This window comes from Phyllostomus discolor, chromosome 1, assembly GCF_004126475.2.
Source record: "Phyllostomus discolor isolate MPI-MPIP mPhyDis1 chromosome 1, mPhyDis1.pri.v3, whole genome shotgun sequence".
NCBI lineage: Eukaryota > Metazoa > Chordata > Mammalia > Chiroptera > Phyllostomidae > Phyllostomus > Phyllostomus discolor.
In genome coordinates, this window is record NC_040903.2 from 33084971 (window position 1) to 33187877 (window position 102907).

Here is a 102907-nt window from a genome sequence, read left to right on the forward strand (position 1 = left end):
TCTTAAAGGACCCATGCACAGACTTACTCAGACTCACTCCCTCTAATCTCTAGCACGAGGACAGCAGCTTGGAAGGCACCAGTGGAATACAGGAAAGAACTGAAGTGTCTGACATCAGGGGTAGAGCTGGGGGACAGCTTTCTCCCAGACAGAGCAGCAAACAGAGGCTCCTTTTCGGAGCCTCCCTCCCTCCACAGGGCCACAGACAGGTAAGGACCATATCTAAGACTCCATCAACCTGGCTGCCCTGCCCTGGTGATTCTCTGTGGCTTTTCCATGTGAATGACTTGTCTTGGCTCATGCTTCAGATCTTCCTAATCCTCTCAAACAAGCAGCAGCTGGCCTCAGTGAGTTCCTGTACCTCTTGCTAAGTGGCCCCAGGCCCGACACTGGCAGCAGTTGGCCTTGGTTCATAGTCTGGCCATGTTTGGGCACCTCCAAGCACAGCACAAGTAGCAGTGATCTGCAGATTGCTTTATAGCTTATTCCAAGTGGCCCCAGATAGAGCACAGGTGGTGGCTGACCTTGGCCTGAATGTCCTGGGAAACCCTAGAGCCTACACACCCAGTGCACAGCTATAGATGATGTCAGAGTACCACCATCCAACCACCTCCACAAGTGACACACTTGAGGGGCAGATTCAGCGGGCACAGGAGCCCCACTGAAGTAATTCCCACTCAAGGGAGTAGGCCCTGGCATAGGTGATCCTCCATGGAGGGTGGAGGGTGGTGATCAGTGGTCACAGCCAGTCCTTGCAGGTGGCTGGCTGGGGTGAATCCCTCCCATTGACCTGCCAACAGTAATCAAGGCTCAACTATAAGAGGAGGGTATATTCAGCATACACAGAGGGTGCACCTTGAGTACCCAGCTTGAGTGATAGGGAAGGTTGTGCCACTGCACCCTACAGGGCACCTGCTACATTAGGCCATACTACCAAGACATGGAGTCAAAGCAGCTCTATATAATATATAGAAACAAACACAGGGAGACTGCCAAAATGAGGAGACAAAGAAACATGGCCCAAATGAAGAACAGATCAAAACTCCAGAAAAAGAACCAAACAAAATGGAGATAAGTAATCTATCAGATGCACAGTTCAAAACACTGGTTATAAGGATGCTCAAGGAACTTAGTGAGGACTTCAACAAAATAAGAAAGATCCAGTCAGAAATGAAAGATACACTTCTTTATTGAAATAAAGAACAATTTACAGGGAATCAACAGTAGAGTGAACAAAGACGAGAATCAAATCAATGATTCTGAACATAAGGAATCAAAAAAACAACAAATCAGAACAGCAAGAAGAAAAAGGAATGAAAAAAAAAAAAGAAATGAGGGTAGCATAAAGAGCCTGAGACAACTTTTGTGTCATTGGCCATGCTGTAAAAATGCATATGCATTTATTGAAATCCTATTAGTCATAGTTTCATGGACTGCTTTTATCACTAACAAATAGATGCAGAATGATTTCCAATGTGAAATGATGCCATTTTACTAACTAAATCTTAAACACACCATTCAATGACAAACAACAGTATATCTCACCAAGTTTCAATTATGTTTCCAGGATGAGGAAGTTACCAGAAGGAGCTCTGAGCGAATTAGGGTGTAGCATCACTGATTCAAGCAATAAATAAATCCCATGCCCTGACCTCTATGGAGGCACTTTTAAGGATTTATTAAAATAACCTCCCAGTTGTGTTTTTCCATTTCTTTTAAGATTTTTCATAAAAAATAAAAATGAGCTGACCCAGTGGGTCAGGTTCATCTCTTCAGCTGCTGAGCCAAGAGCCTGGCCTTGTACTCATTCCACACTTGCTGCTCCACCAGGTACTCCCTAAGGGCCTCCTCTGTGGGGTAGGCACACACCAGCTCCGAAGCGCTTCTCCTGAAATCAGTGCTGGCTTCTGAGAGAAACAAGTTCTTGGGAATAAAAATGCATTCCACTCCTTCACTGATCTAGAGGAGAGAATAGACACATTTACTTATTTTTAGTTGTCTAATTCACAAGGGAAAAGCAGTTGAGGGTCAAACATGGGTTTGAAAGAGTTCATGTGCCCCTCAACCTCACCCAAGGGCCTAATCAGTCAACAAGGATGTGCTGTGCCTATGAGGAGCTACTGACCGGTCTACCCAATTTGGACACCAGGATGGCCACTGTAAAAGTCACCTGGGCCCACGTCACCCTGACATCCCTCCTTACCAAAACATTAAGGGATTCTGCATAAGGACCATAAAGAATTAATTAAGAAAATATGTACCCTAAATGAGATAAGCTATGTAGAGTTTATATGTAAGATAGGTAGCTGTACAACAATTTTCAGGTAGTGTTGGGTGTGGGTCAGATCTTCACTGTAATCTCGGTCAGTAAAACAGTGTCCTGTGCCTCTGCTCTGGTCCTTGTTCCAGTTCTCCTCTCCTTCTCTTGCATCAGGTTCTCTGCTTCTGACCTCTGCTGTACCTTTCTGTGTTTCGGATGGGTCCCTATGTGCCAGGGATAGAGTTGTGAGCAAGAGACTGATCCTTTTCTCACATTAGACTTCTTTCTCTCTTCAATTATTCACAATTTCTGTCTCTCCCAAGGTTCAGCAGGGTTATTCCTTCTGGTTTTTAAATTTGTGTTCTTTTTAAATCACTATTGCCCAATTCACTGTGACAGACATTTGGGCCTCTTAAGTACTTCCTGTAGCAGGGTGGGAGTGAATTAGAATCCTGTAGGATTTTCAAAGAGGAAAACAGAATATTCTGGTTTGGATGTGCCTGGAAGTCCGGTGTCTCGTTAAGCGACTCTTCTAGGGTTGTTCCACTGCTCTAATACAAATGTCCCATTGCCACTGCCTGCTCAGGAAGGCAGAGGCTGGCCTCATGGCAAGCAGCTCTGTGGGCTCATCCTATATGGATTCTACAGGCAAGGCTCTGGTCACATGAGTTTCAAAACTTCCTTGAATAAATATTCTTACTTTATATTATTTCAAAACTTTTGTGACTCTCAAAAAGCAAGAGAAAAGCCTGAGTCTTTTTATGGTTTCCATTAACATGGCATAAATCCTGACATGGAAGGTGACTGATGAAATAAAAGGTATTTGCTCTTGAAAAAAGGCGATGAGACCAAATAAAATTACATGGCCAATTTTTAAAAAATTGTAATTCTATTTGCACCATTTCAATAATCCTGAACCTGAACTTTTTGATTCTCATGAGCTCATCCTCTTCTTTGGATTTCCCCTTTGTAGATGCTGCGAGGAGCCGTCTGCTCTGTGAGCTCCCGTGTGTTGACCAAAGGGAAAAGCACACGACTTTCCTAGGAAGGGTTCAGGGGCCACGTTGGGAAAAGGCTGCACTCTTACCAGGTACAAATGAAGATCACAGGAACAGCCCAATGTTTCTGCCAAGCCCTAAAATTGTAAGAGAGCCTCAGTCACTAAAAATAAAAAGTACCTTTTTATCAATGAAATTAAGCGAGAGATAAGAATCAAGTCAGAAACATGAGTTTTTTATTAATTCAACTGTAGCAATGGTTGAAATGGGTTTCCAGGAGTCAAATAAAATGGGAATATAAACTATGTCTACAGGATTATAAAATAAATGTAAAGTTGAGAATCACATATTCATAAGGAGTGAGCCACACCACCAATTAAAACTTAACACATCCAAGGCACATAATCTATTTTTGGTTGAGCTTTAAGAAATTTTCCTAATGGCAAAAATGAATGATTAGTATTTTGGGGGATAGTGGGACTTGAGCTGGGACTTGTAGGACAGAATAATTTTTATTCAGGAAAGCAAATTAATAGTTGTCCAGACTATGAGAGAAAATGTAACTATTCATTCAATGTGATTGTTTTAATTACATATTTGCAAAATAAAAAATTAAATACAATGTATGTTAGAATCCTAATAGCAGGCTCTGAGAAAACATAATTTAATCTTAAGCCTCATTCCTCCAGAGCTCATCAAGGATGGAGTCAGTGTATAAAACCAGATAAATGTGAGGCCAAATGGGCTTGTTTCCGACCCTCCACCTGAGCCCCATCCATAAAGACATTGCACCGTGACAACATGCGAAGGCCATAATCAGTCATCTTTCAGTGGTGACCTCCTGAAGTTCTAGGAAGGAAGGCATTTCTTCTTTTGAAGTAAACAGTAAGTGACAATCCATAAAAAGTACTTGAAAGTATTATAGGCCCTAGCTGGGTAGCTCGGTTGGTTAGAGAGTCATCACGATAGGCCAAGTTGCAAGTTCAGTCTCTGGTCTGGGCACATACAAGAAGCAACCAATGAATACGCAAATAAGTGAAATAAGGCATCGATGTTTCAACGTTCCAATGTTTCTCTCCCTCTCTGTCTTTCTTTCTCTCCTACCATCCCTCCCTCCACCTTCTTGTCCTTTAATAAAAAAGTAAAAAAAAAAAGTTTTATATACATATCTGATGGAAATGATTAGAAATCAGGAAATGTTTATTCAAAATATGTAAGTGACTATGAGAAAGATAAATGAGATGTGTTCTTTGCCTTCAAGAAATGAAAGTCTTGTTTGGAACACAAGACCTGCTCTTTGAATCGATCTAATTGCATTCTGAAAAAAAAGAATCTTTTTTAAAACATCAATTAAATTCATGTGAGGAGGAAACTAACATGTTCTGCATATTTGATATGTGCCAGATACTAGGCATATAGTTTCTCACTTAATCCTCACAGCAATGCTAGGAAGGGGATATAATGATTTTCATTTTGTAGGTGAGGAAACCGATGTTCATATAGGTGAGGTGACTTGGATAATGTCACGTAACTAGGGAGTGACAGTCCCGAGGAGCAAGTGCAGGCCAATGTCTCTTGGTGCAATGTCCATGCTATTTTCATCACTACTGGGGCACCATAGGAAAAATGGGAGGAAAACAATCATTGTGAGGTACATGTTGAAGGAAAACTTTGCATATGTTTGTAACTTCTTGTGTATTGATATTAATATCAAGACTTTATCAATAAAATGATATGGAGCCTTGGTTAAATTTTAATGACATATTTCATAAATGACATAAGGCAGGAGCATCAGGAAACAGAAACCCAATTAAATGGGTTGAAGGAATCAGATTAATTTTATCTACCTATCTACAAAACTCTATCAGTTAAATAAATGTATTATTGTTCTCCTTTGCAATGTTTTTAATATTACAATTTTAAATTTAGAAGGCAGCTCTGTGTAGAGAAAAAAGGCATTAGGATAGAAGACCTGAATTTGATTTTTAGCCCCCAAATTACTGTGGTATAATCCTAGGCAGTTTTTTTAGTCACTTTGAATCTTGTAGGAGTATTAATACCCCCTCTCCTGCCCCAACCAGCCATCTGTTCACCCACCCACCCATCTATTGGCCCATCCACCCACACAACCATCTCTTTACTCAATTATCCATTCAATGTACATTTATTGAGAACCCACTAAGTGCCAGTCACTGGAGATGTGTTAGAGTTAAACTAGATCAGACTCTGCCCTCAAGGAGCCCACAGTCTAAAAAGAGAGACGAAGATAAATATAAAACAACGTAGTAAAATGTGGTGGGCGCTGTGAAGAAAAACTGTCCTGGCTGCAGGGGACAGAAAGAAAAGGGTACCTCTACTTGGTGAGAGGCAGAGGGGAAGGAGGACAACTCATGGGCACCACGGGAGAGAGACGACAGACATCACGGAAAAGGTGGCGCTTGAGCTAAGTCTCAGGAAAGTACATTAGTAATTTTTCCCAGTGAATCAGGGGTGGGGTACTGGGAGGGCTGTGATGTTGGGAAGGGTGTTTCAGCGAGAGGGAACCACAGAAGTAAATACTTAAAGGCATGGTATGCTGTGGTAGTCAGCAAGCTATACATAGGCAGTTTGAGTTGGTTGAGGTGCAGAGTGGGAGAAGATGAAACAAGAGATGAGGCTAGAGAGGGTGGGCTGCCACTATTAGGTTTAATTTTATCCTATGGACATTGGGCAATTATCATAACCCCTTAAAGTAGAGTGAAATGATCGGATTTGCATTTGAGAAGGGCTACAGCTATAGAGAAACAATATGAGATTATTATAAGAAAACATATGAAGACTCACTGTAAACTGTAAATCATTACATAAATCACTATATAAATGCTTGGTTTTATTTTATTCAATATAAGTCATGATTGGCTACATCATAGACCATGTGAGATAGATAAAACATGAATTCTATGTAACTCTAAGTATTTATTTAAACAAACCTACAAAATGTAAAATATAAATGAATTATAATAATAAACTAAGAAAACTTACAAAAACTTCACCTTGCTCCAGAACTCTTATCTCAACAAAACATGTTGCTGATGAAAGTCCCTAAAAAGAATAAATCAAAATGTTGGTGATCTTTGAAAGTAGCAAGTGCTGAAGAGGATGTGAAGAAACTGAAACCCTTATGTAATGTTGGTGGGAGTGCAAAATGGTGCAGCCAGTGTGGAAAACAGAATTGTGGTTCCTCAAAATTTTTAAAACAGAACTACCATATAATCCAACAATTCCACTTCTGGGTGTACATCCAAAAGATGTGAATCCAGCGTCTCGTGGCAACACTTGTATAGCCATGCTCAGAGCAGCATTATTCACAATAGTCGAAAAGCAGAAGCAATCCAAGTGTCCACTGATGGATGGATGGAAAAAGAAATGTGGTATATATGCATATAATGGAATACTCTTCACTTCTTTAAAGAAAAGCAAATTCTGACACATGCTACTACATGGAAAAACCATGAGGACGATATGCCGAAATAAGCCAGTCACAAAAAGACAAGCTGTATGAATTCACTTACATGAGGCATCTGGAGTAGTTAAATTCAGAGAAACAGAAAGCAGAATGGTGGTTGTTGGGGACTGAAAGGAGGGGGCAATGAGGCGCTGTTTAATGGGGACAAAGTTTCAGTTTGGGAAGATGAGGAAGTTCTGGAGACTGGGTGCTCAACAATGTGAATATATTTAATACTACTGAACTGTACACTGAAATGACCAAGATGGTAATTTTACGTTATGTGTATTTATTACAATTAAAATACATCAATAATTTAATAGATTAAAATTCATTAAGGGGACATAGGAACAATGATCATCAAATAAAAGAGTTTTATAGTATGAAGGGTTTCTTGTTTTTTGGTCAGGGGGGTGTGGTTTAAAGTCATAGAAATTAGTATACACTATGTCTCCTTTTGATGATAAATTAAACTAAGCTAATGTACACTTTTGGGACATTAAGAACAGAATCAAATGATTTTATCTATTACTTTTAATTAAACAGCAGTTTAAAATAACCAGAAATACCACAAATCATTTGTGTTTTCATAATCACCTAAAAATAAATTCAAGAACAGAAATTTAGGAGGAAAACATTCAAATGAAGTTACTGCATGAATTATCTACTATCAGCAAATGATTTGGTGAAGACATTTTGTTTTCAGCACAATGATGTCAGGTTCACCCCACTAAGTTGTGTTGATCTGTCTTGACTCTGCGCTTTCAGCAGGACAATTAGAAAGGACTAATTTCCAACTTACTAGCATGGTGACTTCCAAACCGGGTTCTAAGAATTATCTGGAGAATTTATGAAACTTGGAGACCCCTGGGCACCAGCTTTTCCCACCAAATTCAGATTCAGTAGGTCTGGGGTGACGTCAAGGAATTTCAACCTCATATATGGAGGGGGTAGCATTCCGAGGCTTGGGGTTCACAGAGAAACTGCATGGCAAAATGATTATGTAAAAACAGCCTGTCCCACATGTAGCTTCCATGTCCAGATGCAGCTGATAAATGACTAGTTCTAACTGGAAGGCTCTTTTTAATATTAAAAGGTCAATTCATATCATGTGATATTTATCCTTTGAACATGATCTCCAATAACTTGACCATGGTCGACGAGTCAAACTGCAAGTCTAAGGTGGCTGTGACTGTGCCATGAACTTGTGGAAATTCCCAGCAGGCAGGAGTATTGCCCATCACTTCTTCTGCTGGAAACTTCTCTGATCTTCCCAAACCCACAACAGATCATTTTAGGAAATTTAAATTAGTTTGATTGTTTGCTCCTTTCATTGATTAGGTTCCTAGTCAACAAGAATGGTGGAGGGAAAAGGCCAAAAACTATACTTGACCAACAATAAAAAAATTAAATTGAAAGGAATTAGCTTGAGGATGCCTAATGGTGTTGTCTGAAACACAAACAAAGGAGATGGAAGAAAGAAGGAGACCTGCCGATTGATGTCTGTGGAGAAGCTTCTGGGAGGAGAAGCTGTTCTTTCAACAACACCTCTGAAGAGCAATCAGAGAAGGAACCTCTAAGCTACTAGCTCCCGGCTGCAACGGTGCAACAACAAAGTAAACTCTGCATTGTACAGCTGCCGCCAAGCTATGCACATTCAATGGCAAAAGGTAAAAATCCAATTGGCTACCAAGGCTTAAGCACAACCTTGACGGCTTTGTTCTTTTTCAAGTTTGTCTTCCTTTTTCTGAGTCCTCCTCTGAATTTCTAAAGGAGATTTGAGCCAAATATCTCTTAAGGAAGTCTTATAACCAACTTAAAAGAGCATCCACAAGCACCACAATCTATATGGCAAATTTCTAAATACTTTAAAAAACTACCTGCTCTGCTTGTGAATGAGAAAGCATTTACTCTTCCAGGAAGCTCTCTTTTTTCACTGCCTATCCAGACCTTGTGCATTCATTAAGAATCAGTTCACATTCTACCTGACCACTCCAGGTCACATGGCTGCCCTTTCCTAAAGGGCTAGCTACCTGTCATGTATGTAAGACAACAGAGCACTTATTTACACGTGTTTTACTGTCAAATTGTGGCAGCAAATGTAAACTTCTCAAGGACAGAGACACTGTTACATATATATATATTTTTTAAATCCCTGCTATAGCTTGAAATGTAAATCTGCATTTGTTGAATTAAATGTTACCCCTTCCCATTTCTTTTCAAACTATGAATTATATATATAATCTTAAATAAATAAAAAAGATACATTTTCTTAATTACTCAATCTAGCATAACTTTGGGCATAATAATATGCAACCGACATCTTTGTTAAATTTAATTAGAAGCTAAGAGAATGAAACTAACATACTTAACATTTTTCTTTATGGCAGGCAATGATCTTGGTGCATAACTAATTTTATTTAATTAAATAGAATAAAGTGGAAGTCACATGTGAGCATTATAATACATCATTTAGGATGTACAAATAAGATCTATTATTTTTATCAACTTAAAAATGCTGGTTAACCTAGTTTAACTACTCAAGAGCTCATTCCTCAGAATCCCAAATTTCTGCTTGACTCACCCGTTCACCATGAAAATGTCAAATTTGAAATATTCGATACACTTTGTAACATTGCTAGACATTTTCTCCAATGGTTTATAGCAATACTTATGCTTTTGAAAGTATGCTTAGAAAAATTATAAAAGTTCTAAAAATCTTTTTACTTTATGCATTTGATTTATGCCCTGGAGTAAATAAGAATCTGGAGAAGCAGATTTACTGTGAAATAATAAATCTCAAGCTTTAAAACACCTCCCTTGCACAGGCCTTTTCCAAGGTCTAGAAGAGGGTCCAGCAACATATTCACAAGTACGTATATTTTTGTAAAGGCTATATATTTTAATTCTAATTATTTAAGGTAGCTTTTTCTTCCCACCAATAGTTTCTCTCCATCATATTTTCCAACCTGTTGGGTGGCACTGGAGTGGCCAGAAGTGTTTTTGAAGATCCAGGTAGGAGACGGGTGAGCTGAGACACACTTTCCTTGGACTTACTGGGATATACTGATGTCGCTGTCAGTTACTTCCCTGTGTAATTAGGTTACTGGTAGCCTCCCAGGGAACACTGTCTTCCATGAACAGTTTAAGTGCCCACTCGGTGACTCATCTGGCGTCATGACATGGAGATGGGGGATGCTGGCCTGTGTTATGTTATGAACATAGAGAGAGAAAAGCCAGAAGCTGCTCTATGGAGAATTCTTCCAAGCATCAGACATGTAAAATTGTAAGTTGAAGATTTGACCTCACTGTCTCCTAATGAAAATGAAATTTCTATTTTGTCAAAAATAAACTCTATATTGTATACAACTATAAGCATGTCTCATGTATTTTTAAAAAAAAGTTTATCAATCTGAGAAAGAGAGAGAAATATCTATTGGTTGCCTCCCATATGCTCCCTAACCAGGGATTGAACCTACAACTCAGGTATGGGCCTTGACCGGGAATCAAACCACCAGCCTTTTGGTGTACAGAGCAACACTCCAATCAACTGTGCCACACCAGCTGGGGCTCATGTATTTTGACTCTAACAAAACAAATATTTTCACAATTTCCATAAGTAAAAATTTACAGCAACACACAAACAGTGAGTGCTCCTGAGAGCAACTTGCATATCTCTGTATCTCAACACGCCAGATTGCATCTTGGCATGTCTGACACGTGTGGAAACATGGCAATTCAGATGAAAGGGCTGCAAAATTCTTTACCTTAAAAAATCTTCCCTAAACTAAATAAGCTTCAGGTCCCAGAAAACCCAGATTGTCCCTAACAAACAATTCTGCTTGGATTATCCTCATAAAAAGGGATCATAGAAGATGACGATGATGATATTGACTTTAAATGCCATGAAGTCTGGTGGGGTGTTTTTATTTAAGTTTCAAAACCATTCTCTTTCCAAATAAAAGTTTATGTTATGAAATGCAATTGAACAACTTAGTTGTTACTACTATGAGAAAATTAGATAATAATAAGGTAAATGAGGAATAAACACAAAACAAGAAAGAATAAATTACACTAAAAACAGGTGTGGCTCGGCTGGTGTGGTTTGCTTCATTGGAGCATCATCCCATAAACCTAAAGGCTGAGGGTTTGATTCCCAGTCAGGGCACACACCCAAGTTGTAGGTTTGGTTCCCAGACCAGTGTTTCTCTCACGTCAATGTTTCTCTCTCTCTCTCTCTCTTCCTCTCTCTCTAGAATTAAACAAAAATCAGTGTAAATTCATAATCTCAAAAAGATACATCCTCATCTCTATCTCTATTAAGAGTATTCAAAACACTGGGGTAGCCCTGGCTGGTGTGGTTCAGTGTATTGAGCACCGGCCTATGAACCAAAAGGTCACCAGTTCGGTTCCTAGTCAGGGTGCATGCCTGTGTTGCTGCCTGGTCCCCAGTGGGGGGTGCTCAGGAGGCAGCCACACATTGGTGTTTCTCTCCCTCTCTCCCTTCCTCTCTCTCTGAAAATGGATAAGTAAAATCTTTAAAAAAAAAAACCTACTCGGGTAGACAACAATTTCTTAGGATACAAAAAACATTAATTCTAAAAAAAATAATAAAGTAGATCTCATCAAATTTAAAAACATTTATTCATGAGAATACATTGTTATTAAAGTAAAAAGGCAAGCCACAGACTAATAGAAAAGATAAAGAGCAAATCGATAATAATTTCTTTAATGCATAAAAGACTTGAATACTCACTTTATAAAAGAAGATATCTAAATATTTAAAAAGCATGCTGAAAAGGTACTCAAAATCTTTAGTTATTGGAAAAATGCAAATTCAAATTTCAATAAGATGCCACCACATACCCATCAGAGTAGCAAAAATTAAAAGATTAACAACAGCCAATTTTGGCAAGGATGTGGAGCATCAGGAACTCCTACATGTTGCTGGTGGGAGTGTAAAACTGTACAACCACAGTGGAAAACTACTTGGCAATTTCTCTGAAAGTTAAGCAAACATCTGCCCACCCTAAGACGCAGGAACACCAGTATAAACATAAATATCACAGAGACATAAATGTTTACAAAAAGCATTTGTAAACAAGTGCTTTTTGTGGATGCTTACATCCACAAAAAGGCACAAAAGTGTTTGTAGCAGTTTTATTAATATTAGCTTCAAAACGGAAGTAGCACAAATGTCTATCAGGAAAAAACAGAAACACAAATTGTGGGATATTGACACAGTGAAATTCTATTCTCGGTGATAAAAAAGAACAAACTTCTGGTACACACAACAATACTCATGTATTTCACAGCAGCTAATTTAAAAGACTTCTCACAAGTTGAGTTGTTGTAATTGAAATGGCAATGGAAATAATAATGAATAATGATTACTCATCATTTTGGTTAACTGAAATAAACCAAGTCTATAAAAGACACAAAGGAAAGAGATAACAGAACACAGTGACTTCCCATCTTTTCTTAGCCAAGGCCCACAGTTTTGCATGCATACACTGTAATTTTTCTGTTGGAAGGATCCCTCGTTTTCACCAGATTCTAAAAGGGAACTATTTTTGCTCACATAACTCCTCAGCTCCTATGCCTGGCATAACAGAGATACTCAGTAAATACTAGTTGATTTATGTATATTGAATTTCTAACTAACAAAAGCCAATAACCACTGAAACAGAGTAAACTAGATTACAGTCATTCTCCGGAAAATAATCCTCACTGTTTCCTGCCCCATCATGCTCTACCTGTGTGAGATTTTTCATCATCCTGTAGTTCCAAGTCCTGGCTGAATTACACGATGCTGTACGTGCCCATTAAACCAATTAAGAACAATGTTTAAATCACAGTTTCATCTCCTTCAGGAAATCATCCATCTTTTTATTTAACTTTACCATTCTATTTAATTAACAAGGGTTTAATGGTAGTTAATAAATGATATTAATTAATTTAGGAAATTACTTTGTCTTCATTAAAGTGATTTAAATTTTTTAATGCTTATAATTTTCCTTAGTTCCATCAAATGAAGACAAACCACATTCAATTAAACCTGAGTTACCTTACTTTCCTATTAGTCCAAGTACCAGGGAAAATCTCTAATGTAACCAGGATATGCACTGGAACAATTATCAAAACCACCACCTTCCCCTCTGGCAGCTGTTGGTTTGTTCCATGCACCCACGCCTGTTTTGTTCGTCAGTTTACTTTGCCCAGAAGTTGCTAAAGAAGTTTGTGGATGGCCTTTCTGAGCTCTCCCTTCTCCGTGAATCTGGAAAGAGCTATGCCTACCAGTTGACAGCTGAGGGACTCTCGGGTTCATCTGAATAATTAAAGACCAAACCGAAACCTTCTTACAAAGAATTTACTCAACAGAAAATACAATACTGTTCAAAAACAAAAGAAAACAAACAATAAAATATATTTTCTAAAAAACAAAAGAAAAAAACAAACAAAAATCCTGTGGCTTTTAGAAAGTCAGGGAAATGCAGTGGGCCCAAGCTGTGTGGTCCCAAAAGCAGAGAGCAGCAGCACCCTAGAACAGATAGATGCTCAGGAAATATTTGATGAATCAGGGAAAGAGATGAGCAGCAGCTAATCATGCTAGGAGGACAGAAAGCCCTGTTTGAGTGGGGAGCCATCAACCTTAGAACAGCTGATAGGACAGCCATCAACGGAGGTCAGTCATATCCTCTTGTGAAAGAGAGTGTGTTCTTGTGTGACATTAAGAAAGGCACCAAGCTGATGATTATTGACATAGATATCAAAGACAATGGTCTGTGTGCAGTTATCAAACATTTCTTTTTGGTAATTTGTTACTAAGGACTTTCAAACGCGGGAGCAACCTAAAATTCCAGATACGAGGCCTCAAGACAAAAGGAGCATGACACACTGCAAGTAGCAGGCCAGGCCATTTGTGCCGTAGATGTGTCTAATAATAAATTATATTTAAGAAACTCGCAAATGTTATTTACAAATAATCCCCACTCTTCAAAAGCATTAACAAATAATCTACTTTGCCCATGGAGTTTGAAAGGTCTCTTCCTTACAAGATTGGGTCTTACTCATACTGGCGTCCCAGTTTCAGAAAAGACTAACTGCTTAACAAATGACCGTGGATGTAGGCTTGTAAGTCAAGCATAATCAAGACCATTATTAGGTACAATCAAGGAAGAGCCCACAAATTCGTGCTATTTATCTTGTCTAGCTTGCTAGATGACCCTATGTCATAGAGAAAGAGTGGATTTCTCACTCTAAAAACTTCCAGAAAGAGTAAGTGATCAGTTTGACATCTAGGTACCATCTGAGACTTAAAGAAATGAACACAGCAATTTGGGGTGCTCCCTTAATTAGTGCCAAACAACAGAGCTCTTCCTATGTCTTTACCTAGAAGAAAGATCTTTGGTATTTTAGAGAGAAAAGAACCTAAGATTCAGATCTTCAGGGACACATCAAATTGAAAGCTTTTATCTTACCTGGAGTGGAGATTTCTTTGTGTCTAGTGTTTTCTTCCTAGCAGCTGAGAATGAAGTCCTGGGAAAAACTGTGGCTGCTTAAATAAGAACAGGCATTCTGTTGTAAATTCTATTTTAACTGATTTACATTAAAGCCATTCATTAGCTGTAGCACTAGGCACTTCTTTACAATGGTGTTGCAGGAGAATATTTAATGAAAAAGAAAATGCTCATTTTTATTTTTCCTTCTTTTTTATGGTATATTGAAAAATATTTCATGTAGTTAACAAAAATAAACATGATGTGGCAGATGTGGACCTAGACTTGGTAGACTGCAATTCAGAAATAACTTCCAATGTCTGTGCAGCATTAGCAGACAGAAATACTCTTACTTTCCAAACTTCTTCCAGTTACATCGAGAGGTCCTCTCGGTGGGAGAACAGCATGGGGATTTTTCAGGGTGGAAGAGCCGGTCTTCATTACGCAGGAACGTACAGATATTTCTTCACAGTTCATCTGAGCAATTATCTGACAGCGACCCTGAAAAAAGACTGTGAATGACTAAGAAAGAAACTGGAGTTCCTAAATGCATCATCCTCTATACTGACACATAAAGGTTACTTAACTTACAGCTTCAACAAGGAGTCAATACTACTGAACCATCTAATGTGACTAGCAATCTGTGGTCAGGTTCAACCAGCCCCTAGCTCTAGAGCTGATCACAAATATGAAAGTCGTTTAGAGGATTTAGTCATTGGCTGTAGAATTTTAATTGAAAAAGTTAATGTTTCATTGTATACTTACAGATATGATGAATACAAGAAAGTGGGAGTTGAAGTTGTCAGAGATGATGGTTGGCCCAGCCCTGAAAAAGAGGATGATGTACGTGGAGGGAGAACAGAATTCAGAGACGGCGGAGGATATTTATTTTCACAACAATACTTATTGAGACCAGTACGTGCAAGGCTACAGATAAAAGGAGCAAAACAGAGACAGTCCCTCACTGCATGGAGTTGTATGTATTTTTCCAGACACAAATATATAATTCTTGAGCATCAATGTGCCGATGCTGTAGATGTGAGGAGGCAGGACAGCCCATAGTGTCTAGCCTTAAAAAGCAATAATATGTTCTATTTGTGCTCTCTTTGGGATACTGAGGAAGTGCACCATAAACAAGGTGGGAGGAGACAGCATTTAGTGAATGTGCAGTGATGCAGGCACAAAAATTGAGCTAAGGTATCAAGTAGATGAAGCCTGACTTCAGTGCTCTGCTTCTATTTATATACAGAACTTCCTTTCGTTGGGGGCCTCTGAGGCTGCCTGGCATCTTCCCAAGGTCTCCCCTTTGACGGTCACCATGTATGGCCTCTGAGATAGTCCAAGGCCAAATAACAAATTTCTGCTAATCTGATAAACAAACTAATTTCTAGTAACTGATTCAGTTATTCTCCTAAGTAAAACACATAAATTTTAGCTTCGGCCTTGTAGAGATACCTGGAATAACAACAATGCTTTATAATCTTATGTGCTGTTAATTTATTTATAACATCAGTGCAAGTTACTGCGTGTTGGTAGTAAGGAACTACGGAGATGGGTAAGGGGCTTTATCAGCTAGTTAAGGGAGAGATCAATGCACAGGCACTTTAATCAGTGAACAGCGGGGGCAGTGTGTGCATGACTGCCAAGAGCGGGCTGAGCACTCACTCCGTGCCAGCTGCCCTTTATGCATTCCCTTGTTGGTTCTGAGGGACAGCATGCTTGATTAGAATGAGTTCTTGCAGCTAAATCTGCTATCAAGCTCCCTCAGTGAGCTCAGGCCTAGCTAGATCGTCCCAGGCAAGAGAGGTAAAGAAGGGTGACCCCAGCAGAAAAAGAAACAGGGGCAATTGATGAGATCCCCAAGGGAAAGCTGAATCTCTAGAAGGAGGAGGCAGGGATCTCAGGTCCAGCCCCACTCCCCTCATATGAAAAATCTCTTTCATTACGCTGGAGGGTCTAGGTCCAGTTACACAAAGAGCTGGCAGACTTCCTAAATGCGCACATAGCTTTTCAGAGGTCAGAGGGGGGCTGACAAAAGGTTATTGTCCCATCCTACCAGTCATTAAGTCTTTCGAATGACTTTGGTCTTTGTGGTTTAGCCCAGTTACGATGAACACTGGTAAATCAGGGTCAGCTGGAGGAAAACAGTGCTTTGGTGGAGCAACAGGAGACACCGTGGACAACCAGTCCCTTTAATCACTTCTCGGGTCACACCCAGCATTAGACTCTCATACCAAGAAGACACATCACAAAACTGATTAAGAGGAGCCAATGCATCCTCAAGTCCTCTGGATTCTTCTCTGCGTCTGTTTTCACTTCTGTGACATTAGATCACGTTTTTCACACTCTCCAGGTTACAACAACAATCTCCTTTGTCCCCATAACGTCCTATGGCAATGCATCCTCTCTCAACAAGTTCACAAGAATAACCTTAAACACAATTGCATTGTGCCATTTCTACAGGCAAAGGCAGTTTTCTCCTAATGTCTCTGAGGCTAAAGTACTGAAAGGTTCCATCTAGCTCCCCTCTCCTAAGTTAATTCCTTCATCCTTCCATACTGAACACACCCTAATGGAGCGCTGCACACTCTCAGAGCTCGCTGAGACACCCTCGGGCTGTTTCCATTGCTGAACTCCCCATCAACCTATGTCACTCAAAAGCTGCTTTCCAGGTATTTTTTCCCAGGAAACCTCTCATCACTGAGCTTAACTATTCACATCTCAAGTCAACACTTCTATAAGTAACTCATATTAATACTGACTAGCGTGTTAATGGGTTTGTTTTGATTTACCCTCCTCTAAATGTATTATTTTGTTGTTTCACGTGTTACAGTCTAACTTCCTAAGGGGCTTTCAATTTCCTTAACATCAGAAAACACACATCCAGTCTTTTCTTTCCTACTCTCCTCATCCCATCACCCCAGTCTCCAAAGCAGTATATTTGAAGCTGTAGATTTCTATCAATTAGCAGATCATGAAATCAGCTTCATACATCTCCTGCCAGCATCTTTAAATAAATAGAATAGAACCTAAGAGAACTGAAAACATCAGAGTGCTTCACCCATGGCGAGGGCAGGATCTTTCTGAAACTCAGACACAATGAGGGCTGTGAGTGACCGTGTGTTAGGCTATGATTTAAAATATATTTTTCACTAAATTGTGATCAGAAAACCTTGAGAAACATAGCCAGGGATTTACTAAAGTTTTGTCCTAGGCAAGAAAGTTGCTTTTGCAAATTTATTTGAATCCCTAGCAGTTGCTCTCAGATTCCTGATTTAGTTCCCTTTGGCTTTTATTGTCACCCGTGTTGGCAACACCTGATGACCTTCCGGATGAGACCTGCTTGCCTTTGGATCACAGGCCAACCCCTGTATGCTGTTGCCCACACTGGCCCTGCCTTTTGCACCCTCCAAAACAAACCCAGAAATAATGGTGGCAAAGCTCCTGATATAGATAAATGTATGCATTCGACTCTTTTGGGGAGCAGGGTCTAACATCCTCTTTCTAGGTTAAAGTAACTGACTCATCATATAATGAGGGAAAAGACGCAGGAAATTAACATTCCTCTGAGAAATGTTCATTTACATTTCACGGAAATTAACATTCCTCTGAGAAATGTTCATTTACATTTCACGGAAACTCTAATTCATGTAGGAGTGCTCAGGCCACGCTCTTAAATTAGCAACTTAGTTGAATTTTAAAAATAGAGCAGCAAAACCCAGCAATTTTTAATACATAAGTCCTGTGAGAAAAATTCTGATTACTAGTTATTACTTGATATGATACTTGTTATAATAAAATACTATTTATAAGGTCAATTACAATAAAATTTATTTTAACTATAGTTTTTCCTCTTTTTGCTTTATACATAAAGATATAAATCAAAATTAGAATAAATATTCTTAAAATATGTTCCTACTGCAAGTGCTTTACTTCAAAAATGACTTAGAAGGAATTCTCCTCTACAAGGATTTTGGTCAAAATGTAGAAATTAGGTAGCAATTTGAGGAAAACCCCTAGCTTGTTTACATTTCCATGATGATAACAGACACTTTGGCACATTAGTGCAGCCACAGCCCTCCATCTGGAGCCACAGATGACCACGTTGGTGCCATGCTGCTGATCTAACGTTTACAAAATGATGATCATTTCCTTATCTTATTTGCTGCCATTTAGCCAGTGTAGAGAAAACATCTTACAAATGAAGTTTCTCTTTCAGAGGCAGCTGTAACAGAAAACTGCCAGGGGTCCATTTTACTGGACAGTGTGTATTAAGTACACACAAGCGGCATGGAAATGCCCTGGGAAAAGCGGAGGGACACCCTGTCTCCCTGGCATAATCATGTGAATGGTCTCACAGTTTTGACAGGGAAGCCCTTGGACCTTGAAGAGGCTGGAGGGAGAGCTCTCAAGGTACCTATGGAGTTAGAAAGTCCTTCAGTGTTAGCACAGTTGATAAGACAATGTAGCCTACTTTCTGGCAGCAAGCAATAGTGAGAAGTGGGTGAATTAGTAAGAAGATGGGTAGGCAGGGGGCAAAATTATTAATATCAAATCTCTAGTGGTGGTCTGAAGCAGCTTCCTAGGTTTGGAGTGGTCTCTATGCCACAGCTGTGTCCCCACTCACTTCTGCATTGCAGGAGAGCAGGGACCGTCTAGCATGTGCAGCATGGCAAGTACCCAGTACATGCTCGTGACAGCTGGCCTCATCTTACTGCACGATACTTATTTTCCTCTCATTACTGTCTTCTCATTTATTTTATATTCTCTTCTTTTCCCTTTGTGGAACAAAAAGGTTATAAGTAAGTTCCACATAAAGGTGAATTAAGTGTCGTTGAAGAGTAAGAGGAATAAACTGAATGCCATAAAGAACATATAAACCAGCATTCCATGGGGTTTCAAAGGATGGGGAAGTCCTACACGGACAGAGGAGCCAGTGAGGGTGCATGAGAGAGGTGGTATCGGTACAATTATAAGCAACAGGTAGGAGAGTGACTGGCAGAGAGGACTCTTAAAGAGTTAAGTCTTCTAAATCATTAAATAAATTTTACTCCAATATTGATTGACTGATTCAAAAATAGAAGCTGAGGATATAAAATATGATAATATAACCTGTAGTATCGGCGTAAAGAACAGTGAACCAGAAAGTCTATCTTTTCTTTTGGCCATGAGAAGAACAACGGGAAGCTCCTGTTGAGAGAGGAAACAAATGCATCAGAATTTATAAGGATACACCAAGCTATTATCTGAATTTTTAAAAGGAGGTATAATTTCTTTTTTAACACTTCTTTTTCTTTTTTCATATGTTTAATATATTTTTCCATTACCATTTAGTTCCCTTATACCCCCCCCCCCCCACAATCACCACCCTGTTGTCCATGTCCATGAGTCCTTTTCCTTTTGGCTAGATCCCTCCACGTCCTAACGTCCCCGCCTCTTGTCAGCCTGCTCTCTCTCTCTCTGGGTCTGTCTATTTTGCTTGTTAGTTCAGTTTGTTAATTAGATTTCATGTAGGAGTGAAATCATATAGTATTTGTCTTTCTCTGACTGGCTTATTTCACTTAGCATAACATTCTCTAGGTCCATCCACACTATCGCAAAGGGTAAAACTTTCTTTTTTTATAGCCAAGTAGTGTTTCATTGTATAAATGTCCCACACTTGTTTCATCCACTCATCTACTGATGGGCGCTTTGGCTGCTTCCATATCTTGGCAATTGTAAATAACACTGCATGAACATGGGTGCACTGGTGCAGCCACTGTGGGAAGCAATATGACGATAACTCAACAAATTAAAAATGGATCTGCCATCCCACTTCCAGGAATATATCCAAAGGAACCAAAAAAACTGTAATTTCTGTTATTTATTTTATGATTGTCTTAGTCCACTCAGGCTATTGCAACAGAATATCATAGACTGGGTGGCTCATAAACAACAGAAATTTATTTCTGAAAGTTCTGGAGGCTAGAAAAAGAATCCCAGATCGAGGTGCCAGCAGATTGGGTGTCTGGTGAGAGCCCCACTCCTGGTTCACAGAGGCTTGTTTTTACTGTGTCCCCACGTGGTGGGAGGAGAGAACTCTGACCCCGTGAGCCCCACCTAAGGGCACCAATCCCATTATGAGGGCTCCACCTTCATAATCAAATCACTTCTAACAGGCCTCGCAACATCATCACATTGGGGGTTCAGTTTCAATGTATGGATTTGGGGGTGGGGGACACAAGCATTCACTCTGTAGGAATGGTCCAAGTCAAAATTCATTGCTTCCTGGCCTAACAGTCCCCGCTCTTGGCCCCATAATCATTTCCTTACACCTCATGCCCACTTCCACCTGCCTGCTCTTGCCTTACCTCAAAGTACTGTCTTCCTCAGAGCTTCCCACAATGCTTCAGGGGACTAAGGCTCCTTGTGGGAGGGTCTCCTGTGCTTAATAGCACTATTCAAGCCCTCTGAGAGTCTCCTTTCCCTTTGGAGATCTGGCCCATAATTATACTGACCATGACCCTGAGGAACTGAACAGGATGAAGGGATCCTGATACACTATTTACACAACCTCTCTGATCCAAAAGCCCTGCTTCCTAGCCTTGCCCTGCAAACCTCCTGTGCCAGAGAACTTGAATTTAGGCACCAGACATGGTTACAATAAAGCAGTGTTTCCAAAACTTAGTCATAAAAAGTCACCAGGTACATTTGTTAAAGATACAGAGTCCCAAGCCTTTCTCCTACAGGTTCTGATTCAGGACATCTGGGGTAGGGGTGACTACGTGTTTTTAACAAATGTCCTACATGATCCCTAGGACTTTTTGGCATTTAGGGAAACACTTAGTTACAGTTTTCTGTGCCTTCTTAGACCTCGTGATTTAGACTTTTAACTATTTCTTGAAGCAGGGAAGTTTATCCTTTTTCCCAGTTAATTTCCTCTAGTTCCGACTCCAGCCAGCCTCAATCCTGCCCTTCTCTCTTCCATGTTCCCAGCATTTCTCATAGCCAAGGTCACTCGAACCAAGACATCTTTAACCCAGACGGACCTCCTCGACCTGTGATTCTGTCACACGCCTCACAGGGAGCCATCCCTAGCTCGGAGCTCCTGCCCCTGCATCCTAATTCCCCCTGATCAGTTTCCTTGGACAGTATTGCAGGCCCATGTTGGAATGGAATTTTCCGCCCTCCACGGTCATGGTGATTCTCATCTCCAGGCTCTCATGGGAAGGCACCAGCTGCTTATACTCACTAGTTTCTTCTTGCCCTTTTCAGTAACTTCCTCTTTGCTGGACAGCCTATGATGTTAGCAGATTATTTATAATATTTCTTGCACTTTAAAAAATATACATATTGCCCTGGCCAGGTGGCTCTGTTAGTTGGAGCATCATCCCGTATACCAAATGTTGTGGGTTTGATCCTTGGTCAGGGCACATATGGGAGGAAACCAATCAATACTTCTCTCTCACAAGATCAATAAACATATCCTTGGGTGAGGATTAATATATATATGTATACATATGTATGTATATATAAATTACTATACTGCCATGTACATGCAAATATTCCTAAATAACTTTTTCTAGTTGTCTAGTATACACAAGAATTTTCTCTCCAGTTTAACAACAAACCTGGTAATTATAATAACCTCTTATTTAATATCTTATTTATGCAAGCCACTTTATATATAAAATATATTTTATACATACAATATATTTTTAATTCACTTCATATTTATTTTCTCCCTGAGAAGAGAGCCTATACCCTCAACTTTCTTTCTCACTCTTATTTATCCTTCACAGCACTAGAAAGCACAGATACACCATGAGTGATCAATAATTGATTATAATATTCACAAAATAAATGAGGGATTTAAGGTACACCACAACAACTGAATGACAGTGAGAACTCATAATCAGCCTCAAAAATGAGCATGCTTAGGAATCACCTTTTAGAGGAATTAATATATCAACCATGAAATGTCAAGGAAGAAAAAAATTCTGCATTTTCAGCTCCTTAGGTCATCTCAGATATGGAAGAGGTCCATACACCAATCTACCTGACAAGTGGAAAATAAACTGAAACAACGAAAAATACAACTGAACACAAACTTCCTTGCCTGCTGGAAAATAATGACTGTGAGGGTCGGAGGAAATAATGAAGGCTGGTGGGAATCCAGAGGGCGGCATTCTCCCTGTTTATGTTGGTAGAGATCCTCTGTGGAAGTGACTGGTTGATTTAGGGTCAGTAAAGCTAGTAAATACAGGAAGGAGTTAGCTCCTCTGCCCAGGAATTCTGCATCTAGGTACTCCTTATAGAAATCATGATGGTTTTCTCTGAAAATGCTTCCTTTTGAATCAATTGCATTTTGAAAAATAGAACATTCTAACAGAGAAATGATGGGAGAGATGTGAGTTAATAAGGGAACAATCATTCACTAAGTACTCAGTACTTCCCAAGCTCTGTGCTTAGTTTTTCACTCATGTAGTTCCAGACAGCAATTTACACATGAGAAAGCTGGAGCTCTGGGAAGTGAGGTAACTCGTCCCAGGTTGCCTGGTGGCAGGCAGAGCCAGGCTCCTGACCAAGGTTGATCTGAATCCAGAGATAAAGTTCCTTTCCCAAGATTAAATTGTCAATTCAACTCAACAGCAACCTACTGAGCATTTGTGTCAGACACTGTTTAAGCCCCAGGAACACGGCATGCAATACACGAGATCATACCTTCATATAGTCTACATGCTTCAGATTCCCAAATCATCATTTGGGATATTTAGGATCACTGACGATATCTCTAAAACATCTGGTGAGACACTGAGAAAGAAATGACAATGCCATTGAGTCCTAAATCAGTAAGAACCCATCCAGAGACGGATGAGTTCTTTTCTATAAGGCTCCCTAGAATCAAGACAATTTTTTCTTTATTTGAAATTCAGTGGAAGGCAGGGAAAACATGGAGAAGAAGGGCCTGATTAATGTCTCATAAATGGTAATTTCATGCTTCATCTTCTACCGCTACTACTCCACAACATCACATTGTATTACATACCAGTAGATACTAGGGTTCACTTGGTAATTATTTATTGTATAATATTTAATCTTAAAAAATCATTTTTCTCTATTCCACACAGACACTCTATGTAGCTGCAATTACAATTTTTATTATGGCCTTCCCTTGACCCCAAAACTTCCAAAGGCTTGGCAGAAGAGTCTGAAGCAGCTAAAATTATAAGGGAAATTGAATTTAACAAGGCATTTCCAATAATCTACAAAGTTTATTTATATAATCAAGCAATGTAGAATCATTCCTGAATATCAATCAGAAATCTTCTTTTGCACCCACAACTTTTTTTTTCCTTTTAAGGATAGAATAAAAACCAACTGGAGATTATTGTCTTGAGATTTGGTATCAAACTGACCTCAAGATTCAGGTAAGCATTAACCCCAAAACAACTTGGGAAAATCTACTCTGACCCCTGAAGTACCAAGAGCTCTTGCATTGGAATGAGAAAATTAGCAATTTTGACTGTGACCTAATTTTGAGCAAGATCAATATTATAGAAAATATTGCCATCATATTTCTTATTTATTCCAGTCCCTTCCCAGGTGCCTCCTAAAGAATACTTCTAAAAGTGAGCAGTCTGAGGACTTGGGGCAACTTAGTAACTTTGCCATCCAAAGGAATAGTTCAGGTTTAAATTGTGAAGCTCATACCCTCAATAAATATAAATACAAATTCTCTTCACTGTCTCACCTATCACTGCTCATTAGAATTCATCTAACACCCCATCCTCTTTCCAGAAATACACAGAAGTGCACACAGGCAATAACTATAAATGGAAATGCCTGACCTGGTTTTGGGTTTTGTGGAAATAATAAGGAGATTATATTGTACACAGGAAGAGAAGACAGTGGTAAAGACAGAGAGAAGCAGGAAGCTGTCAGTTATTATGAAGGAGCACAGGAGACTGGCAGAAACTGGGCGAACAAGGGGCGGAGAAGAAACTAACACTAAAAGGAAGTATTACTTAGGAAACACTGTTGGAAAATTCCACTACAAACATCCCTTTTTCTCTAAAGCATTTACTGTCACTGCCTTATAGGAGGACTCAGAGAATCCACATTCTGGCATAAAAAAAAATAACTCTTCATATATCTAATAAGTTCTTTCCATTGACTTAAAAATAATTTTTTGAAATAGTTTAAAGTACACAAGAAAGTGTGTAAGCACTACAGAGTTCTCGTGGACCTTTAACCCAGCTTCTCCCAATAATAATATGTTACATCACCTTAGCACATTGTCAAAACCAGGACATTGAAGCTCAATATTGTTAACTCATATACAGACCTTATTCAGATTTTCACATAAACTACTTGGTTCTTTTTCTTTTCTTTTCTTCTTTGCCCTATTGTTCTATGAAGTTTCTCCATGTGCATAGATTCAAGTAACAGACACCTCAATCAGGATAGAGAAGTATTCCATCACTACAAGGAAACTCCCGGGTGTTATGTCCCCAACACTAGCTACTGGCCTACTCTCTTCTACTATGACTTTGTCATTCGGAGACTGTTATGTTATCAGACAGTGTGTAAGTCTTTGAAATTGGCTTGTTGAGCTTGCCCATAAGATCTATCCTTTACATTGACTTTTCAAGCTCTCATTTAGCAAACTCTAAAATACAACTCTCAACAGTGTAGCATCAAAACTACTCTAATTGTTTACCACATACAGTATGCAGAGAGAAAAGCATTTGGAATTATAGGAGAGGGAGAATGCCTGCATGTACAACTTGGAATACACTGAGGAGCTGTTCATGGAGCTACTTTGTAGAGGAGATCAAAAAGAAATGGCTTTCGCCAAGTTGAAGCATCTTATTTTGCCTTCTCTAAAACTATGACATCAGAAACCACAGCATTTTGGTTTATTGTTCAAATAGTTGTTGCCATTTGTGGAAAATTGGCTAAAGTTTTGGAGATAAAATTTTCATTAAGAACTCTATCAAATGCCAATTACTATAATATTTCTGCATCTGTGATCAGGAACACCATCTATGAAAAGTAGCAGATGTTCACAGCCATTTCTACCATTAATGAAGTGGCACATTAACACTTCTATTAAGCAATGTTTATTACTTCCCTCAGGATTTTAAATGCCTGGATTTTAAGCATTTAATGCAAAATCTGATGAGGCAAAATTTTGAACTCTTCATAACAAAAAAAATTGTGGTTATACAAGTTTGGAGAATAAAAAATAATGCAGATAAACGGGCTTTCTAAAGGACTCATTTTAGCATGAAAGCAGTTTCAGGACAAACAGGCATGGGCAAAATTAGGTTTACAGCTGTTCATATGGAAAAAGACATGTAAGTTATAATTATTACAATAGCTTTGTTAACTCTGTGTTTTGCATACTCAATCTGTAAACCTACTTTTGCCCACCCTATATAAATAGAAAGTTATATCTAGAAAGTATTGAATTGGTTTAAATATATGTAAATAGGAATGTCCTGCTAAACCACTATAGTAATGGTAACATATCTCCTAATGGGCAGCTTTCTAGTTCTACAGGCTCCTGTAACTCACTCCTTGCTCCTGGATCATCTGCTCTGGAGACACAAGACTTCAAAGCTCTTTATTGTTTTTTTTTAAATCCTCATCTGAGGATATGTTTACTGATTTTGGAGAGAGAGAGAAACATCAATCAGTTGCCTCCCATATGTGCCCCGACTGGGGATCAAACCCACAGTCTATATACGTGCTCTGACCAGGAATCAAACCTACAGCCTTTTAGTACACAGGATGATGCTCCAACCAACAGAGCCACCTGGCTAGGGCTCTTCACCATCCTTTGTGGATCACCTTACTTTTCCGACTTCCTATTACAACCTTGGCAATGCTGCTCCCTGAAGGGCACTCCTACCTCAAAAGGACCCAGGTTTGAAGATGGTTCAACACCTGCCCTCCTCCGGCCCCAAGGCAGCTCCATAGATCCTCAAGCTGTAATAGCAGAGGCCAGCTGTCTCTGGCAGGAGAGACCACCTCTCAAGTCCAATTTGAAAATCACAACCTTTCTGCACACACACCCAAGTGGCAAACACATGCTCCGCTCAGTGCAGCTGGACAGATCTTCGCCTAAATCATCATGGCCAGTGATTTAAAGGAGACCTTCATAGTAGGGCAGTTATTTAGCAGGTTAACCCAGCAGCAGAAATGGGGATCCAACTGGGGCAAGTAAAGTGGAGGATGTACCCAGAGTACATGCTGTTTGGGATAGTAACCACTCATAAAGTGGGCAGGCATCTGGCCACAGGCAGGCATGTGGCCACAGAGAGGCACAGACCACGTCATCAGGTGGTCATTCCAGAGCACAGAGCACAAAGAGGCAGTGAGGAACTGGCAGCAGCAAGATGGTGGAGCCCCAGGCAGTGGTCAGCATAAGGGAAGTTTGGGAGCAGATTACCAGGGAGGAGGAAGGCTCAGGGGAGCACAGCAGTGTCCCTGATACTGGCACTGGAGGGCACACTTAGAGCTGGAGCAGAGGAGTAAGGTAAGGAAGAAGAGAAAGGAAAGGGCACTGAAATTGATGGGCAGCCCACTAACATAGCTGCTTTAAATACGTAATTTTTAATCTCCAAGATAGCCATGTAAAGTAGGTATTATCCCCATTACAAGGAGAGAAAAACTGAGGTTCAAAGAGGCTGTCATGTTTCAGCATCATCATATGGGTAACATGTGTGGGAGTCAGAATGAGAACTCAAAACAGCCTAACATCAAAAATACAGTGTTGCTATATTCACACTGTCAATTGTCATATATTATGGCTATTAAATGCCAAATGCATATTTCTCCTCATGTCACTTATTTTTCCCCTTTAATTCATATTGTGCTACAAATTAGAGACTTTTTTCAAGAGTCTAAATTCACTTCCAGTGGCTATGGGATTGAGAATAGAGTCAGACCTATTTGGGAATGCTTTTTGGAGGCAGCCGAGAGAAAAGCTAGGGTGCTAGGCGAACAAGCCAGACTTCAGCAGCTGAGGAGTCCCAGAGGACTCAGGTGTACTGAGACAGAGACTGAAATGGGAGAATGGAGCCAGGGTATGATTGACGAGCCCAGGCTGAATGCAGACAACCTGGCTCCTCCATTGAACTTTCCTCAGCATCCCACAGACACACGGTGGGGACAGATGGTTCTAAGAGGGACCAGTTGCAGCCCTAAGAGACTAGGAGAGGGATATGTACACATAGATTTTTGGGGGATAAATATTCATCATGATTCTCTTGGTTTTTTAAATTTATACTTTATAAAGTATAAAGACAATTTTAAGAAAACTGAAAAGAACAAAATTCAATGTCTCCAATTTTCCTCCTAAATTGCATCCAATAAAAACACTTTACATAGTTATGTATATGTATATGTATATGTATATGCCTGAGTAGTCAGGCATGTATCCTCTCCAGTTTCGATAACTGTCAATCTTGGACAGTTCAGGCAAGGTAATTTTTTACATTAAGCACTGAGGTTTATTTGGTATTTCAGAGCACCATCTGCTGGATTAATTAACAATAACAGCCCAGAACAGAAGTGAATGCAAACACTGGTTTTAAAAGAACTGGTAATGGAACCCCATGATGCCCCTCCTTTCTCTTCTTTCCTTCTCCTTTAGATTTCCTCCATTCTTCTCCCCCACCCCTGTCCCTCCTTTCATTCCCTATCCGGTCACTCCTCTGCTCCCTTTGTTTACACCTGAGGCATGTCCATGCCACCACGGACCAGTACCACTGAGTCCTCAGAGTAGCCGAGCAGCAATGCTTACTCGTGTCTCATTTAATACAATCTAGGATGTTTCCAAGTATCAAGTAGAAAGGCAAGTACTACTTTTTAAGTTGCAAAATTCAGTTTTCTTCCAGAGACTGTCTAATTCCCCAGGGATGAGTTTGTATTTCCCCAAGGTGGAGTTTTTGTTTGTTTTTTCAACCCATTAACAACCATTCTAATAGAGCCCCTCCTTCATATTTTATTTGTGAAGAAATGACTAAAGTTGACTGATTTTCAGTATTTGAGCCTGTTGTTCTGATACAGCTCTCCAGAGGCTTTTTGAGAAAGAGAAGGTTGGTTTAGAGCAACCTTCTTAAAGGTCTCTGATCCCAAATGACCCACAAGTAATGGGAATGAGTAAAATAGGACAGGTAAAAGACATTAGGGAGTGGTGGAGACTGGGGACCTTGAGGCCTTTTCCGAGGAATATACTTTATTCTGACCCAGCCAGCTCTTTGTTTTTGTTGGTTTTTTTTTAAAAGAGAAGCGTTAAAGGGACTTATCTAAGAACAAGAAGATAAAAAAACATGTATAGTAAAATGATAGCAAACTCACAATTATTAACAACCACACCTAAAACAAAAACAAAAAGAAACTTAGCAAACAACTAAAACAGGAACAGGACCACAGAAATGGAGATCACATGAAGGGTTAGCAACAGGGGAGTGGGAGGAGGACAGAGGGGGAAAGGGAATGAGTAGCATAGATGGTAGGTAGAAAATAGACAGGGGGAAGGCAAGAATAGTATGGGAAATGTAGAAGCTAAAAAACTTACGACACTTGGACATGAACTAAAGGGGGGGAATGCGGGTGGGAGAGGGTGTGCAGGGTGGAGGGGAATGAAGGGTGGAAAATGGGACAACTGTAATAGCATAATCAATAAAATATATTTTTAAAAAATAAATAAAAGAGAAGCCAAAAGGCTTGATTTTTATGAGAGATCTTTAAGTGTTTAAATGTTAGTAAGTTTTCAAAAAAAAAAAACAAACCCCTGCAGGCCAGAAGTGGCTCATAGGCCTCTGATGAAAAGCTGTGGGAATTTGGACTTTGTTCGCTGGGTGATAATATACGGTGAATAAACAAAGAGTCTAGGGCTGAGGCCACTCCAGTCTCTGATCAAATCACTCTTTACCATGTCTAAGGGCCTCTACCTCTCTTGGTCAGCAAGCCTACCTTGCATAACCCCTGTTCCCAACAGTCATAAGACAGGATCGTGGATTGTTGAGATGTGCTGGCAATGGCCTTTTATCCCTGTGACTGTGCACTTGCCTTAAAATAACCCAAGGCTCAGATTTTGGCTCCGATAAGAAACAGTTTAGCAGAACTGAGAAAAACAGCTCTGGGGTTTATGGGATTGAGATTTGCATTGCATTTCCAGATAAATTAATATGTAACTTTCAAAATATATTGAAGTTACACACTTTAACTCAACTGTGGGCCTCTGTACCCTACAGTAAAGTCTCCTCACCCAGACACCCGACAGGGGCAAGCAGAGGCACTTTACCTCTGACAGAGGAAAGATGTTGACACCACTTACACATTTTAAAGAAAATACACTGGCTTCCTTACTCACAGTGCAGGGTTTTTGTTTTGGTCTGGGAAACACTCACAGAGAACACAACAATATCTGGATAACAAATTTCATGACAAAAAGGATTTGAAGGATGTCATCATCTGCCATAGCAAAATATCATAGATCAGGTCATGTAAACAACAGGAATTTGTTTCCTCACAGTTCTGGAGACTAGAAGTCCAAATTCAAGGTGCTGGCTGATTCCGTTCCTGGCGACGACTCCACTCCTGGCTTGCACATGGCCACTTCCTCACTGTCTCCTCCCACAGCCTTTCCTCCACACGTGGGCGTGGAGACAGAACGCAGGAGGGGCCTCTCTGGTGCCTTTTCTTATGAGGGCACTGACCTTATCAGATCAGGGCCCCACCTTTATGGCTTCATTCAATTTGAATTAGGGGCCCCAGGTCTAAATTCAGCCACACTGGGTGGTCAGGTCTTCAACGTGTGGATTTGCCAGTAACAAAGGAACCCCGGTGTACTTCTTTATTATTTGCATAATGCCTCTTAAAACTAAAATAATTATAGCATCTCCTTTTTTAAAATTATTAAGTTTGAGTGTTGGATTTTTCATCTTAGCTAAATTACTTTAAACTCCTTTTCCCTGACCTACAGCCCTTTTCAACTTTAACAAGCACATCTGGTGTTTATTTTTTTTTATCAATTTGTTAGTCTTTCATAATGTTTCAACTTAGTCTCTGAAATAATTCTTCCTTTGTTGTTAAATAATTTCCGGGTTTTAGCTTTCCACTGAACTTCAAGACATTACTTATAATGTGAGCACTAGATATAGCTCTTTCTCAGAATTTGCTTTAGAACTCTGAGATGTCATCAATTTATAATTCCTCCTAGGAGATTGGGCTTAATAACACTCTACACCTCTAGATTTTATCTTTGTTCTTTGGGAAGTGAGGTAGCTGACTAAATAAATCTGGTTTTAAAGAATAATAACTTACAATATTTTCAGTTACTATGATTTTTTAAAAATGGAATCCTTTAACTCCATTTTTGAAAAAAGACTGTGAAATGCCCTGAGGTGCTGGACATTAGGCTATGGTCCCGCTCCTCCCACTTCCCATCTGTAAGCCCTGAAACCTCATTTGTTCTCCCCTGTGGATACAGCTGGTAAGTAGACAGCTGATCCAAGGCTGGACTGGCCTAACCAGATTTTTTTTTTCTCACAGGAATTTGGAAGAGGGACATAGAAAGCCTCCAGCAGTAAGATATGGATGCTGGATTAGACGTCTCGTCAGCCAAGGCCACCACTATCTGTGGGCAACTGGGATGAATCATGCCCCAGACAGCAAAGGAAGCGAGTCCTCAGAAAGGGGGAGGAATGAAGCAAAGTACAGGCAGGAGGCCACGCTGCCTGGAAAGGCTTTCTCCACAGTTCTTAGTTCTCATCCTCCTGAGCCTTCACTGTACGTAAGTGGATGCAGAGTGAAGTCAGCTCTTCGCTGTTTTAAAATATAGTATATTAATAGAAAATCTGAGGGATAGTGAGGCCAACAGATCAGGAGACATAGATGAGCTATCAGGCTACTGCTATACAAACCAAAACTAAATGAAATTAAAAAATCAATTGAGCTGCTTTTAAGCTATATAGCTCTCAGCTTCTTGATGAGTATTACCCTTGTTTTTAAAGATGTTTCCGCTTCTTGTTTTACTGTCCAGTTTAATTCACACACTTATTCTTAGGCAGTGTGATATACAACTGGCCTGATATCAGTTATGGTAAATATATGAATCATATGGAAATTAAAAGCATGAAGATGTATTTGCCTCATTGCATGCATTTGTTATGAAATCAGAAAATGAACAGTCTTCTAAAGGGCACACACAGGTACATGTACAAACACACACAGACAATGTGTCCGGTTTCTACAATGACTGTACCGCCTGATTTGGTTGTATTTCTGCAACAGACAGAGCCGTAGAAGAGAATAAGGGATCCAGAAGTAGATGCAAACTCATGGGCTTTCTGTAATGGTTTTACTATGTTCATCTATGCTAATCATTCCCACATTCCTTTGTTCAAGAAATATCGTTGAATATGTATTAAGTCTCAGGCACTCTTGTAGGTATCCTGATAAAACCAAGGATTAAAAATTCTGTCTTATTTAAACTACAATATTGACAAATGTACTATTATGTCTATCTTACAGATGAAAAAGCTGAGGCTAGAAGAGGTATGTTAACTTGCCCAACACATAACTGATAAGTGAGAACACTGGGATTCACATCCAGGTCCATGTGTCTTCAAGACCCATGTACTTCTCAACACACCCTGCTGGCTTTCACCGTAGTAGACATTTATAGGAGATCACCCTGAATTTCAAATCAAAAATATCAAATATCAATGAGTTTCCTCTAAAACTGTAAAGATTATTTACAGGAAATGCATACCTTAGAAAGTTGCATGTTTCTTGATACTGTTCCTGTATTCTCTGTGCAAGAGTACAGTAAAAATCCTAAAAACAAAGTAAAACATGAGGAATCATTCTCTCTCGCTCCACACACATGCATATAAAATACATGCACATGTGAAGATTATACACCCGCATATATACGAAGCAACCCTGGAAAGTCATTCACTCTATTTTTCTCAGGTCAAGTCACGCAATAATTTTTTAAAAAATCTTATACACTTCTAATTTACAGAATCTGATTTGTTTTAAAAAATAGTTAGTTCATGAAATTAATTTAAATGGCAGTAATGTTTTTTAAAGCATTCTTATTTTCACTTAAAAACTAAGTGAGTGATAGCTTCAGGAGTGCTTAATTTAAAAAACTAAACTTTTTAAATGGATTTACTTATTAATTTTTAAATTGAGTGATTTTTATTATAGAAACTGAGGTGATACTGTTAACTGTTCTTCGAACAAGCTATTCTATTTCATAGATGATATTTTTTCAACAAATTGCATAACACTTCATAAAAAGATAATGGACGACAAATGTCTAAAGTGATTTTTTAAAGGCAATAGTCAGTTTGGCCATGTCTCCTAACACTAATATGAAATCAAGTGTGTGCACCTAAGATAAAGAAAAGGTAAAAACAAATACACTGTATTGCATTTTCTACACACTGGGATATGTGTATGCCAAACCACAAGACATGGAGAAAAATGAAAGATGCAATGAGTAAAAAGACAACTTCCTCTCCTTTTTAACCTAAAACCAAGGAATTTTTCCCAAGTGTTTAAAACTTAGTTATTGATAGTAGCATTCCATTTCACAACTGCATCCTAATTTCCAGAAACATCCCACACTTCCAGGGTTTAACTTTGTATCAGTTGAGGTAGGCCAGGCTATTCTGCAATATCAAACAACCTGAGAGCTCTGAGCAGTTTAAAATAACATTTTATTTTCACTCATGTGCATATCCATCCTGGGTCAGCAATGGGCTTTGCCTGCTTACAGAAGCTACCAGAGACCCTAAGCTGACAAAAACAGGGGCAGAAAGCAGAGAACACAGAGAACCCTGTGCTGGCTCTACAAGCATCTGCCCAGAAATTCACCCATCTACTCACGTGGTATTGGCTAAAGCAAGTCACATGACCAAGCCTGGCATCAATAGGGTGGGGATAAACAATCTTCCACAAGGAGAGACAGTCTTTCAAAAGCACTAAAAGCACCCTACACCTAGGACTATCGTTTACAAAATAGACTCATCTGCATCATTTCATTTGATCCTGTCAACAACTCTTGGCGCAGGATGGGGGTTGCTACAGAACATTTCAGTAGAGCTACTCATCAGCATTAACTGCTGCTATTTCTGGTCTTCCACATCAGCCAGTCGGACTGATAGCAAAGGGTGACTCAAGCCACACCAAGGCCTTTTCCAAGCTGCTCTCCTGTCCACCAGCTTCATCCACCTTAGTTCCTTGGACTCTCTTCCAGTCCCAGGAATGGAAAGGGTGAGGCCAGAGAGGAGATGACTGGCAGGACAAGGCTGTAGTGAGACATAAGCTTGCCTATCTTATCTGAGGACATGGAACTAGGCAAGAGTACAGCTGTGTCCCTGGATAGTGATAGGAATGTTACAGAGTGAGAGGCAGGTGACTGCTCCAGGTGAACACTGGGTGGATAAATGCAAATAAACAACATGGGCCCCTAGTTGGTAAAACTCAGCCATAGCTTTCAGGGAGTTAGTGCCCTTTGGTCTCCAACAGGGGCCTGGGGTGGCCTCCAGTGTCTTTCCTGCCCCACATGTCAACAATGCTCACTGCTTCTGCCATAGTCATAGGTAAATTGTGCAGGTTACATGAGTTCAGGTAGAAAGCATTCAATATAGTATATGACCTGCTGAAAGCCCTTGGCCATGTAGCTACTGTGAGGTTAATCAGTCAGGAGGACGATACGCTTCACAGCGGCGCAGAAGCCACACTCCCTTGGGCCCACTGAGCGCTGCTGGAAAGTCTCCTCTTTGCTCCACCAGGAGAATCATTCTTGCCCGCTCTCCCTAAGCCAGCAGAGCCAGGAAGTAGCATGTCTTCTCCCTCAGATCTCAAAACTCTCTCCTTACCTTCTTCTCTCAGAAGCAGAAAGGACAATGCCTTGAATTCTCTCTCCACTGGTCCCTTTCGCCCACTGAACCTGGGGTTGACGTGCCTCGTGGGCCAACCCCTGACCCCAGACATACACGTTATATCTGACCCTCCATCTTTGCAAACCCTGCTCCTCCAGAGTCTCAGATTACTCCACACATGCCTGGTATGCTCAAGAAAAATGGACACCCAGCTGACCCCTGATATGTTGTAATGTGAATAAAGAAAACCAAAATTAGCCTACAAATGATTAGGAAATAGCATCTATTAAATTAAGAAGCTCACAAAATCTAAGTTATCTCAACTCCCAAATTCTAAAGTTCCATTAAACTTGTTTTTTCTTCATAGTGTTCTGCCCACTGCCCATTATTCCTATCGAGCAAATGTACAGCAAATTAATTTGTTTGTCATCTTTTGGCAGGTTTCACAGTATTAGAGGAAAATAAAAGTGTTTTATTGATTTGATGGTGAATCTAAAGGCTTTTGGACCTATCCAAAAGTCAATGAGTGCTCTCATGATCATGAAAAATAAAATAATGGGCTAAAAAGGGAAGAAAAAAGAAATAGTTGTCATGATACTGGAATACTCTGGAAAGCAAACTTTAGTGCTACAGCTACCAATAAATTTACAGCATTGTCTCATGTAGTGCAAACAGTCCTAGAAAGGGAAGAAATTTGTTGTGTTCGAGGAGCAGAGAGAAGGCCCCCATGCAGCTAGAGCATCATGGGTAAGGAGGTAACTGATGTAAGATGTCAGAGAGTGGTGTGGTACATTAAATTACCAGCCCCAGTCCTACCCCTCCATGCCTGTACACACACACACATAAGTCCTTTGACATGCCACTTTGCAATTCCTCTCACAAAAGAAGAAATATATTTCCCTGCTCCTGGACTTTGGTTTGCCATGAACTTTTGGTCACTGCATTAGACGTCAGCAGACATGCCACAACAACTGCGTTCAAATGCCGGGGCATGCCCTCTTGTGCTCTTCCACTGCCTGCTGGTAACTGGTCCCAAGAGGAGAATGAGAGACACCTGAGAATGAGCAGCATGGCCCCAGGCCCTCCTGCAGTGCGTAGCAGAGCTGCCCAGTCCACAAAGCCTAGGTCAGGCAGCCTCCCACCGACCTGCAGGCAGTGGGAGGAAGCCAGCTGACTAGCAGACCCAGGAGAAAGAGTTGTTTTGTGCCAGAGTTTTTAGGGTGGTTTGTTCCTCAGTATCACTGTGGCTACATCTAGCCAATACTGATCTTTGTATGCCAGAATAAGAGCATGAGTTTTACTCCTGGGAGAGGTTTCTAAAGAGTTCAGTGACATTATCTGATTTACAGTGTGTGTATCAGGAAACCCTTGCAGCAATCTAAATGAGAGAGGCTTGGAAAGAAAGAGGATTAAAGGCTAAGAGAAATGGGTGGAATCAAGAAGCTTGGTTGTGTGAGCAGAGAAATGAAGTGGTAGTAGGGCGCTGGGAAATGTGAAGGGAAGGGAAGGATTGGGTTTTTTTTGTTTGTTTGTTTTGTGGGGTTTTTTACTTTTGGCTATTTGTTCAAGAAATGAAATTAGTAGGCCCTGTCTGCAAGCTGAAGGGCCGCATACAGGAGAGAGGCTGGCCACGTGAGATGCAGCCAACGCAGACACATCCCTCACTGGGAGCCTTGCCCTGTCCTAAGCATTTTGCTAAATTCGGTCCCCTAGTCTGCACGACAACTCTGTGAGGCAGATTACATTAATACCTACATTGTACAGAGGGGCACCTAGGGTACAAAGAAGCTACATAGCTTTCCTAAGCTCATACACCTACCAGGCGACAGAGCTGAGATTCACACTCTGGCAGTCAACTCCAGGGTCCGAGTTTCTAGCCATCAAACCACTGCTGGAACCATGTCCCAGAACTCTGGTCGGGGATGGGCCAGGGCACACGAGGAGAGACTAGTGTTCGATACAGTCAGGAACGCTTCATTCACAGAAACAGAAGTGAAGTGGAGACTGTGATTACAAGTTTGAGGGAATGGGGAGAAAATGAGGAGAGGGTTCCTCCTTTATTGCTTATCTTTATTAAGCATGATAAGGAGGTGTGATCATCAGATCAAAACATATGGGGAGAAGGATTTAGGAGAGAGGAAAAGAAGTAAAATAGTCACTATAGGGAAGAGGAAAACTAATATGTCAACAAAATCAAGTAGGGTTATAGTGTAGTGACCATAAATTTATTTATTTTATTTTAAATGTTAATTGATTTTAGAGAGAGGGGGGAGAATGAGAGAAACACCAATGTGAGAGAGAAACATCAATTGGCTGCTTTCTATACACACCCCAACTGGGGCTTGAAGATGCAACTAAGTATGTGCCCTGACAGAATTTGGGAATCAAATCCCAACACTTTCGGTGTACAGGAGGATGCTCCAACCAACTGAGCTATACCAGCCAGGGCATGACTATGAATTCAAAAAGGAGCTAGCTGACATGCTTGAGTGTTGTTTCTCCACGTTAACTAGCTGTTCAGGTTTGGGTTTGAGGGACAGAGAGCTCAACAAATTAAAGGTCCAAATAAATTTGAAGGACTGCTGGAATTCAAAGGATTACTGGAAGCATGGAAGCTATTGGTCAACAGATGAATGCTTGAAGTACAGATTTTGGAGACAGTCCAGTTATTGGCTACAGAAAGGTCAAAGTTGGTGACTGAGGTGGAGAGAACCAATCCAGGATCAAAGAAGCCAAGGTGCTGGGTACAAATCTCCAAGAATGACAGGGACTAGTGACAGGAAGACAGGGAAGCATTCTGGTCTGCAGTGAATAGAGTGCGTGGCTAGTTGATAATATTATAATAAATCTACATAAATTACCATATAATATACCCATTTTAAAATGAGGTGTTTCCACATATACCAATAATGTAGAAGTGTAAAAATACATATATTACATAACAAACAGAATGATTGTATGCGTGTGTAGAGAGGGAAAGTGCACACAAGAAAAATAAAGTTATATATGATAAATAACTTTTAGCGGTTATTTCTTGAGAGTAGAAACAGTGAATGTTCCATTTTTAAGTTTCTGCAGTCTTTTTATTTTTTTTTACAGTGTTCCATTGAGCACAGAGGGATGAGGAATAAGTAAGGTTCTATTTATCATGACCAGCAGAGAATCTCAAAGGTCAGTCAAAAGGTACCAACATTCCTTGGATGAATCCTGTTTGCCATTTAAGCTTGTCTGAAAACTCACTATTGCACTGACTATGTACTTACATTTCCTGTTTTTCAAGTAAAACTGCATTTGCAGCAGGGTGCCCTGTGTCCCAAATAGATTGTGGTGTGCAGAATTGGTGACCTGGTGATCCTTAGAGAAATCAGTCAGCATGAGTTGATCATTAAAAAGAATCTTTTTTTTTTTTTTTACTGAAGGAGAAGCAGTTCTTTTTCAGCAAAGGTGTCCAGAAGAAGGAAGACAAGGAGATTAATGAGATCGAGTGGAGTCTGTCTCTTACACAGCCCACGGCTCTGGTTTTGAATCATGATGGACAGAAGGTTTAACTGCAAAAGTAAAAGGCATGGAGAAGAAGCCTGAATCCTATCCCACAACAGACCAAAAGGCTATAGTGTAGAATTGGTGCTGTGCCCAGAGACATTCCCAGAGCAACAGCAGGAGCTTGGTGAGGAGGCAAGAACAAAAGAATTACAGGGGGTAAGTTCCTGAGCACAGGCGGACACCACCTTGGGGATCCCTGAAACAAGGAGGAACATTTCAAGGAGGGGACAAAATAGCGGCCAAGATTGACTGTGATTTGGTCTGTGATGTCAACAGACTGCATTTGCACTGGGGGACGGTAAGTGGGGCTCACACCAACACTCTTCAACAAGGCATTGGGAGTTAGTCAGCCTGTCCGAGAGTGAAGGTCCTTATTTCCTTCCCTGCTAAGGGGTCTTTTATACAGTCCATGTCTACTATACATCCATGTTTTTGGACTCTTAGGAAACTAGAGTCTATGGGACTACATTTGAATTTAGCTCATAACTTCTTTAACTATTGCTGGAGACTGCCCAAATCCTTGGTTTCCCTTTTCAAACTCAAATTATTCTGTGATAATATAAAAATTCATGGAATCTTCAATTACCCTTGAGTTCTGATCTAATTTTTTGTGACACATCTTCACTTAACATTGTGATGAAAATTGTCCTCTTTTAACATTTAATCAAACACTAATCACATACTGGTTCGTTATTCAAAAATCAATCCCATGAACTCAGAATCCTTGAAAATGTATTTGATTTCAAGTTAAATCATTGATAATCCCTAAATAAGAATAGCAGGATTTTTTTTAAATATGGAGGCTCAATGTCCTTTGCCACATGCCTCCATTCAGGTCCTGCGCCGTACTTTTAACCAAGCCGAGCCTTTAAGAACGTGCCATAGACTCCACCAGAAAGGACATAAGTGATGGGAACTGGAGCCTGGAGAATGGCAGGCTGGCTCAACCTCTTGGAGCATCATTGGTGAGATCCAGCTGCAAAAGCTAGAAGCTATAAAAAATGCATGCAGGGTTTCTTTGTAAGCATTAACACACCACTACTTTAAATGTTGGTTCTGACTGGGAAATTCCTCTCTGCAGGTGCTTTTTGCCCCCGGAACCTCAGCAAGCTGCCAGAGCCTCAGGAGACAAAACAAATTGCTAACTTAAAAATTCATTATAGTATTTGCTCCCTTTCCAAGACATAAAATGTTCCCTATGATTTGCTCTCCTGAGCCCCCTGGGACCTTACTCTTCAAGGCCCCATGTGCTAATATGATGCTATCTCTAGTTCATATTAATAGACAGGAGAGAGTTTTTTTAAAAAACATATCGCACCCAGAAATCCTAAAATGGGAAGTAAAAATGCCACTAGCTGGCACATTAATTCCCTGAAGTAAGCAATGTCAAAAGTGATGACAAAGGTGATCTCAACACACTAGATTCCTGGGAAAGAAGTGTGAGGTGTTAAACTCCATAGCTTTCATTTACCACCATATAGTGGCAAATGGATGATGAGGTCCAGGGCATGAAGTCACTGTTAGAAGTCTGTGAAGAAAAGAAATACAATTCTTTGAAGTTATGAAAGGTAAGATTAAATGATCAGGAATATAATATAAAAGTATAAAGTTTAAGTTGGCATTGTTTTGAAGATATAAAGACCAGCCAGCCATCTGGGCAAAGGTCCAGACTTAGTACAGATAAAGCAGGTCACTGCTCACCTTATCACGTTTTAAAGACTCTCTGAGAAGGGCACATAAACCCAAGATGGTTGTAACCCAAATAGATCCAGTCAAGATGCTGCTCTCTGGAACGGACCCAGGGAGGAAGGAAGAAGCAGAACTAGCATCCAGAACCAGGGAAACTGACCCAGTCAGAGAACAAAGTGGATCCCTGGGAAAGGAATAAAAGAGTGAGAAAGTGGTGTCATTGATATTATTTCAAAATAAACCATTTGAGGCTAGGTCATGATTAAGAACAAGATTCTCTCTGAAAGCTTGGGTCTGGATCCAGTTCAAAGCACTTCTCTAAAGTTTGATCAGTAGGCAAATATAATAGATTAAATGGATGCAGGAATGGAAAGGCCTAACCCAAAAAATAAACTCATGGATTATTTAGGGATAATGTTTCTGTTCTAAAGAAATGCAGTGCCTTTTAACACGTAGTGGTAGACAAGTAGAAGCAAAGAGAACAATTTGAATAGACAGAGGTACAACTAAAGTCCTACTAAAGAGTTTGGCCAGTAATTATAACCCATTCCAGATGACATCAGACATAAACAAAGTCACTTTAAAGAGACATAATGGCTAAGGGTAAGGTCTGACTAGAACTCAGTCCTGAAGCACTAGCATATAGTATGAGACTGACATTATTGTCACTCAGGACAGTGATCAGCCTAGGAACATAGCAAATGGGGATGGAGATAGAGAAGGAAAGTGTTGGCAGTAAGCGCCCCCCACTGGCCAGACACAGAACCTGGGGGATGTGACTGGTTCACTCTAGAGGTGCTCTCAGCTATGGGGCTTGGATTGATCCCAGTCGTCCCTTTGGCCTGGATAAAAGATCCCTCAAGACCACTTACATAACTTTACTTCAATGTTCTCGTCCCTTAGCATTTTCTCTAACTGCAAATTCAGCCTCTCAGTCCACCCTGATACAGAAAGGCTTCATTAAATGATAAACATGAATATTTTAGTAGCTGGGAAAAGATATTTGCCATCAAATTAATAAACCAACATTCAGATTTACACCATTCTCTTGTAAATTAGCACGAGTCTGTCCTCGGAATGAAGCACTGGTGTGTGTACTTCGGGAACTGCAAATCTGACATCAGACACAGAAACACAAGGACTCCACCGCCCGGTGCGGCCATTTGGCTGCCAGTCAGTCAGACCCCAGAGTGGCTCTACCCCTGATATTGCAAAAAAAGAAACATGTAGAATCCTGTGACTTTAGCACCAGATGATTGTAATGTGGATCAGAAATCAATTATATATGTCAATAACCAATATTGAACACATTAGATTATATAAGAACACATACTGTATTTTGTGGTGGGCCCTAACGCAGTGCCTGATGTATAGGAGGAACTCAAGAGATGATTTTTGATAAATACAAATTTAAGAAATGAAGGGTGGTAAGGGGGAAAAAGAAGGAATTTGTGTAGTTTTTAGGAGATTAAGTGAGAAGTGATGAATTTTCATATGACGGTTAAGCCAAGCAGTTTCCATCATTTCGAGCAGCTATTCACAGAAAATGCTGGAGGACAGAGAGAACTACAAAACTAGATCAGTCACATAACTGGACTATTTATCCTAGTACAAGGCTATGAAGATGGAAGTTATTCCTGTTTTAATAAAAACATAAACGGATTATTTTGAAAACTATTCAGCTTGGAAAAAATTCTGAAAGTCTGTTCTATTTGTCTATTATGTGACTCGAGTGTACTAGTCCAAAGTGCTGAATTTCAAGAAAATTTATCATGGAAAGACATTAGAGAATACCAACCCATAAAAAAGAAGGATAAATAGTTACCTTCATGTTGTCTTTAAGGACAACATAAATCCGAGGGAACAGAGCACTCATATTAAATGAGTCATTCCTACTCAGCTTTGAAATAAAAGACTGGAAACTATAAGTATGCATGAATAAGTGGGAAAAACACATCCAAGAATCACTTAATTTCTTAAGTACTTTTTGGGAACTAAACTTTGCAAAATCTGGACCTTGGGTGAACAATTAGCAGCATGCCATGAAGAGGCTTAAAACGTATTCTCAGAACATTTATTTCTCAGTGATTAGATCTCCCTTTTCTAGGACTCCAGCTCCAATAAAACTTGAAATGGTTGTGATGTATCAAGTTTCCAAACAATGAACAAAACAAAACAAAACCAGTAAGAGAAAACTGTGAAATGGTTACATCTACTGCAGTCTTCTTAGGTAACCACACCAAGTACAGTTGATTGCCATCCACTCAAGTTTAGGTCCAACTCTAAGGCACGTGTCCACATATAGGACAAGGACTTCACGTTTCCTGCCGCACATCAGTCTCTGCCCAGTATTCATTTTCCATACACATGCTGAGACCCTATGGCCTGGCTAGAGCAGAGCCTCCTCCCACTCTAGACACACCAGCATGGAAGTCTTTTCCAAGATACAGGGCAGTTTTCAGAGGCCTCCTGTCTTGAGGATGTCCTGAGATACACTTCCACTGCTCAGGTTTCCCCTACCACTCAGGACAGGAGCTTGGCCGCCAGCTTCCAGTGACACAGGCATGCCAAGTGCTTACTTCTCAGTACCGAACACTGCCTTTTATTATGGAAAATTTGAAGTATAGTAAGTAAACACCCATGTAAGTAAATGATTCAACCAGATGGTAAGGACAAAGTACACAGGTCTCTGACAAAGAAGGTGAGACACACCATAAAACTGGGAATATGTTCTGGTGACATATTATAGAATGGGCCACTACACAGAACATCTTGGCATAAATGAATAAAGAGGTCTTTTTATTATTCTCGAGATCAGGAAGTTTCATAGATATCTGTCCACGCTTGCCACCGCAATCATTTGGAACTTGACAGGAGGCCTATAGCTTCCGTCATATCACTTCCTGGGAATAACTTAACAGACAGGGAACCGTAGTGGTGAAGAGTGGTAGTTTTAGAGTCAGGTACTCTGGGTGTGAGTTCTGCTGCTTACTAGCCTTGGGCCCTTGGACAACTTGTTTAAGACCTGTTAGCTTTCTCCAATCTGTCGACCTGTGAAAGAGGAATAAGAGTAGTAGCTAATGGAGTTGCTGTGAGAATTAAACGAGATATTGCAAGTAAAATACACAAAAAAATTTTTAAAAAAAAGGTGTTCAGTAAATGGTTAGGTTTGATAATGGAGTTACAGCTGTGTCAGTACCTCTAATCTTCTCCCATTAGGTCTATCAGTGGCCTTTTTCCCTGGGGGCCCCTGGGTGCCTCCTGGTCGCAGCCACTACATTCCCTTTCCTGTTCTAATAGCCCGGGAGGCTATGGCTGGCCAAGTGAGTTGTATAATCAAAGCAGCTCTGAAGTCAGAGTACAGTGACGTCACTCTGAAGTGGAACGTGAGGCTTGGTGTCAGAAATTGAACTTTTTTTTTTTTTAATTTTATTTATTTATTTTTAGAGAGGGAAGGGAGGGAGGGGGGAGAGAGAGAGAGAGAGAGAGAGAGAGAGAGAAACATCAATGTGTGGTTGCTGGGGGTTATGGCCTGCAACCCAGGAATGTATCCTGGCTGGGAATCGAACCTGGGACACTTTGGTTCCCAGCCCGCGCTCAATCCACTGAGCTACGCCAGCCAGGACGTGAACTTTTAAATTTAATGAGTTATTTTATATATCTAACCCCAATCCCAAATATGGGTGGGATTTTAATTTAAGCACGTAATCAATGGTAGAAACAAAGAGCGGAGGGAGTCAGAGGGAAGAGAGAATACAGATTGGGAAAAGGCAAGGTTGGCATAAAAGTTCTAATTGTGTCCCAGACAATCTTGGGCTAGGTATGGGCAAACCTGGCTGTAATTGTCCTACTATGAAAACAAAGAAGGAAAAGATGATCAGTTACAAAATTCATATATGCCAATATGTGTCATCTGTGCCAGCCCCTGCTCTAAGCATTTTAGGTGTATTAACTCACTTAATGGCACTTCTATGAACCAGTACCTTGCCATTGCTGTTTACACAGATGAGAAACTGAGGCTCTGAGAAGTGCAAAAGTGCCCCAGTACTCACTGGGGTAGCACTGACATTTGAACTCTGGTTGCCAGGCTCACAGCTCAGGCTCTTAAGGACTAAGCAGTGCTATTTTGATAGACAACCTAAAACAAGTAATAGCAAAATGACCCAGAGGAAGCATTTCCAAACAGAAAATTTGACAAAGTACGCCAATTTCCAGACTGAAGGATTTTCCAGGCTAGTGAATTTTTTTGAAAATATGACACACAGCTCACCACCTCTTTGTGCACACCAAGTAAAAACATTAAAACAACTACCAGAGATTGTCAACATCATTTCATGAAATAAATGACACGTAACTACAAAACAAAAAAACAAACAAAACAGAAAGAGCATAATCTAAACATACAGGATCATGTTTTGAAAGTGTGAATAAATTCAGTTGAGAAAGGTACACAGCCCTTATCTTTCTCATTTGCCTCTGAGAGGTGAAGAACAGCCAGAGTGTACCAATGGTGTGTGAACTTTCTCTTGAGAACCACTGACAACCTCCCTTAGGAGTCTCTGTGACCCCAGAACAGCACGGACTCAAAAGCAGAATTGAGACTCCTTCCTCCTCCAGCTGGATACCAGGGAGGTCTCAAAATTCAGTATTTTAAGAGCCAGATGCTGTGATCACATCAAAAAACACAGAAGGTCTGTGAGAAGTAGCCAGCGAAGGACTCGGTGCACGATCTTCACATAGATGCACGCAGCACTGACCAACACGAGCACGTCACTGTGATCTGTGAGATACACCACAGTCGCACGCTTACTGTATGGCTGTGATTTCAGTCTTGAATAAAATGACATACTATATCTTTTAAAAGAACATGATATGTGTAAAGAAAATGTAAGATTAACACCAGGAACATTATTAGATCTTCCCAGTGCTAATGCATTGGCAGCATTTTCCTATTTTGTTTGGTAAAGAATTTGAGTTGCTTATAAATTTATGCTGAACCCCACTGGATGCTTTCTGAGGCTAAAGCCAGCAGCCCCACTTGTTCAGGGAGTTGTATTTACAATACCTACTGTTTCTATATTTCCATTAGAATGCAATTATCCTGCTTGGGAAAAAATAAAGGTCACTAGGTTAATGGAGCTCACCTTTCTTTTTTAGCCCATAAATAATAAATCAAATATAATATTTAAAAAGAAAACCACATCCTGCATATCATTGTATTTCTGATGCTTTTTTCATAGAACATTTGAGTACATGGTGCTTATTATGGCCATAATCATTGCAGTCCATCAAGTTCCTACAGCAATGGTTCAGCCAAGTACACAGCATGCGTCTTTTAAATTGGTAGTTGTCAATACTCGAATGTTCAAGAAATTTCCTACGACATTTTCAAAGTAGATTGCAGAATGTTCTACTCTGACTTTAAGAAGCTACTCACAGAATTATTCATCTTAGCAAATACATAGAACATCTCATGAGCTTTATCGAAGTATTGACAAAGATACGCATTTAAAAAATTCTTGACAAATACAGATTCTAGCACATTCCTTTGCTTCCAGAATGGCTTCCCAACAGTGTTTGTAAGGAGACAGTAGACAGTCCTATGGCCGTGCCAATAATAATAAATCTTTCTGGGCAAGATTCTGCTGCCACTGGTTTCCCTAATGAGAAAATGAAGACTTTTTTTTTTTTTTTGTGCCAGCGAAAGAGCTGAACTGGGCTCTCGGCCCAAAGGGCCTAATCAATGTTTTCACTTCAGGCTTCCCAAGGGGACAACTAAGCAATCGTTCCAGTACCTGGCACATCAAGATTTATAAGGCAGAATAGGAACACGCAGCCTAAATAGCTTCTGAAAGCCATTTGTCTGGACTAATAAAAAAAAATAATAATAGAGCAGCTGCTGTTATATCACCATCACCCTGAAAATAAGGCTATATGTCTCATGAAATTTATCTAAGAAATATTTTTAAAATAAAAAGGGAGTTATAGTACACCCCAGAGCCTGCTATAAGAACCGTTATTAAACACTTGTAAGTCACTCCCCACAAAAATAAGGAAAAACCTTGCTTTCCACTTGAGACAGGCTCGTGTGACAAAACGCGCCGCCAAACAGCAGAACTGCACGCAGCGTCTGCCTCCTCGCTGAGGACTCCAGCAGCTCCCAGCACATCCCACCTGAGGGGCATCTTTACTTCAAATTATAAACTCAGCAATGGACCAAACAACCGTTTTCCTAAAGAACACAGCAATGATACTGACAATTTTTTTCAAAAGTTTATTTAAAGGGCATGCATCTGTCATCAACATCATGTCATTTTTATTACAATTAATAGCAACAAAAGTAACAACTACCATTTACTGAGTGCTGCTCTGTCAGGCACTGACCTAATAGTATTAAGTGAGTTATCTAACTTAATCCTCGAAGAGAAGATCCTAAGATCCTACAGTCTGTGAAGCATGGCAGAATATACAACTACCAAATATACCACTTTCACATACAGATTATTTTGAGCTAAAGGCACCTAAAAACAGTACATGCAAGATGAACATTCTAATCTCCCTTTTTTTTTCTGAAAACAGATTAAAAACTCCCATGTGAAAGATGGAGTTTTCACCAGAAAAGAAACATTCTTCAATGAAAAGTCAAAGCCGAGAGAATTCTAAAAATCAGAACTTGTTAAAATAATTCTTATTTTCCTTTAGCCTCCTCATACATTTGTTATTTTTCCACAATGACCTCTCTTTGTTCAATGTATTATAGTATTTACTGATAGGATTTGCAACTTCTCTGAGTCTTCATTTCCTTATGAGGTCTCCCGAGTCACATAAAACTTACCTAGATTTGCATGCTTTTCTCCTGTTAATCTATTTTGTGTCAGTTTAATTCCCAAAAATAGTCAATACACCCTAGGAGGGTAGAGGTAAATTTTTGCCTCCCCTACATCAGTGATGATTTGTTACCTAATTAAGACAACTGATCTATCAGCATAAAGCATTATGATATAACATTATTTAAATATAGACACTTATTTTCCTCAGTAGTGATTACCATTGTAAGTATTTTTGGCTTTGAAATTTACCTGGGCTCCCAGAAAAGGTTTCCTTAAAACATTAGTCACTTTAATGAATATCATCATATACTTACATCTTTACTTATTACAAGAAGTTTTACATCTGTTTTACATAAAATGGAAGCAGGCCGATTGGTGTTAGTTAAAAGGCAGATTTCCTGGAAAAAAAAATTGGATTTTTTCTGGAATTATTTCAGCTCTGACACTATTATTACAATGAAATTCTGGGACTGTATGAAATTATAAGTATGTGCCTTTTTAAGCAAATAATTTTTAAAAAATAAATCTTGAGCTTATAGAATTGATAAGAAAGGATTGGCCTGGTCTTACTTTCAATAATCTGTCAGTCCCAGCAGCATTAACATGTATGGACCATTTTCTAAAAACAGAACACTAGGTTGAATGAGTCTATTCCGGAACACTTGATGTGTTAAAACAACTTCATGATCCGCAAACACACATAACGTTTCATCCTAAAACTCCACTCAATAGTTCATTACTAAAAACAAAGGGTGATTTGTCCTAAAGATGACAAATGGAATGGAGATGCTCAATGGGGAAGGTGATCATATGCAAAACTGTGACACTTTTTTATGATTATAATATGGAAAAAGATGTACCAATACAAAATCAAGATGAGATAATCTTATTGAAAGGAGAGTGACATAACTTGAATCTCTCCCTGCTTGAGCTGGGACATCTGTCTGACCCAGACCTTGGATATCAGCACCCCTGGTTCTCAGGCCCTCAGCTCTGGACCAGGTGTTATACTATCTGCCCCTCGATTCTCGGGCCTTTGGGCTCTGACTAGAATTTACACCATCTATCCCCCTGGGTCTCAGGCCTTCAGACTTGGACTGAATTACACCAGTGGCTTTCTTGGTTCTCCAGCTTGCAGACAGCAGATTGTGGAACTTCTTTGTCTCCATAATAGCATGAGCCAATTCCTACAATAAATCTCCTGTTACATATATCTATACATATCATATTGGTTCTGTTTCCCTGGAGAACCCTGCATGGATTTTGGCTGAGAAATACCAGTTCAGATGATCTCCAAGTTTCTTCCCTTTAGTTGAAAATCAATGGCTCTATTTGATCTGCACACAGTTGAGGCAGCACAGAAGAGTGAACAGAACACTAAATACAAATTCTATTCCCATTTCTGCCACTAAGTAGCTCTGTCAAGATGAGCAATTCAGTTAACTGCCCTGGCTCTCCATTCACTAAGGTGTAATGTGAAAGGGTTTGTTGAGCAGACTCTGAGGCTCCTTCTAACACTAAGTCACTGATCCTAGAGATCTTGGTGTCCACAGAGGGTCATTAGATTCTAAGAGTGTTTTCAAAATGCCTCCAACACTAGAACATTCAGTCAGTCACAGGCTGGCCAACATCTTAACTAATGCTCAATCTATCAAGAAATTTTTGACCTACCAATAATGGTATATATTAACAATGGGAATGCCCTGAAAAAAAAAGGTTTGATTTTGATAAAAAATTGTTAGAAATACATTTTTCTCCTTTGCCCTTCTCATTGGATTTGTTACCAGTAAAATATCTTAAATCCATCTCCTATTTGGTATCCTCACCACCAGTGCCTTTGGCCTAGAATCTGCTCACCAACCTACCTGATCTCCAACTCCTATTTTCCTGGTGATCACACCAGTCATCTACCTCAAGGTTAATCTGATGCATCTCCCTTCTACCTGAAAACCCTCAGTAATCTGTATGCACTACCTGTAGAATTAAGTCCACACTCTTTCACATTGGTTTTATTGCCATACCTTACCTCAGCTGACATTTCCAAAATAGACACCAGCAACTGTTCTCACCTCCCAAGACCTCTACACTTAGGGACTTCAGGGTCTGAGGATCTCCAAATCCAGGCTGCCCTCAACTAAATATAGAAATGAAGCAAGTTCTATTCCTACACACAAGCTGCTTTCTTGCTCTAAATCTTACCCCTTCTGCATAAAATCTTCCTCAAGAATAGACTCTCTTTAAAGAATCAAAAGTATTTCCTTGAATCAGTAACTATTTTAGTATACTTAAAAAAATATACCACCCTGCCTCCAAAGCTATATGATTTGTAACTCATTCATTTAACTGGTCAATCATTCATATAACAATCACTTAGGAATCTTGTGGGTTCTGTGTGTTCACAAACTACATCTCAGGCTATATGTTAGCTCCACACTGCTAAGGAAAATATATATTTTTCTAAGCATTTCAATTACTGGAATATTTAACACTTGAGGGCAGTGTTACAGCATACTATGTTGTTTTGATACAATAACACATAATTTTAAGGTGTTTAAAAATAAAAATGAGAAAAACAATAAAAATATTTTAAAAAATAAATAAAAATGATAAGAGACTGAAAAATTAAGACAATATTTACCCCTATGAAATCACCTTCTTCAAACTCACTTAAAATTTCAGAGTTGGTATTTTTGTTCATGCCTGTATTGCTTGACATGACCTTTAAATGTCCAGCAAGAATCAGGTAGCATTCAAGTGGTACGTGTCCTTGTCTTAGAAGCATACTTTCAGCTTCCAACCTGGGGAGAAAGAATATTAAAAACATTTCTTCTGCAAAATGGCAATTCTGAAGTCATTGGTGGCAAACAAAATCTTGCCATCTTCATCTGTAAGGAATTTTACTTGTTGTTAAGAAGCAATTATCTTCTTCTGGTGCAGACTTTGAAAGCACAGACTGCAGCAACTTGCCCACTGTTACAGCATTGGTGCCTACAATGGCACTTGGCTCACAAACTAGGCCCTCAATGAATATGCATTGAGTGGATTTACAAATAGGCAGAAGGAGGAGCTGCACAATCACAGAACAGAAGATCTCTGTACAAATGAATTCCTTAGATAAGTCCTGGTATTTTCACAAAATAAGGGCATTTTTAAAACACAACTGCTGAATTTGTGATGTAAGGCAAGATTTTTGGCTTTCTGGGAGACAAATCTGGTGTAGATTTGTATTCCTTTTAGCAAGACTTTTTAAAAGTACAAGTAAGTCATCACTAATGTCATCAGCAGGTTCTTGGAACTGCAGCAAAATGAAAACCACTTTACCATAAACCAACTGATATAAACAGGAGTCAAGTTCCTATGGCATCTCAACAACATTGTACCAAATGACATTGAACAAAACAGCACTGAGGACCTGCTGTATCATATTCAGGAACAGTTTGTAAAGCCACTTCTTTCCCCTATTTGTAGGTATTGAGCCAAAGGACAGTAGTTTGCCCACCCCAAGTTTATAGAAACAACTTGTCTCTGGTAGTAATGAACATTAAAAAAATCACCTGGGGCATTTCATGAAAGATCAAGATTCCTGTACACTCTGGAAATTCTCATTTGGTAGATCTGGGGTGGAGCCCAGGAATCTGTATTCTTTTTAAAAAAATTGACTTGAGAGAGAGGAAGAGAGAGAGAGAGAGAGAGAGGAAAAAAGAACATTGATTTATTGTCCCATTTATTTATGCATTCATTGCTTTATTTTTGTATGTGCCCTGACCGGGGATAGAACCCACAACTTTAGTGCATCAGGATTATGCTCTAACCAACTGAGCTACCTGGCCAAGGCCAGTAATCTGTATTCTTAAAAGGATCTCCAGATTATTTTGATAAGAACCCCACTGACTAGCACTGTATTTGAGGCTAAGAACAAACATTATTTATTTTATTTTTCTTATGGGAGTAATTTTTATGAAGAGTGGAACAAGACATGTTCTGTGAAATGTTGGGAAGCCTGGGTAATTTTAGATTTGAAGTTAATAATTATACTATCCAGAATTCTTTCCTTCTAGAAGAATAGCAGTTATAATGTCTATATCCCAAATTAGGCAGGTGTCATTAGGGAGAATGTTAGGGAAAAAGAAGACAGTATTACATATTAAAGACATTCCCACCCCTGTGTTATCAGTAGGAAGGCCTGAATTCCAGCACTTGATATGCTATGAATTAATTAAATGATCTTGAGAAAAATCACTTAACTTCCACTTCTAATTCTTTATTTATAAAATGAGAACAAACCTGTACCTACTACATACTGCATAATAATGTCTTAGAAAAAAATATGGAATATATTTCAGTTGTTCAAAAGGAAGGTATTTTATAAGTAAAGTAGTGGGATTTTACCCTGCTTCAAGAAGTTTGACAATGTAAAGGAGAGTTAGAAGCAGTATAATTCCCACCAAAATAACTATACAAGGTGATAAGCATGTCTGCTGCATTTCCATGGGTGTTTTTATGGCAGAAAACATGAAACTCTTCAGTCCAATACTTAGGAGTTGCAGCAAAAGCAGTAACAGAAGTATCAGCATGGTTGCACCAGTCCCCAAGTCCCACGGGGCAATACGGAGGGCCTAGGGGAGCCCGCATATGCAGTAGGATGAGTCACAGGGGAGGAACCTGAGCTTAGGGAATCCACTGCTTTTATAATAAGCAGTAAGCAAGCTGTCTGGAAAGAGACCAGGTACGGTGCAGGAACTGCACTGCATTACCTTCTCGGGATTTCCAGTGGCATGAACCATCCTGAGAAGGGTCCTGAGTAAAGGAATAGTCAAAGCTTTGGGATTTCGGTACATTCAGTGAGACGTGTAGGAATGCAAAAGGCCCTTCACAGACTGTAACTCAACATACTGGACTTGTTAATGCAAAGGAACAGAATCTTCAAATAAGGTTCTATGGTTACTCAAAAAATTATAATTCTAGTTCCAAAGGAAGACTCTGCAAAAGGGAAATTCAACTATACTATCTTCATTGCCTTTGGGAAGAGGATCACAAGATTAAAATATGACTCCTGACTTTCCACTATTAATGTTAATAGATACTAATATATTTTTGCATTTTTAATTGTTGTTCAAGTACAGTCGCCTCCATTTTCCTGCCACCACTTTTCCCTGCCACCCCCACCCCCCACCCTCAATCCTATCCCCTTTGGCTTTGTCCATGGGTCCTTTATATATGTTCCTTGATGACCCTTCCCCTTCATTCCCCGTTATTGCTTCCCGCCCCCCTCTGATCACTGTCAGTTTGTTCTTTATTTTAATGTTGCTGGTTATGTTTTGTTTGCTTGTTTGTTTTGTTGATTAGGTTCCACTTACAGGTGAGATCATATGGTATTTGTCTTTCACCACTTGGCCTATTTCACTTACATAATGCTCTCCAGATCCACCCATGCTGTTGTGAAGGGCAGGAGCTCCTTCTTTCTTCTGCTGTATAGTATTCCATCATGTAAATGTACCGCAGTTTTTTGATCCATTCATTTACTGATGGGCACCTAGGTTGCTTCCAGCACTTGGCTATTGTAAATTGTGCTGCTATGAACATTGGGGTGCATAGGTTGATATCAATTTTTCAAAACCACTACTTTAACTCTGTGGACTTAAAAATCATTAAAAATTACCGAAGTAACTGCTGCATCATAGAAATATCCTCAAGATAATGGTTGGTTTCTGTGAATTAAGAATAGAGGGCCCTGGCTGGGTGGCTCAGTTGTTTGGAGCATTATCCTGTACACCAAAAAATGTTGCAGACTCGATCCTAAGTCAGGTGTATATGGGAAGCAGCAATCAAAGTTTCCGTCTCACACCGATCTCTTTCTCTCTCTCTCTCTCTCTCTCTCTCTCTCTCTCTCTCTCTCTCTCTCTCTCAAGTAAATATACCTTTGAGTGAGAATTTAAAAAGTAGGGGAATAGTCAATAAGATCAGTAGCGAATCAGAAAATGAGTACAATAATAAATGTGTGATGGAAAAAAGAAGGAGGAGAAGCATGGTAAATGAAGAACTTACAGAGGGAAGAGATAGATGAGAGGTGCTGTAATGGGAAAAAGCCTGGTATTCAAGACTCAGTCAGATCTAATGCATCACAGAAAGAGCAGGATGACTCCACATTCTGTTTTCTCTCCTTTATATTGTAAAAGTGGATGAGGGCCAGTCATTCACAGCCAGGTTCTGAAGTGCATCATTTGGCTGCCAGATGCCCATTATACTAATTGGATCACCAGCCTCCTCTATAACTCATTGACACAAGGATTCTAAGGCTCCCCATTTCTTCTGCAGCATTAAAATTTCAGAATATCATCCATACAATAAACCATAAAATATTCACATGAGCCTGTTCTCTACTTTTATATGAAACTGCAACTCCAGGATGATCCTTCCACACCCTACCTGAGTGATGTGAAGGAATGCCAATACTAAAGAGGCTTCTTCTGCTTAAACATTTAATTTTATATTTCCAGAGAGCTTGAGGCTCTTGCAAATATGTACAGTTTGATTAAAATCATCTTCCTTAACAATTTTTTTTCTTTTTAAGCCTATAGATACAACTGCTCCAACTCAACAAATGCAGAAACCAGGGTATTTTTGTTAAGAATAGAAAAGGCAAGATTTAATACTGTCACATTCAGACATTAAAATGTCTACATAAAATACACATATAGCTATATGTGAATACTGAACTCTACGTAGAACTTATGAACATTATTAATTACTATAATACATTATTTTTAATTTTTATTCTCCATGTAACAGGGTAAACATGAATAAATAGTAAAGTGCTATCAATCTCCAGTGAGTGAACTGGTGCTTGATTAGAAGTAACTCTCCCTTAAAATTTATAAATATCAATGATTTTTTTATAACTTTTTTTTTTTAAGTTTATTTATTTATTTTTAGAGAAGGAAGAGAGGGAGATAGAGAGGAGAAGAGAGAGAGAAACATCAATGTGCGGTTGCTGGGGGTCAGGGCCTGCAACCCAGGCATGTGCCCAGACTGGGAATCGAACCTGTGACACTTTAGTTCGCAGCCCATGCTCAATCCACTGAGCTACGCCAGCCAGGGCTAAATATCAATGATTTTTAAAATGACACTTCATGTTAAAGCTACATTAGTTAACTTTTTCCAAGAAAGAATTGTATACATGATGGACCTTCTATGAAACGTGGTTATGTGTTCAGACAACAGAATCCATTATGACTGGTTAAAGAAAGTAGATTTATTACAGGTATTAGATAACTTATAGAATCTTTGGAAAGATTAGTGTAGTGTCCAGGCCAAATTTCCAAAAACAACTCTTGTGAAGATGCTGGGCAGACCCCAGAGCCACACTGCCTCCATCACAGCCAGGACACTGGGGCCGCTGTATCTGCACAAAAACTCCTGTGCTCTTTGCCAATATCAGTACCAGCAAAATGAATGGTCCACGTCCTACCTATTTCCCCAAATATATTGACATCACCTCAAATGTCATGCAGAAATACCTGTCAGAATTTAAATCACATTGAGGGGAGGCAGGAAAAGGTAGGTTGTTGTGTTATTTTTTAATTTTGTTTGTATTCTCATTATGATGGTAGAGTTTACATTATGGAGCACTATAAAAATATAAACTTTGTTCAAAAGATTTTGGGCAACCCCTAGTTGCAAAACGTCAACTTCAGACCTCTATCATAAAACTTAAGGTATTTTACCTAATACAGTTTGCATGTTTTCCTCTTTCCAGATAAATAAGTGGTCTATTACAGCAGTTCAATATTTTTTTTTATTTTGGCATTTTGCTTATAACAAGTCTTAGTATTCATCCTACTTTCAAATCTAGTTTCCTTCAGGTTGCTTTGAAAATTCATCATTACATGACAGAGTTCAAAGCCCAAACCTCCAACTATGACCCATATCTTCTGGTCAGCATTCAATGTATAGCATGTGTTTTGTCTGGGAAGTCTGGTTAAACTCTAGTCACCATCGGCCTTTCTTAGGGGACTGCCAAAACCCAATGGGATATTTTTGTGTCACTTACTCTTGATAGATCGCAGTCTGGCAAAGTTGGAGCTGCACTTCATTTGGCAAACTGTGAAATGACCTGTTCTTCTTTAAACATAGTTGAATCTTTAAAAGAAAACAAGAAGAACACCTTAGAAAAGGTCTCAAGGCAAATGATTATGTTGCTCTGTTATTAGCTCAGATCTGTTCAATAATTCTGATAATTAGAACAAGGTTTGGTTTTCTGTGTTCTCCAAAGTCTAGCCATTTCTTCTGTGGTAGATGTTGTTAGCTAAAATATTCCATGTCTGGATTCATGAGAATTTGGGACAGCCTTAAAAATAGTAAGAACTCTCCTATGGAAGTGAAGGAAACAACACTACAATGATGAAATGGTCTTCCCCAGCATTCATGAAGTTCCCTGGTGCTAGGACCCACATCCGTGAAGAAGTTGGTAAGGAATCCTTTAATACCTGCTTTGTCCAGAAAAAAATTTAGTAAAAACCCAGAACCACAAAAATAAAATCTGAAGGCATCCAGCAGTCCTTCATTGGAAGATACTAGAAGTAAGAAGTTCAAACTTTCCTTTTTCCAAAGTATTTGGTTTTACTCTGCATTAATATTGCATTTGCCTGGGATCTTTGAAAAAGAACTGTGATGTGGCTACTAAATCTTTAAAATGTTTGCATTTTTAAAGGGTCTAAAAACAAAGATAAGCTCACAACCCCCACCTCATATCATATACAAAGATGAACTCAAAATGCACCAATGACCTAAATATAAGACCTAAAAACTATTTTTTAAAAGATTTTATTTTTTGGACTTCCGGCAAGATGGAGGAATAGGTGGACGCACTGTACCTCCTCGTACAACCAAGATTAGAAAACCAATAATTTACAACAATAATTTACTATCAGAATAACACCCAGATCCGGCAGAGGATTTATCTGAATGGAAGTCGGGCAGCCAAGAAGTTGAAGTAGACGCGTTCATCCGGACTGGTAGGAGAAGACAAGCCGGGCGGGCGCGGGGCTGGCTGGCTCGGGTCGGTGGCGCGCGCGCGGAGGTCGGGGGAAGGTTTGGCGCGAAATTGGCGCAAAAGCCATTGGGCGTGTAAGAAGGCAGCGGTGATCCCTGAGTACGCAAGCTGCGGCTGGCAGACCCAGAGGGGCAGCGATTGTAGACCAGGGCAGAACTCGCGGCCCAGAAGCCCAGACAAGGGTCTGAGTCCAGGGGAACGGAACTACCGCCATTGTTTTCTCCCGCCCCGCCCATAACGTCACAATCTAGCGACCAGGGTGCCCTGCCCCGGTGAGCACCTAAGGCTCCGCCCCCCACTGTAACAAGAGCAACCAGACCGGAAAAAAAAAAAAAAAAAAGGAGAGATAGGGGAAAAAAAACCCAAAAAAACATGTTTTCAACAGAGCAGATCAGTCCCCCAGGACTCATCCTTTTGAGCGACCAAGAATTAGCCAATCTATCAGATGCGTAGTTCAAAACACTGGTGATCAGAAAGCTCACGGAACTGGTGGATTTTGGACGAAATCTAGATGAAAGAATGCAGATTACCATAAAACAGATGCAGGAAGACACGCGGAGGAGAGCCAATAGTGAAAGGAAGGAATATGAGTCTCAAAACAATACAGTGGACCAGAAGGAAGATAGAATCAACCAAGCAGGAAAGCATGATGAAATAAGAATTCAAAAAATTGAGGAAAAGATTAAGAGCATCCAAGACACCTTGAAACGTTCCAATATCCGAATTATAGGGGTACCAGAATCGGAAGGGGAAAAGCAACAGATTGAGCACGTATTTGAACAAATAATAAAGGAGAACTTCCCCAATCTGGCAAAGGGAACAGTCTTCCAAGAAATCCAAGAAGCTCAGAGAGCCCCAAAGAACTTGGACCCAAGAAGAAACACACCAAGGCACATCATAATTACATTAGCCAAGGTAAAAACGAAGGAGAGAATCCTAGAAGCAGCAAGAGGTAAGGGGACAGTCACCTACAAAGGAGTTCCCATCAGACTGTCAGCTGATTTCTCCAAAGAGACCTTACAGGCAAGAAGGGGCTGGAAAGAAATATTCCAAGTCATGAAAGACAAAGACCTACATCCCAGATTGCTCTATCCAGCAAAGCTCTCATTTAGAATGGAAGGGCAGATCAAGTGCTTCTCAGATAAGGTCAAGTTAAAGGAGTTCATCATCACCAAGCCCTTATTTTATGAAATGCTAAAGGGACTTATCTAAGAAAAGAAGATAAAGAAAAGACGTGTATAGTAAAAGGACAGCAAACTCACAAATATCAACAACCACACCTAAAGCAAAACCAAAAGAAACTAAGTAAACAATTAGAACAGGAACAGAGCCACAGAAATGGAGGGCACATGGAGGGTTAGCAGCAGGGGGGTGGGAGGAGGAGAGGGGGGGAAAGGTATAGAGAATAGCATAGAATGTAGGTTGAAAATAGACAGGGGGAGGGCAAGAATAGTACGGGAAATGTAGAAACTAAAGAACTCATAAGTATGACACATGGACATGAACTAAAGGGGGAAATGTGGCTGGGAGGGGGGTACAAGGGGGAGGGGAGAGAAGGGGGGAAATGGGACAACTGTAATAGCATAATCAATAAAATATATTAAAAAAAAAGATTTTATTTTTTAGAGAGAGAGGGGAAGAGAAGGAGAAAGAGAGGGGGAGAAACATCGAAGGCCTGGCCTGCAACCAGGCATGTGCCCTGACCAGGAATCAAACCAGCAACCTTTCAGTTCACAGGATGATGCCCAACCCACTGAGACCCACCAGTTAGGGTAAGACCTAAAAACTATTAAACCAGAAAATAAAGAGGTAAACCTTCATGACCTTGGATTTGGCAGTGGATTCTTAGTTACAACACCAAAAGCACAAGCAGGAAAAGAAAAAATAAATTAGACTTCATCAAACTTAAAACTTTTTGCATTAGAGGAGAGTATCAGAAAAGAGGAAACACTATTTATAGAATGGGAGAAATTATTTGCAAATCATCTGACAAGGGCTAAATACCTAGAATATATAAAGAACTCCTACAACTCAAAAACAAAAAGACAAGCCAATTAACAGATAGGCAAAGGACTTAGACATTTCTCCAAAGAAGACATACAAATGGCCAACAAGTACATGAAAAGATACTTAACATCTTTAGTCATTTGGGAAATGCAAATCAAAACCACAGTGAGATACCACTTCACACCCTTGGGCATTGCTGGTGCAGTTCCTGTGGGAAACAATTTGGCAGTTACCCAAAAAGCTGTAGAATTGTCATATTACCCAGCAATCCAGATCTCAGGTAACGCCTTCTCAGACTCCCAATTCTGGCACCATTCTCTTTCTCTATAGTTTTGCCATCCATGATATCATAAAAATATAATCATAGGATACACTGCTTTTTGTTTCTGACTTAACAAAATGCATTTACGGTCAACCTTGTCTTGTGTGCATCAAAGGTTTGTTCCCTTCTATTGACCAATTTATATTTTGTTGTATAGATGTACCCATTTTTTCATCCATTTACCTGTGGAAGGACATTATAAGAATTATCTTTAAATTTGCCTCTTCATTACTAAAAAATTAAAACTCCACTGAATTCCTAAATGAGTATATTTTTGTGTTAATATTTTATTTTTTTAATACTTTGAAATCGTGTTTATAATACACAGACTTAATTTACTATTTATAAAAATGCTGGACTAACTAAAAGGCATCATTTTCTGACCTGATAGATGCTAGTTTTCTGCAATGGCTACTAAATTTTAAAACTTGAAATTTTAGGGTATTTAAACCTTAAGTAATAGCGTCCGCATGCTATCAGCATACTTTTTCAAAAACTGTTATGCCATTTTAACCATTTTAAGGTGTACAGTAGATGGGCATTAATTACATTCACACTGCTATGCAACCATCTCTACCACCTGTTCCCAAATCTTTTCTATCACCCCGTAAATAAACTGACCATTAAGTAATAATTCTCCCCATCCTATTCCCCTCAGCCCCTGGCAACCCCTGTCCTACTCTCTGCCTATTTTTGACTATTTTATGTATGTAATATAAGTGGAATCATGAAGTATTTGAGTTTTTTTCTTTTTATTGAATTTATTGGGGTGACAGTGATTAACACAATTATATAGGTTTTAGGTGCACAATTCCACAACACATCATCTGAAGTATTTGTTGTTATGCAGCTGGCTTACTTTATTTAGAATAATGTCTTCAAAGTTCATTTGCATTATTGCATATTAAAAATTCACTCATTGAAGGCTGAATAATCTGTTTAATGGATACACCAAATTTCTTTATCCATTCATCCATCAATGGATATTTACACTCTTTCCACACATTACTGTTGGAAATAGTGCTACAATGAACATGGGAATGCTAATGTCTCTTTGAAATCCAGACTTCAATTCTTTTGGATAAATACCATAAGGGAGATTACTGGATCATATGATAGTTCTATTTTTAACTTTTTGAGGAGGCTTCATACTGGTTTCCACAGCAGTTACACCAATTAACATTCCCACCAACACTTTATATAAAGGTTCCAATTTCTCGATCTCCTAGCCAACATTCTACTCTCTGCCTGCATGAGTTTGACTATTTTATATATCTCACATAAATGTAATCATGAAGTATTTGTCATATAACTGGCTAACTTCATTTAGCCCAATGTCTTCAAGGTTACCCATATTGTTTCTTGTACCATAAATTCATTCCTTTCGAAGGCTGCTGTCTTTTGGTTGTTTGATAATTGTCATTCTAACAGGTGTAAGTTGGTATTTTATTGTGGCTTTGATTTTCAGTTCCTTGATGATGACTGACCTTACGCATCTTTTCATATACCTCCTGCCCATTTGCATGTCTTCTTTGGAAAAATGTCTAGTCAGTTCCTTTGCCCACTTTTTAATTGAGTTATTTGGGTTTTGCTTTTTAGTTGTAGTAGTTTCTTATATATTTGGATATTATCCATCAGATAAATGGTTTGCAAATATTTTCTCCCATTCCACAGGTTGTCTTTTTATGTTGATGATTGTTTCCTTTGCTGTGCAGAAGCTTTTTAGTTTGATGTAGTCCCACTTGTCTATTTCTGCTTTTGTTGCCTGTGGTTTTGGTGTCATATCCATGAAATAATTGCCAAGATCAATGCTGTTATGGAATACATCCCATTTGCAATAGCATCAAAAAGAATAAAATACTTAGGAATAAACAACTAAGGAGGTGAAATATCAGTACACTGAAAACTATAAAACATTGATGAAAGAAGTTAAAGGAGATGCAAACAAATGGAAAGAGATCTCGTGTTCATGGACTGAATGACTTAAATTGTTAAAATGTCTGTGTTACACAAAGTGTTCTACAGATTCAATGCAATCTTCATCAAAATCCCAGTGGCATCCTTTACAGAAATAAAAAAAAATTCTACAATTCACATGAAACCACAAAGGACCCAGAATAGCTAAAACCATCTTGAGGAAAAAGAACAAAGCTAGAGGCATCACACATTCTAATTTCAAAATAGATTACAAAGTTACAGTAATGAGAATATGGTATTGGCACAAAGACAGACACAGACCAATGAAACAAAATAGAGAGCCCAGAAATAAATCCACACGTGTCATCAACTGATCTTCAACAAGGGTGCCAAGAATACACAATGGGGAAGGACAGTCTCTTCAACAAATTGTGTTGGGGAAACTGGATATCCACATGCAGAAAATGAAATTGAACCCTTACCTTATACCACCCACAAAAATCAATTCAAAATTGATTAAAGATGTAAATATGTAAGAGCTGAAATTGTAGAATTCTTAGAAGAAAAACAGGGGGACAGTCTCATGACAATGGACTTGCCAATGAAACACTTTATGTAACAAAGTTTTGAAACTGTAAAGCTCAAGACAAAACACTGTGCTCAAGTTAGTAAATATGGATCTCACGGGGTCTAGGTCGACAATTCTGAAACTACTTCACATATATTCTAGAGTTTAAAAAATAAGTAAACATACTGTAGATAATGACAGCCAGGTTTGTGGCTGTGGGACAAAGAAGCTACAAACAAGCAGAAAGGGATGCTGGAATAAATCCTGGGGTATGGACTGGAATTGGACATGTCAGTATGGCCTAGTGTTTATTTTAATATATGTACAGATGGATACATACAGAAATGAATACAGATACATGTGTGAGTAACCATACAAACATTTGCTGGTTCTCTGAGCTAAGAAGGCCTAGCAGCAATGACTCTCAAGTTGTAATAAGAACAATTAAAGGCCAGGTTTTGGTTTCTAAATCTCATTCCAGTTTCATTCCACAATAAAAGGCACCATGCTCAAAGAAATGGCTGGTTCTTGGGCTGGGGTATGGAAGAGACAAGATAAACCTGGAAGATCTTAAGGATGCCAGAAAATAAGTTAGTGCTGAAAAAAAAAGATGTGGTTTTGTCAAAAGAACATAGGAATCGACTGTTCAGAGTTCCTGATGGCTAGAGCTGAAACAATTTGAGCAGTATAATGAACAATGATAGTAATTAATAACTCAAAGTAATTTTATAACTCAAAGAATAAAATAAAGATCTGTAAGTCAATAAATATCCATGAGACTATACAGATATAAATACACAACAGAATGAGTGATGAAAAGAGGCAGCTCTTCCTGCAGAAGAATTATAAACACAGAAAGAATGAGGAAAATACAACATCACTGTTAATGTAAGAAAGTAATTATTGCTGCAGACAAGATCCCCAGACAAAAGCTAAAATTAGTGGGTGAAACTTTAAAGAGAAACAGGTTATTCACATTGCCTCAAAGTATCTCCCACCAAATATTTATCAATGACTGTGGTGGTTGTAGCATACATCTATTTTTAAAATATTCCTCCCTCCAGGAGATGGATCTTAAATCCTCTGGACTTGACTCAGTAACTCCAGTGGGCTGGACTTACTAACTCACTTCCAAAGAACAGAGTACAGAAAGGGGGAAATGGTAAATTCATGGTGGAGACCCTGGCAGGCACCACCGTAGCCAAGTAATAAAAAATCAAGGGGAAAAAGAAAACCAAACTGACGGACACCTTCCAAAACATCCAACCAGGACTCTTCAAAAGTGTCAAGGTAATCGAAGACAAGGAAACCTGAAGATCTGTTGCAAACTGAAAGAAACTGAGAAGACATGACAGCTAGGTGGTGTGGGATCCCAATTTGAGAATAGAAAAAAGGCTTCTAGTAGAAATACCTGGGTAACCTAAATAGTCTAGAGTTTAGTTGATAGTATTTGACAAACCGATCTAAATTTCTTAATTTTGATCATTGAACCACAGCTATACGAGATATTAACATTAGAGAAAGCTAGGTAGAGAGTGTGCAAGTCTTCTGTAAGTCTAAATTTATCAAGGCGAAGTTTTAAAAAAAATTTAGCTTCAGCTAAATACAGGAGTTCCACTCAGAAACTTGAAATGAATGGGTCTCTCAATGCCAGGTGACTGAAGCCAAAAATAAAACAAATCAGCAGTAACCAGTTATTACTATCCACCTGTGCATTTTGAATGTCCAAGTTTCCCAAACTAACATCTCCCAGAAGTGTGGCTGTGGAAGTTGTCGCTCTGTGAGGTAGCCCTGTTTCAACACACCCAGCTGAAGACCCTGGGGTGGATTACGGAGAATCAGCCTCCAGTTCAGTCTCTTTATCCTCCTAGGCTCCTGCGCCATGGACACAGCCTGGCACTGGTGAGTTGTCTGACTGACAGCTGAGGTGACATGAAGCACATGGAGGTTGGTGGTAAGTGGCACTTTGTAGAAAAGTTAGTAAAACATAAAGAACATAGTTATGTTCAGCCCAGTGCTTTCTCTTTACCTAAAATGCGTGTAGCAGTAAAATAATCATCTACCTTTAGGACAATGCAGAGAAAATTCTCTGGTTTACAGTAAATTTATTCCCTGAACTGACAATTGCTCCTATCTGATTAGATACAAAACTATTTGTTCCTGCTGTCCTGCTGTCCCATTGTCCTCTCTTTGACAACATCCAGTACAGGGACTTCCACTCTGTCACCTCTAGAACTCCTTGAATAAATAAAAGGGAGACTGTGGGTGGGCAGGGATTTTTGAACTTTCAATATTTTGAAAAATCCAATGAGATCATTCATTTATCTGTAATAAAGTCATCCAAAATAACACGTAATTTATTCTCTTCAACTGGAATCATGTCAGCTCAGCGTGAACAAAAGTGCTGATTGACCATAAAATATCATTAATTTTAGAAAGCAGGAAGATAAATTAACTAAACAAATGACTTTTGTTAGGAGGCAAAGACCTTTCAAAACCTGGGGTTCATGGGGTGGCAATGGCTCGGAACCAGTGTGATCCTTATGCATAAGATACCCTGCCCTCAGCTCTTGACTCTGAAAGGCACCCACCATCAGAATCCTCAGTCTCCACTCCTAGTACTTCTTCGACCCTGGGAAACCTTTGGAATTACAAAGTGCTTGGTAATTTAATGCCACTTCGACTGCCTTGTACATACTCAAGAAAGCTGTATAGTTCATAGTATGCACATGATTCATAAAGAATTGAATAAATACAGTGTTTATTTTTTAAAAGATTTTACGTATTTATTTATTTTTAAGGAGGGGGAGGGAGGGAGAAAGAGAGGGAGAGAAACACTGATGTATGGTTGCCTCTCATGAACCCCCTACTATGGACCTGGCCCAGAACACAGGCATGTGCCCTGACTGGGAACTGAACCAGTGACCCTTTGGTTTGCAGGCCCGCACTCAATCCACTGAGCCACACCAGCCAGGGCTGAATAAATATAGTGTTTATTTTTATATCTTCAGGAATACAGTTCTCTACTTAAAGTAGGTTCTATTAAAAAAATTAATTTAACTTAAATTTGTTCACTGTTAATTTGAGGACTGTCTGAACTCACACAAGAATTTTAGCTCATAATAACAAGAACTCACATGGCTACAGTATAGGTGGATTCAAGATAGGGGCCCCAGCACAGAAAACACTGCCTCTTAGAAATGTCTGATGCCAAAGATGATGACAACTTGTAATGCAATACTTTAGTTTTTAGGATACTAAATGCTTTATATTTTAAAATGTTTAAAAATCAATACCTCTCTTTGCTTTATAGCTAGTATACAAAACATTCTTTAGAGGTTAAAAAAACAACAAATACCTGGCTGGCGTAGCTCAGTGGATTGAGCGCGGGCTGGGAACCAAAGTGTCCCAGGTTCGATTCCCAGCCAGGGAACATTCCTGGGTTGCAGGCCATAACCCCCAGCAACCGTACATTGATGTTTCTCTCTCTCTCTCTCTCTCTCCATCTCCCTCCCTTCCCGCTCTAAAAAATAAATAAATAAATAAATAAAATCTTTTAAAAAAAAACAACAAATATACATCCAATTTATCTAAGTATATTAAAATTTTAACGGAAGCAAAGAAGATCTACATACTCTCTCAGGGACAGAAATCCATATCTACATAATGGGTTGCTGAAGTTCATTCAAAGATTAGTAAATTAAAATTACAGAAAATATTTTAATAGGCTTAAATAAATTTATATTCAAAAATAAATTATCTCAAATACATACCTTGAATATAACATAGAGTTGGAACTCATTGATTAATATTTCTTTAATCAACATATGAAATAAATGAAAGAAGAGCTTCACTGGATGTATGTATTAAAACATATAAATATTCCAACCATCTTTACTTAACCCTATTTTGATTTCTAAACCCTAACATGAAGGAGGGGAGAGTAGAAATATAAGAAAAATAATTTGGCATAATGTTTTTATAGTGTTAACCTGTACTTGCTTAAAATAATAGAAGAAAAGCATAACTGAATATATTAGAATAATCATATATCAACAAAATTTTATTTATTTACCTCTTGGAGATTTTCTTGGCTCCTTTGCTTAGGTTGAATGAACATCAATGTTTTCAGCTTCGCGAAATCTTTGTTCTATGAAACAAAGTGCATTTACATTGAATGCATTCTACTTGTCCCCACGGATACAATTTCTTCCAAAAATTGGGACAGGATTTATAGCCTGGGGAATATTGAGTGTTATGTTTATGTAATATTGACTTTTAACTGTACACATTAACTTTGTTGAAATTACTCTAAGAAACGAATTCACTTAAAACAACTGAAGTACCAAGTAATGAATGCACTGGTCATGTCATGGAGAGGCATGTTTGAGTATAACTAGGGCAACGAGACCATTACAGCAAACTGAGAGTTTGCGTGCTGAAAGCCGTCTCTCTAGTTGAGGAGTATGAGTCACCTCATGAATGCAGTTCAATCTCATGTCAACCCAGCTGCATGGAGATCACATTCACCAGATTCAATGAACCTGTACAAGAGTGTCAACTGTTGTTTACTTTTTATCTAGGGAATTACATTTCAAAATAGTATTGCTGACCAAGGGCTAGACTATAAGATGAAATACAACTCCGTTGAGTTTATCTTTTGTTTCAGTATCTTTCTTTAACTTTTTATTCCAGGTCTCAGGTTTTAACATAAAAAAGTATGCCCTCCATCCTATATCTTGATATCAATTTACTTTTCACATCCTATGCCTAATGATGAGAATCCAAATATAGACCTAAGATACTCCTAAACTTGTTCTGATAACTTGTTTGATCTCGATAGTAATAATAATAATTATTGAGCATTTAGTATGTATGAGGCACTATTCCAAGTACTTTACATGTATTAATTCATGAACGCAATTTACCTTTTTTGGCTTCCTACATAAGGAAGAAATTTTCCTGGCTATTTAAAATTCCTATAAATGATACAGGAATATGTCAGATATATTCTTCTGGGTTTTAGTAGCTATTAAAAAAAAAAAGAATGAACAACAGCACTACCATAGTCTACCAGAGCAATATAGCAGAGATAATGCAACACATTATCCCAAAGTCAAGGGATTACTCCACTCTACCGCCTGCCTACATTGTGAACTGCGTGTACAGTGAGAAGCACATTAACACTCCCATCATGGCTGGCATTGTTCTAATGGGATCTAGTAATGTTATTCATAAGAACTCATGAAAAATGAGCTTTTACCCAGATTAACCCTAAAATCTGTTCAAAAGAATGACCAGAAAAAAAATTATCATAGGTACAATTGACATATAACAATTTAATGGTACCAAATTTTTTAAAAACAGAGGAAAGGGAAGTGTTTTATTTAATGTCAATATCTTCCCCAAATATATAAAAGAATTTAACTCTGTTAAGCATAATAAACTTTAATTTCCAGAGTTAAATTTTATTTTATGACAGAATATCTATGAATAAGCTCAAATTATTTTTAATATTAAATATACTAAAACTTCAAACTGACGTACAAGACACATATCATTATGAAAAGAGCCATAAATAAAATCTTTAAAAAAAAATTTAAAGCCCTGGCTGGCGTAGCTCAGTGGATTGAGCGAGGGCTGCGAACCAAAGTGTCACAGGTTCGATTCCCAGTCAGGGTACATACCTGGGTTGCAGGCCCTGACCCCCAGCAACTGCACATTGATGTTTCTCTCTCTCTCTCTCTTTCTCCCTCCCTTCCCTCTCTAAAAATAAATAAATAAAATCTTTTAAAAAATTTAAAAGAAAAAGAAAGAAAAGAGCCAATACATTCAGATGCATGTAAAGAATGGAGGGAAATACACCAAAATGTCACAATGGATCATCTGTCATCTCGGAGATGGAATTCTTAGTTTTTTAAATTTTCTTTTCTATAAGCTTTCTATAATTTCCAAATTTCCTACACTTAACCTGCATTACAGTTATTTTATTTCAAATTTTTAAGATACATACAAGTATTTTTATGATTATGAAAATAACATATTTACATTTAAGAGTAAAAATCTATTGAAGTCTACAAACTATAATCACTGTTACATTTTAAGGCAGTCTAGATCTCTACTTTTGTCTTTATGTGTATGCATGTATATACATATGTACAAACATGTATGTACACATATACACATATGCACACATGTGCATGCACACAAAAACATATAATTTTACAAAAACAAATTTACACTATTCTGTCTTGTGACCTGATTTTTTTCTTCAGTGATATACTACTTACTTCCACTTGTACACCATCATTTTCAATAGTTGCATCACACTTGGCCACATATTTCACAATACACAATTATCCCAGTTACCCCTCAGCACCCAGTTAGGTATCACTTCCCCCAAGAAGCCTTCACTGCCTCCCCAGTTCTGCACAGAGCTCCCCTCATCTGTGCTTCAACCATAGTCTACACTACCAGTGCTGCACTCAACAAAGGTTTAGCTGACTGTCTTCTTTCCTAGGCTCTAAGCTGTAATGGTGCAGGGACCCAACTAAATCTGACTAATTGTTGTAACCCTGAACTGACTTCCATGCCCAGCGGAGATAGCACCAAATAAATGTTGTTGAAATAGAAATTGTTTCCATTCTTTAAATTATAAACAATAAGATAAATATTCTTGCACATGCAAATGTATGCATTTATCCAATCATTCCCATGGACTACATTTTTAAAACTGGAATCACAGAGACAAAGGTATGAGCATTTTGAATTTTAATATATATTGCCCTCCAAAATCCCCTTAGAAATTTACCATCCCACCATCAACAGATGGATGAAAGTGTCCATTTTCCCATACCCTTGAAACATTGAGTGTCATCACCCTTTTTAAAAAAAAATGTATTTGTTTATTTACTTACTTACTTTTAGAGTGAAGGGTAGGGAGGGAGAAAGAGGCAGAGAGAAACATGGATGTGAGAGAGAAACATCATCCAGTTGCCTCTTGCATGCACCCTGACCTGGGACCAAACCCACAGCCCAGGCATGTGCCCTGACTGGGAATCAAACTGGTGACATTTTGCTTTGCAGGACAATGCCCAACTAACTGAGCCACACCTGTAAGGGCCATCACTCTATTTTTAAACCTTTGCCCAAAATGATATTATTATTATTTATCACTGTATACTTAAAAATATAATTTAAAAAGATATTACACATTTTATAATCTTTAAATAGCTACTAATTAAGATGGAGACAAAGATACTAACCAAGTTATATTTAGAAAAATTGCTCATGTCGAATAATAGTTCATTAGCTGAATGATTCTTTATGCTTAAGTAAAATTGTGCCCATTCTTCTGCTCGACTCTTTTCAATGTACCTGAAGGAGAAGTGATAGCAATTTTTAGAAATATAAAAGTACTTGCTTGATAGAGAAAATTTGCAACAAACAAGCTAACATGGAGGTTGGTCAACTGAAGTAGAACACACACAGGTTAACATGCAAGTTGGTATCCAGAGGAAAATGAAGGTGTGGATTCAAAAGCAAGGTGAAATTTGCAACTTACTATAGATTTGGTTACATTTTGCTCTGAAAAATGAAATTGGAAAATGTTTTTGTCTTGATGCCCTAGAATGGCATCTTCCCAAGGCCTCTTATTGCTGTCCACAGGATTGCCTATACCAGTACTCCAAACTAAGTGTAAAAAAAGCACTAATATTCTTCTTCTCCCTGCAGAACACTTAATTAATTTTGAATACAGGACATGATGCTCCATCTGAACTTTACTGTCCAGTATGTACACATGACATAGAGCAGAAAAAACAGCTGTGCTGTGTGTGTAAAATTCCCACTGGATTTTCAAAGACTTAGTATGAAAATGGAATGTAAAATATCACAGTAATAATTTTATATAGATTACTTGCTAAAATGATATTTTGGAAATATTGGGTTGAAAATACTAAACATAGTTTTACCTGTTTCTCCCCACCTCAACTTTTTTTAATGTGGCTTACTAGAAATTTTTGTAATTATCTATGTGGCTCACATTTGTGGCTCATATTATATTTCTACTGAGCAGAGGTGGTTTAAACCATTGAGATCAAGAGCTAGATTACAAAGTTAACCATCAGTCCTTGTGCCCTAAGAATCCCCAAGGAGGAGCAAAGACACAAGATGGGAAAGGAGCTGGGAAATCCTGGGAACTGGGTTTGGTCTGCAATTCGAGGAGTCGATGAAGGGGATTTCCAGGCATGGGAGCCAGTGTAGAAGCTGAGCAGGATCATAAATCAGAGAAAAAACTGTTTTAAAAAACAAATTAACCTGAGCGACCATTCTCACTGTGTTATTTATTGCTCTGTTGCTTTTGCCAGCACCTTCAAACATGCCTCAGAACATTCTAACCATGTCTGAGCTAGACTGCAAAATAGCAAACCTGAGCTGCAGGGTTAAAACGAGAAGGCGTGTCTCCCAGAGCCAGGAGTGACCACTACGAAAACCAAGAGGATGATGAACTTGAAGGACAGAAACCAGCTGCCCCTCCCACCAGGAGATTCCCTTTCCCATGCCAGCCTTGGAGTTCTGGATGTTGGTGGTGAGTTTTGTTTGCATGTCTTTATTTTGGGTGTGCACTTCAAGGATGGCCTCAGGGCCTTCTTCAACCTGTAACATCACCCCAGACTGCCTCAATCCCAAAAGTTGCCGGAACCTCATCTGAATTTGCCACACGCTCTGGAATCTGCCTTGGATGCCAAAGTTGTCATCAGAGTCCAATTTGTATCCATCTCCTTTCCCTGAGCAGATGGCAGCCTGGCCCCAGTTACTTCAACTGGGTCCAACCCATGGAAACCCCTGAATGCCTTGAGCTCAGACATGCTCAGCTGGTGGGTGACGGGAGCTCATGGTCTGTCTCCAAAATCTTGTTCTACCTTATGCTGCTATAACAAAAAGCAGACCAGGGGTTGTCTGGGGCTGGAATGAGAGGTATTTCAAGGGAGCTGAGGAAACTTTTAGGAGCGATGGATATTTTAGTAATTTGATCCTGGTTATGTTTTATGGGTATCTACATATATCAACTTATTAAAATTTACACTTTCACTATGTCAGTTATATCTCCATAAAGCTATTAAAAACAGTACAGGCACACCTCATTTTATTGCTCTTCACTTTATTTCACTTCATAGATGTTGCTGTTTTTAACGAATTGAAGGCAAAACTCGCTACCGCTTTATTGTGATACTTGCTTTAGTACAGTAACCTACAATGAAACCTGCAATAGCCCTCAGGTATGCCTGTGTTATGTGTCCTTCTCATAACCAGTTTCATCAATCAAGAAACCAATGAACAAGTACTTATCACCCACTCTGGCTAACTCCCTCCCTGGTAGGAATGGACTCTTCTCGGCCAAACAGCACTTCAGAGAAGTCATTCTATCATATCCTTGACACAAATAAATAAAGTACTTTAGCAGCCTAGTTTGCACATACATACATTTCATTGTTTTAATCAGAAGAAACTGTCATCTGATATATGTTCAAAACCAGTGGATTATTTGTCTTGCCATAGAAAGAAATATCTCTAGTAAATAAAGGATAAAACTTGGAAAACTTCACAACCCAGTATAGCAGAGTAGTTATCTCAGGTTGAGTTTCACAGAAGCAGAGGCTGGAATGAAGATTCTTATGCGATTTAAATCTCTCAGGTGAAAACTGTAAGGAAGTAAGGTGAGCAGGACAGGGAAAGGGAAGAAGCAAGGCAAAAATGTGGGTCCAGCTACAGTCCGTCCTTCTATGGGAGGGAGGCACCCCCATACCATCATCCTTTAGCCACAGACCACACCTGAGAGTCTTGGGGTGTAACCTCCTGGGCATTTTCTGGTGGGACACCTTCCATTAGGCAAGGGCAATGCTTGAGAGAAGACACACCTGTGAGCTGTTGGCAGCCTATACTCCTAGCACCTGGAGAATGGGGGCACCTACCTACCTGAAAAGCTGTTTCCGTTTCACCACCTGTAAAATGGGCCTAATAATAGCAGCTAGTTCATATGCTTCTCAAAACTAAGTAATGTATTAAAGCACCCAGAATAGCACTTTACATTAAATGGTATATACAATTAGAATCACATAGCACATAGTAAATGCTCGATAAATATTGTAAATTTTATTGTTGCTGCTATTATTGTGTTCTCAGAGGTGCCCATGCCAGGTGTATCATCGCCCAAGCGCCATCCAGGTGCCCTACACAGCAGCTGGGCAGGTACCCAGGAGAGCAAATTTAGCCCTAGCATTACCTAAGGGTAATCTAAAGATTCCACATCTAGGTGACTGCCTATAGGTATACACGCCCATTTTATATGGCATTTTACATCGCAAGTTTACAATTAAGCAAAATCAAGCTTTTCTTAACGCCAGCCGTTATTACTTCTGTGGGAGACCCTCATAGATGGATTCTTCACCTAGCTCCTGAGAGGAAACCGAAAACTAGAACTAAAACCCCTCTCTCACCTACGCTGTGTGATCGCAATCACAAAACCGGTCTTCCTCAAGCAAGAGAGTTCCCACACAGTTACAAGCCATACTTGGGGCCACACTTAAAATCAAAGTCCCAGGGGCCAACTCTCCGATGTTTGCTTTCTCCAGAGGCAAATAGGGAAAAATGAACGTAGACTTTTCCTCCGGTCGTCTCCTAGTTTTGGAAACCATCTTGACACATTCACAGCTGATAAAAGAAGATGCGAAGGACCAGGGGGGAACTAGAGCCGGTTTCCAGGATGAAGGCAGTGATTTTCCTGCCCGAGGAATAAGAGCAAATTCGAGGAGGGAACAGACCTCGCTGTGATGGCTGGTTCACCTTGGGTCCTGCCCAGGGAGCCGCATGGTTCGGCTGTTTTTCGGAACCAGCGTTCCGAGGGCAGTCCCCACAGAAGAGGCAGCCCTGGCCTCTGCGTCGGCGCCCGGGTGGCTGTTACCTTTTCATGAGCAGGGTCAGCCCGCACACGTGCGCCAGGATCCCGGCCGCCCGCCGAAACCTCTCCCTCCCCGCCGCCAGGAGTGGCGCAGAGGGGCCCTGGGGGCCTAGGACGCGAGCCATGAGCACCGGAGTCTCCAGATTCGTGCTCCCGGGAGCCCCGAACTCCGCTCGCTTCGCAGAGACAGCTAAAGGGCGGGGTCCAGGGAGGACGCGCCTCTGGCCCCACCTCTTGGATTCCAAGATTTTTCTTTTCTGAAGACGAGTTTCTGCCCTAGACCCGGCTGCGAGCTCTGGTTCTGGATCTAGGAGGCCTGTCGTTCGCAGAGCGAGCAACCCATCAGGCGCCAAAGTGGGAAGAGGACCGTGGAGCCCGCCCTCAATCAAAGTTCTTCACCAAGAAAACGTCATTTGCATCTGGGCCTCAGGGAGAAAACTGAAAGTCTGAGAGATAAAAAGTCCTAAGTAGAACTTAAGGGAACTGGGTGCTGAAAGCCAAAAGCTCTGCTTTGCACCTAGGATAAACACGGCTCCAAGGGCCCTGGAAGTTCTTATATGAGGCTGATTTATAAGTTACTGACGTTTGGGGTGAGGAAGCAACAATAGCCCTGTTTACTTTAAATTTCCTGGGAAACGAAGTTAAGTGCACTTTAGTTATTTTTAAGTACTTAGAATGTCAGCAAGCAACAGGCCACTCAATGGACTGCTGGTCCTCTGCAGTTTTCTTGGGTCCATTCCATCAGAAAGGCTTCACAATGGAATTATTCCGGAAATGCACGGAATCTCGATGGCGATATGCGCAGGTGGGAGAAAATACACATGTAGAAGAAGGTTGCTTTTTTATGCTTTCTTGGAGAGAAAAGGTTAACAGTTGAAAGGTTTAATGAAGAGTTAGGTTGTTTTGGAAGACCCTCAAGTGTGAAGGGCTCTAGGAGAGAAACGGTGAAGCAGAACAACCTACAGTTCTGTTTCCCCTTTACTGCTCACGCGAAACACTTCTTCACTTCTGTTCGCCACATGTATGGAGGGTTTTTCCCCACACCAAGCAATTCTCTGCAACATCAGAATGTAACTCAGTTCTGACACTGCCTACCTAAGTATATCCAAATAGAAGCTCTCCAAACCCCCATGCTATTGGAATTTTATGGAAGCTTCCTCAGGTAGGCATGATCAATTATTAACTCCATCCCAGCCCCTCCCTGCTGTCTGGAGAAGTAGGGGGCAGGCTTGAAAATTCTAAGCTTCTAATTGTGGTTTGCTCTTTCTGGTGACCAGGAGCCATCTAGGACTCCACTCAGTCACCTCAATAGAAGAGAAGATGCTCCCAAGTGCTCGTATCTCTTCGGAATTTACAATGGTTTTAGGAACCCTGTGTCAGGAACCAAGGGCTGAGCCTAATATGTATTTTTCCTATTATCTCACATAGACTCTAGCCTATACTACATATGATGCCTCCGACACACTAAATGTTACATTGCTTTTATTAAGGGACTTCTCCAGTGTTTGATTATTCCCAACCTTAAAGAATCAAATATTTAATTTGTAATTTTATGTTGTGCCATGTTAGTCCCTGAACATGTTAGAATCAGGCTAGATTATGTGCGTTTTCCTCCACAGTCTCACCATGGAAATCCATTGATCAGTCAGTCAACCGGTGTTTGACAGGAGCAAACTTTTTCAATTACTTAATTTTTCCCCTGATAAAAATAAAATTTTTTATTCTCTTTTTTGCCAGAACAGTAATATAGACTATTTAAGTGCATATGAAATACATAGCTCCCAAAAGTGCTTTGTATTTTATCAACTGTCTACAAGAAATTTGATTATTAAGAAGTGCGGGAATTGTGGTTATGCAAATGACAGATATTTTGCAAACACTCTGAGCTTTAGAAATGTTTATTATAGAAATTCCTTTCATGCACTATGGCCTTTAATTGATTTTCACTTCGGTATTCTACAAGCCACTATTCTATATACGTACATGCTGTCGGAACCTTTAATGTGAAGTCAATCCACGTTACTGTTTGCCCAGAGCAACTGCGGCCCAATGATGTATTTAAGAGCCAGTTCAAGTCCTCTCCACAAAATCATATTATTTTCCACTTTTCATTACATTAAAGAACATGCAGATTGAAGTTATCTTTTTTTTTTCATGAAATAGTATGCAGTGTCCAAGGATAGAGCAATGGTTTAGTATTTTAGAAGAGACTTTCTGGTGCCCAGTTTCCTCAACTGTAAAATGAGAGAATTAAATTATCTGAAATTCTTTTCAGCTCTATAATTTTATTATTTTTAATATTGTATATCGTACAGAATGCTCAGAACAACCAACAGTAACATTTTCTAAAGATAATAAATATTAGAGGAAGGAATCAATGAGTAAATATATTACATTAGGCAACTTTTTGAATCATACAGCCACATCCATTTCAAAAAATTGAATTTTGTAATTTCATTAATCCTTCAGTTTTTGATAGTTTTATTGGTAATTATCAGTATCTAGAAAATAGCAAATCTGATAAATACATATTTTTAAAATCTCATGTTGGTACTCCTTTTTATATGGAAACTCATCTAAAAATAGTAAATCTGCCCTGGCTGGTGTGGTTCAGTGGATTGAGCACCTGCCTGTGAACCAAAGGGTGGAAGGTTCAATTCCTAGTCAGGGCACATGCCTGGGTTGCAGACCAGGTCCCCAGTAGGGGGCGTGCAAGGGGCAACCACACATTGATGTTTCACTCCCTTTCTCCCTCCCTTCCCCTCTCTCTAAAAATAAGTAAAAAAAATCTTTTTTAAAAAATAAAATAGTAAATCTATGGAAGCCACTGTTACTTGTAAAATTCAATTTAATTTTTTTAAAGAGCCCATACACAATCAAAACTTTAAAAAATATATCGAAGGAAGATTACAGTGATGAGTACAAGGATGCCCAATCTCTTAAGATCAGAATCTGTTATAGATAATGATCAAGAAGATAAGGTCTATCCAGTTCTAAACATTATATACTGACTTTCTTGTACAAAATAGCTCTAATTAATCAGAGCACTCTCCTAGATTCTATAATAAACTTTTTTCCTGAAGCTCTTCCCTGCCTCAGTGATCGGCACCACTTTGGCTACTAGTCCAACATACATTTGAGAATCATTCTTGACTCCTCCCCTACTGCCCTCTCAAATTTATTCTTCCTGAGCTACCAGAGTGATTTTTATAAAATACAAAATTTTGCATACTGCTAAACATAAAATGCCCTTAAATTTTAAACCCTTAAACTCCTGCTAAAAATCTTTAAGTGGTTCCCCATTGGCCTGATGATCAACTCCTAACTGCCTCATTAGATTTTAAAGGCTCTTCTAGTTGGCCGCCCTCCCCTCACTTTCCTCCTCAGCCCAGCCTCCTTTCAGTCTCCCCACCTCTCCTGTCATATTCCTGCCTCCTAACGACACCTGTTAAATTACTCTGTTTTCCCGTAGGTACTGGGCTGTGTCTTTGATCACTAGACCCTGAATGCTCTTTGGCCCTTTCTCCCCTGGAGAGCTCCTCCTGTTCCAGCAGGTCTCTGATTAGATTATTTCCATCCAGGTAATTTCCCAGATTCCCCTCTCACAGGTTCTCATAACACCACCTTATAAACCCAACACAGACCTTGTAACCCCTTTTCACCACTAGACTAAGCTATTAACCTGTGCCCAAAAGGAAGCTGCAGTGGAAGAAGCCTGAGCTTTCTAGTCAGAGACCTGGTTTCCAAACCTCATTCCCCCATTTATGTTATGTGCACTCCAGCAAGTTACTTCGTCTCTCTAGGTCTCAGTTTCCTATCTGTAAGGAAAGACAATCATGATAAAGATTACTGAGATAAGGCGTATAAAGCATTTGCATGTCCCCAGGCACTTTGTGGATGCTCAGTAGGTAGTACTTACACATGGTGACAGTTCTGCCACAAAATCTCTTTCCTGGATGGGACGCCTCTCAAGAGAGTGGACACCTTATCACTACCAGATAGAGGTAGTTGAAGAAGAAACCTATGATTTTTCCTAGACCCCAAAAGATTCTCATTAGCTGTATATACTTAAGAAGGTCATTTAACTGGTTTTCATGACTCAGTTCCTCAATCTGAACATGATACATGCAATTACTCTAATTATAGGATAGGTATGAAAGTGTTGACCAAATATAGCATTTTTATTTTTTCTACAATTTTATTTATTTATTTTTAGAAAGAGGGGAAAGGAAAGAGAAAGAGAGAGAGAGAGAATCATCAATGTGTAGTTGCCTCTCATCCACCCTCTACTGGGACCTGGTCTGTAACCCAGACATGTGCCCTGACCGGGAATTGAACCAGTAACTTTTTGGTTAGCAGGGTGATGCCCATCCTACTCAGCCACACTAGTCAAGGCCCACAAAGGATTTTTAGGGCAGTGAAAATACTCCATATGATATTATAATGATGGATATATGTCATTATGTATTTGTTCAAACACTGAGAATGTACAACACTGAGAATGAACCCTAAGCTAAACTATTGACTTTGGGTGATTATGATGTGTCAGTGTAAGGTCATCCTTGATTTAAAAAAAAAAAAGCACCATTGTGGCAAGTTGTGTTGACAGTGAGGGAAAACAAGGTATATGGGAAATTTCTATCTCCTTCTCAATTTTGTTATAAACCTATAACTGCTCTAAAAGATAGTCTTCTAAAAAAGCAATCTTTAAACAAAGAATAAGATGTACTTTTTACAAAGAAGCATTTAGGAAATCAAATGTTTTTGAAAATTACATGTATAGTAGCAAATTAAAACTCATTAGAAGGTTTGGAAGAAAAAATTAAGGAAATCATCCACAAAGTAAGAAAAAAAACACAGAATGCTCACATCAGCAGCACGTATGTTAAAATGGAATGATACAGAGCTTAGCGTGGCCCCTCACAAGGACAACACACAAATTCATGATGCCTTCCATATTTGAAGAACAAAGAGGAGGATGAGAAGGAAAGATAACAAGTGCTGGAGAGGACATGGAAAACTCGAAACCCTGTGCACTGCTGGCAGGAACGTAGAATGGTGCAGCCGCTGTGGAAAACAATCTGGCAGTTCCTCAAAAACTTAAACATAGAGTTACCAGAGGACCCAGCAATTCTGCCCCTGGGTATATACCCAAAAGAACTGAAAGCAGGGATTCAAACAGATATTTTTACATCCGTATTAATAGTAGCTTTATTCACAATAGCCAAAAGGTAGAAACAGCCCAAATGTTTATCAACAGATGAAGGAACAAACAAAATGTTGTATATACATACAGTGGAATGTTATTTGGCCTTTAAAAAAAGAAGTTCTGACACACATCGCAACGTGAATGAACCTTGAGGACATGATGCTAAGCGAAATAAGCCGGTCACAAAAGGACACATACCGTATGATCCCACTTGTAGGAAGTGCCAAGAGTAGCCAAACTCACAGAGACAGAAAGCAGAGTGGAAGTCACCAAGGCCTGGAGGGAGGTAGGAGATAATGGAGAGCTACTGTTTGGAGGGTAGAGAGCTCCAGTTCAGGGTGATGACGAAGTCCCGGAGGCAGATAGTGGTGAGGCCTGCACAGCCATGTGCATATACTTAATTCCACTTGCCGTAACTGTGCACTGAAAATGGTTTAGGTGGCAAACTTTCTTTTATATATATTTTACCCCAATTTTTAAAGCTGGCAATTTAAGCATATAACTTAGAGACACAGAAGCAAATACAAAAAAAACCCCTCTAAGATCTGAAAGTATTTTCTTCTGAAAATGAAAGCAGGGTGGGGAGAGGAAAGCTATTTCAAAACAAGCTTTGTAAAGCTCTTAAAATTATGTGTCTGTAAAATTTTCGTAATACTACGAACAAATAACAATCAACAAATTCATGATAATTTTAAGTCCCTCAATTTCGTAGATAACCAAATCACGGAGAGGGTAGGGCCCTTGGCCAAGATAGCCCAAAACAGGAAGCAGCAGGTTAAGGAGTCGAACCAACATGCGCTAAATCAAAGCTCAGTCAGCATCAGCACATTGCACCCGCCAGTAGCATCTTCCCGAATATCCTAAAATAAACTTCTGGGAGTCCTGCCTTAAGCCTTCTTAAATTACTTTTCTTCATGTTTTATTAAATGTCTAATAATACTACAGATTTTTCCATTTTGCCCAGCATTATTTGTTTAAAACGAGCTTTTTTTTATAATCCAAACACAGTTTTGAAGCAATTTCCTTTTCTTCTCTATCTGTATAATTCAAACAAAACAGGATTTTTGAGTCCTGCCCTTAATATCGCTCCCTACATGTCTGGAGAGTCTTGGCTGTTGATGGACAAGACACCACCCTTTATTTCTCATGTGGGGTATCTCACAGAGTCTAAAAACAGCCACAGTAACCTTTATGGCAACAAGCAGCATTTCCACTTAAACGTTTTCATTTCAATTCAGTGCAAGTCACAAGTTTAGTATTAATTTTAATGTTAACTTTTCCATTAGAAATATGATATCATTATAAAGAGCAGCTGGACTAAGCAATGATATATAATTTACCACGCTCCAGACTTCAAAATAAAACCCCATCTGGACGCCGCTTCCAACAATGCTCCATTAGCTGTCAGTTGAGCATATGCTAATGGGCAGCTACTAAATAATTTTTTAAAGAACAGTAAGGACCTGTCATAAGTATATCCTCCAACACTGAAAAAGTGCCTTTTCCCAGAATAACGTGCTTGATAAATCATCAGTCTTAGAAATCTACATAAGATTTATTACACTTTTAAGATATCACCCTTTATCACAATAGTGTAGATTACTGTATATGGTTTCTAATCTTATATGACTGTCTTACCCAGTTCATGTGCTTCCTGAGGACAAGGTAGCACAGGACTACACATGTAATAAATGCTCATTGTGCATTTGTACTAATGAAGTAATGAATCACAGTAATGGAACATTAACCTAAAACACTAATTCAAAAGAACATAAGCACCCCTATGTTCACTGCAGCATTATTTATAATCACCAAGATACGGAAACAGCCCAAGTGTCCATCAGTAGATGAGTGGATAAAACAACTATGGGACACTTACACAATGGAATTCTACTAGGCAGTAAAAAAAGAAAGAAAATTTTACCCTTTGTGGTAGTATGAGTGGACCTGGAGAACATTATGCTAAGTGAAATAAACCAGAGAAAGACAAATATCATATGATTTCGCTCATATGTGGGATCTAATGAACAAACTGGACTAACACGGAAAATGGGGACAGACTCATAGATGAAGAACAGGATGTCAGCTAGTCAGGGAAGGTTAGGGGGTGGAGGATGTGAGCAAAAGGGAAAAAGAACTCATGGCTGTGGACAACAGTGTGGTGTTTGTGGGAGTGGGGAAGGGTGGATAAGGGCCTAAATGGTGATGGAAAAAATACAATAAAAACAATAAAATAATTTTTAAAAAGAAAATACTACTGAACATTCAAGTGTACACTATGTCAGACATTTCATGCACATTAGCTCACAGCAGTGCCACTAGGCAGATAAGGAGCAAGCAGGTTAAGTGATGTACCCGAGGTCACACAGCTGGTCAGCATTAACACCAGGATTCTAGAAAAGGTGACTGGAGATCAGAGCCTGTGTTCTGATGAAGCCCAGAGATAGGTGTCAGCTGATTTACATGCGATCATATGGCTGGCTGCTGAAAGGGTCAGGCCTAGATTCCGATTGGCTGACTTCCCAGGGCAGTAGCTCATTGTCAGACCCATTAGTGCATATTTTAAGTTAAAAAATAAGTTTCTGTCTGATGGTGCTCTTGACAGTAATTCCTCACTTTTTACACAGTGAAATTTGAAAGGAGTGTACATGTAAATTTCTACAAAATTGTGTCCCTAAAACATCTATCTTTAGAATTTAAAAGATCAGTTTTGACTCTCTCTCATTTCTTAAATAAAATAACAGAGGCTCAAGATGAAGAGACTAATGCGAGACTGCCACAGCTAGGAAAAACCAGGGAGCTGAGACCAGGTCACCGGCCTCCTGGGGCAGGGCTGCCCTCCAACCAACACTCTTGGTTCCTTGTGTTGAAAGAGGTCTCTGTCTCCTGTGCTCTATAGACCCGTATCCCAGATATATCCTTCTGGAACTTCCTATTTCTCCAATTACTTTCATTTGTGTTTACAAATATTCCCAGTCTATGATTTATTCACTCCTTACGCATTACTCCCTATATCAGATCCTCACATTAGCTGGTCACCACTTGCAACTTGCTCAGTGGAGAGCTCTGGCCACTGCCACCATTGCCAAAGTAACACTGCTGAAGTTCTCCTCTTCCAAGGGGAATGGCCAGAGGCTGCCATGGCCTCCATCATGCCCAGCATGGCAGCAGCCACGGCAGCTCCAATGCCAAGTCCAGTCTTACAGACCCACAGAGGCTCTGTGCAGCATGGCATATGGAATTCCCCACCAGCTGCCAGAAGGGGTCAAGTGATACAACAAAAATGGGGCAAACTTTGACAGCCGAGAGTCATACGGCAGGAAGAAACCAATGGATGAATCCATTTCATTTTTTTCTTCCCTACAATGAACTGCTTTAAGGTACAGTGGTTCGTAAGAGCCTATCTGGAGATATCCTGGGTGATGCAAGTGCCATTTGTGTCTTCTTCTAAAACTGTGGTCAGGTCAATAAGGTTGCACCCTCTCTCTTCCTCACACTCCTTCCTCCCTCATTCTTGCTGTCCTGGAATTGCATTCCCCAATAAAACATTTGCGTGAATGCTTTGTCTTAGGCTATTTTCTACTCAGCTCATATCACACAAGATTAAATTTTGGAGGAATAAATCTCTTACCAATTAATATTGTTTCACACACTCAGCTGGCAATTGTGGATGAACCTTCATTCTGAGATCTGACTTCTGGCAATGGGGAGAGGGGAATATTATAAGGGATACAGAAGACGGCAAAAGTAACTATAATGTTCATCACAGGACTCCACTTTTCTCTCCAATTTAAAACTCAACTTAGCATGTCTGCTATAAGAAAATATTTTATGTTTACTAATGATCCTAGAACCTAGAGGAGAATGTCTTCAGATGAGGTGAGGGGATGGATGTATATACTCTTCTACGCTATCTGGATTATCCAGGCAATCACCTACAGTGTGGAATCTTTGGATTGCTCTTAAGTTCAATAATTAGGGCCAGAAACTCCCTCCCCTTTGAAAGTTAGATGTTAGCTACCCCCTTTGATACTGTAGGAGGGAAGAGGTTTAATTTATGGAAGAAAGACTCAGGAAAACAGTGGAAAGACCTTAAAACTGAGAAACACCAGCCTGAATGCACTAACCATAGTTTTTAGTTTCTATACATTGTGATGCTTGGACATCTTGGGGGCCTTGCAGACTCAGGAGCGACTGCCCCTCCCAGGGGTAGCAAACAACTTGCCCACGAGCATGCCTTTCTATGCAAGCCAACCAGTCGAGAGCCCATGCCCACAACCACCTTCGTTATCAAACTCTCATACACGGAGCCAATATTCCTATTGCCCTAAGTCACTCCAGAGTCAGGTACTGCATAAGCAGGGATCACCCGTATGGTCCAGAGCCTGCATAAATTATTCAAACCAGCCAATTCTAAACCATTTAACACACCCTACCTTACCTTTCCTAAAGAGACCACCACACTTCCCCCTCCTCCTTCGGCCACCTGACCTACCCTGGTGCTTCCACATGGGGTCCTGCCTGGAATGCAGTGCCTGCTATTTTTAAAGATTTGTGAGTATAAACTTCTTCCATCATGAACTTTTCTATGTTTGCACGTTTTCCCACACCTGATTAAAACAATCCCAGGTACATTTTTCAAGACACCTTCTGAACAGCACCATTCCTCAGAGACCTGGCTTTTAGCTCTCCAGGGCTCCGCCTCTGTTTCCAAGTTTTAAATATTTCAACCTCTTTGTTTCCTCAGTGCTAGGGGATGGTAGGTGCTACATCTAGAGTTCTTTCACTTTTTCAACTAAAGATTCTTTCTACCTAGTCAATAACACTTTATCTTAAATTCTCTCTATTATACTAACTATTGTGTTTTCTGCTTCTTGCCTAGCCCCTGATGAATACACCATTTTATGGTCAATCCTGGCACTTGGGTTTGCATCACAGTTTAATAATTTATCAATAGCTCATGAGATATTGCCAAGGTAAGGGGGAGGTGTGTGTGTGTGCAATAAACCCAGCCAGTAAAAATTCTGGGAAACCAAAAAGATTCAGATCACCTTACAATGTGTCATTCTCAAGAAAATAATGCAAAGTTTCTCATACTTTCCAATTCCTCATCTTCTGCAGCAAGAACATTTAAAATCTTCACCTTTTATTAAATCAATACTGGAGACATAGCCAAGTATCTGTTGTCAATAAAGGTCATGATACATACCTCATCTTACGAAAATCAAGAAGGTTTCAAAGCATGTGTCTGTGTCAGTTTGGATCTCTAACAAAACACCATAAACTGGGTGGCTTACTTCCCACAGCTCTGGAGGCTAGAAGTCTGCAATCAGGGTGCCAGCCTGGAGGGGTTCTGGTGAGAGCCCTCTCCTTGGTTGCAGACTGCTGACTTCTCTTGGATCCTGACACGAAGGAAAAAGAGTGAGCTAGCCCCCTAGCCTTTTCCATGATGGCACTAACCCCATCACGAGGGTTCTACCCTCATGACCTAATCACCTCCCAAAGGCCCCACATCCTAACACTATCACATTGGGGGTTAGGCTTCACCATGTAAACTTTCAAAGGACTTAAACATTCAGTCCAAAACATCATATACAAGAGAGAATAAGATCTTGCCCCGTGAGAGACTTTTCAATGACATCCTCATCTTCCAAGCACACAAAAATCACTCAGTTACACCAGCTATTGCTGTAATGATAGGCAGTGGGACATACTCTGGAGTAGGTGGTAGAGTACCTGGGTTTCAACGTAGCTATAGGAAGGACTTCATACTAACTTGGCAACCTTGGAAAAGGCATTAATGTCTCTCAGCCTCAGCTTCCTTAACTGTCAAATGGGATTGTTAATAGTCCTTATTCTCCCTACTTTACAGGATTACTCAATTCACTGAATATATGTAGATCATCTCTATAGGCAAGACCTTGTGGTGGGTATTCCAGGACATATAAAGAGATATTAGAGATATTAAACATGGTCCCTGCCCTCAAGGAATTTGTAATCCTGCATTTTTCTACACATTCAACAGATAGTTATGGTGCACCTCCTCTCAGGCACTGTGCTAGGAGATAAGAATACAGAGTTGCCTACAACACAGTTATTTCCTTCAAGGGCCTTACAATTTGATACAGGGATTAAAGGGGGCACATATAACTAGAACAAGAAGTGGAGTGTGTAACAAAAGGTTGAAACTAATCAGTGTGACAGTTAAGAAATAGCAGGCCTACACCTCGTTGAGAGGGTCAGGAGAGGCTGCAGGCTGTGGTGCCATTTGAACCGACCACAAGCAAAAACCCCAAGATAGAAATCAGAAAGAACAAATGAATACCATATTAGGTAAGCAATGCTTGGATATCTATATCAGATAATTATAATAGCAACTGAGAGTGCTGATGAGGATGCAATGGTGAATAAGGTGGATATGGCCTCTGATTTCAAGATTAGTTGGGAATAGGAAAATATTTTAAAGTTTCCCTGATATGGTCTCTGTTTTAAAACATAGTGTAGCAATAGAAAACTGGAGGTTCAGCCCACAGATACAGAAGACAGACAATAGACATTAAAAAGATGGTTTTGATCTTCACAGGTCTCCGAAGGAGTGGCCCACCATGCCATACCGTGGGGGCCACACAGGGAAGCACCAGGTCTGTAAAGAGGCAGAGGGAGAGAGGGAAATCAGGGGCGTGAGCCTCTGTTGTGGTTCCCACGGGAAGGAAAGGTGAGGCAGGGTAGGCAGGTCCAGGATTGGCTAGTTTGAATAATTTCAGTGGGCCCTGGGTATTTAGGGGCTGTCCCTACCTGTGTAGTACTTGGCCCTAGGGTGATTATGACAGGTGGCTGGTGGGAGTGCCTGATAAGGAAGGTGGTGGGGTATGAGCTCTGGATTGGTTGGTTTGCATTTGAAAGATGCACTCACAGGTGAGTTGTTGCCTAGGTCTAGGAATTAACTAACCCTGGGAGAGAAAAATCCCTCCAGAGTCAGCAAGGCCCCAGATATCAAAGCATCAGAATACAGAAAGTAAAACTCATGGTTGATACCATCTCCTTAATAGGAGGGGACTTTCTTTAGTTTTACATCCCTAGCACTCACCACAAGACTTTGTGCATCCGAAGGAGGGACTCAGTAAGTGTTGAGTGATCCGGTTAATATATCTTCTCTTTAACTGTTCAACTTGGTAAGATTTGGGCGACTTGAACACATACTCGTGCATCAGCTCAGTGGTCACTTTCTTAGGGAGGTGCTCTTCTGATTCCTCAGACTGAGGTGGGTAAGCGCCCCTGCGGTGGACAGTGCAGTGCACCCCCCAATCCCCTCAGTGAAGGAGGCCTCACAGCAGCCAGCCTTCAGAAGTTGCCTCGGAGAGACTGTAAATAAAAGTTAAATAAATGATCCTTTTAAAAATTAAAGATATTATGAAAACCAAAAATGAAAAGCGGTTACTTCTTTTGTGGCAAAGCTACTTTATATCATAATTAGTATTCTTTCAATCTCAAGAGACAGAAATCCAACTCAAACTAGCTTAAGAAAAAAAAAAAGAGAATTGATTAGTGATGCGAATAGAACTGTCTTTGGACATGGCTGGTCTGAGGGGTCAAATGATCATCAGAATTCTCTCCATCGTTATCAGATTCTCACATCTGTTTCTCTCTGTGTGTGATCTCATCTTTTTTTTTTTTTTTTTTAACTGAAAATAGACTGTGACTGGGAGCAATGTCCTCAAGCAGCTCCAGCGTACCTTATGCTGACAGGTCTTGACCCAGGAAGGAGAGAAAGCTTTTTCCCTCCCCCCTAGAATCTCTGTAAAATTTCAGAGAGAAATTGATGGATCTTTGTATCAATCAGGATCCAGTCAGAAGACAGAAACCACACTGTTTATTTAAACAGGGAAAATTTAACATAAACAATTATTAACTAAAATAGTAGAAGATAGTTTACTTAAAAAGTTAACTCTCATTTTAAAAAATGGAAGTTATTAAACAAAACAAAACAAAAAAAAAGGGGGCTCTAATGGGTCCAGAAATAGCAGGTACAAAACAGCAGCTACTAAATTGAGACTAAGGTGAGTGAACAAGAAAGGCCTGAGGATTAAGGGGTCCTCTCCTGCTGCAGGCTGACATTCAGGCCTCTTTGAAATGGCTGTGGCTTGCATAGGGACCGGAAACCTGCTGGTGGCAAACTAACTTGCTATAGAGCATTGTCCAGGGCCAGAGGATAGAAGCAGCTTGCTGACGTGGGAGGGTGTGGACAGGTCTGTGGAAGCAGCCACCCGTTGCCAGAGGGTGAGGTGGGTGCCTATGGGGAAGGCACGCCTGAGGGAAGACCTGGAGTCCTCCTGTGCAGCTTCCAGGTTACCACTCTAATTAATGATAATAATGAAAAACCAGAACCTGGAAGGGAAATATCTTCCTGATGCTATTGCCTTGCAGAGTCACACCATTGTTCTCTGATGATGAGGTTTTAACATTCCGCTGGCAGGAAAAGGAGAAACGTTTACAGGGGCCCAGCTCCAAGATCACAAAGCAAGGCAAAGGAGGGTGGGTTTGGAGCCAACAGGTAGTAGGTTAGGCGCCCATCCTGCCTGGGTCACATGCACAGCCCTGAGCCAATCACAGTGACCCGGGGAAGGAGGACTCTTTTTGGCTCAGATGGGGCCAGGGTCCTGTACTCCTGCCTGTGTCCCAGTCAAACAAATGGCAGGGGGAGCAGCCCGACCCCTTCACTTGGAATGGCTTTTCCAAAGAAAAAAGTGGGTTCTGCTACCAGAATAAAGCAGAGTGCTAGGCAAAGAAAAATAACATATAGCTTCTACATGTTTTATATCAACCTTAAAATGCCTGGTTCCATTTGTGGGTATTTATATAGAAAAGAAAAAAATGAAGACCCTTTTTTAGACTGATAACTACATTTTCATTCATTCCAGAGATTTATGAAGCAGCTACATATGAAAGGACCTCATCCTTCCTAATCCTGAACTACTGGTATATAAAGACACATCAGAATTGAAAGGTCTAAAAAGAGAACAGGCAATTGGAAAAAAAGAAAGGTTGAGACAAGAATATGGTACCTCTATTTACAGATTAAATGGCCTAAGTAATATGCTTATGACTCTGTAGCAAAGTTTTAAAATCCTACTCATAGTGAAATTGGAACAAGGCCGTATGACCCAGTGTTTCAGAGCCCAGATGAGAGAGCAAGATGCCTGCGTTCAAATCAGATCCACTACGATGTGACACTGGGCAGGTAACTGGTAACTTTGCCAAAGTTTACACAAGTGTAAACTTTGATTAACAATAATACTTACCTTATGGGATTATTAGGAGGACTAAATAAGCTAACATCTATAAAGCTCTTAGCACAGTACCTGGCTCATAGCAAGGACTGTGTGACTATTAGCATTTATTATGAAGTGGCTACTATTACATTTCAAGTTATGAGACTTTCTCTCCATTAACTAATTTGAAATCCCCTTATCTCCAAAATAAGAAAAAACTTTTTGAAAACATCTGTCTAGCTACTACATATATTTTAGCATGGATAAAAAAAGGTCATTCTATAGAAATAATTTTATTTTCACTACCTTATGATTTGAAGTAGCCTCTTTATGAAATACATCATGTATTCCATGAGACCAATAGAAAAAATAAACAAAAATGTGTTTACATGTTATTCTGTAGGACACAGAAGAAAATACAAAGCTTTTCTTCACCACCTGTCTTTAATGTTGATAAAATTGCATGAAAGACTAAATCTTCCCTGAAAATTGATTTGTATATATAGTTTGTCAAAAGAATATTTTTTCATGGAGTACTTTTAGAATATTTTTTTCGTTTTCACTTTGAAAAGGAAACTGCCTTTGTAAATCTAATGGTTTCAAAGGGTACTAGAACATACCGGACAAGAAATGTGCCCCTTCTCTGGCTGAGTCAGAGCCACCCTTCCTTAATGAGGACTCTGGCACTGACTGTGAACCACCGAAGCCTTCCTATGGGGACACATTCTGCAATACTGGTGATAGGGTGAATTCTGAGACACCAAGTATCGCAGCAAGTCCTCATAGGTGAATGTCAGAGAGTCAGGGAAGAGTGGTCACGAAAAGAAGGAACCCCTTTGCTTTTCCTTTCGGGGATAGGGCTGCATTTCCTAATAACTCTTATAACTCTCAGACTTTTGGGACTATCTGGAGTATCCAAAACCAGAAGAAAACAAGTGGAAACATGAGAAAACACCTCACAAAGTACATCCATTTGGAATTTATCCTAAATCACCACACACACACACACACACACACACACACACACACACCTTCTTGGTCAGTTTGGGCTGCTATAACAGTGTACCATAGACTGGGTGGCTTACATAACAAATATTTATTTCTCAAGCTTTTGGAAGGTGGCAAGTCCAAGGTTAATCGAGGCACCAGCAGACTGGTACCTGGTAAAAACCTGTGTCCTGGTTCTTGTCCTGTGTCTTCACGGGGAGGACCCTCTCTGGAAGCTCTTTTATAAGGGCGCTAATTCCATTTGTGAGGGCTCCACTCTCACGATCTAGTCACCTCTCCAAGGCCCCATATGCTATTGCACCACATTGGGGCTTAGGATTTTAACATATGAATGGGGGGGACACAAACATTCAGTTTGCTGTACATATTCATATTACATGCACATACAAAATGTCCCTAAACTGGAATTACCAAGGAAATAGGTTGATTAAAGAAGAATTTCTTGGGTTAAGTAAACTGTGACATGATATAGTAACAGAATGTATGTGTATAACAGAAATTACATATTTTGATGCCAATATGGTCCTGATTCCTACAAATAAAAGTTTAAGAAATACAACACAGAACCAGCATTTTTCAATTTACTATATAATCACACATAAAATGGCATCAAGTTCAGGACTTTATTAATGAAAAACATTTAGTGACAGTAAGATTTCATTACTAAACACACATTACCAAAGGTACAAGCAATATATGTGGGACAGAGATTCATCATCCTCTTTGTGGAGGTTTAAGATAGGTTAGCATGTTTCCACAGATTTGGACCATTATTAGATTTAGAAATTATAGTCTACTCCTCCATTCGTGGATCTTTTAGAATTCAGGCTTTAGTTCCTCATCTGACACAAAGGTTAATTAATCTGAGCCTTACATGCTAGGGGGTCTTTTCTTCAAGTGCTTTGCCTCCCCGTACACTAGCTGGGCTCTATCTATGTAGACACACGCTTCATTACTTTACCCAGGATGGTGGACTAGCTGGGCCTCATTAGTGAAACAGTAGGTATTAAAAATTCCTTCCGGGAGCCCTGGCTGGCGTAGCTCAGTGGATTGAGCTCAGGCATGAACCAAACTGTCGCATGTTCGATTCCCAGTCAGGGTACATGCCTGGGTTGCAGGCCATGACCCCCAGCAACCGCACATTGATGTTTCCCTCTCTCTCTCTCTCTTTCTCCCTCCCTTCCCTCTCTAAAAATAAATAAATAAAATCTTTAAAAAAAAAGTGAAATTAATTTTTTAAAAAATTCCTTCCCTGTAGGAAATACATTTGGGGCATATTGGAATTTTAAAAATAGGTGTTTCCAGAAAAATGCAATCTCCATTAACAATTTTATATCATCTAAGAAAATAAATGTACAGACTAGAATAATCTTTGCCTTTGAGGAAAGAATACCAGTGTTTTAGCAGCCCCGTTAAGTATTTTAAGGAACACTTTTTGATCTCTTTGTTATTTTTCTATAACCTCTTATGTTTCCAAAGGTTTAGTGCCATATTTCTCTTAATTAACAAAGAAATTAGTGTCTCTAAAGATTTTTCCTTATTTCCACTTTCAGTGAATTGTCATTTGCACTTCTTTTAGGGCTAGGTACTTTGGTTCTTTATTACTTAGATAATTTTGTAAAGGGAAGTCTGCTGCCTGGTTTCTGAGAAACAGTTTGCTTTTGACAAAAAGAGCCCACAGTTTTTATTTCTTTATTATAATATAGATTCATTATAAAATTAAGCCATATGTAAATTTTACATATTTGTTGTATGTTAATTGTATAATATGTATATTTATACTGTTTTGAATTATATAATATGCTATATATTTATATAATATGTATATGTATATTATATTTTATGTTTAGATAATGTTTTGATAGATAATTCTTATAGAACTAATTAGAACCTTAAGAAAGACATTTATTAGCATTTTAACATGACTTTTCCCCTATGAGCGTCAATCAAATTGATACTATAAGAATATTCGAACCACAGGCAAATCACTTCTGAGCACTCTTAGTTGATAGCAAACATTTTATTTTGTAACTAGAAGGTCCTTCTGTTAGTTCCTGAGCCTCTAATATCGATGTTATTTAAGACCTTACTGGAATACATAGGCACTCTTTTCTTAAGAACTTCCAGAGCAAGTTGTATTGTTTCTGCAGAAGTGCATTGGAGACTCGCACAACTAAAGACCATGCATTCCTGGCAACAGAAGCAAATGGACATTGATAAAAGGATAAATGATTGGTAAGACTAACAACTGTACTTGAGCTGTGAGGATATATAACTGCAAAATCAACTACACACACAAAAAATTGTCATTACGAGACTCTTTGATTCACTTAGTCTTTTAGTAAATATTTATGAATAAATTGAGTGAATAAATGAATGCAAAAAATGCATGTAATGTGCTAGGCACCGCACACCACACATCCCAGATTTATAGCAAACAAGAAAATCATGGTTCTTGCCTTGTGAGAATTACAATCTAGCAGAGGAGAAAAACATAAAACATAGGATCACATAAATAAACATCTAATTAAATTTTAACGAAAATATCGCTGATGAGTTGGTCTGATTATCATTCCAGTCTTTTTCCTCCCTCTCCCTCTCCCCATATGAAGACTAAAACAACCAGAAAATAATTTTTCATGTGTAAAAGGTAGAAATAATTTCTTCTCTGGAAACCTACCTCCCATGATATGAGCCCATTTCCTCCTTCCCTAGGTGGTAACAAAAAGTAGTTGTGTTGGACCGACTCCACCTTTCACACTCAGTTAGGTGCCATGGCTTATTGATTTTATTATGCACCTGTATCCTATATTCATCTACTCTTCTCCATTTCCATGTCCAAAAGCATGGCACTAGTTCTCGGGTCCTCTTGACCGTATTATGTGAATAGACTCCCAGAACCACAAACAGTGCAGGAGAACATCAAAGTGGGAAAAGGCCCTGGAGATCGTTCTTCTGGAGGACACCGAGGCTCAGAAAGGCACAGGTCTCACCCAGGACTCCACAGTTCAGAGTAGCCACATGCATGCCACCTGTTTTTCTTTAGAGCAGCCATGGACGTCACTGACGTTTCCCTGCTCACAGTCATCCCCACCCCCTTTCCCCTTGTTAGAAAATTCCCCTTCCCATAATAAGAGCCAAAAACGACAAATACTTGCTTTCCTCCGCGTGGTCAGATTATGGTCACTGAGATGTAAAGGGAAGTCTGCTGCCTGGTTTCTGAGAAACAGTTTGCTTTTGACAAAAAGAGAAATCAAGTAGAGCCACTTCTCACCCCCAGCCGCTTTCTTCCTGTCTTTGGATCTGGAGAACAGCAGGCTGAGGACAGAAAGCCAACATCTGGGATGGAGAATCAGAAGAAAGGAAAGCCCTTGACACTCTTATCTATGAGCTAACCTTGGGACCAGTTTCTTGTAGACCTCTTATTACGAGATTGTTTGAAATCTTCCCTATGTATAACTTGATGTCACATATTCTGCTATTTGCCTAGTGCATGTTGAATGGACTACTGCCTTGTTTATTTCTTTACCTCCCATCTGCCCCACTAAGCTCCACAAGAGCAACTGATGGGTCTTATGTTTTTCATTTTCCAGTCTGCCAGTTCCTAGAACAGAATCTGGCACACAGTCAGCCCTTGAAACATATTTGTTGAATAAATGAGTGCCTCAAAATTGTGATTGGCTCTCTACTTCTATGAAATCAAGTCCAAAGGATTTATCTGGCATTCAAGGCCCTTCATGATCTGGCCCTAATTTATCTTTCCAGCCTTGTCTTCCTCCACGCATGCCACAGCTTAGGAAACCTAGGCTATTTCCTATCCTCCCAAACACTCCCTGTGCTTTACTGGCTGACAATGTTCCTCCCACAGAATATGCTCCTCTTCTTCCACCCAATACGTTATTTCATTTGTCAAGCTCCAGCTTTTCTCCCATAGAACTTTCTCTCCTGCTTCCCTGGTACAAATATTTTTCTACAGTCTCTTCTCTTTTGTGCCATTTATCACGTTTAAACATTTATGATTACTGTGTACTCATCTCTATTAGATTATAAACTCTCCTTGAGGGTAGGAACGTCACCCTTCCAAGAAATAAATACAAGGCTTTGCCCCAGTGAGGACCTAGTAAATTTTTCTTTGTAAGTAGTGAAATAAATAACATTAAACTGAGCCCATTTTAAAAATAATTTGGACCCAAGCACCAGTGCTGACTCTCTCTCTCTCAAAAAAAAGCCAAGGTCTGAATGAATTGCAGGAGGGGAAAGCAAGGAGGGAGAGGGACTTGTTGGAAGTGTCAGGAGCAAATACGAGTGCTCTTTCTCTTGCCGATGATGGCAAAGTCCTTAATGGAAGATGATTCCAATCAATAGAGCCAGGCAGCTCATTTATATAATGGGATCAAGCTGAAGTAGTGGTCTTCCTCTGCAAAGTCATGGGAAAGGGGAAAAGGCTGCCACACAAGAATAACCAGGACTCCACAAGTCTATCTGCTGGTGTTCATAAACATGTTCCCCGTCAGCAAACCACAGGAGAGCTCTAGAGAGCAGCCTGCTTGAGTCTGGATGCTGAGGAGTGACAGTGGGGCTAGTGCTGCTGTATTTTGGTTGCTGCTGCTGTTGCTGCCGCTGCTGCTGCTGCCGCTGCCACTGCCACTGAACAGATGCCGCAGCGAGGGGTCTGACCGCGCCGAGTGCTCTGAGAGCCTCAGTCTGGGTAGGAACGAGACGTTAAGAGAGTGAGGGTTGGGAGGTGGGCAGGACTCATCAAGGAGCTGCAAACCAAAACAAGGAATCTAGGCAGCAGAAGGAAAGAAAGGGTGAGCTTGAGCCAAGATATCTGGCCAAGTGGAACTGGAGGAAATGTCATCATTGGTAAAGGAGGACTTGGAGAAGAAACTGTTTAAGCCGCTCTCGCAGAATCTGTGTGAGTTTATCGAAATAGAGTTCTCGGTCCAGGACAGATATTACCTCTGTGTGTCAGGTAATATGTTCTCTCTGTTATCATTTCTAAATGTAAATAACCCCAAATGGCTTGGGAGGTAGAGGAACATGTTTTGCATTTATTTTCCTATACTATAATAGCATGTGTATCTTCTCATGATAGAACTGAACTATGCCAAGTTTCAGAATTTGGATTCTGTAGAATTCTTAAGTGCTAAAATGGGAGCTAGAATATTGTATTAAGAATATTTTGGCTAATTGTCCAAAAATGAAACTGGGTATGTACTTTCCCTTATTTGATTATTTTGTCTCTGATCTTTTATGTAATTCACTTGCATAGCATGCAGGTTTACTGCAGAAGAGCTCATTTTTGAAAATTCAACAGAGAACTCTGTACATTATTAAATACATTGGGAAATACATTGGAAAAACGGCTTCATTTCCAACTAGTCTGGACAACTAGGGTTCTCCTTTTGCATTGCTAGGAAAGAAAAAACATCTTAGATTTTCTTCTGAGGGTTCATTTTGAATAGAGAATGATCTTTTAAAAATTCTTTCTCTTACAGGAAGTATGTTCACAGGAATAATACTTTAGTGGGAGAACTTAGTTGATGAAGATGGAACTTTAATAGAATTTTCTCTAACTTATTTAATGAAAATATTTTCCCTCATGGTTTTAAAATGTATGAAAATTGTCCAGAAGTAAAAATAGGCTTTTGCACTTAATTATGATTTTTCTAACCAGTAATTTTTGTGCTGAATTTATACAGAAATATTTGTACAACTATTGAATTTAATATATAGCATTCCATTTTTTTCCATGCATGCCTTTTAATGTTGTCGAGGAGTTTAGGAGGAAAGAGCCTAGAAACTCTAAGTGTTCACTGTGGACTTTCCTTTATAAGACACACAACTCATCATTTTTGGAAAACAACTTGTTAAAATCCTGTTCCTGGAAATTGGCTTAGAAAGACTTTCTAAAGATGTCAAGAGGGAGTACTGTAAGAGAAGTGAAACATTTTATAAAAAGTGTTAAAAATTCTTTAAAATTCTATCAATCCTAATAAGTATAATATTTACTCAATAATAAAAACAGTGGTATATGTACATCTAGAATTTTACCTACCATATTTTGCTATGTATAAATACCAAGTGTGGGGACTTGGCATTTCAGCAAGGTAAAAAGTCTGAATGGCCCAGGGAAAGAATTCAAAGTATGGGAAAAAGTCAAATGAAACAATTTTAGAAACTATATTGTGTCCTAACCATCAAATCTTAAATTATTTTGACTTAATACATTAGAGAAGATGAGTATTCCAAATTAATATTTAATAATTTATACCTATTGAGATCCTACTTTATAAAACTAATTACACATTATGTAACATTAGAATACAAGTATTTTTTAAGGAAAACTTATAAGAAATGAAATAATCAGGATAATGTATATATCTAATTTACCAAATATACCTTAATGCTTCCCTCCAACTATATAATTAACTAAACTTGTTCTATCTAAAAGAAAAAAAGTCTTCTAGAGTTAAATGTTTGAATATGGATGTGATTTTTTTTTCTCCCCAGTATCCTTGAGTTCTGAGAAAGACTCTGTGAGCTGGGATCACCTGCTGTCTTTCTTCATAAATGACAGGTGTCTTTTTAAGTAGGGTTGGAAGGTCAAGGGGTTGGCATTGTTAACATGTGTGAGGGCAACTCCTTGAAGGTTCAATTTTTTCATCTGGGAAATGGCCAAGTAAAGTAAGTGATCACTGTCATTAGTAAAATTCAATGATTCTGTCATGTAAGAAGCAAGGGAAAATAAGGCCCTCTCAGATGTGAGGAAGAGAAGACAATATTGTGATATTCCTGATAAAAGTTAGGATTGTAAGTCATATTAGTTCGTCACTAAGTTTCACGACTGTCATCTATATCATGTCCATCAATTTGAAAGCACTTTCCCCAAATGTAATATCAACATCTCTTTATGACTATTTCAAATACATTTAGACAGAAGAGTAATTTAAGATAAAATCAATGTGCAGCTGGACAGTCCTAAGTCTTTGACCATGCTTTACTGAGAAAATTTCCATCGATGTGAATCGAACAGGTTGTATCACAATTGTTCAGACAGGTAACTCCAGATTTGAATGTTGTTCACCTCTGGGGAGTAGACAGACACACAGTTACGATTTTCTTTTACATCCTACAACCCAGCAGTTCCAAAGTTTTAAGAATCATATATCTGGAGTAGTCAAATCCCATCATGCATTTTTCAAATTAAAGAAGATGTGTTTAAGTTAAACTTTCTGTTTATCTGATCAGAGTCTGTCACTTGCAGGAGTTTCACAACCAGATGATTGTGATTTGCTGTTATTTTGACACATTACCTGCTCAATGTCAAAAACCAGATGTTACAGACTCAATCACCCTCTCTGTAGTTTGCTAGGACTTGCCATGGGGGTTTCTGGGCATCTTAGTACCCTCCCACCTCAGGGTTTGCACGGTCTTTTCTCCTCAGGGTTAGCTTTCCCTCGGCTAGAACATTATTATGCCTGACTGTTAAAAGCAGCATCTTCTTAGGAAGGAGGGAGGAGCTCTATTATGTGTGGGCACTTGAAAAGGGGTGAGTCATTTGTTCAACAACGAGAGTGTAATTGAATTAAAGAAATTCTAAAGGACTTGAAATGGCACATGAAACATTAGCCATAATTAAATGGGAAGTAGCAGGGCATGGAGGAATGCATGTTGGAAGGTTTGGAATCAGAAAGAACGGGCGTTAAACCTGACTCTGTTTTGCCTGCCTGCCAGCTATGAAATTTGGGGCAAAATGATTACCTTCTGTGGACTCAGTACTGACATCTCTGAAATGGCAATAGTCACACCTGCAGCACACATGGTGCTCTCTTGTTAAGTCTTAAGTCACAAAGGTGATAAATTATATTCCAAATAAATAAAATTAAAGGTAGGGTTATTGTTTTAATATACAGAGCAATATATTTACTGTGAAAACATATGCTGAAATATATTTGTATCAAGAGTATACTTTTAGATAAATATTTGTAATAAAAGTAAAATACACAGCTATGTATAAAAGTACATATATTTAATATATAATAAAGATATTAAATTATGCATTTTAAATAACAACTATATACATGTTCATATACATCATTTTAAGTATTCTCATATATTTAGAAAGAGATTTTCCACTCATAGAATTAATTTGAAAATAAATGGCATATGTTAGAATTATGAAAGCAGTATACATAAATTTTCCATACATATTGCATTTTGATGCCAGAATTTCTCTGTGAACCAGAGAATCTAACAATTTTGTCAAATCATTTACAATAAAAATATTAACAGTAAGAGTATTTTAAAAAGAAGTTAATATGTTAATAAGAAACAAAATGCTAGAGACTGGGTGGCTTATAAATAACAAACATTTATTTCTCACAGTTCTGAAGGCTCAGAAGTCCAAGGTCATGGCATTGGCAGATTCCGTGTCTGGTGAGGCCTCCTGTCCTCATCCACAGCAGTCTTATCCCTATGACCTTGCATGGCACAGGGGCAAAGGGTCTCTCTGAGGTCTTTTTATAAGCACACAAATCCCATTTATGAAGACCCTGCCTCCAAGAGGCCCCACATCATAATATGGTCACCTTGGGGTTTCAACATATGAATTTGACTGGGATATACAAACACTCAATCTAGGATTGAACATATTGAACATTGAATAGGATTGAACATTAAGATTTCAACATATGAATTTGACTGGGGAACACAAACATTCAAACTATGGTACCCGGTATAGCCTCAGAATTGATTTTATAAAAATATTTCTAGCCCTGGCTGGTTTGCTCAGTTGGTTGGAGTGTCCTCCCATGCACCAAAAGTTGTGGGTTCGATTCTGGTGGGGGAACGTACCTGGGTTGCAGTTCAATCCCAGTTCCCCCAGGAGCAGATGGATCTCTCTCTCTCTCTCTCTCTCTCTCTCTCTCTCTAATAAACATAACCTTGAGTGAGGATTAAAAAACATTTTCAGAAAAAATATTATATGAAAATTACTTTTTTGATGAAATCAATAATAGCACTCTCAGTGACCTCAAGACATCATCAATACACTGAAACATCTTCACTGAAGCTTCTTGTCATTGATAACTCACAGTAATTTTTCCTTATTATTTAATTTCAGTGATGAAAAACAATAGGGTTGTAAAATAACAGTCGTTTGTTTATTTAAAGCGTTGCTGTGCAGCTTCCTCAGGAGCTACTTCTTCCTCTCTTCTGCCAAATTACATTTGTTCAATTGGCTGGTCTCCTTTCCATTTAGCCTCATAAATAATAGTGACTATTTTACCTTTGTAAAAGATACAGTTATTAATGACAATGTTTATTTTGAAATTAAGAGTAAAAATAAATGGTGGACATGACTTAAGATTGTAACTTTGAAAATGCTAACTAAAATATTGAAACTGGAGCAGGCTCATTCTGAATTTCCCTGGGCTTATAGATATTACTCACTAAACAATAATTATTCAGTGTCATCTCTGATGTTACTGAAACATTTTGACTGTATAAACACATTTCTGTTTTAAGACGATGTGATGAGTTTCCACTTTCCCACTCCATTAATGTGGATATGGCCATTTAATTTTGGCTGGCAGCACAGCTGAAGTGTGGGAATTAGGGATTGGGGCCAGTCCAGCCTGAGGAGACTTCTCTGACTCTTGGCTAAAGATAATCTCAGAGACTCGTTGGCTCCAGAGGAGACTATTTTGCCAAATTAAGGAGGCTGGACTGTCTCTGTGCTGCATCATTGTACCAAAAGATTAACGCTTACAGCATGCTCTAACTTTCTTAGTTAATTTAGTGGACAAAGACCACTAATGTAAGAAAACTTGATAACTGATAGATCCTACTTTCTTAACATGTCTTTCTCTACCCCCTGCCCCCCGCAACCTGTCCTTTACAGAATGGCAGAAAAAAAACAAAAACACCTTTCTAAAATGTAGAGCTTCTCCTGTCCATTCACTTCAAGTCCGTTAGGGACAGCCCTCCTCCCACACACAGCTCTCAGGATGACATTTGAAGTCCTTCACCTAGCATTCCAGACTACCTTGCCCCTTCCCATCCTCCTTTGTACCACCCAGTCACCCTCACACTTCAAGCCAACAATACCAAATGCTGTGTGACTCAAAAGCGTCAAGCATTTCATGCTTCTGTACACACACTACTCCAGAATTCCCTTCACGCCTTTCTTCATTCTAATGCCCTGCCCTTGACAACTCAGCAGACCCCCTTCAAAAGGCTCTCCCTGACCCCCAGATGCATGAAGATGTCCCTTCTCTGTGTTCCTGATCACCCTGTCCTTGCCACATTCACAGTACTGTGATCATGGGGGGGGGGGGGGATTTAACCATAATTTTTCTTTTTATTTTCAAATAATTCCAAACTTACTAAAGAATGGCAACAATAATAGTACAAATAACTTTTTCCCCAAAACTGTTGAGAGTAAATTGCCAACGTGATTGCCCACACTGAAACCTTAGGTTGTAATTGCTACAGGCATTGACACTCTCCTATATAATCACAACACAGGCATCACAATGAGGAAATTAACACTGATTCATTACTATCAACCAATCCACTAGCCCTGTTCAAGCTGTTTAAAAAGTTTATATTAGTTTCAGGTGTACTCCATAGGCCTATACATTCATATAATTTATAAAGTGATGAGATCACTTTATAAAGCTCCCACTCTCTGTAATCTTGGTGAGAGCAGAAATGAATGATGCCTTGTGGGAATTCTTTATTCCAATGCTTAGCACAGGGCTTTATTCAAAAGGGCTCTCAAACATTTATCAAATCAATGAATCAGTGAGTCTATAATCAATCAGCTGGTTATCATACTATATAGATGAGGGAGTGGAATTTGCTTCAAATTACATTTCCATACAATATCCTATTATTTCTCCTTATTCCCATCCTCTCCCACACCCTAAGTAGTGAGGCAGCTAGGCAGAACAAGAACACCATCCTTTGGGTCAGAGGTAGAGACTTTGTCTGGACAGACACAACTGCCTTTTTGGTCCACAAACGAACCTTTTTTAGTGCTGGAGATATGTGCATAGGCAGAAACCCATCAACTTTTGCACACAGTTTCAGAACTCTGAGCCATTTTTTTGATCTTTGGTTAAGACCTTCTATTTTAGATCCCCTCCAGGACATGGCTCTCAATCACTCCCTTGGTCTCCAAACATGCAATCCCTCCTCTTCCAAACTCTTAGAATTTGAGATCCAAATCATAGCCTTTAGTCTCTTCTTATTTCTTCACTGAATCCTACCTAACCCAGGAACTGGCAGACAGTATGCACCCAGTGGTAGTGCGTGAAGGAATCCTCTGCAAGCTGTCTTCTGCCTTTACCGTTGTAGAGAAACTGCCCACGGGGAAGAAATCAATGATCTCCCCCAAGTCAGATCCAGTCCCTGGACTGACCTCTTGCTTTACCCAGCAAAGTGGCTTCAGAGGATTGTCTTCAAATCTTCAAAATTCTTGTCGTCTTGATATTCATAGGATTGCACTGTTTCCTTTCCGACAGCCCGTTCTCAGACTGCTCTGCTGGCAAGTTTCTCTTCTCTGGTCTGTCTCAACTTTTTCCTCTGCTCTTTCCCCTACTCACCTAGTCTTGCATACCTGTCCACACAGAAAAATCCCAAGTCCATATCTCCATTCTTTAAATGATAAACTTCCATCTCTTTCCCTTCCAAGATGGATCATTATTTTCCCTTCACCCAGTTCACACTCCTGACTTTACTATTTTGGTTTCCATCTTGTGTTATTTCTACCAAGTGTCATCAGTGCCTCAGGGATTTGCCACTTCTTTGTCTATATACCACGTTGTATGCTTAGATTACAATACTAGTCCCTTACACAAAATGAAACACTTTAACAATTACTATAAACCAGGGACTACCCTCCACATCACTTACCTGTTACTGTGATTGCACTGTAATAGAATGCTTTGTACAGTCTTAACTAGGAAGGCACGCCAAAGTAGCATTTTCCAGAACCACATGAGAGTCTTCCCCAAAGACAGATTCCAGTTTCATTCTTAGAACACAGAACCAGCTTACACCTGACAGCATCCATCTTGAAAGAAAGTTTAAGATATTTTATTCCAACTGCCAGCTCTCTACACCTGTACATCTTTATAATATATATTTTATGAAACTCATGTCTGTTAGTTTTGTCTCCTCAACAAAACCATACATTTCGAGAGGATAAGGACCATGTCTAATACTTGTACACGTTGTGGCATCTATAATAGTTCTACCAGGCACATAGCAGATGCTCAATAAACACTCCTTTATTAACTCATCAACAATTTTCTATTCAGGAGTTCTAACATTAAATGTGGATTCTTCTGATGTTTTCATGTGAGGCCAAAGACAATGATTTTAAGGCCAGGAAATCATTTCTTAATTTTGTTCACATAAAATAAGCAATGATCTTCCCACACTTTTTAAAGAACAGTACTGGAACTTTTTGTCTTGAGGACACATTTCAAATACTAGAATTTTGGAGACACTCTAGAGAGGATTAAAAACCTGGAACAGTACCATACAGGTGTATCTGTGATGCAAGCTTTTCTGCATCAAACATCTCATGGTAACTTTAAAAGAATGTCTATTCATGCTCACTCTCAAACACTGTGTTGCTGTGTGAGCAAAATTGTTTATTTCCCTGACCCCTCTGCTCTTTCCCTACTTACATTGTCATAAATTAAAATTCCAAATTGTTCTGGTAGACACTTTGGCACTGACTATGTGCTAACGTTAAGCATCTTATTTTCTGCCCCGAGTTGATCCCCGTTCCCCACCACAAAGCATAGCTGAAAGCACATAGCTCAATGTTCTGTCTGACAGACATTACTGTGGCTGTGTGTAACCACAACTGTAGCAAAAATCAACACATTGAGCAGATCTGGAGGCATACTTGTGAAGGTTCAGATACATCAGGGTTCATAAAGGGGATGCAGATATAAGGCAGGTTCAAGCTCATTACATGAAAAAGGGTTACATAAATACTGAAAAGTATGATGCTGAATAATTTGTCATCTTCTAGGAGTTTATGTAAACTAAGTGTTTTTCTCCCCTACAGTGACCAAAAATGAAGAAGTAAAAATAATTATGGTGAAACACTACAGAATAGGCTTAGATGAAAAATATGAAGTAACAAAGAAGTGGTCTTTGAACGATCTGAAGAAGATTGATGGAAAAGAAGCAGATACCGTAAGTGTTACACTTTGTAAGGGAGAGGTGGGATCAATAAGCTAGAGATCTTTAGACTCAATATCCTACTTCGTATATTCTTGACATGTAATTAAATGTTAAAATGACATAATGTTCTTTATTTTTAAAGATTTTATTTATTTATTTTTAGAGAGAAGGGAGGGGAGAGAGAAAAAGAGGGAAAGAAACATCAATGTGTGGTTGCCTCTCATGTGTCCCCTACTAGGGACTGGCCTGCAACCCAGGCATGTGCCCTGAGTGGGAATCGAACCTGCGACTCTTTGCTTCACAGGCCCATGCTCAATCCATTGAGCTACACCAGCTAGGGTATGATGTAGTGTTCTTAAGTGGTAAAGTTTAGTCTACTGGGATGATGTATGGGTTGTTTATTATTGTTGTTGTTCTGTTTTTATCAGTTTAAATTTGAATTTTGTCTATTAAATTTAAAAGAGTCTTTCCCAAGGCTTCTTAACAGATTAAACACACTCTCCCCATCAATCTGGACACTTTAAATACATGGCATTTCCACCACCACTCTCTCTCCACCCCAAATTCCTCCATAAGATTCGGGAATTCCTTCCCTCATTTTCTTCAAATTTTACTATCAGCCACTTGATCCTCCAGAAGGATCAATAATTCCTGGAAGTCCTACAACCTTAAAATTAAGAGGTCGGGGGAAAAGGATGTCTACTCCAGTCTCTCCACGTGACCATATGTCAGGTGGTTTTCCCAGTCTCCCTGGTCTCTTCTGCTGTTGGAGAGCTCATTCCCAGGTGATGCAGTCCATTCTGTTTTTACATTGCCATGCTTTACTTTTTATTTTTTTAAATTTTATTAAGTTTGTTGAGGTGGCACTGGTTAATAGGGTGATATAGGTTTCAGCCGTACTATTTTTTTATATTCTCTACCTATGTTTTACCAAAATATCCACCCATCAGTCCTACTTGGGCATTTGTAGCAATTCAGACCAACTCCAGTCCTTCTTTCATACAGCAGCCTTTGCAATACTTGAGGACGATTATACTGTCCCCTCAAGTTCCCTCTTTTCTAGGTTAAATGTTCCCCTTTTGTTCTTTAAATAACTTTCATACAAAGATCTCATAAGATGATAGATATGACAGGACAACATAAATACCAAGAGGCAGTAGCGATGGTGCTACTGTTTTTCATGCCATTGCTTCAACACCCTTTACTACACTATTTTCTCTTCTGGAATCCTTCTGTTTTCCCAGGATTACATGCAATATTTTAGACTTAGGATGACTACTTTGTATTTCCCTTGATCTGGATTCCTTATTTCTATTAAACACTTACCTGAAACCTCACATCTTTGTGTATAAATTGCCATTTAATCTCACTTGCCATACCCTCTACTAACATGGAATAAAACCTAAATAAAGGTCCTTGGTGATCTGACTTCTTTACCACTGGTCAACCCCACCTTAAACTTCACACATTCACTGTGCTTAACTACTGACTCTTGAGGCTTAGAATGCCCAGTCACCTCTATCTCTCGCCCCATTCCCAGACTCTCCATTGGGTAAAGTCTTACTTATGTCTCCTTCCCCCAAGGCCCCCTTAAATTGTGGATATAAAGCTATTATAGCCATAATACCACAAATTGCAAGTGTTGGCTTTTTCTGACTCTTCTCGGGATGGAAAGCTTCTAAAAAAAAAAAACAACCTGGGACACGATTATTCATCTTTTACTGTAGCCTTCAACCTGACATATATTAGACACTCAATAAATATTTGTATTATTATTGGAAGTAGAATTTAAACTCATTTATTCTTAATCCCACTAAGTACTATATTCTCAATCTGGCTTATTCTTCCACCTGTCAACTCTTCTAATAGTATGATTTTTAAAATAGTCACTATAATGTGATGCAGATTTAACAACCATAACATTTAGGACTTCATTCAAGTCAATAATAAAAACAATGAAGCAGGCAGGGGAAGTGTCTACCTCTAGGTAATTGGTAGGATATCATTACTACTACTATTACTACTAACAGTAGTACTGCTACCTGCCACCATGTCACACTTAGTAAACCCTTACCAGGTGCCAGGAACCACAGGAAGCTTTTTCCACACATAAGTTCACATAATCATCACAAAATCCACATGAGTTAAATTCTATTATTATTCCTGATTTACAGATAAGGAAAACAAGACTTAAAGACATTAACTGACTTGCCCAAGGTCACAAAGCTATTAAGTGGTAGAGCTGGACTTTACCCAGAAATATATTAATTTGCCTTCTTTAGATTGCTTGTTTAACATCTCTGCAAATTCATATATATTCATTCATTCATTCATTCATTCATTCACCAAGAACTCAAGCTTTCCCAGGCCCTGAGGCTACAATGGAGAGTTAGACACACATAAGTCCTTAATTCTGCATTACTTACATAATTATTTAGTCTCAACACCTAAATTTTGTCCCTAAGATCTTTACCAAAATCAATATATGCTGTCTGCTATTTTGTTGATTTATCACCTAAGAATCCTTTTTAAAATTTGGTGTGTGTGGCATGATACTCAGTAAAAGCATGCAGGACTTCATTGCTTTCTTTTCTAATGACTCATATAGCATTTTTCTGATAATACATTCTACATAACTGTTAGGAAATAATTAGGAAGCATTCCCAATCTGGCTTATGCAATATTTATTGCATATTGATATGCTGGAATATTATACACACAGTGCACCATGTTTCCAAAAGAATACCTTAGAACACAATTGTTCACCATTTAGTAAACTTTTAAAAAGTCAGACAAGTACAAAACTTTTCTATAATATTCTCATTTTGCATATTTAATCTGTCCTATTATTAAAACTGAAATCTGAGCCTTAAATTTTAATACAAAAAATACAGAGAGGTATGTATATATATATATATATATATGAAATAAACCAGTACTTTAACAATAATTAGTTCTGTATGATAAGATTACACATTTTTAGATTATTTTCTTTATACTTTTATGTACTTACCAAATTTTCTTTGCCACATTAAATTTTATCAGAAATCAGTGTCGAGTTCAATTACCTGTAGTTTCAGGAATTATCATCCCCACCTTTTTTTTTTTACCATTTTTAATTTTTTGTGAAGTTCTCAAATATTAATGCTGTTATAAGTATTTCTGCAAGTTCGTCGAGT

General features: G+C 39.3%; 2 protein-coding genes and 1 non-coding gene across 3 annotated transcripts in view; 2 read left to right on the top strand and 1 right to left on the bottom strand.

Moving 5' to 3' along the window:
* Positions 1-1241: 1241 nt before the first annotated feature.
* LOC118501910 lies at positions 1242-81450 on the bottom strand. Its single transcript, XM_036031769.1, has 15 exons — positions 81446-81450; positions 71031-71420; positions 67333-67444; positions 64143-64217; positions 54252-54340; positions 48840-48999; positions 46516-46599; positions 32015-32079; positions 19354-19431; positions 15007-15067; positions 14595-14742; positions 14224-14300; positions 6280-6339; positions 3348-3395; positions 1242-1959 (listed from the first exon to the last, which is right to left on the bottom strand). The coding sequence occupies exons 1-15, from the start codon at positions 81448-81450 to the stop codon at positions 1765-1767; spliced, it is 1647 nt and encodes a 548-aa protein (XP_035887662.1). The 3' UTR covers positions 1242-1764.
* Positions 75889-75990, top strand: LOC114493625. Its single transcript, XR_003684247.1, has one exon. It is a non-coding gene; the product is annotated as a U6 spliceosomal RNA (small nuclear RNA).
* Positions 81451-90840: 9390 nt separating the features above from the next.
* Positions 90841-102907, top strand: part of EXOC1L (exocyst complex component 1 like) — a 15289-nt gene continuing 3222 nt past the window's right edge. Inside the window, exons 1-2 of the mRNA XM_028507590.2 lie at positions 90841-91488; positions 99610-99740. Coding sequence (XP_028363391.1) covers positions 91368-91488; positions 99610-99740 — 252 coding nt within the window. The 5' untranslated portion in view covers positions 90841-91367. The remainder of the gene's footprint in view (positions 91489-99609; positions 99741-102907) is intronic.

Excerpts from the sequence above, each read along its gene's own strand:
- LOC118501910 (XM_036031769.1), bottom strand. Across the intron at positions 67,445-71,030 it reads CTGACCCTGCTCATGAAAAG|GTACATTGAAAAGAGTCGAG; the intron begins GTAACAGCCACC and ends CTTCTCCTTCAG. Across the intron at positions 3,396-6,279 it reads TGGAGCAAGGTGAAGTTTTT|GGCTTGGCAGAAACATTGGG; the intron begins GTAAGTTTTCTT and ends TTACAATTTTAG.